The sequence below is a fragment of the Oncorhynchus tshawytscha genome, linkage group LG03 (assembly GCF_018296145.1).
Source record: "Oncorhynchus tshawytscha isolate Ot180627B linkage group LG03, Otsh_v2.0, whole genome shotgun sequence".
Lineage (NCBI taxonomy): Eukaryota > Metazoa > Chordata > Actinopteri > Salmoniformes > Salmonidae > Oncorhynchus > Oncorhynchus tshawytscha.
This window is the reverse complement of record NC_056431.1, coordinates 29,595,543-29,717,663: the sequence shown is the minus strand read 5'-3', so window position 1 is coordinate 29,717,663 and position 122,121 is coordinate 29,595,543. Positions and strand designations below refer to the sequence as shown.

Here is a 122,121-nt window from a genome sequence, read left to right as displayed (position 1 = left end):
ACAAGGCAATGCGAGATGCAGCATCCAGGGGGATGATAATCTACATGGACAACGTTCTCATGAGAAGTTGAGACTTGGTCACATCACCTCAACAAGTTGGACCACGTTCTTACCCAACTCGGGACGGCAGGGGCCATCAGGAAGTTTGGCCATCATGAAATGTCAATGGCGCAGAACCAAGGTAAACTACATTGGGCTTCTGGTGGGTGCTGAGGGCATCCTGCCACAGTCTAACAGAATCCAAGCAGTCTGCAACATCAAAACACCTACAAACATTCATGAGATGCTCAGTTTCTAGGGAGTATGTAATTACTCCATTCAATTAATCGAAAACTATGCCGACTTGTCAAAGCCTTTGACCTGTCTTCTTCAGAAAGACACCCCATTAGTTTGGGATGGCACTCACGATGAACCTGTGGCTTCCTTGAAAAACCTGCTTTGCGAGGCACCCTGCCTGGTGTACCCCAACAAAGATTCAGATTCCCGGATTATGCGACGTTCAGAATGACACTGTAGAGGAAATTAATTAATTAACGACTGTTGTAAAATCGATATTCTGATATTCTTTGAGTTAATTTGGGAAATAGAAACTCAATAAAGCCAAACTTTCCCATGGTGCCCCAGGTTATTGAGTTAATAATTACATGATTAATTTAATCACGTAATTATAAACCGTCAATCATTCGATGAACAGCAGTCGTCACATTAATCAATCCAATGTCACGACAATGGTCTATTTGCATATAGGCGTACTGCAGCTCTGATTGTTTATGCCGCACAGGTCTGTGTGGAGTATGGGCTGAGTAGTGTGTGTCAATACAATAGAATCCTACTCCGATGCGTTCTGCATCCGTTGTCAATGTTTGGAAAATACATACTTTCATCTTTCATCAGAACTGAAAATTAACCTGATTTCAACGTCTAGAAAATATGTCTAAAATACATATTTTCAATGTAATTCTGCTCAAAGGGTAAAGAATTTCCTAGTCGGTTCTTTCCTACAAGTCTCTGGCATCCCCACTAGAATATCACCATCGGTTAGCTAAACCTGTGGGCATTCTGTTAACGCCATAGTCTCTGCTCACCTCCCTGTCAGCAGTTTAAACCTGACTCACTCATGTTTGTTCAGTGTTTGTGAAACTCACATGATGTGAGCACAACATAAAGAGCAAGGAGGTCTATAAATAGCTTTTTTTTTCATGAATGACACTGTGGCTACTATTAGACATCAACAAACATAGCCTATACCCTTGGATGGGCCCTGACCATAAGTCGTAATCGTCTTGCACACAGGCACATAAATACACACACACAGGCACAAGTCTAACTGACACGCACACATATACACACACCTCCCTAATCAGCACTGATCAGTGGGTTTGGTCAGTTAACCCTCACATGCACTTTCCTGTTTTTGCTGTGAGGATGTGGTTACATCCTCACTTTCAGTGCTTCTGCTGCAATCAATACACGTCACGCACACAGGCCTACCTCTCATTCACACTTTAATTCATTGGAATAACTATCACTTTAAATCAATATCACTTTCCTAGTAAGCTATTTTGTCTGGGAAACACGAAAATAATAGGCGACCGTTGATGTAAGCCTTATTCAAATTTGCTTTGGAGAATCTAGCTCACCAGTCAGAAAAGAGGTACTAAATTCAATAAGCACCCAGGTGTTACTCAACATATGGGCTAATTAAGTTGCAGCATCACTTGGGACACCTCAAAGGCAAAAACCGTATGCAAATAGTATGTCCTCTGCAAATAACACGATTGTGACTGACTCATGGCAGAACATGTGCCTGAGCCTCAAGGAGAGGAATCAAGGAGGATGGAGCTCACCTGCCCTCTGTTGGTCAACTGTCGTTCATCTAAAATTTCCTGGAGCAATAAAGAGTATGATTTCAATATTTACTCAATCTTGATCCACTATACCAAAACTGAAAATGTACAAAAACAATTACTGCATAACTCATGCTATTCACTCATCTTGAGACTTTGGCCAAGATTCAATCAGATCAAGCGTTAATGTCGATAACCAAGGTGTAACTATGTTGGAGATGTCAAATTAGTGAGCAGCTGTTCTTGATCATTTTCATGAAGCCACACCCGTCCCACTTGTGTTAGATGTTCGGAACAAGAAAGTGTGGGCTATATAGAAATTACACTCCAAATGAAAACCATTAAACAAAATGAGGACTACCATCAGCCTAATCGAGGTGTAAATTACATCTCACATTCCAGTGTTCGAACTTGCGAACAAGGCTTCATGGGATTTATCTTAATGGCAATGTTTTAGGTATGTGGACTTGACAACTCTCACACAGTTCGACCACCCAAAAACTGCTATGTGGATGTCGGCTAAATAACTTCATGCTACGCCCATACTGTTTACAAATTAAGTATGACTGACAGATAAACAGTTATTATATCTTTATTGAACATTAATGAGTATGATAAAGCTCTCAATGTATGAACTCTAATAATATAGTATAAAAATTAAAAAAGTACAAATAACAACAGTCATTGTAAACATCCATAACAAGATAAAGCAACAGTTTATCATGTCAGTATTTCTTCAGCACAGTATAATGTGTTTTGATAATGTAGTGTGTCATACTGTTTGAAAACCATGCCTCCAAACAAAAATAAATTCAGAACAAATCCCAAACAGCTGGGAGAAACCTAGTTTTTTCCCCTGGAATTAATTACACTGAACAAAAATATAAAATGCAATGTGCAACAATTTAAAAGACTTTACTAAGGTAAAGTTCATTTACAGAAAAGCCATAATCTATGGATTTCACATGACTGGCAATACAGATATGCATATGTTGGTCACAGATATCTTTAAAAATAAAGGTAGTGCGTGGATCAGAAAACCAGTCAGTATCTGGTGTGACCACCATTTGCCTCATCTCTTTCGCAAAGACTTGATCAGGCTGTTGATTATGGTCTGTGGAATGTTGTCCCACTCCTCAATGGCAGTGCGAAGTTGCTGGATATTGGTGGGAACTGGAACACGCTGTCGTACACGTCAATCCAGAGCATCCCAAACATGCTTAATGGGTGAAATGTCTGGTGAGTATGCAGGCCATGGAAGAACTGGGACATTTTCATCTTCCAGGAACTGTGTACATTTCCTTGCGACATGGGGCCGTGCATTATCATGCTGAAACATGAGGTGATGACCGGCGGATGAATGGCACGACAATGGGCCTCAGGATCTCGTCATGATAAAATGCAATTGTGTTTGTCCGTAGCTTATGCCTGCCATAACCCCACTGCTACCATGGGGCACTCTGTTCACATTGCCATCAGCAAACTGCTCACCCACACGTCACCATACACGCTATCTGCCATCTGCCCGGTACAGTTGAAACCCGGGATTCATCTGTGAAGTGCACACTTCTCCAGTGTGCTACTGGCCATCGAAGGTGAGCATTTGCCTACTGAAGTCGGATGTGGCGCCGAACTGCTGTCAGGTCAAGACACTGGTTTCTGACAGTTTGTGCAGAAATTCACAGTAAACCCACAGTTTCAACAACTGTGCGGTTGGCTGGTCTCAAACGATCCCGCAGGTGAAGAAACCAGATGTGGAGGTCCTGGGCTGGCGTGGTTACACGTGGTCTGCGGTTGTGAGGCTGGTTGGAAGTACTGCCAAATTCTCTAAAATGACGTTGGAGGCGGCGTATGGCAGAGAAATGGACATTCAATTCTCTGGCAACAGCTCTGGTGGACATTCCTGCAGTCAGCATGCCAAAACTTGAGACATCTGTGGCAAAACAGCACATTTTAGAGTGGCCTTTTATTGTGCCCAGCACAAGGTGCACCTGTGTAATGATCATGCTGTTTAATCAGTTTCTTGATATGCGACACTTGTCAAGTGGATGGATTACCTTGGCAAATGAAAAATGCTCACTAACAAGGATGTAAACAAATTTGTGAACAACATTTGAGAGAAATTAGCTTTTTGTGCATATGGAACATTTCTGTGATCTTTTATTTCAGCTCATGAAACAAGGGACCAACAGTTTACATGTTGCATTTATATTTTTGTTCAGTATACTTATTTCATACAAAACAGCCAAAATGGCTTAATGCAAGTCCATATTTTCCAGGGACGGCACAAAAAAAAGTGATCAAAAACAATGTAATACAAACTCTGGCCTAAAATGGCCATTTCAGTAAAAAATGGCTACACACAGGGAGGGCATCATTGGTAGAGGTTGTTGTAAGAGAATATGGAATAGAAAAACAGGCAAGTAACATGATGGATGAGGAGGAGCTGTGGGCGAGTCAGTCAGTCTGCATATCCAATGCTGCCGTAGGGCTGGATTGTGCCACACAACAGAAATAAAATGTAAATAAGAGAAGTTCGCCACAGGGCTTCTTAGATGCGGCAGAGAAAGGGAGGGGATATATGACACCAGGTATCATAGCCTAGTGGCGGATGCGACATGTGATGGTTAGTCCAGTAGAATGCCGTGCATTATATCCTGTAGAGGGGTGGGGGGGACAGGACGCTGATGAGCTCAATTTGGGCGTCCATGTTTGAGCTTGTCGATGTGGAATGTGAGTTTTAGGGCAGGCCCGAGCTTCAAGCCCATGTATTTCATCATCATGTCGCTGCGTAGTAACAAGAGGGCTTTGCCATCAATCTCCTGCAAAACATAGGAGTGGGATAACATTTTCATTTGCTATTAAGGTTATAAACTCAACAAAACACTTAAGAATTTGAAAATACTTCCACTAAAAACAATGGCAAAGCATACAGTGCATTGGGAAAGTATTCACACCCCTAGACTTTTTCCACATTTTGTTATGTTAGAGCCATATTCTAAAAGGGATTAAATTATTTTTTTCACTCATCAATGTACACACATTATCCCATAAATGACAAAGTGAAAACAGTTTTTTATACATGTTTGAAAATGTATTAAAAACAAAAACAGAAATACCTTATTTACATAAGTATTCAGACCCTTTGCTATGAGACTCGAAATTGAGCTCAGGTGCATCCTGTTTCCATTGATTTTCCTTGATGTTTCTACAACTTGATTGGAGTCCACCTGTGGTAAATTCTATTGATTGGACATTATTTGGAAAGGCACACAACTGTCTATATAAGGTCAAACAGTTGACAGTACATGTCAGAGCAAAAACCAAGCCATGAGTTTGAAGGAATTGTCCGTAGAGATCCGAGACAGGATTGTGTCAAAGCACAGATCTGGGGACGGCTACCAAAGAAATTCTGCAGGATGAAGGTCCCCAAGAACACAGTGGCCTCCATCATTCTTAAATTTAAAAAGTTTGGAACCACCAAGGCTCAGGAGTGGCTTCGACACAAGTCTCTGAATGTCCTTGAGCGGCCCAGCAAGAGCCCGGACTTGAACCCAATCAAACACCTCTGGAGAGACCTGAAAATAGCTGTGCAGCGACGCTCCCCATCCAACCTGACAGAGCTTGAGAGGATCTGCAGAGAAGAATGGGAGAAACTCCCTAAATACAGGTGTGCCAAGCTTGTAGCGTCATACCCAAGAAGACTCTTGGGTAGACTCTAATCACTGCTAAAGGTGCTTCAACAAAGTACTGAGTAAAGGGTCTGAAAACATATGTAAATGTGATCTTTAAAAAATATATATATATATTTGCAAAATGTTTATAAAAAACCTGTTTTTGCTTTCTCATTATGGGGTATTGTGTGTAGATTGAGGGGGAAAAAAACAATTTAATACATTTTAGAATTAAGCTGTAAAGTCACAAAATGTGGAAAAAGTTAAGGGGTGTGAATACTTTCCGAATGCAGTGTAATGTGGAATGGTCCCTCTATGCTGAGTGTTCTGTCGGGCTGATACGTACATATACAATGGGATAGTACTGTTCTATTAAATTCTGTAGATACGTACGTGTTTTCTGAAGAGATCTGCGTGGGGGGCCAGTAGGGGGTCTATGTCTCTGATGAACTGCATGACGTCCTTCACCGTCCACAGGTTGGGGTCCTGGCCACTGGGCCGAGGGCTCTCTCTGAAACGCTCAGAGCCTGTCGGATGGCGGGTCAGAGTAGAGATACAGAGGAACATTAGTCACCAATCACCAGTGGGGTTTGTTATTAGGGGATGATGAGCAACTCCATCTAAAGTGTTACCGAAAAGCCATACACAATCCATAAATTAGCTTGGCTAAAAATCTAATCAAATCCACTGGACAATATCATTTTTGCCTTTAATGACATGCACTGCATTAAAGATAAACCCCGACCTGAAGAGTTGAGATGTAGCAACTTGGTGGGGGACTGCAGACCCAGAGGCTGCCCTGTCGAGCCCGGGGACAGGGGGCTCTTTTTTAAGTGCCCCGAACCCCCTACACCGTTCACCATGAGGAAGGGCTCACCTGGAACAACATGGACAGGAGAGTCAATGACAAGGCCCAAGTGACACACCTGTAGCTTAACTGTAGTCAAAAAGTTTGCTTAGTGGAACATTACTGGCTACACCTTGGGCTGTTGCGGTGACCGTATTACCGCCACACCGGCAGTCTTGAGTTATGACCGCAGTAAAATTCCATGCGACTGTTGAGTCATGGTAATCTCCTCTTATGCACTCCGGACATGCTTTGGTAATACCTAACTTGCTAATGACCATCAGGTCCCAATGGCCTGGAACTCAGGGCTCTATTGTCCCTCCAACTACTCTGACATCAATGCAAATGTTATCGAAAATCACTTATTATCAAAACAGTATTGCGCTTTCAAAACTCACCTCAATGTGATGATCAATTTGAAGAAAGAAGTTCAACAGCAGGTTGAAAGTGAGTGTAAAACATGGTCGTTGTGGATGTTGTTTCAAAGCCTAACACAACTAAATGGACAGCGCTTTCTAAGGTGATGATTCATTCAAAACACCAATACGCATTTTAGAGCTTATGCATACGCATTAATTTATGAGCCCAAGCCCGAAAAATACCTCAATTAAAATGATGATTGTGCATACATAGCCTACCACATAATACACATGGCAAAAAAACATAAAACAAAACTGATTTAAAATGTCTTTGGTACATAATTGGTCTAGCATATACAAATTTGAGTAATCGCCATTGAGTGTGGACTGTATTATTATGCATACTGGATGGACTGGTTACCTTATGCTACGCTCCAAAATGTCTATCCATGAGTCTGGGAGAGAACATACAGTGGGGCAAAAAAGTATTTAGTCAGCCACCAATTGTGCAAGTTCTCCCACTTAAAAAGATGAGAGAGGCCTGTAATTTTCATCATCGGTACACTTCAACTATGACAGACAAAATGAGAAGAAAAAAATCCAGAAAATCACATTGTAGGATTTTTAATGAATTTATTTGCAAATTATGGTGGAAAGTAAGTATTTGGTCAATAACAAAAGTTAATCTCAATACTTTGTTATATACCCTTTGTTGGCAATGACAGAGGTCAAACGTTTTCTGAAAGTCTTCACAAGGTTTTCACTCTGTTGCTGGTATTTTGGCCCATTCCTCCATGCAGATCTCCTCTAGAGCAGTGATGTTTTGGGGCTGTTGCTGGGCAACACGGACTTTCAACTCCCTCCAAAGATTTTCTATGGGGTTGAGATCTGGAGACTGGCTAGGCCACTCCAGGACCTTGAAATGCTTCTTACGAAGCCACTCCTTCGTTGCCCGGGCGGTGTGTTTGGGATCATTGTCATGCTGAAAGACCCAGCCACGTTTCATCTTCAATGCCCTTGCTGATGGAAGGAGGTTTTCACTCAAAATCTCACGAAAGACCCAGCCACGTTTCATCTTCAATGCCCTTGCTAATGGAAGGAGGTTTTCACTCAAAATCTCACGATATATGGCCCCATTCATTCTGTCCTTTACACGGATCAGTCGTCCTGGTCCCTTTGCAGAAAAACAGCCCCAAAGCATGATGTTTCCACCCCATGCTTCACAGTAGGTATGGTGTTCTTTGGATGCAACTCAGCATTCTTTGTCCTCCAAACACGACGAGTTGAGTTTTTACCAAAAAGTTATATTTTGGTTTCATCTGACCATATGACATTCTCCCAATCTTCTTCTGGATCATCCAAATGCTCTCTAGCAAACTTCAGACGGGCCTGGACATGTACTGGCTTAAGCAGGGGGACACGTCTGGCACTGCAGGATTTGAGTCCCTGGCGGCGTAGTGTGTTATTGATGGTAGGCTTTGTTACTTTGGTCCCATCTCTCTGCAGGTCATTCACTAGGTCTCCCCGTGTGGTTCTGGGATTGTTGCTCACTGTTCTTGTGATCATTTTGACCCCACGGGGTGAGATCTTGCGTGGATTATCAGTGGTCTTGTATGTCTTCCATTTCCTAATAATTGCTCCCACAGTTGATTTCTTCAAACCAAGCTGCTTACCTATTACAGATTCAGTCTTCCCAGCCTGGTGCAGGTCTACAATTTTGTTTCTGGTGTCCTTTGACAGCTCTTTGGTCTTGGCCATAGTGGAGTTTGGAGTGTGACTGTTTGAGATTGTGGACAGGTGTCTTTTATACTGATAACAAGTTCAAACAGGTGCCATTAATACAGGTAACGAGTGGAGGACAGAGGAGCCTCTTAAATAAGAAGTTACAGGTCTGTGAGAGCCAGAAATCTTGCTTGTTTGTAGGTGACCAAATAGTTATTTTCCACCATAATTTGCAAATAAATTAATTAACAATCCTACAATGTGATTTTCTGGATTTTTTCCCCCTCATTTTGTCTGTCATAGTTGAAGTGTACAGGCCTCTCTCATCTTTTTAAGTGGGAGAACTTGCACAATTGGTGGCTGACTAAATACTTTTTTGCCCCACTGTATAACCCTAGGCGATGCTGTTGGATGTGCAGGGCGGCTTACAGATACGCCTACAATTATAGTGAATTTGTATTTGATTTTGAATAGCCAGTTAATAGGGAAATTTTTATATATTCATAATTAATTGGGTGACACATTACCTTTCGCTATACAGACTACCTCACCACCATGCCTTTCCATCTCCTCCTCGCTCTCCTTTATTCCTTTCTCGAGCGTGCAGAGGTGCTGTCAACAGTTTAGTGAAATTTGTTTTGTTGTGAAAACATGTTACCATCGATTGAAAAACGTATTGGTGGGAAAGTGCACGGCCTCCATTCGCTATTCGAGTGCATGCAGATGACATATATTTTTCCCCCTCCCCATTTGATAATGAGCCATTCTAAATCTAAACAAATTGTAAGGTTTATATCATTCACAACTAAAGTTGCCAAATAACTCTAAACCTAGCGTATAGGACCTGTTTCAAATGATCACTTTTACACTCAACATAACCACTTCATATGCGCACTCGCTCTGGAATGGGGAAAAATATCCTTTCTATTTTATTCAGCTAAGTTCAATTATATAAAATCATGGCACGGGACTTTTAAGCATAGCTTAATGAATAAGACTACAGCCTACGGCATGGAGCATAGCCAGATATCATACAGTATGCCAACTCACATTCTGTTCTTCTGAATTACATTTTCTTCATATCATGTTTCTTTAGACCTGACTAAAATAAATGATGAATTTATTGTGACGGTGTATATTAAATAAAATATACACCATCACAATAAATCCATTATAGTGAAGTCTAAAAGAAACATGATTTGAAGAAAATGTATTTCAGAAAAACAGAATATGAGTTGGCATACTGTATGTTATCTGGCTATGCTCCATGCCATAGGCTGTAGGCTTGTTCACTTAGCTGACAAGGTACAAGCTGCTGATGAGCTTGCCTTTGGGACTATATTTAAACAAAAAAAGTCAAATCTTAGACTTTTTAAAACGTAGATGTTCCAAAGGCACGCTCATCAGCAGCTTGTATGTGGCTTGTATGCAATTTGTATTCGTGGAGGCCTGGAAATGCTAAACGTGTTTCTGTTAATTAACGGTCAATTACCGTGAGACCGGCAGACTTTTGCATTACAAAAACCGGCTGACCTCCAGTCCTAGCTACACCCTAAAATAAGAGTTTTTGTTTGTACACAAATGTTTTCCATTTGTTTGTCCCATTAGAGGTGCATGTTTCTATTTTCATCAATCAAGTCATTTTAAATGAAGCGTTAAGGATTTCCTAAGGAGCTGTACCTTCCAAGGAGAGGCAAGGGTTTTTGGCCAGCTTGTGGGGGAGGGGGCTGTAGTAGGAGTCTTGAAGGAACCGCTTGGAGCCTCTTCCTGGACCCGTCGTGAGGCCCTCCCTAAAACTTCTCCTTTCTGGAGAGAGTCGTAACAGAAAAGAAAACTAGTGAGGAGTGAAAAGTAAATACCTACATACTTGACTCAAATCGACACTGTTACAATGGTGAAAAGGCCAAAAAGAAACAGACAACCCTTTTCTGTCCTGAACCAACAGTAAAGTCAAGGTTATGCCCCAGTACAGTGTGTGTGCTGACCTGGGTGTGCGTGGCTATCGTAATGCAGGCCCCCTTGGGGAACGGGCTGGCTGCCAAACAGAGGGTCACAGTAGAGGTTGTGACAGAGTTTCTCCAGGAAGCGCAGGACGTACGTGACGCTGTTGACCGTGGGCAGGGTGAGGGTATGGTGCTGCTGGTCAAAGTGGGCTGCATGGGACAGACACAGAGGGCAAGGGTTCGGCACAGACAGCCAATTCCTCACATTTAGCAGCAATGCCAAGTGAATAGGAGTTATAGAGATTTGGTTTGATCAATTTCAGGAAAAAAAGATCTACCAGTCTGTTTTAACAACTGGTCCTGATGTAGTGCACAGGGAGGCTTGAAATAAATGAAGGAAAAATCATATTTTTTAAGGAAATGCAAAGACTCTTTGATTATCTCGATAACTAAACTTATAATAAAGCTTATAGAGAGCATAGCCCATACAGAAAGCAGGTACCAGTCCTTACCTGATATGACCTCTCCTCCGTGACCTGGCTTGAGGCAGGAGAAGACAGAGCTCTGGTTGTGGGCACAGTCCACACAGGCCTGGACACACTGCTGTAGCACCGAGGAAGCCCGGCCTGGACCAAAGTGGTCGGGCAGCTGCTGCACCCGCCGCCCGTCCAAGTGGGGTCCCACCTTCCCATACTTGTTCAGGTATACACACACTGTGGGGACACGTAGGTAGATGCAGGCAGTCACGCACACAAACACAGAGGCATCTAACATTCAGCGTGGTTACCACTTTGGCTGAAAAAGGCAGATTTGACTTAATGCTCCAAACATATTTAACAATATCACATTTTCATCGATAATTGACTCGCAAGGATGTCCGAGGGCATACAATTATTCCTAATACAGGTTGCACTGGGCTCCACAGAAATCCATATGAGTGTTAATTGTAGTGATGAAGTACTATTTTGTGTGTGTGTACCTGTTGCAGCATGCAAGGCGGCGCTGGGGATGGTGGCGTTGTCCAGGGGCACCGTGCTGGTGTCTGGCTCTGGCATACTGCTGTTGGGGGAAACGGGCACGGGGTTGGGCACCACCCGCGGTTTTCTCTGTTCACACAGACACACACACACATATACACAACGTTTAGTGGGGTGGTATGCGCTCATCCATAAAAATAAAAAAAACACTTGTCCCAGGTGCTGGATTAGTCACATTGTACCTAAAAAAATATATAATTGTGTGTTTGTGTGGTTACCTTGCTGCCGGGCTTGGGCCCTCTCTTTTTGGGGATCTTGATAGACTCCACTTGACCCTCCTGCAGGGCCATCCTCTGGGCCCAGTCGGCTGGCAGCCTCCCTCTGGGCCGGGACATGGGTCGCCCTGGGCCTGCCATGGCACCCTCCAGCCAGCCTGCTCTCTTCGCCCAGCCCAACTAAACACAGAGGAGGAGTGAGAGGACAATGTTAGGGTTAGGTCAATCACTCTAGATGTCAATGGGAGGGCAAACATGACTTTTCTCAGTAGCAGTGGATTTAGAATATAAGTGAATTCTTGACTTTAGTTCAACTTTTGACCAACAAGGTTGTTATTATAAAAGAGTGTTTGGGTACTGCGACACAGGATGAAACATCCAACCCTACCCCACCCACACTTCCCAACCCCGGGTCCTTGGTCTGTACCTTACTCCCCGGTTTGGGGCCTCTCTTCTTGGGGACCTTGATATGCTCCAGTCCATTTCTGGGCAGGGGGGCTTGTGTTCCTACTCCGGCCCCCTTCTGGCCCCAGAGCCCTGTCAGCTTGGCTTTCCTGCGGCCTGGCTTGCGTCCCCGTTGGCCATGCGGCTGTCCTGGCATGGGGTGCATGGCTGTTCCCTCGCTACCGTCTGAAAGGCAACCGAGGGTCTTGGGTAGCACTGCTGTCCCCAGAGAGAGAAAGAGCAATAGGGGGAGTGTAAAATGAGTGATACAAAGCAAACAACTCACTTCAGGCACACACAATAAAGGGTGAGACAAACCAATACAGACCCTGCACAACAGAGAGGCTCCTGAGCTTTGTTAAGTGGTTCTGATACAAACCAATCAAGCCCAGACAGACAAAGACCGTGAAAGTAGACAGTAGAGTTCCTCTGCACTAAGTTACCCGTGTGACTCTTCCTCTCTGCACACTTCCTTCCTCTCTTGAGTTTTGATACACTTGCAAGGCCTCGCCAATGGGGACCGGACAAGACCAAATTCCTCATAAACCGCAGACTCTCGCTCGTTGTAATCTCTGTGCAATTCTAACCAGAGGAAAAAGCAAACTAGTAGCCTACCGAGGCCCATCAAGTAGAACATGCTGACAACTGCCTGGGAAATAAGAGTAGTAGCAATAAAGACGCAAACTGCCGATAAATGTTAACACCATATCTGACAGCTATCTTTAAACGTCACACCCTGTAGTACACACCCTTTCATTCTTAGGGGCCAGGCCAAGTCTAAATCACGCTCTGCCTAAAGTGTACGAAGCAACGACGATGACAATATGTGCAGCATGCAAAGTCACACACGAATGCGGACACTCGCACTAACACATGACTTGGCCTGTGGGGCAATATACCAGACTTGGGTTCAAATAAAAGTGTATTTGACTATCTGGTATTTAAAATACTTTTTTCTGTGTATTTGAGTATTTTCAAATACACAACTTAAAACAAGTACTTTTGAGTATTTGAATGGTTATTTGTAAAAATAAATAAATAAATACTCTACCAAATTGTAATTGATAGTATTTCCAAATACTTATTTCAAACACTATTTTCAAATACCTAGGTTAAACACATGGGAGTGTATATGAGTCAGTGTATTTTCAAATACTTTCCGAGAGTATTTCCAAATAACATTAAAATATTCAACTTGTCTTTTCAAATATAATATATTAGAATACTTAATTCACTTACATCTTAGTCATTTAGCAGATACTCTTTGAAGAGGTAGGGTTTCACATGTTTACGGAAGAAAATACAATGCTGTTCTAGCTTCAGGGGGAAGGTGGTTCCACCATTATGGTGCAAGGACAGAGAAGAGCTTGAACTGGGCTGGTGGGAGCTGCCAAGAGACCAGAGGTACATCTCTGTGCAATTGTGAAAGTAATTGAGACATTTGAAATGGTATTTGAACCCAGGTTTGTAAAATACACAAACCCATAATGGCATGCACCGAAAAAGTCTGCAGGTTATAATTATACTCATGTACACGTCAGTATCAGATAATGTGCCTAGCATAAGTATTCACCCCCACTTGGATTTTCTTCACATTTTGTTGCTTTACAAAGTGGGATTAAAATGGATTGAATTGTGATTTATTTTGTCATAAACTACACAAAATACTCGTTAATGTCAAAGTGAAAAGAAAATTCTATAAATGTTTACAAATTAATAAAAAATAAAAAACATCTTGGTTATATAGGCAATAATTTGTTATGGCAAGCCTAAATAAGTTCAGGAGTAAAAATGAGCTTAAATGACATAATAAGTTGCACGGACTAAGTCTGTGTGCAATAATAGGGGGTAACATGATTTTTGAATGACTACACCATCTACACTACATAACCAAAAGGACGTGGACACCTACTCGTCGAACATCTCATTTGAAAATCATTGGCATTAATATGGAGTTGGTCCCCCCTTTGCTGCTATAACAGCCTCCACTTTTCTTCCAAAGGCTTTCCACGAGATGTTGGAATATTGCTGCGGGGACTTGCTTCCATTAAGCCACAAGAGCATTAGTGAGGTCGAGCACTGATGTTGGGCGATTCGGCGCTCCAATTCAACCCAAAGGTGTTCGATGGGGTTGAGGTCAGAGCTCTTTGCAGGCCAGTCAAGCTCTTCCACACCGATCGACAACCCATTCCTGTATGGACCTCACTTTGTGCATGGGGGCATTGTCATGCTGAAACAGTAAAGGGTATTCCCCAAACTGTTGCCACAAAGTTGGAAGCACAGAATTGTCTAGAATGTCATTGTATGCTGTAGCATTAAGATTTCCCTTCACTGAAACTAAGGGGTCTAGCCCGAACCATGAAAAACAGCCCCAGACAATTATTTCCCCTCCACCAAACTTTACAGTTGGCACTATAAATTGCGGCAGGTAGCATTCTCCTGGCATCCGCCAAACCCAGATTCATCCTTCGGACTGCCAGATGGTGAAGCGTGATTCATTACTCCAGAGAATCCGTTTCCACTGCTCCAGAGTTCAATGGCGGCGAGCTTTACACCTCTCCAGCAGGACACTTGGCATTGTGCATGGTGATCTTAGGCTTGTGTACGGCTGCTCTGCCGTGGAAACCCATTTCATGAAGCTCCCAACGAACAGAGGCACTTTTGGAACTCGGTAGTGAGTGTTGCCACCGAGGACAGACGGTTTTTACGTGCTATGCACTCGGCGGCCCCGTTCTGTGAGCTTGTGTGGCCTACCACTTCACAGCTAAGCCGTTGTTCCTCCTAGACCGGGGCAGCTCTAGCAGGGTAGAAATTTGACAAACTGACTTGTTGGAAAGGTGGCATCCTATGCCGGTGCCACGTTGAAAGTCACTGAGCTCTTCCACTGCCAATGTTTGTGTATGGAGATTGCATGGCGGTGTGCTCGATATTACAAATCTGTCAGCAACGGGTGTGGCAGAAATAGCCGAATCCGCTAATTTGAAGGGGTGTCCACATACCTTTGTATATATAGTGAAAGTACCTCACACACTCAATTTTCTTTAAGGTCCCGCCGTTGAGTAGTGAATTCTAAGCACAGATTCAACCAAAAGACTGGGGACCAATTTTTCACAAAGCAAAGTCTGAATATCCCTTTGAGCATGGTGAAGTTATTAATTAGGCTTCGGATGGTGTATCAATACACCCAGAACATGTACAGACCAGCTGGCTGGAGTGTTTACAGACATATTCAATCTCTCCCTCTCCCAGTCTGTTGACCACACTTGCTTCAAGATGTCCACCACTGTTCCTGTACCCAAGAAAGTGAAGGTAACTGAACTAAATGACTATCGCCCAGTAGCACTTACATCATCAAATGCTTTGAGAGGCTAGTAAAGGATAATATCACCACCACCTCCACCTTACCCTACACACCCCATCAGACCCCCGATGCAAAAATAAGGAAGTTACCCCACCTAAATAAGGCAAAAGTTACATTTGAACATTCTTGAGAAAAGACAGTCAACAAATAAAGCAGGTAGCGGACCATTTTGTGGTGCTGAAACGTAAAGCTGCGACCGCAGCGCAATCAATAGGTGAACAGCGCCTGGTGTAGAAAAAATTATAGTCTAGCTAACTTGTTATGCAAGTGGCTCACAGGAAGAGATAATCTTCATTTTAATTTGACTTTATAAACAAGAGGGTTTAATTGCAGCCTATTTCTTCCGAGCTTTACATAAAATAACTTGGCTGAGGTAGGCTATGGCTTAACAGCATCTTTCAGGAGAAAAAAAAATTGTGTTCTAATAGAAGTGGGAGTTTTTCAATTAGGCCTGCTTACAATGGCAACTTTACAAAAATGTAGCATCCTACATAAAACAATCACGTAAAGAAAAAAAGATGATGTCTGTAAATGTCTGAATGTCTATCAGGAGTCTCGGGATAGCCTGCTCCTGTAATGACAGAACAGAAAATACTGTCAACTTGAGACCTAAATAGCCTCGGATAAGTATTTAGTATTTGCTAAGTTATATAGGCTACTAAGTTACTTATTCAATGGGAAAAGTTGCATTTCTCCTCGGACATGATCTTGTTGATGGCGAGTGAGATGGATGTGATTTTGATGCGCAGGCAGTCCTCAATTGACTTGTGTGAAAGCCGGTTTCTGTCATGAGTCTAGATTGCGTTCATAGGAGGACTCGCAAGTGTAAGTTGATCCAAACATTGTTAGCACATAAAATGCCAGTTCCTTTATTGTGCTCTATTCCTCTGAGCTTGCCACCCAAAACGCACTCTGGGTACTCCTGATTCTTCAACGTGCATAAGCGCAGCCTTCCAGATGAAAAGTCCAAATCATCAAACTTCCTAGTAAAGGCCTCAAGTTTTTCCACCATGTCCACGACTGTTTTCCCTCTTCCTCGTAACTGCAGATTTAACTTGTTTAAAGTGACAGAACGGGTCAGCCCAAAAAAGAATGGAGGGGAAATCCTAATTTTCCAGAATGTGAAGGTGGTCAGCTGCTGCACATACAGTGGGGCAAAAAAAGTATTTAGTCAGCCACCAATTGTGCAAGTTCTCCCACTTAAAAAGATGAGAGAGACCTGTAATTTTCATCATAGGTACACTTCAACTATGACAGACAAAATGAGAAAAAAATCCAGAAAATCACACTAGGATTTTTAATGAATTTATTTGCAAATGATGGTGGAAAATAAGTATTACAAGCTAGATATCTGGCTCTCACAGACCTGTAACTTCTTCTTTAAGAGGCTCGCCTGTCCTCCACTAATTACCTGTATTAATGGCACCTGTTTGAACTTGTTATCAGTAAAAAAGACACCTGTCCACAACCTCAAACAGTCACACTACAAAATCCACTATGGCCAAGACCAAAGAGCTGTCAAAGGACACCAGAAACAAAATTGTAGACCTGCACCAGGCTGGGAAGACTGAATCTGCAATAGGTAAGCAGCTTGGTTTGAAGAAATCAACTGTGGGAGCAATTATTAGGAAATGGAAGACATACAAGACCACTGATAATCTCCCTCGATCTGGGGCTCCACGCAAGATCTCACCCCGTGGGGTCAAAATGATCACAAGAACAGTGAGCAAAAATCCCAGAACCACACGGGGGGGCCTAGTGAATGAACTGCAGAGAGCTGGGATCAAAGTAACAAAGCCTACCATCAGTAACACACTACGCCGCCAGGGACTCAAATCCTGCAGTGCCAGACGTGTCCCCCTGCTTATGCCAGTACATGTCCAGGCCCGTCTGAAGTTTGCTAGAGAGCATTTGGATGATCCAGAAGAAGATTGGGAGAATGTCATATGGTCAGATGAAACCAAAATATTACTTTTTGGTTAAAAAAAACAACTCATCGTGACAAAGAATGCTGAGTTGCATCCAATGAACACCATACCTACTGTGAAGCATGGGGGTGGAAACATCATGCTTTGGGGCTGTTTTTCTGCTGAGGGACCAGGACGGCTGATCCGTGTAAAGGAAAGAATGAATGGGGCCATGTATCGTGAGATTTTGAGTGAAAACCTCCTTCCATCAGCAAGGGCATTGAAGATGAAACGTGGCTGGGTCTTTCAGCATGACAATTATCCCAAACACACCGCCCGGGCAACGAAGGAGTGGCTTCGTAAGAAGCATTTCAAGGTCCTGGAGTGGCCTAGCCAGTCTCCAGATCTCAACCCCATAGAAAATCTTTGGAGGGAGTTGAAAGTCCGTGTTGCCCAGCATCAGCCCCAAAACATCACTGCTCTAGAGGAGATCTGCATGGAGGAATGGGCCAAAATACCAGCAACAGAGTGAAAACCTTGTGAAGACTTACAGAAAACGTTTGACCTCTGTCATTGCCAACAAAGGGTATATAACAAAGTATTGAGATAAACTTTTGTTATTGACCAAATACTTATTTTCCACCATAATTTGCAAATAAATTAATTAAAAATCCTACAATGTGATTTTCTGGATTTCTTTCCCTCATTTTGTCTGTCATAGTTGAAGTGTACCTATGATGAAAATTACAGGCCTCTCTCATCTTTTTAAGTGGGAGAACTTGCACAATTGGTGGCTGACTAAATACTTTTTTGCCCCACTGTATTTAGCTTTTTTTGAGAAAATCGACAACCTGGTCATGCAGCTCACAGAACCACTCTAGCGCTTTTCCTTTACTCAGCCAGCGATTCTGTCACGAGCTTGAGGGAAAAGACTGTGTTGTGTGCATACTTCCAGACAAACAAAACACCTTGCTTTGAGGATAATACAGTACCACCGACACGGCCCGCTAGCAAGGACTGCGGGCCCCTCCTCTCCTTCTCCGTGGCCGACGTGAAGTAAGACATTTAAACGTGTTAACCCTCGCAAGGCTGCCAGTCCAGACGGCATCCCTAACCGCGTCCTCAGAGCATGCACAGACCAGCTGGCTGGTGTGTTTATGGACATATTCAATCTCTCCCTATCCCAGTCTGCTGTCCCCACATGCTTCAAGATGGCCACCATTGTTCCTGTAACCAAGAAGGCAAAGGTAACTGAATTAAATGACTATCGCCCTGTAGCACTCACTTCTGTCATCATGAAGTGTTTTGAGAGACTAGTCAAGGATCATATCACCTCCACCCTATCTGACACCCTAGACTTCAATTTGCATACCGCCTCAATAGATCCAGACAATGTAATCGCCATCACACTGCCCTATCCCATCAGGACAAGAGGAGTACCTATGTAAGAATGCTGTTCATTGACTACAGCTCATACCATAGTACCCTCCAAGCTCATCGTTATGCTTGAGGCCCTGGGACTCAACCCCGCCCTGTGCAATTGGGTCCTGGACTTCCTGACGGGCAGCCCCAGGTGTTGAAGGTAGGAAACAACCTCTTCACTTCGCTGATCCTCAGCACCGGGGCCCCACAAGGGTGCGTGCTCAGCCCCCTCCTTTACTCACTGTTCACCCACAACTGTGTGGCGATGCACGCCTCCAACTCAATCATCAAGTTTGCAGACGACACAACAGTAGTGGGCTTGATTAGCAACAACGACGAGACAGCCTACAGGGAGGAGGTGAGGGCACTCGGAATGTGGTGTCAGGAAAACAACCTCTCACTCAACGTCAACAAAACAAAGGAGATTATTGTGGACTTCAGGAAACAGCAGAGGGAGCATCCCCCTATCCACATCGACGGGCCCGCAGTGGAAAAGGTGGAAAGTCTGAAGTTCTTTGGCGTACACATCACAGACAAACTGAAATGGTCCACCCACACAGACAATGTGATGAAGAAGGCACAACAGCGCCTCTTCAATCTCAGGAGGCTAAGAAAATTTGGCTTGTCACCTAAAACCCTCACAAACTTTTACAGATGCATAATTGAGAGCATTGTCGGGCTGTGTCACCGCCTGGAAGGGCAAGTGCAATTGCACCGCCCACAACTGCAAGGCTCTCCAGAGGGTGGTGTGGTCTGCACAACATATCACCGGGGGAAAACTACCTGCCCTCCAAGACACCTACAGCACCCGATGTCACAGGAAGGCCAAAAAGATCATCAAGGACAATAACCACCTGAGCCACTGCCTGCTCACCCCGCTACCATCCAGAAAGTCTCAAAATCATTGGCCACTAATAACTGGATCACTAGTCCCTTTAATAATGATGTTTACATATCTTGCATTACTCATGTCATATGTATATACTGTATTTTATACCATCTATTGCATCTTGCCTATGCCACTCGTTCATCGCTCATCCATATATTTATATGTTCATATTCCATCCCTTTACTTAGATTTGTGTGAATTAGGTAGTTGTGGAATTGTTAGGTTACTTGTTAGATATTACTGCACTGTCGGAACTAGAAGCACAAGCTTTCGCTACACTCGCATTAACATCTGCTGACTAACACAATTTGATTTGATGTGTCCCTGACAAAGTTGATTATGCACATTACTTTATCCATTACATATTTTAGCTCACCGTTTAGTCTGGCACACAGCACTGATGTTTGGGGGGCGATTCCTTCAACCTGCTGATCAGGATGTGTCTGCCCACCATAAAAGGAGCCCAGTCGGTAACCACAATATTTACTTTTTCGAATGGCAGGCATGCTGCGTAAACAATTCTTACAGCTTTGTGAATATGATGTCCCCGGTGGTGTGTCCTTCGGGCGGGAATCCATGCCAGCAGCTCTTATTTAAATTTGTGATCACGTGCCCACTGGAGCCGCTTCTTCTTGTTTTTAGCTGATAGGAGTGGAGCCGGTGTGGTTGTCTGCTGCAATAGCCCATGTGTGACAAGGACCGACGAGTTGTGCATTCTGAGATGCCATTCCGCACACCACTGTTGTACTGCGCTGTTATTTGCCTGTGGCCCGACTGTTAGCCTGCATGATTTTTGCCATTTTCCTACGACCTCTCATCAATGAGCAGTTATTTTGCCCACAGAACTGCCGCTGACTGGATGTTTTTTGTTTGTTGCACCTTTCTCCGTAAACCCTAGACAAGCATTTCTCAAACTCGGTCCACGGGACCCCATAGGGTTCATGTTTTGGTTTTTGCTTAACACTACACAGCTGATTAAAATGATCCAATTTTGATGATTAGTTGAATATTTGAGTCAGCTGTGTAGTGCTAGGGAAAAACAAAATCGTTTGGGGTCCCGAGCACAGAGTTTGGGAAACCCTGCCGTGTCGTGCGTGAAAAGCCCAGAAGACCAGATGTTTCCGAGATACTGGAACCTGTGCGCCTGGCACCGACAATCATACTACGCTCAAAGTTGCGTAGGTCACTCGTTTTGAACATACTAATGTTCAGTCAAACAGTAACTGAATGCCTCAATGCATGTCTGGTTTACAGTATATGGCCATGTGACTCACTGTCTGTAGGAGCGAAACATTTTCATGAACAGGGTGGTGTACCTAATGAACTGTCCACTGAGTGTACTTATGAAGTTGGTAAAACAGTATGTAAACATTATTAAAAAAAGGGAACAGTGTTTCATAACTATATACATAGGACAGCAGTCTCTAAGGTGAAGGGTAGAGTACCGGGTGGTAGGCAGCTAGTAACAGTGACTAAGTTCAGGGCAGGGTAATGGGTGGAGGCCGGCTAGTGTTGACTATTTAATAGTCTGAGGGCATGAAGATAGAAGCTGTTTTCAGTCTCTCGGTCCCAGCTTTGATGCACCTGTACGGTCTCTGCCTTCTAGATGGTAGCAGGGTGAACCGGCCGTGGCTTAGGTCTTTGATGATCTTCTTGGCCTTCCTGTGACACCAGGTGCTGTAGATGTCAGTGTGTCCCCAGTGATGCCTTGGACTGACCGCACCACCCTCTGGAGAGCCATGCAGTTGTAGACAGTGCAATTGCTGTACCAGGTGGTGGTACAGACCGACAGGATGCTCTCAGTGGTGCATCTGTAGAAGTTTGTAAGGGTTTGAGGGGCCAGGCCAAATCTCTTCAGTCTCCTGAGGTTGAAGATGTGCTGTTGCACCTTCTTCAACACACGGTCTGTTTGGATGGACCATTTCAGGTTGTCAGTGATGTGCACACCAAGGAACTTGAAGGTTTTCACACCGTCGATGTGGATGGAGGTTATTTTCCAGGCACCACTCTGCCAATGTCCTCACCTCCTCACTGTAGGCTGTCTCATCATTGTTCGTAATCAGGCCTACCATTGCTGTGTCGTCTTCAAACTTGATGATTGAGTTGGAGACATGCGTGGCCACTCAGTCATGGGTGAATAGGGAGTATCGGTGGGGACTAAGCACGCACCCTTGTGGGGCACCTGTGTTGAGGATCAGTGTAGCGGAGCTTAGTGATGAACTTGGAGGGCACCATGGTGTTGAAGGTTGAGCTGTAGTTGATGAACAACATTCTTACATATGTATTCCTCTTGTCCACACATGCACTGGTCTGCACATGTTAACACGCTTAAACGGGAAGGTGTTTAGCTTGTCTAGGAGCAAGGCATCGGTGTCCGTGACATGGCTGGCTTTCCCTTTATAATCCATAATATACTCAATTTAATAACAAACAAAAATAATAACTTTGGTCAATCAGATGCACCATTGAGAGCATTCTGTTGGGCTGTATCACCGCCTAGTATGGCAACTGCAATGCAGTGAATACCCCCTAATCAAGATACATTAGTGTTTTATGTTTCATACATTTTGGGGAATTTTTCTTCAACTTTGACAGAGTATTTTGTTGACAAATAATGACAATTAAAACCATTTTAATGTGAATAAATACAAGGAGGGTGAATACTTATGATAGGCACTTTACATAAAGCAGCAAGAGAGACCGTGTTAAAAAACAAAATACGTACTTACAAACACACACACTCATAACACACACAACCACACTAACAATACATAAGGATACACAATGTCAAACATAGCTATTTTACCTCCTAAACACTAAAGAGCTCACAATCGCCACACCTGCCATGGACTCAACATTGTGAAGGAGCTCAGTGCAGCCAGACACCCCTCAACATACTTTATTTTTCTTCTCGTCAGATGGTAGGGGATAAGTTCATTAGAGTTACCAGCCTCAGAAATTGCAGCCCAAATAAATGTATCACAGAGTTCAAGTAACAGACACATCTCAACATCTGTTCAGACGAGACGGCGTGAATCAGGCCTTCAAAAAAAACACTACTGAAGGACACCAATAATAAGAAGAGACTTGCTTGGGCCAAAAAAACACGAGCAAATTTGAGATTTTTGGTTCCAACCGCCGTGGTGAACGGATGATCTCCGCATGTGTAGTTCCCACTGTGAAGCATTGAGGAGGTGGTGTGATGGTGCTGTGACACTGTCTGTGATTTATTTAGAATTCAAGGCACACTTAACCAGCATGGCTACCACAACATTCTGCAGCAATACGCCATACCATCTGTTTTGTGCTTAGTGGGACCGTGATTTGTTTTTCAACAGGACTTTCAGGCTGTGTAAGGGCCATTTTACTAAGAAGGAGAGTGATGGAGTGCTGCATCAGATGACCTGGCCTCTATAATCACCTGACCTCCATAATCACCTGACCTCAACCAAATTGAGATGGTTTGGGATGAGTTGGACCACAGAGTGAAGGAAAAGCAGCCAAGAAGTGCTCAGCATATGTGGGAACTGCTTCAAGACTGTTGGAAAAGCATTCCAGGTGAAGCTGGTTGAGATAATGCCCAGAGTATGCAATGATGTCATCAAGGCAAAGGGTGGCTACTTTGAAGAATCTAAAATATAAAACATATTTTGAGTGGTTTAACACTTTTTTGGTTACTACATGATGCCATATGTGTTATTTCATAGTGTCGATGTCTTCACTATTATTCTACAATGTAGAAAATAGTAAAAAATTAAGAAAAACCCTTGAATGAGTAGGTGCGTCCAAACATTTGACTGGTACTCTATATTGCTCATATCATTTTCGGGATTGAAAAACGTTTTCAGTGTAAACTTATTAATCAACTGAAACTAGATATAAACTGCAGTGCATTCGGAATGTATTCAGACCCCTTGACTTTTTCCACATTGTTATGTTACAGCCTTATTCTAAAATAGACTAAATAAAAATTCGCAGAAATCGACACACAACACCCCATAATGACTAAGCGAAATCAGGCTTTTAGAAATGTTAGCAAATGTACACTACCGTTCAAAAGTTTGGGGTCACTTAGAAATGTCCTTGTTTATGAAAGAAAAGCAAATTTTTTGTCCATTAAAATAACATCAAATTGATCAGAAATACAGTGTAGACATTGTTAATGTTGTAAATGACTATTGTAGCTGGAAACAGCAGATTCTTTATGGAATATCTACATAGGAGTACAGAGGCCCATTATCAGCAACCATCACTCCTGTGTTCAAATGGCACGTTGTGTTAGTTAATCCAAGTCTATCATTTTAAAAGGCTAATTGATCATTAGAAAACCCTTTTGCAATTTTGTTAGCACAGATGAAAACTGTTGTTCTGATTAAAGTAGAAATAAAACCGGCCTTCTTTAGACTAGTTCAGTATGTGGAGCATCAGCATTTGTGGGTTCGATTACATGTTAGAGTCCCTCAGATAGCATAAGCCATGGCAAAATGTTTAGAATGGCAGGAAATTAGCTTTAAAACAGCAGACTTTTGTCACTGTGGCCAACAGGTGGGCCTCAAATTTTAGATTGCCCATTTTCATTTCAACTTACCCTTCAGCAGTGTAAAACCCTGCCTCAATCTGCTGTGCTGCTGTCCTCTCTTTCACCCTCTACTGTTATCTACCTCTTACTCCTCTACTCTCCTTTCCTGGCCTCCTTCACTCTCCTCCCCTCTGCTGACAAGACAATGTAAACAGCACGCCTTTCACAGACAGAACCTTTTCCCTATCGGTTTTCCTCCTACTTTCTCTCAGTCTCTGGTTATCCTGGATGCCCCCTTTGCCTTGGCCCCTTTCAGTGCCAGCATGAGGCCCACATAGTGGGGCATACACACACATAGCTTTGCCTGATCCCCCCCTTCACTGTCCTGTGCCAAGGTCTCATAAAACACACTCTTACAAAAGGTGACCCATTCTCTTTCTCTCTCTTCTGTTCTTCCTCACTTATTCACTCACATTATGTCTTCCTCCAACACAGGAGAAGGAATTTCAAAGATGCATTCTATTGACCTAATAAACCACTCATCTCATTCAGAGGACATTTCAGAGCCTTTAACTTCAGATTTGAATTATTTCAGTTACATGAATCAATAATGTTAAAGTCAATATCACAGGTATTAGACCACATCAATGACCACAATATAAATAGCTGACACAAACAAACAAACACACATACCATACATACACACAGGCACGCACAGACCTTTGGTGCCTGGCGGCTGCAGGTTGTCCCCGGTGAGAGAGCACCAGCCCACGGGGAAGATGTCCCGGGAGTCGTAGCGGCAGTAGTAGTCGAAGGCACCCCGCCAGCCGTCGAAGGTGACCAGCACCTCCACGCCACGCAGCGCTCCCACTGTGGCCGGACAGATGAAGTGGGGGTTCTTGCGGTCCACCGCCTCCAGCTTCATGCCCACCTGGAAGGAGTTCTGCTCTGGGGCTGGGGGCTCCTGCTGGGATACGAGGGAAAGGGAGTTGGCAGGGACGGGAGAGGTCAGTGACAAGGGAGCAGGTAAATGTGGAATTATCCAGATGAAATGTGAAATAGTTCGGAAGCTTCATTTAGTTGGAAAATGTATATGATCATGTATGATGTTGTGATCCCAATGGTGAGTGTGGAAGAGGTAAACAAATTATTGTTGTCTATCAACAATGACAAGCCACCGAGATCTGACAACTTGGATGGATTACTGACGATAATAGAGGTCGATATTGCCACTCCTATTTGCCATATCTTCAATTTAAGTCTACTAGAAAGTGTGTGCCCTCAGGCCTGGAGGGAAGCAAAAGTAATTCTGCTACCTAAGAAAAGTAAAGCCCCCTTACTGGCTCAAATAACTGACCAATCAGCCTGTTACCAACACTTAGAAAAGGTACAGAAAAAAATAGGTTTGACCAGATACAATGCAATTTTACAGTAAACAAATAGATAGCAGACTTTCAGCACGCTTATAGGGAAGGACATTCAACAAGCACAGCTCTTATACAAATAACTGATGATTAGCTGAGAGAAATGATGATATGATAAAAAGATTGTGGGGGCTTTTATTACACTTCAGTGTGGCTTTTGACATTATTGATAATAGTCTGCTGCTGGAAAAACTAATGTGTTATGGTTATACACCCCCTGCTAAATTGTGGATTATGAGTTACCTTTCTAACAGAACACAGAGGGTGTTCTTTAATGGAAGCGTCTCCAACATAATCCAGGTAGAATCAGGAATTCCCCAGGGTAGCTGTCTAGGCCCCTTACTTTTTTCAATCTTTACTAACGTCATGCCACTGCCACTTTGAAAGTGCCACTGCCACTTTGAGTGAAGACAGTATGTATGCGGATGACTCGACACTATACACGTCAGCTATTATAGCAACTGAAATGACTGCAACACTTAAAGAGCTGCAGTTAGTTTCAGAATGGGTGGCAAGGAATAAGTTAGTCCTATATATTTAAAAAACTAAAAGCATTATACTTGGGACAAATCATTCACTAAACACTAAACCTCAACTAAATATTGTAATAAATAATGTGGACATTGAGCAAGTTGAAGAGCCTAAACTGCTTGGAGTAACCCTGGATTGTAAACCATCATGGTCAAAACATATTGATACAACAATAGTTTAGCTGAGGAGAAGTCTCTCCATAATAAAGCACTGCTCTACCTTCTTAACAGCACTATCAACAAGGCAGGTCTTACAGGCCCTAGTTTTGTCGCACCTGGACTACTGTTCAGTTATGTGGCCAGGTACCACAAAGAGGGACTTAGGAAAATTGCAATTGGCAGCACGGCTGGCCCTTGGATGTACACAGAGAGCAAACATTAATAATATCCATGTATATCTCTCCTGGCTCAAAGTAGAGGAGATTGACTTCATCACTACTTATGTATGTGAGGTATTGACATGTTGAAAGCACCGAGCTGTCTGTTTAAACAACTAGCACACAGCTCAGACACTCATGCATACCCCACAAGACATGCCACCAGAGGTCTCTTCACAGTCCCCAACTCCAGAACAGAGTATGGGAGGTGCATAGTACTACATAGAGCCATGACTACATGTAACTCAATTCCACTTCAGGTAACTGATGCAAGCAGTAGAATCAGATTTAAAAAACATATAAAAATACACCTTATGGATCAGCAGGGACTGTGAAGCAACACAAACATAGACACATGCATACAATACACACATGATAACATACACACTATACACACACAAATACACATGGATTTTGTGTGGTAGATATGTGGTAGTGGAGTATGGGCCTAACACACTTAGTGTGTTGTGAATTCTGTTATGAATGTATTGTAATGCTTTTAATATCGTATAACTGCCTTAATTTTGCTGGACCCCAGCATATCATTAACCCCTCCACCAACCCCCCTCTTCGGAGGAAATATATAAATAAATATATATATATTTTACAGCTTTTCTGCTACAGACAGTATACATTTTACATACATATTTTGCATACACAATTTACATACATGGTACTTTTATATAAAGCAGTCACATAACAATAATACATTACCAAACATGAGATCTTTAATCCCAACCCTCGGCCCATCCCACCTATCACCATAGACCACCCTCGTTTGTGTGTCATATATTTTTCAATTGTGCTGTTTTACATAATGTTTTTACCTCTCTATATTGTATAGTCTCCACAGATGGTGAGCTAAAGATGAAAACCTTTCCTACAAGTATTATATTATTTATTGACTAACTATGGCTTTCCAAATCGCCCAACACTGCTAATTGTAAGGATATTTTAAAGTGCATGTTGTGATTTTTTCAACCATTCCCGAACCTGTGACCAGAAAAAAGCTACATAGGGGCAATACCAGAATAAATGATCTATTGATTCGGTCTCTTCGCAGAAAAATCTACAGAGCTGAGATTGTTATATGCCCCATAGATATACACAGTTGAAGTCGGAAGTTTACATACACTTAGGTTGGAGTCATTGAAACTCGTTTTTCAACCACTCCACAAATGTATTCTTAACAAACTATAGTTTTGGCAAGTCGCTTAGGACATCTACTTTGTGCATGACACAAGTAATTTTCCCAAAAACTGTTTACAGACATATTATTTCACTTATAATTCACTGTATCACAATTCCAGTGGGTCAAAAGTTAATGTACACTAAGTTGACTGTGCCTTTAAACAGCTTGGAAAATTCCAGAAAATTATGTCATGGCTTTAGAAACTTCTGATTGGCTAATTGACATCATTTGAGTCAATTGGAGGTGTACCTGTGGATGTATTTCAAGGCCTACCTTCAAACTCAGTGCCTCTTTACTTGACATCATGGGAAAATCAAAAGAAATCAGACAAGACCTCATAAAAACAATTGTAGACCTCCACACAAAAGTATAAACACCATGGGACCACGCAGTGTATATGTACCGCTCAGGAAGGAGACGCCTTCTGTATCCCAGAGATGAACGTACTTTGGTGCGAAAACTGCAAATCAATCCCAGAATAACAGCAAAGGACCTTGTGAAGATGCTGGAGGAAACAGGTACAAAAGTATCTATATCCACAGTAAAACGAGTCCTATATCGACATAACCTGAAAAGCCGCTCAGCAAGGAAGAAAGCCACTGCTCCAAAACCGCCATAAAAAAGCCAGACTACGGCACATGGGGACAAAGATTGTACTTTTTGGAGAAGTTTCCTCTGGTCCGATGAAACAAAAATGTAACTTTTTGGCCATAATGACCATTGTTATGTTTGGAGGAAAAAGGGGGAGGCTTGCAAGCCGAAAAACACCATCCCAACCGTGAAGCACAGGGGTGGCAGCATCATGTTGTCGGGGTGCTTTGCTGCAGGAGGGACTGGTGCACAAAATAGATGGCTTCATGAGAAAGGATAATTATGTAGCGATATTGAAGCAACATCTCAAGACATCAGTCAGGAAGTTAAAGCTTGGTCGCAAATGGGTCTTCCAAATGAACAATGACCCCAAGCATACTTCCAAAGTTGTGGCAAAATGGCTTAAGGACAACCAAGTCAAGGTATTGGAGTGGCCATCACAAAGCACTGACCTTAATCCTATAGAACATTTGTGGGCAGAACTGAAAAAGCGGGTTCAAGCAAGGAGGCTTTCAAATCTGACTCAGTTACACCAGCTCTGGCAGTAGGAATGGGCCAAAATTCACCCAACTTATTGTGGGAAGCATGGGAAAGGCTCCCCGAAACGTTTGACCCAAGTTAAACAATTTAAAGGCAATGCTACCAAATACTAATTGAGTGTATGTAAACTTCTGACCCACTGAGAATGTGATGAAAGAAATAAAAGCTGAAATAAACCATTCACTCTACTATTATTCTGACATTTCACATTCTTAAAATGACCTAAAACAGGGAAGTTTAACTCTGATTAAATATCAGGAATTGTGAAAACCTGAGTTTAAATGCATTTGGCTAAGGTGTATGTAAACTTCCGACTTCAACTGTACCTCTACTGGAATACCATCCAGCCCTGGTGTTTTTCCTGACTTTCCTGATTTTATTGCCTCAGAAAGTTCCTCTTCTGTAACTTGGCCTTCACACAGGTCTTTCTGTAAAATGTGTAAATTTTACATAATTTGTATTATTATTATAGAAATCCTTACAGTTAACGTCATTCAGTGGAAATGGAGGAGACAGAAAAGAAAACATTTGCTTAAAATATTTGCTTCTGCTTTCAATATATCATTTGGTGAATCATGGATGACTTCATTTGTAACGTGTTTCTGTAAATTATTTTTGGTAGCATTTCTCTGTTGAAGATTCAAGAAAAATTGTGTAAAGGTTTCACAATTTTCCATCCAATTCGCTATAAATTTTTGTAATACATTACACTTGATCGTTCTTGAATAAGTACCTCCATTTCCTTTTGTTTTTCCTCTAACCTATTTTGTGCCTCTATAGTACAGTTTCCATTACCTTCTACCTGCGCTGTTACTTCCTATATTTCCCTTTGACCTAAACTGCTTTTGTTTTAATGTTGAGTATTGTATTGAATGGCCTCTAAAAGTACATTTAAAAGTGTCCCATACAATAAGGGAACTGCTGTACCTATGAGGTGCAAAAAATGTATGAATTCCTTTGTCTTCTCTAAGAACAAATTGTGATCCAATAGGGCTTGACAAAATGTCCAATATCCCCGTCCACGCGGAAATTCTGTAAGAGTTATAAGGAGGCCAATTAGATGGTGGTCCGATTGCATTCGGTCTCCTTTGAACACTTTTTTAAAAACTTTGATGCCAGCAGGAAGCCTCCTCCATGTATATCTCACTAGGTCAGGGGTTTTCAATCTCCATATATCCACTAGTTCTAATGCATCCATGATCTTCGTGGTCTCCTTAAGTGCTTGAGGGGGATAGTTTGTCGTGCGATTTCCTTTACGATCCATTGAGGTACTTAAAACCATATTATAATCTCCCACCATAATAATAGATTCATTCGTTGCTTGTGATCTCAATAGATTATTATATACATTTTCAAAGAAGTGTGGATCATCATTATTTGGCCCATATAGATGAATTAGCCAGATCTGTTTTTGGTCCAATAGCATATTTTAAATAATAATAATAATCTTCTATGCAGATCTGTTTGCACAGTTTACACAATTGGATCAAAATGTGTATTAATTAGTATAATCACACCTTTTGAGTTTCTTTGCCCGTGACAAAAATATATTTCTCCCGCCCAGTCCTTTTTCCACCCAACCTCATCTATATTTGCAGGATGAGTTTCCTGTAAACAATAGATATTTTATTATTTCTTTTTTAGCCTTATAAGAACGTATAAAAAAAATAATAATAATTGTAATGGCTTAGCTGATTTTAACTGGCTATACTTATTTCCCCACTTACCATAATGATACAATTATACTTATCACAACCAATGTTTGCAAACGTACCATTTAAAAAGCACCATGATGATTATGTGTCAATATACAGTGGGGGAAAAAAGTATTTAGTCAGCCACCAATTTGGCAAGTTCTCCCACTTAAAAACATGAGAGAGGCCTGTAATTTTCATCATAGGTACACTTCAACTATGACAGACAAAATTAGATTTTTTTTCTTCCAGAAAATCACATTGTAAGATTTTTAATGAATTTATTTGCAAATTATGGTGGAAATATTTGGTCACCTACAAACAAGCAAGATTTCTGGCTCTCACAGGCCTGTCACAGCACAATTGGTGGCTGACTAAGAGGCTCCTCTGTCCTCCACTCGTTACCTGTATTAATGGCACCTGTTTGAACTTGTTATCAGTATAAAAGACACCTGTCCACAACCTCAAACAGTCACACTCCAAACTCCACTATGGCCAAGACCAAAGAGCTGTCAAAGGACACCAGAAACAAAATTGTAGACCTGCACCAGGCTGGGAAGACTGAATCTGCAATAGGTAAGCAGCTTGGTTTGAAGAAATCAACTGTGGGAGCAATTATTAGGAAATGGAAGACATACAAGACCACTGATAATCTCCCTCGATCTGGGGCTCCACGCAAGATCTCACCCCATGGGGTCAAAATGATCACAAGAACGGTGAGCAAAAACATGGCTGGGTCTTTCAGCATGACAATGATCCCAAACACACCACCCGGGCAACGAAGGAGTGGCTTCATAAGAAGCATTTCAAGGTCCTGGAGTGGCCTAGCCAGTCTCCAGATCTCAACCCCATAGAAAATCTTTGGAGGGAGTTGAAAGTCTGTGTTGTCCAGCAACAGCCCCAAAACATCACTGCTCTAGAGGAGATCTACATAGAGGAATGGGCCAAAATACCAGCAACAGTGTGTGAAAACCTTGTGAAGACGTACAGAAAACATTTGACCTCTGTCATTTCCAACAAAGGGTATATAACAAAGTATTGAGATAAACTTTTGTTATTGACCAAATACTTATTTTCCACCATAATTTGCAAATAAATTCATAAAAAAATCCTACAATGTGATTTTCTGGATTTTTTCCCCTCATTTTGTCTGTAATAGTTGAAGTGTACCTATGAGGAAAATTACAGGCCTCTCTCATCTTTTTAAGTGGGAGAACTTGCACAATTGGTGGCTGACTAAATACTTTTTTGCCCCACTGTAGCTGTACCATAATAATTTGCACTGTTAAGCATACTGTAGCTGCATCTTTGTAAACCCCAAATTGTCCTAATATTCCACCCACTAAAACCTTCCCCCAAATCTAGATCTGTTGTCACTAAGACCATCAGACCATCTCCCTGACTCATGACGTGCCCTAAGGCAAACACTTGGCCACCAATTGCCTTTGGCCAGAGGGAAATGAGGGCAGTCCCATGATAACATAAATATCTATGAGGGTGCTTTTTAAGAGAACTAACTAAATAACACACGGGAAAACTGTCCAAAATAAATAGTAACAATAATAGATAATATTAATAGAAATAATAACCGCACAATCTTATAAATGCATGCTCAAATTTAGAAAGTCCTAGCAAAGGCTATAAGCATGTCAGCCCAGCCTGCTTAGTTCACTGGATACAATTGTATGTGAACTCTTTAGAATTGCCTGGATTTCTGCATAAATTGGTCATAAAATTTGATCTGATCTTCATCTAAGTCACAACAATAGACAAACACAGTCTGCGTAAACTAATAACACAAATATAATTGTTCATGTCTTTATTGAACACACCGTGCAAACATTCACAGTGCAGGATGGAAAAGTATTTGAACTCTTGGATTTAATAAAAGGTTGACCATCCTTTGGCAGCAATAACCTCAACCAAACGTTTTCTGTAGTTGCGGATCAGACCTGCACAACAGTCAGGAGGAATTTTGGACCATTCCTCTTTACAAAACTGTTTCAATTCAGCAATATTCTTGGGATATCTGGTGTGAACCGCTCTCCTGAGGTCATGCCACAGCATCTCAAATCGGGTTGAGTTCAGGACTGACTGGGCCACTCCAGAAGGCGTATTTTCTTCTGTTCAAGCCATTCTGTTGCTGATTTACTTCTGTCTTTTGGGTTGTGGTGCTGTAGCATCACCAAACTTCTGTTGAGCTTCAATTGGCGGACAGATTGCCTTACATTCTCCTGCAAAATGTCTTGATAAAACTTGGGAATTAATTTTTCTGTCGATGATAGCAAGCTGTCAAGGCCCTGAGGCAGCCCCAAACCATGATGCTCCCTCCACCATAGTTTAAAGTTGGGATGAGGTTTTGATGTTGGTGTGCTGTGCCCTTTTTTTCTCCACACAGTGTTGTGTGTTCCTTCCAAACAACACAACTTTAGTTTCATCTGTCCCCAAAATATTTTGCCAGTAGCGCTGTGGAACATCCATGTGCTCTTTTGCGAATTTCAGATGTGCAGCAATGTTTTTTTTTGGACAGCAGTGGATTCTTTATTCTTGTTTAGTGTTTTACGCATTCTAGACTTGTCAACAGAGATGATAGAATCTTCCAGAGATTTCTGTAAGTCTTTAGCTGACACTCTAGGATTCCTCTTAACCTCACTGAGCATTCTGCACTGTCATCTTTGCAGGACAGCCACTGGTAGGGTGAGTAGCAACAGTGCTGAAATTTCTCCATTTATTGACAACTTGTCTTACTGTGGACTGACTTTTAGAGATACTTTTGAAACCCTTTCCAGCTTTATGCAAGGCAACAATTCTTAATCTTAGGTCTTCTGAGATTTATTTTGTTTGAGGCATGGTTCACATCAGGCAATGCTTCTTGTGAATAGCAAACTCAAATTTTGTGAGTGTTTTTTTATGGGGCAGGGCAACTCTAACCAAAATCTCTCACATACTTTCCCCAACCTATACAGTGAATGTTTAAATTATGTATTCAATATAGACAAGAAAAATACAATCATTTGTGTTATCAGTTTAAGCACACTGTGTGTCTATTGTTGTGATTTAGATGAAGATCAGATCAAATTGTATGTCAAATTTATGCAGAAATCCAAGTAATTCCAAAGGGTTCACATACTTTTCCTTGCCACTGTATATATATATCGTAAGACCAGTTATTTATGTCCATTACATGCAAGACATATTTCATGTAGTCCTCATTATATCATGTTTTATTCAGACAAAAAAAAAAACGAAGGAAAAAGAAACAGATTCTAACGGCCGCTAAATAAAAAAGTATCTTAGTACTGAGAATCCAGAACGAGTAAACCTGTAAAACCATACACATTTGGATTTTTATTCCAGTGTCGTTGCTCTATCACCTCGGCTGTTCACATCTAGGCCTATATCATTAGGATCCATAAAAGGGAGCATAAATATAAATATTTAATATACCTCTCGCTTACAGCAGTGCCTCCATAAGCCAGTGGTGTTAGTTCTACCGTTAACTTTAATCAGTTTTTCTGCAACCATAATAAATACAAATGGTCATCAATGGAAAATGTAGCTACATAGGTGTATATGCTGGGAAAGGGAGTGTGTATATGTGTACAGGTATGCTTTATAAATAGGTGTATGACGAGAGCGTGTGCTGCTTTGTGACAGGTACCTTGTGAAAGATGCGTGCTGGGGCCATTTCGGCTCCGTTGAGTGTTTTTAGAAGGAACATCGGCCAGGAGGATGCGTTCAGACGGAAGCCTGTGGGAGAAGTACAGACGCTTTCAAAAAAACTCACCCATACACAGTAGACGAGACCCTTCATTAATGTGCATGGGATGGGGCCATAGACATCTTTTGATATTAGCTGACACCTAGTGGACATTTAGAGAATTGCACCAAATCACACTTACACACAGGTGTATGTACTTGTATTTTTTGTATTTTTTTTTAACCTTTATTTAACTAGGCAAGTCAGTTAAGAACAAATTATTATTTACATTGACGGCCTACAACAGCCAAACCCGGACAACGCTGGGCCAATTGTGCGCCGCCCTATGGGACTCCCAATCACGGCCGGTTGTGATACAGCCTGGAAACCAAATACAGCCTAGAATACAGCCAAGAAAACAAATTGACGCAAATGGGCCGATAACAGTGAGGGACTTACATTCATTTGTCCAATAATAAATTCTCGTTTTCAATACAAAAATATTTTCCGTTGCACGTTTTGCTACAGTGTGCACTAATTAATAGACCGCAGTATACATCAGTCTGGTGTAGTGTAAATCTAACTGAGGAAGGTAAGTATCACTGTGTGATAGCAAACAATTTAATGATCCAAGATTTAAAAAAGAACAGGGCACATCATATCCATAATCGGTATGTAGTATCGGAGTGTGTGAAAATGTGTTTCTCTCTCCTCCTCACCCAATGGCGGCTGCAGCATGCCTGCGTTCTTCTCGCAGTTGCCGATAGGCTGGATCTCTGACGAGTCCACCAGGCGCCAGAAGTCGTTCTTGTTATCGGAGCCATCGAGGCGCAGGCGCAGCCGCGATCCAGTCAGGCCCACCACCGTAGCAATGCAGGTGGACGTTGTATTCCGAGGGTCCTGCGCCTCCAGCTTCATGCCCGCCTTGAACTCATTCACTGGAGGTGTTGCGCCCTGTAGAGGTAGGGGAAGGTCAGAGAGGCATGCAATGATGCTGGACAGATTCAACATGCTAAGATAGGAACACAGCATCAAGCAAGACTATGTATCGAAGGTGAGTTGAACTCACTCTGTGGTGACGAGGTAGCCCTGCACGCAACTTGAAATCAGTGTCACCCCTCGACCCAAGAGGGAATTTCTTCTTAGCCTAATGGTTCCCTAAAAAAAATCCCGCCACTTAGCAAATTTCAGGTCTTGTGAGTGGAAATTTGAATGTTGTGAGCATTCTGTGCAACTTGCACACGTTTACTGTGAACACTGGCTGTACCCGCTTTAATTATAGTTTTAGTCAGTGGCCAAGCAGGCTATTAGGGCATAATATAGGCCTATCAAAAAGGCCTACAAACAAAACCAATGGAGCAAATGCATCCCATAACATTTTCACATGAAATAGCTAACGATTTCTATTATATACACTACGGTTCAAAAGTCTGGGGTCACTTAGAAATGTCCTTGTTTTTGAAAGAAAAGCACATTTTTTGTCCATTAAAATAACATCACAATGATCAGAAATACAGTGTAGACAATGTTAATGTTGTAAATTACTATTGTAACTGGAAACAGCAGATTTCTTATGGAATATCTACATAGGCCCATTATCAGTAAGAGGAGCTGCCTAGAAGGCCAGCATCCCGGAGTCGCCTCTTCACTGTTGACGTTCAGACTGTTGTTTTGCGGGTGCTATTTAATGAAGCTGCCAGTTGAGGACTTGTTAGGCGTCTGTTTTTCAAACTAGACACTCTAATGTACTTGTCCTCTTGCTCAGTTGTGCACCAGGGCCTCCCAGTTTGCCAGTATGAGATCTTCCGTTTTTTGGCAATTTCTCTCATGGAATAGCCTTCATTTCTCAGAACAAGAATAGACTGACAAGTTTCAGAAGAAAGCCTTTGTTTCTGGCCATTTTGAGCCTGAAATCGAACCCACAAATGCTAATGCTCCAGATAAACAACTAGTGTAAAGAAGGCCAGTTGTATTGCTTCTTTAATCAGAAAAACTGTTTTCAGCTGTGCTAACATAATTGCAAAAGGGTTTTCTAATGATTAAGAATTAGCCTTTTAAAATTATAAACATGGAATAGCTAACACAACGTGCCATTGGAACACAGAAGTGATGGTTGTTGATAATGGGTCTCATCGACATGGGCGTACAATTCCATAAAAAATAAATTCAGCCGTTCCCAGCTACAATAGTCATTTACAACATTAACAATGTCTACCCTGTATTTCGGATCAATTTGATGTTATTTTAATGGACAAAAAATGAGCTGTTCTTTCAAAAACAGAGACATTTCTAAGTGACGTCAAACTTTTGAATGGAACACACACACACACACACACACACAAATAAAGTTGAAGTCGAAAGTTTACATACACCTTAGCCAAATACATTTAAACTCAGTTTTTCACAATTCCTGATATTGACTGAGTAAAAATTCCCTGTTTTAGGTCAGTTAGGATCACCACTTTATTTTAAGAATGTGAAATTTCAGAATAATAGTAGAGAGAATGATTCATTTCAGCTTTTATTTCTTTCATCTCATTCCCAGTGGGTCAGAAGTTTTCATACACTCAATTAGTATTTGGTAACATTGCCTTTAAATTGTTGAACTTGTGTCAAACGTTTTTGGGTAGCCTTCCACACGCTTCCCACAATAAGTTGGGTACATTTTGGCCCATTCCTCCTGACAGAGCTGGTGTAACTGAGTCAGGTTTGTAGGCCTCCTTGCTTGCACACACTTTTTAAGTTCTGCCCACAAATGTTCTATAGGATTGAGGTCAGGGCTTTGTGATGGCCACTCCAATACCTTGACATGGTTGTCCTTAAGCCACTTTGCCACAACTTTGGAAGTATGCTTGGGGTCATTGTCCATTTGGAAGACCCATTTGAGACCAAGCTTTAACTTCCTGACTGATGTCTTGAGATGTTGTTTCAATATAGCCACATCATTTTCCTTTCTCATTTTGCCATCTATTTTGTGAAGTGTACCAGTCCCTCCAGCAGCAAAGCACCCCCAACAACATGATGCTGCCAGCCCCGTGTTTCACAGTTGGGATGGTGTTTTTCGGCTTGCAAGCCCCCCCCACACACGTTTCCTCCAAACATAACGATGGTCATTATGGCAAAACAGTTCTATTTTGGTTTCATCAGACCAGAGTACATTTCTCCAAAAAGTACGATCTTTTTCCCCATGTGCAGTTGCAAGCCGTAGTCTGGCTCTGATCGGCCTTTCAGGTTCTGTCGATATAGGACTCGTTTTACTGTGGATGTGTATGTAAACATCTGACTTCAACTGCATATGTAGCTCTGGAAACCAACGTCTTAACCAATGTTCCCTCTAAGCTGCTTGGCTGCACAACACAAGGACTGCTGCACTGATGAATTGCCAGGCATTGCAGAGATACACAAATAGCTAATTTATCAGCCATGAGGGGTGTTTGCTTCCTACAAGAGCAGGATATCTGTATATTTCTAGTCCTCTTTGAAAAGTGGGTCAGTATTGTATTTTGAGACAGGCTTGAATATGCAAAGAAGCCAATAGGTAGCCTGCATTTTTGTCTGATTCTCTGTACGGTAATAATAATGAATGTTATTTTGTAAAGTGGTTTCTTCTATCAAACAACACAATGTTCAGTCACTTATTTGAACCATGCTGTTTAGGCTACAAACCATTTATTATTTGGTGACTTGAGCTTTTGGACAGGTATAAAATCTGTCTGACTTGTCTGAAGGACAAGTTGCTAAAAGGTTCATGTGAAGCCCTGCATAATGTTTAATGACTGTAGTGTGTTTATGTATATATACAGTGGGGAGAACAAGTATTTGATACACTGCCGATTTTGCAGGTTTTCCTACTTACAAAGCATGTAGAGGTCTGTAATTATTATCATAGGTACACTTCAACTGTGAGAGACGGAATCTTTTAAAACATCCAGAAAATCACATTGTATGATTTTTAAGTAATTAATTTGCATTTTATTGCATGACATAAGTATTTGATACATCAGAAAAGCATAACTTAATATTTGGTACAGAAACCTTTGTTTCCAATTACAGAGATCATACGTTTCCTGTAGTTCTTGACCAGGTTTGCACACACTGCAGAAGGGATTTTGGCCCACTCCTCCATACAGACCTTCTCCAGATCCTACAGATTTCGGGGCTGTAGCTGGGCAATACAGACTTTAACCTCCCTCAAAAGATTTTCTATTGGGTTCAGGTCTGGAGACTGGCTAGGCCACTCTAGGACCTTGAGATGCTTCTTACGGAGCCACTCCTTAGTTGCCCTGGCTGTGTGTTTCGGGTCGTTGTCATGCTGGAAGACCCAGCCACAACCCATCTTCAATACTCTTACTGAGGGAAGGAGGTTGTTGGCCAAGATCTTGCGATATATGGCCCCATCCATCCTCCCCTCAATACGGTGCAGTCGTACCTGTCCCCTTTGCAGAAAAGCATCCCCAAAGAATGATGTTTCCACCTCCATGCTTCACGGTTGGGATGGTGTCTTGGGGTTGTACTCATCCTTCTTCTTCCTCGAAACACGGCGAGTGGAGTTTAGACCAAAAAGCTCTATTTTTGTCTCATCAGACCACTTGACCTTCTCCGATTCGTCCTCTGGATCATCCAAATGGTCATTGTCAAACTTCAGACGGGCCTGAACATGCGCTGGCTTGAGCAGGGGGACCTTGCGTGCGCTGCAGGATTTTAATCCATGACGGCGTAGTGTGTTACTAATGGTTTTCTTTAAGACTGTGGTCCCAGCTCTCTTCAGGTCATTGACCAGGTCCTGCCGTGTAGTTCTGGGCTGATCCCTCACCTTCCTCATGATCATTGATGCCCCACGAGGTGAGATCTTGCATGGAGCCCCAGACCGAGGGTGATTGACCGTCATCTTGAACTTCTTCCATTTTCTAATAATTGCGACAACAGTTGTTGCCTTCTCACCACAAGCTGCTTGCCTATTGTCCTGTAGCCCATCCCAGCCTTGTGCAGGTCTACAATTGTATCCCTGATGTCCTTACACAGCTATCTGGTCTTGGCCATTGTGGAGAGGTTGGAGTCTGTTTGATTGAGTGTGTGGACAGGTGTCTTTTATACAGGTAACGAGTTCAAACAGGTGCAGTTAATACAGGTAACTGGAGAACAGGAGGGCTTCTCTTGGTACTAGGGGGCAGTATTTTCAGTTTTGGGAAAAGAACGTTCCCGTTTTAAACGGGATATTTTGTCAGGAAAAGATGCTGGAATATGCATATACAGTGCCTTGCGAAAGTATTCGGCCCCCTTGAACTTTGCGACCTTTTGCCACATTTCAGGCAAACATAAAGATATAAAACTGTATTTTTTTGTGAAGAATCAACAACAAGTGGGACACAATCATGAAGTGGAACGACATTTATTGGATATTTCAAACTTTTTTAACAAATCAAAAACTGAAAAACTGGGCGTGCAAAATTATTCAGCCCCCTTAAGTTAATACTTTGTAGCGCCACCTTTTGCTGTGATTACAGCTGTAAGTCGCTTGGGGTATGTCTCTATCAGTTTTGCACATCGAGAGACTGACATTTTTTCCCATTCCTCCTTGCAAAACAGCTCGAGCTCAGTGAGGTTGGATGGAGAGCATTTGTGAACAGCAGTTTTCAGTTATTTCCACAGATTCTCGATTGGATTCAGGTCTGGACTTTGACTTGGCCATTCTAACACCTGGATATGTTTATTTTTGAACCATTCCATTGTAGATTTTGCTTTATGTTTTGGATCATTGTCTTGTTGGAAGACAAATCTCCGTCCCAGTCTCAGGTCTTTTGCAGACTCCATCAGGTTTTCTTCCAGAATGGTCCTGTATTTGGCTCCATCCATCTTCCCATCAATTTTAACCATCTTCCCTGTCCCTGCTGAAGAAAAGCAGGCCCAAACCATGATGCTGCCACCACCATGTTTGACAGTGGGGATAGGGTGTGTTCAGGGTGATGAGCTGTGTTGCTTTTACGCCAAACATAACGTTTTGCATTGTTGCCAAAAAGTTCAATTTTGGTTTCATCTGACCAGAGCACCTTCTTCCACATGTTTGGTGTGTCTCCCAGGTGGCTTGTGGCAAACGACACTTTTTATGGATATCTTTAAGAAATGGCTTTCTTCTTGCCACTCTTCCATAAAGGCCAGATTTGTGCAATATACGACTGATTGTTGTCCTATGGACAGAGTCTCCCACCTCAGCTGTAGATCTCTGCAGTTCATCCAGAGTGATCATGGGCCTCTTGGCTGCATCTCTGATCGGTCTTCTCCTTGTATGAGCTGAAAGTTTAGAGGGACGGCCAGGTCTTGGTAGATTTGCAGTGGTCTGATACTCCTTCCATTTCAATATTATCGCTTGCACAGTGCTCCTTGGGATGTTTAAAGCTTGGGAAATCTTTTTGTATCCAAATCCGGCTTTAAACTTCTTCACAACAGTATCTCGGACCTGCCTGGTGTGTTCCTTGTTCTTCATGATGCTCTCTGCGCTTTTAACGGACCTCTGAGACTATCACAGTGCAGGTGCATTTATACGGAGACTTGATTACACACAGGTGGATTGTATTTATCATCATTAGTCATTTAGGTCAACATTGGATCATTCAGAGATCCTCACTGAACTTCTGGAGAGAGTTTGCTGCACTGAAAGAAAAGGGGCTGAATAATTTTGCACGCCCAATTTTTCAGTTTTTGATTTGTTAAAAAAGTTTGAAATATCCAATAAATGTCGTTCCACTTCATGATTGTGTCCCACTTGTTGTTGATTCTTCACAAAAAAATACTGTTTTATATATTTATGTTTGATACCTGAAATGTGGCAAAAGGTCGCAAAGTTCAAGGGGGCCGAATACTTTCGCAAGGCACTGTAATTGACAGCTTTGGATAGAAAACACTCTAACGTTTCCAAAACTGTAAAGATATTGTCTGTGAGTATAACAGAACTGATGTTGCAGGCGAAAGCCTGAGAAAAATCCAATCCGGAAGTGCCCCAGGTTTTGAAAGCGCTGCGTTCCAATGACTCCCTATTCAGCTGCTTACGCTTTCTACGTATTCCCCAAGGTGTCTACAGCATTCTGATGTAGTTTTACGCATTTCTGTTGAAGAATAGCCATAGGCGGCCACATTGCGTAAGTGGTTACATGGTGGTTCCGAGAGAGATTCTCAAGGTTAAAGAAAAACTAACAGGTCTGTGAGAACCGGAATTCTTACTGGTTGGTAGGTGATCAAATACTTATGTCATGCAATAAAATGCAAATTAATTACTTAAAAATCATACAATGTGATTTTCTGGATTTTTGTTTTAGATTCCGTCTCTCACAGTTGAAGTGTACCTATGGTAAAAATTACAGACCTCTACATGCTTTGTAAGTAGAAAAACCTGTAAAATCGGCAGTGTATCAAATACTTGTTCTCCCCACTGTGTGTGTGTGTGTGTGTGTGTGTGTGTGTGTGTGTGTGTGTGTGTGTGTGTGTGTGTGTGTATATATATATATATATCAGTTGAAGTCGGAAGTTGACATACACTTAGGTTGGAGTCATTAAAACAAATTTTTCAACCACTCCACAAATTTCTTGTTTACAAAGTATGGTTTTGGCAAGTTGGTTAGGACATCTACTTTGTGCATGACAAGTAATTTTTCTAACAATTGTTTAGACAGATTATTTTACTGTATCACAATTCCAGTGGGTCAGAAGTTTAAATACACTAAGTTGGCTGTGCCTTTAATTCTTACGGCTGAAATCCCGCTAACGGGATCAATATAATACAACAGCCAGTGAAAGTGCAGGGCGCTAAATTCAAACAACAGAAATCTCATAATTAAAATTCCTCAAACAAACAAGTATTTCACAACATTTTAAAGATAAACCTGTTGTTAATCCCACCACAGTGTCTGATTTCAAAAAGGCTTTAAGACGAAAGCACAACAAACGATTATGTTAGGTCAGTAAATAGTCACAGAAACACACAGCCATTTTTCCAGCCAAAGAGAGGAGTCACAAAAAGCAGAAATAGAGATAAAATGGATCACTAACCTAACATGCATGTTTTGTTTGATAAAGTTCATTTTTATATCCAAAAGGCCCGTTATGCTTCCAAAACATCCAGTGATTTTGCAGAGAGCCACATCAATTTACAGAAATACTCCAAATAAACATTGCTAAAAGATACAAGTGTTATGCATGGAACTTTAGATAAACTTCTCCTTAATGCAACCGCTGTGTCAGATTTTTTTTTAAACTTTACGGAAAAAGCACACCATGCAATAATCTGAGTACGGCGCTCAGACACAGAAAAACAAGCCATACAGATACTCGCCATGTTGTTGAGTCAACAGAAGTCAGAAATAGCATTATAAATATTCACTTACCTTTGACGATCTTCATCAGAATGCACTCCCAGGAATCCCAGTTACACAATAAATGTTTGTTTTGTTCGATAAAGTCCATCATTTATGTCCAAATAGCTCCTTTTTGTTTGCGCGTGTCGTTCATAAATCCAAATTCACGACGCAAAGGCCAGACGAAAAGTCAAAAAGTTCCGTTACAGTTCGTAGAAACATGTCAAACGTGAGTGTTTTCCATCCAAATCTACTAACAATATGCATATCTTACCTTCTGGGCCTGAGTAGCAGGCAGTTTACTCTGGGCACCTTATTAATCCAGGCTACTCAATACTGCCCCCCAGCCATAAGAAGTTAAACAGCCTGGAAAATTCCAGAAAATGATGTCATGGCTTTAGAGCTTCTGATAGGCTAATTGACATAATTTGAGCCAATTGGAGGTGTACCTGTGGATGTATTTCAAGGCCCACCTTCAAACTCAGTGCCTCTTTGCTTGACATCATGGGAAAATCAAAAGAAATCAGCCAAGACCTCAGAAAAAAAATTGTAGACCTCGAAATGTCTGGTTTATCCTTGGGATCAATTTCCACATGCCTGAAGGTACCACGTTCATCTGTACAAACAATAGTACGAAAGTATAAACTCCATGGGACCACGCAGTCGTCATACCGCTCAGGAAGGAGACTTCTGTACCCGAGAGATGAACATACGTTGGTGCGAAAACTGCAAATCAATCCCAGAACAACAGCAAAGGACCTTGTGAAGATGCTGGAGGAAACAGGTACAAAAGTATCTATAGTCACAGTAAAACAAGTCCTATATCGACATAACCTGAAAGGCCGCTCAGCAAGGAAGAAAGCCACTGCTCCAAAACTGCCATAAAAAAAGCCAGACTACGGTTTGCAACTGCACATGGGGACAAAGATCGTTCTTTTTGGAGAAATGTCCTCTGGTCTGATGAAACAAAAATAGAACTGTTTTGCCATAATGACCATCGTTATGTTTGGAGGAAAAAGGGGGAGGCTTGCAAGCCGAAAAACACCATCCCAACCGTGAAGCACAGGGGTGGCTGCATCATGTTGTTGGCGGTGCTTTGCTGCTGGAGGGACAGGTGCACTTCACAAAATAGATGGCATCATGAGAAGGGATAATTACGTAGCTATATTGAAGCAACATCTCAAGACCTCAGTAAAGAAGTTAAAGCTTGGTGGCAAATGTCTCTTCCAAATGGACAATGACCCCAAGCATACTTCCAAAGTTGTGACAAAATGGCTTAAGGACAACCATGTCAAGGTATTGGAGTGGCCATCACAAAGCCCTGACCTCAATTCCATAGAAAATCTGTGGGCAGAACTGAAAAAGCATGTGCGAGCAAGGAGGCCTACAAACCTGACTCAGTTACACCAGCTCTGGCAGGAGGAATGTGCCAAAATGCACCCAACTTATTGTGGGAAGCTTGTGGAAGGTTACCCGAAACAAGTTAAACAATTTAAAGGCAGTGCTACCAAATATCAAATTGAGTGTATGTAAACTTCTGACCCACTGGGAATGTGATGAAAGAAATAAAAGCTGAAATAAATCACTCTCTACTATTATTCTGGCATTTCACATTCTTAAAATAAAGTGGTGATCCTAACTGACCTAAGACAGAGATTTTTTACTAGGATTAAATGTCAGGAATTGTGAAAAACTGAGTTTAAATGTATTTGGCTAAGGTGTATGTAAACTTTTGACTTCAACTGTAGATGCTGCTCATTGTCACTGGTGAGACTTTGGCTGCCACGGTTAACTTCTATCTCATATTGCTTGTTGGTCATAATTCCTACAAACTCAGTAAATGCCATGGCTTAGAATCATTTGGCTCTGAATCATTTCAGGAGCAGAAGTTTCACATAGGATAGTAGCATGCCCTGACATTTTGATGAGGAAGATATACTGTAGTCTGATTAGGGGGGCTTACCTGTCTGAAGCAGTGCGCAGGTGCAGCACTAGCACCTGTTTCCTTCAGGTATTTGTCCCAACTGAAGTGACCTGTGGGACAGAAAAAGCACAATGGCTGCTTTTTGTTGTCTACCGTTATATGTTTTTGTGTGAATGTGTGTGGTTTTGGGGTTCAGTGCTCATGGTATGTGCTATTGTTAAGGTGTTCCCATGCCTCCAAGCCGAAAACATTCGGTGCATATATTATGACAACATTTTGGGACACGTTTGTTTTGTTTTGAACTTCGGTAAGGTTTCTTTTTTTCAGTTGATCGAGGCAAGCTGAAGTCTGTAGCCAAAGTCAACGCCCCTTCGTTGGTCAACAGTAGGGATTCTTCAGTAAAGTCTTAAAGCACATTTTTCATTGAGAAAAACTGCACCAAACATCTTAGTTAGATGTAAAATTGCACGACTAAGATCTCCTCTGCAAAAACTTCAAAATTAATTACAGATTTCTTGAGTTATCTTAGATTAATTCTGACTATTTTGAGGAAGTGTATAGAGCTACGGCATCTCAAAATGGACAAACAGTACTATTACCAAGTTCTTCTCATTTTTCAAGCAAATTTATTTTAAGGTAGAATGCTTAGCACACCGCCAGCTGAACTGAAGCATGCTGATGCCTTTAGAACAGTGTTATAAGCCAGGGGTTGGAACTGGTTCAGGGAACAGGCATTTTTTTTGTAGTCCCACAAAAAAATGTTTAAGCTAAGCCCTCACTCAGAATCATATTCCAGTGTCTGCTTGCAAGCTGAAAATCTTTACCAGGGTGTGTGTGTTTAGCCTACCTGGCCCTCCCCCACCGAAGCATAGGCTACTGTACTGACATTACAAGCGTGATTCAGAAGATGGGCAGAGATTTTTAACTAGCTAGAGAAGAATAGATTTGCTTTTTCCGATGCTAGTTAAGGATACTATAGGCCTAGTTATCACGTTCCGTGTTAAATTTATTAACTACAAAAAGGTAAGACATGTTTTTAATTATGGTGCCGCTCTGCGTACACAAGCCCCAGTTTGGGGCGGCAGGGTAGCCTAGTGGTTAGAGTGTTGGACTAGTAACTGGAAGGTTGCAAGTTCAAACCCCCGAGCTGACAAGGTACAAATCTGTCGTTCTGCCCCTGAACAGGCAGTTAACCCACTGTTCCTAGGCCGTCATTGTAAATAAGAATTTGTTCTTAACTGACTTGCCTAGTTAAATAAAGGTAAAAAAATAAAAATAATCTAGCTCAAGCCTGTTAGCTATATAGGTCAAAGGACAGTCAAAGTTCCTCTATAGAAGCCGCTCCTTCTAGGTATAATTCTGAGGACCCAGATAATGCATGTCATAAGATGCCCAGAGCTTCAAGCCTCCTCCTCAACCCTCTCTTGCGCTCTCTCGACCCCCAAAAATTTCAGTCGCAATAATTTAATGAGCTAAATGTAAAAAAGAAGGTTGATTTAACAGGTTAAAAAGGAACAGAAAATATAAACCAATACTTCTTTGGGATTCGAACCGGTTCAGAACTTTATTTTGCTAGTCGGAATAGTGGAACGGAACGCACAGAAATTGTGTTTCTGTTCAGAATGAAACAATTGGAAAATCATTTTGGTTCCAACCCCTGGTTATAACTGAATATGAATGTGTTTGATTCAGGATGTTGTTTTCATTCAGCAGTGATTCATCTGAGAAAGTTGGTGTGTGTGGTAATGTACCTCCTTGGTACTGCGATGGGACCCGGGAGGGACGGCCACTTCGGGCATGCTTGATCTGCCTGCCATCTTTCCACTCAATAGCTAGAGGAGAAAGCAGGGCACAACGTTTCAGAGACACCATTCAATTAATCAACTATCTATTCATAACTAGAATAAATTCACTTGATCTTTAGCAACTGTCATTGAGATGTGTGAGTCCAAACTATCACATCAGCATCTGAGACTTCTATACACACATTAAAGTATCCTAAATATAGGACCCTACTTGAGCAGCATCATTAGAAGATGTACATTATGCTTTTCAAATGGACAATTGCATTCCATTTCTTAACATGACATTACCTTTTTGTGGCACTGGCTTCCTCATGTCCAGTAATACTGACTAAGTTCAAGACACAATAGTCCACTCTCTAAAGAAGGGAAACGAGAGGGGGAAACAACATTGAAGTAAACACAAACCATTTGATACTTCCCCCTTCATGTTAGGTCAGAATTTAGGTCCAATTTGGACCTTTCTTCTACATTGTTGTGTTCAAGAAGCCAGTCTGATGTAGCCTATACTAGTGCTAGCCTGGTTAGCCTTTTAAGGGTGATTCCAGCATTATGGACATTACATTTGCACGCAAAATCAAAACTTTAATTTCTAACAGAATGGACAAACAAAATATAATATATGTGTATGTCTGTAGTACCTCTTACGGGAAGTGTATACCCCCAAAATAACTGACTTCTAAATATTGTCATGTTGGAGAAATAAAGCAAAAATTACTGTTATGGATGTTAGAATCTATGGTGTCCAATACATTTTTTATATTTTGACCAACGGGTATTTTACTCCTCTAAGAAAGCCAATGGTCCAAACTGCATGTCTCTATCATAATCCATGAAAAGTTTATTGGAGTTCTTACTCTTGTATGTTGGCCAAGATTAGGGTGACTCAACGGAGGCTAGAGAAGAAATGTGGTCAAAAATCTGGGAAATAGCATTGCGTCAGCTAGGCTGGATGCTGTGCGAGAACTAAGGCAAACTGACAGGTTCACCGTTGAACTTATCTTTCTTCTCAAATCCGGAGGAGATAAAACAAGGTAAGGTAAGATAGATATCGATTTTGAGACATGACATGTATACTGAACATAAATATAAATGCAACTTGTAAAGTGTTGGTCCCGTGTTTCATGAGCGTAAATAAAATACCCCAGAAATGATCCATACGCACAAAAAGCTTATTTCTCTAAAATGTAATGGACAAATTTGTTTATATCCCTGTTAGTGAGCATTTCTCCTTTGCCAAGATAATCCATCCACCTGACAGGTGTGGCATATCAAGAAGCTTGCAGTACGTCCAACCAGCCTCAACCGCAGGCCACGTGTATTCCGCCGTGTGGGTGAGCAGTTTACTGATGTCAAAGTTGTGAAACAGTGTGCCCCATGGTAGCGGTGAGGTTATGGTATGGGCAGGCATAAGCTACGGACAAAAAACACAATTGCATTTTATTGATGGCAATTTGAATAGACAGACTATTTTTGGTTCAGTGTAAAGAAATAAACTGCGTTTTTTTCAGTGGCGCCAAAGATTTTGCAGCAGTGTTGCGTCGCTGCTGAATACATACACTGACAGTATGAAAATATGGATACCGCCCAACCTTAGGCCATGTCCATTACACCCCCCCCCCATGAGCCCTTTCGAAAAGCCATGAAATACGACTTGACTGAAATATCTTTGAGACATGTAGACCGTAAGGATAATTATGGATGTGTTTAATTTGGAAATGACTAACTTTATCTGTGGATGCTCAGGTTGACTTTCCCACGGATTCGCTCTTAACACTCTCCCCTTCTGTCGGCCAGGCAGTGGGTCGGCGTTGGAGGCAGACGACAGGGTACAACAAAGAGGTGGCCCCAGCTGTCAGCAAACCTCAGTCACCCACCCAAACACACTCAGGGCTCACTGTAGACACAGAAAACTCATCCCTGTTGGGGTATTGACAAAACAAGAGGATCCAGACTGGAGAAACAGAATGGGTAACATTATAGCCAATATAGGGTATTAATTTCAAGAGGTGACCATCTATTTTGGATCTTAAAAATGATCTGACCAGGCTGGGGATGTCTGGCTGGCTATCCTTGACTTGAGGGGCTTTGGCCCCTAACCCTGAGCCTAGGTTAATTACCAGTTGGCTAGACACACAGGTGATTAGGTCAGACAAACACGTGGCTGATATTATATTGGTCCTCAAAGTAGACTAGATTTGTTTAGCATCAAGACACAGCAGTCACTGCTACTCACAAATCCATTGTTTATAAAATGCATGCAGCCATGACATTGAAATGAATAGCAGATAAAGGCAAATTGCCTAACTAATGCATATTTACAAAGTAGCCACGCTAATCACACCAACCATTTAAAGATATATCAATATCTTTAAATCAAATCAGCCCGACTGTTTTTTTTTATTTATCCTAACTGGTTTAGATTATTCATACACACCAGCAGCAGTGCATCAGTAACTGTTTCAAGCTAGCAAACTAGGTAGCTACATAATTTCAGCTGGCAATCAAATAGACTTCTAAATTAACCTAGCCTTAAACTCAGTTACTATAAATTTGCATGGCTACCATTAGCTAAGTTTACATTGGGCTGACAAGTGGTCATAAATAACGGTTTCAAAGATGCAATACTAGGCTATAGCGGTTTCAAATACGCAATACTAGACTATAGCAATGGTGGAGACACAAAAACAAAACTCATAATATGCAATAAAAAAAACCTTAAAAGATCATAAGTCTTCAGTTGGTTCTCTCAATAGAAGTGCGCCTTTTTCCTTGCGTCATGCGGATATCGACCAGCTCCCTCCTTTTCCCTTCCCAGAAAAAAATGACAGCGGCATTACCTACTAGGTAGGACAGACCAGCTCGCTTCTACGACCACTATTATAGACCACTATTAATGATAATGACCCACGTCAATGCTGTACTAGCTATAAGGGAAATTAGCTACCATCATTAGTCCGTGTAATGTGACTAAAATACTGATATTTAAGTTAGCCTAGCTAGCATTAGATATCAAGAATCCACACAAAAGCCAACGCACGGGACTCCCCCCAGGGGCAAAAGCCAAGCAATTCATCACGGTAGCTAGAAATTCAGCCAGCAAATATGTGCATTTAAGAGTGAGGATATGAAGCAGTACCTACCTCCAACCTAATAACATGGGCATGCTCGAACAACCGCTAGCTAGCTAGCTCCGTCAACACAGCATGCTAACGGGTAGACTTTATGTTAGCTATCTATCTATAGTTGGCTTGATTATAAATACATCAATAAATGCTAGATAAATTCCCGGCTAAAAAATGAATTAGGTAAAAAGAGGACAGCGTGTAAACAATATATTCGAGTCTGTTTACCTTGCTTTGAAATGTTTGTGTATTATTTTTATGTGGATTGAGCTAGTGGCTGTCCGCCATTTTTTTCTCCTTCTTTAAATTTGTATTGGCGGATAGCAAACGTGAGGTGCAAATACACCGCCACCTACTGTACTGCAGTGTGAGATTTCTTCATCTTCGTCTGTGGGATATATCAGCGGTTGGCATCCAACGTTATGGTGCATTACCTCCACCTACTGTACTGGAGTGTGGGCCAGAGACAGGGAGAAACTAAATCCTACCTACCAGCCCCGTTGCTCTTAAAAAAAGATAACAAAATATTTGAGACTAAATCTAATGACATTCTACTCAATATACTCTTTAAACTAATTTCATAGATCCCCTTCTCCCTCATACTAGATCTCAGCCTCTCTCTTTCCCCTGATACTGCCCACACTGTAGCAATACATAAAATAAAATCAAATTGAATTTGTCATATGCGCCGAATACAACAGGTAGACCTTACAGTGAAATGCTTACATGCTCCACGGTCTCTGTTTCTTGGCAATAATCACACTTTCCCGTTGGATGCTTTCCTGTCACATTTAAGGACTTATTCAACTGGCTGTGTCCCACCCTTAATCTTGTAAAAATAGCCTCCTCTCTTCTGTCCCTTCCTCCCTTGCTTTCTTCTGTACTTGAAATAAATGCCTGCCCTTAGTATCTCTATTCCACTGCTCCTGCCATCTCTGCATCATCACTGTCCATTTCAGGCTTTTTGCCTCTGCCTTGCTCATTGAAACTACAACATCAACATTCCCACTTCTAAGTGCTTCTTTAGCCAGGACATCAACTGCCTCGTTCCTCTCCACCCCCACATGGGCTGGGTCCCAAGTAAATCTTATCTGTATACCCATCTGTCTAATCCTGCCATGGGTTTGTACCATCTCATAAAGCAAATCTTGTCTACTATGTGACCTAAAGGACTGGAGACTCATTAACACTGCACATGAATCAGAGCAAATAACTACTGTCTGGCTTGACATCCTCCACCCACTGCAAGGCCAACAGTATGGCCATCAGCTCCGCCGTATATACAGCCAGATGATCTGTAACAAGTTTTCTGACTTCCACCCCACATTCCTGCACTACAAATGCTGACCCAGTACGTCCTGTCCTTTGATCTTTTGAACCATCTGTGTAAATGGCCACAAAATCCTGATACACAGTATCCAGACATCTCTTAAAACAAATCAGATGGATCAACACCCTCCCTATCTTTCTGTAGTCTCTCCAACACTTCTAGATCCACTACTGGAGGTGGGAGTAGCCATGGTGGATTTACAGGAATAGCTACCGTTGGACTAAACTCCCTTCCATACAGTTCCATGTCCTTTGCCTGGATATTACCCACCCACCCAAAGCTCGTATTCTGTCTTCTCTCATGTTCCCAGCATGCCTGTAAAACCCCTTTTGCAGGATGAGACACCCCATGTCCCTGTAGGTTGACCCAATAATTAATTGCCAGCTGCTGTCTCCTAATTTGCAACGGCATATCCCCCATCTCCACCTGAGGTGCAGGCACTGGGGAGGTCCGAAACGCCCCACTACATATTCTGAGTCCTTGTCCCTGTATGACATCTAGCCTTTCCAATGAGGTTCGGGCTGCCGAACCATACGCTACACTGCCATAGTCTATTACAGATCGGATCAATGCAACATACATGGTCCTCAATGAGGAACGCCCAGCCCCCCACTCCTTCACTGTCAGACAGCGCATCATATTTAGCACTTTTTTACACTTTCCCAATGTGTTCTGCCCAGGTCAGACTAGAGTCAAAGTATACCCCAAGGAACCTGAAGGTCCCCACCCTCTCCAAGTTTCTCCCATATAACCTCAGGCATACCTCATCTCCCACCTTCCTCTTGGTAAAGAACACTGTCTGAGTTTTCTCTACAGAGAACCTGAATCCCCACATTAATGCCCACCGCTCTACCTCAACAATTGCTTCCTGTTCCTTCCTGCCTATGTATGGCACATTTCTTCACCTCTTCCATAAGGTCCCATCATTTGCAAATGACGACCGCCCAATATCCGGCTGTACCTGAGAGTAAACATCATTAATCATGATTGAGAACAACAGAGGACTAATCACGCTCCCCTGTAGTGTATCGTTATCCACCAGGTATCTGCCTGATAGTGACTTTCCCACCCTCACCTGGATAGACCTTCCAAAGAGGAAATCCTTTATGCTGTTGTACGTTCTTCCTCCTACCCCCAAAATATCAAGCTTGATTAACAATCCCCTCCTTCCACATCATATCATACGCCTTGTCCACATCAAAAAAGACAGCTACAACAGTCTCCTTGTTCACCTGAGCCTTTCTGACCTCTGCTTCCAAGTGGCGCAGCGGTCTAAGGCACTGCATCTCAGTGCAAGAGGCGTCACTACAGTCCCCGATTTGAATCCAGGCTGTATCACATTCGGTTGTGATTGGGAGTCCCATAGGGCGGCGCACAATTGGCCCAGCGTCGTCCAGGTTTGACCGGGGTAGGCTGTCATTGTAAATAAGAATTTGTTCTTAATTGACTTGCCTAGTTAAATAAAGGTTAAATAAAATTTAAAAAATCTAAGCAGAGCACTGGGTCCATAGGTCCCCTTTCCTTCCTGAACTCACTCTGATGTGGCAATACTAGCCCCCTGCTCTCCAGGAAGCAATTTAGCCTCTCCGTAATCATATGTTCAATAATCTTACATACATGTGATGTTAAAGCTATTGGCTGATATCTTGTTGGCCTCGTTGGGTCCTTCCTTGGCTTCCGGATTGGTACCACTACTGCCTCCTTCCCACACTGTGTTTGTTGTACAACACCAATACCTTACCCAGTGCCTCATCACATAGATGGGACAACATAACATAGCACACCTCATCTTTCCCAGGTAAAGTTAACCCAGCCTTACCTATTGCCCTTTTCATCTCTGCCATGGTAAATGGTGCATTCAATGCATCATTTACATCCTCCCTCCTTTCCAGCACTCCAGGATGCTGCTCTCTCGTTCTCTCTCTCCCCCTCTGCTGCTCCTCTGACAAATTTGTAGAGCTATGCACTTCGACAAATGCTTTGGCCATCATCTCTGCCTTCTCCTCATCTGTTACTGCCACATCCTTCCCACTCATCAACACTGGATAATCCCACTCCCTTCTGACCCCACTTATCCTCTTAATCATCCCCCACACTTCTCCCACTGGTGTCGCCCTTCCAACGCCTGTTGGCGTCACAGAACCAACGCCAACATGATCTCTTTGCCTGACGGATAGTTCTCCTCACCAGAGTCTGGGCCTGCTTATACTGAATTAGATGTTGGAAGTTATGTGTCCTTTTCAGTACTCTAAATGTCCTGTTTCTACTCCTCACCATTTCCCCACACTCCTCCGTCCACCATGGGACTGCTTTCCTCCTCCTCCTCCCTGAACTCTTAGGTATAGCCTCAGTAGCTGCCCCACTAAAGCTGTTCTCACCCAGTTATTCATACTATCCACATCCCCGTTCTTATCCACTCGAGCCATCACCTGCTCACTCAGCTCCTGAAACTGATCCCAATTTAGTTTGTAATAAATGACAATTACAACAACACTGAATGAACACTTTTATTTTAACTTAATATAATACATACATTAAATCAGTTTAGTCTCAAATAAATAATGAAACATGTTCAATTTGGTTTAAATAATGCAAAAACACAGTGTTGGAGAAGAAAGTAAACGTTCCTTGCTCAGAACATAAGAACATATGAAGCAGGTGGTTCCTTTTAACATGAGTCTTCCATATTCCCAGTTAAGAAGTACTAGGTTGTGGTTATTATAGTAATTATTGGACTATTTCTTTCTATACCATTTGTATTTCATATACCTTTGACTATTGGTTGTTCTTATAGGCACTTTAGTATTGCCAGCCTAATCTCAGGAGTTGATAGGCTTGAAGTTATCAACAGCGCTGTGCTTCAAGCATTGTTAAGAGCTGCTGTTTGAATGAATGCTTATGTGCCTGCTGCTGCCTACCCCTGCTCAGTCAGACTGCTCTATCAAATATCAAATCATAGACTTAATTATAATATAATAAACACAGAAATACGAGCCTTTGGTCGTTAATATGGTCAAAAAACGTTTATTCTTTCAGTGAAATACGGAACCGTTACGTATTTTATCAAACGGGTGGCAACCCTAAGTCTAAATATTACTGTTACATTGCACGACCTTCAATGTTATGTCATAATTATGTAAAATTCTGGCAAATTAATTACTGTCTTTGTTAGAAATAAATGGCCTTTCAACAGTTCGCAACGAGTCAGGCGGCCCAAACTGCTACATATACCCTGACTCTGCTTGCACTGAACGCAAGAGAAGTGACACAATTTCCCTAGTTAATATTGCCTGCTAACATGAATTTATTTTAACTACCTAAGCAGGTTTAAAAATATATACTTGTGTATTGATTTTAAGAAATGCATTGATGTTTATGGTTAGGTACATTATTGCAACGATTGTGCTTTTTTCGCGAATGCGCTTTTGTTAAATCAACACATGTTTGGCAAAGTTGAAGTAGGCTGTGATTCGATGATAAATTAACAGGCACCACATTGATTATATGCAACACCGAAAAAGCTAGTTAACCTAGTAATATCATCAACCATGTGTAGTTAACTAGTGATTATGTGAAGATTGATAGTTTTTTTATAAGACAAGTTTAATGCTAGCTAGCAACTTACCTTGGCTCCTTGCATCCACAAGGTCCTTTTGATGCTGTACTCGCGTAACAGGTGGTCAGCCTGCCACGCAGTCTCCTCGTGGATTGCAATGAAATCGGCCATAATCGGCACCCAAAAAGGACGATTACCATCTGTTATGAAAACTTCAAATCGGCCCTAATTAATCGGCCATGCCGATTAATCGCTCGTTCTCTAGTCTAGATGCTCCCTGGACCTGGACCACCCTCACTGCCTCAGCATATGACACCCCACTCTCCACTCTCACTTGTTGCACCTCCACTGCCTGCTTCATAGCCTCACACCTCACTATATGCCACACTATGAGCACCCCCACAGCTGCAGCACTTTGGTTGTCCACCATTCCCACACTTCCCATACTCATGCTCCCCTCCACATCTGGCAAACTTTTCTTTCTCTTTACATGCCCAAACCGCTGGCAGTTATACCATCTTAAAGGCTTTGGTACATAAGCCCCAACATAATAACTCATATATCCTATGGTTATTTGGCAGTACCCTGTTCTTGACGTGTAACAAAATAGACGGGCTGTCTCCCCTAATTCCACCCCTTGTTGCTTGCAATCTTTGAACACCCACTAGAACGCCTCATCTCAAATTGTCCCTTACCTCGTTAGTGCTGACACTCACAGGCACTCCTGCTATCACCCCTTTAATCCACTGCTTCCCTGCTTGATCATTCCAGCTGCTCGACATCACCGTACACTTCTCTATTTGCTTCACTCAGAGCTTTTTCCCTCTGGGCCATGTCCAGAACACCAACAAGTTCCCATATCTTAACACTTTATCATTGACAACTTCCCCAATCAACTCTTTTATCACAGCCGTCAGCCTTATCGGACTAATCACCCAAACTCCCCCTTCCTCCCTAAACTTCAGAATCCCTTTATGCTCCTCCTCAACTCCATGCTCCCCTCACGTCTGATCTTGCCCTTCCTCTGCACTTTCTACCTCCGAACTGCCGCTAGCGTTGGAAACTGTTGTTCTCCTCAAACTTCCTTTTTTGCCTCCTCTCTGCCTCCATAGACCTCTCAATTCCCCTTCAAACCCCTACTCCCTTTCTCTCCCGCTTTATTTTTGTACCACTATGCTCCATACTTGCTTCACTTTCTTCTCTATCAGTAGTTCTCCTACCATCTCTGACCCAGTCACAACACAGCTGTGCCCAGTCCAAACAGTCAACCAGCGTGACCTCACCTCCCCACCCCAACTATGTCACTCCACCGGAGTGTGAGGCCATTCACGGATTCCCTATGAAACTATTCCTCTTATCTAGCTCTGTGTTTCGACCTACTGTTCTGGAGTGTGTGTTCATCACACTTCGTAGAAATATTGCCTACAAACTAAACCTACAAAAAAAACTCACCACTATTTGACTACTTGTCCCTATCTGATCCTACACCAGGCTGGCAGCCTGGAAGGATAGTACACTATCACTCAACCTCTTCTCCACCCAACCTGACACTACATATGGATTCGCCAAAAGGCAGGGATCTATCCTCTCAGAAAATATTGCCGTCTCTCAGTAACTGCTCATAGTGTGGAACTGAGAAAAATTGCTTTTATTTGCCTTGGTTCACAATAACTTTATGCAGTTACTGCTAATATGACCCCCATTTTCTCCAGAACACAATACAATAGAGGCAAAGGGAAAATTAACATTAATTCACACACTACAAAATATAAAATATATACACTCCCGCTCCTTCAAAAACTAAAATACCCTGCTCAAGCTCTGGGGTCTGAGAGGGTGGGACCACACCAGACAGTACTCCATGTAGTTCTTCAAATGTAAAATCATTCATATTCCAAATCATAATTAACAACCCAACTATTTATCCAACCAAAATTTAGAATGACATTCCTCAGTAATTCAAATTGGTCTTATCACTCAAAGTAAAAACCTCAATTTAACACACATCAATATTAGCAGATTTCACATTCATTCAGGATAATTATCTCATAATTCTACCATGAACTTTTTTAATCATGATTATAATACAGATCAGTATCTCAATGCATTCATAATCTAAATTACTATAATTTTACATGGTGTAGACCTCTACAATCAACCTGATACCACAAAAGTATAAAACAATTTTATTGGCACAGTTGACCAACCCCCCCTCTCAGGCACTGATTCTTATGGCGTTCTTTTCGTTCTTCTTCAGATAGCTTTACAGTTCAAAGTGGATGGCCCATGACAATGTTCCAATTTCAATGTCTCATCTTTACCACTCATGTCTTGTCCATTCGTCAACCAATATACCAGTACCATAAGAAAAGGTTAGAACAGATCTCTCTCCATGATCACTCCATGTGGACTGAGAGAAGCATGAAAGAAAAGCAGTTAACAGCTTAGATCTGATACTGTACACCGATTTCTGGCTTGGTTCCTTTCTCTCGGTAGAAGTGGTTTGGAAGGGCCTTATTCAACGCCTTTGTCACTCTTCTTCAGTCAGTTAGAGGGGGTTTTGAGGTACACATGCTATTCGGTCCAATTATCTCTTCCATACCGTCTGATGTCACTTTTCATGATCACCTCGAAAGAACAGATCAGAACAACAGTTTAGTTCAGTTCATTAACTACATGACAAAGTATTACTTTTACCAATTATTCTTAATACACATATCTAAACATATTTCAAAGAGAATATCAACACATTCTATTGAAACTATTCTTTCAAATTGGCTTATACTCCCCATCTCACTGTCAACTCCATCGTAGAGCCAAGGATCAAGAAGTTAGACCTATACCCCTTGGGAATAGAACAAAACAAACACAACAATACAATACAATACACTCCTTCACATATCACTCAAGGTGTATAAACTTCAATTCAAAACCTCAAAAAACTGAATCGTCCCCCATGTTTTACACATATATCTCCATGAGAGTAATGTAAAAAACAAAACTACTACTGGATTTAAAAAATATATATATTTCAAATAAACTAATCAAACGAAAATCACTAAACTGAAAAAACTCCACAAAGAAAAAGTATTAAACCCATATGGTCATAGGAAAATAGACTTAAAGCAGCATACCCTCAGTTAAAAGCAATGCCCTCTCACATTACACATTGGTCCAAATTACAAATATGGCTAAGAACTATAAACTCAAACATATTTATCAATTACACAAATTATCTTGAAAGCAGTATTACAAACGAACATAAATTCATTATCCAAACGGCTTTCCAATGCGGGTGATCAAGCCACAACGGAAGGTCATCATAGAGGTCATAGGTCATACAAACCCCTTCAAAGAAGTGTGTTTTACTATATTAGACAAATTGCAAACAATAGTCAAATAGTTCCTACATGTTGTATCCCAGGTTCCCAGAACATTCCTTTATCAAAAGAATTAACGTGTTTAATTAAAACTCCAACTCCATGAAACTCCATAAAATTGCATGTGCGTGTGTGCCCCTTTAAGATACCTTTCCACTAAAACAAATGGAAAACTCACCAAACCCAAAGGAAAAAATAAAAAACAAATCAAACATAGTATTTTAAAAACACCAACAAATGGTCATAACAAATCTTTTATGTGTGTGTATTTTTCAAACCTTAAGGTAAAAACAAAAACTTCCAGGCCCCTTTCAATTTGGTCGTTTATGGCCTCAATCTCACTCACTCTCCCCAAGATTATAGTCCCAGGAAACATTTCAAAGAGAGACAATGAAACACCCAGTAATTGATTATACACACATACAATTTATCATAATTTCAAAATAATTCACTGAATCCATGTAAAACGTAAGAAAATCTTAGGTACTCACACAGAACTTTAAGGATCCCCCACACAGGATTGGTCAGATGTTCACACAGAACTGGTCAGACGTTCACACAGAACATCAGAACATACTTGAAAGGTACTCACACAGAGTCAACCTACCCCGCTCACACAGAACGGTCCGACAAATATTACCTAGTGATCCCATAACAAAACTCACACAGAGTAACCCAGGGCATACCTGGCTAGCAAATGTATAATAATTGGAATTCACCACCTCTGAGGGTCACTTAGACAATCACACAGACACACAGAATGAGGTCCTTCTTCCAATAGGGCTTCACCAAGTACCATGTTTCACACAGAAACACACAGTCTCCTGGCCCCTCACCCCCACAGACTGCACCAATCCCCACTGTGATCAATTCAGTGTCAGGACAGCTCTTGGTCACTCGCAACCGGACAGTGGCAGAGTATCTTTGAGTCCACAAACTCTCAGATTACTCTCCTCTGACTCGGGCCCTCCTCACACCTCCGAGGTGCCCTCCTTACAAAGGAATTCACACTCAGAGTATACGCAACCGAGGCATATTTTAAAAAGTTGACTTCAATCTGTGTGGTTCGCTTACCTTTTTCTTTAAAAAAACTCTGTTCGGGATGTGGTATCCACTCGGCTCGCTTCCTCTCAGATCAAAGGTTGGTCCATCTGCTTTGTTCCCGAAGTGTGGTTTCCCTAAGATCTCACGTTTGAGGGATCCCTCGTGCACGATTTATTTACCTAGATCCTCAGGAATGGTCACCAAGTGAAGATTCACATCCCATCCTCTGCGCCAAATGTCGTGGAAATTTCCTGTATTACCAAATCATGAGAGAGCAAACCACACACAAGTCAGAGTTATCATAAAGTCCATCTTTAATTAGATGAGCTTCACCATAGCCCTGTGACTCTCAGATCAATTCAGCGTCCATAAATGAATTCTCCGAGAGTGCTTACAAAACAGTCCTTAGTATCATTTATAGCCAAGACACACCCATCAAAACTCACATGACGAATAACAGATCTTAGGAACATTACACAAAGAACCTTTTACCAGAAAAAAAGTGTATCCCATAATTCATAGCATTAGCTATAAATTATCGTTCAGTTTGGTCTCCTAAACCGAAGCTCTTATCTCATTCTTGGTACAACTTAGTACCAAGACATTACCTCATCCAATGATATATATCAAATGTCAATTTCTAGATACTCCCATTAACTTCTTGGATATAGGGGGCGCTCTTTTAATTTATGGATAAAAAAACGTTCCCGTTTCAAACAAGCTATTTTGTCACGAAAAGATGCTCGACTATGCATATAATTGACAGCTTTGGAAAGAAAACACTCTGACGTTTCCAAAACTGCAAAGATATTGTCTGTGAGTGCCACAGAACTAATGCTACAGGCGAAACCAAGATGAAATTTCATACAGGAAGTGCCCCAGATTTTGAATGCGCTGTGTTCCAATGTCTCCTTATATGGCTGTGTATGGGTCACGAATGAGCTTAGACTTTCTGTCGTTTCCCCAAGGTGTCGACAGCATTGTGACGTATTTGTAGGCAAATCATTGGAAGATTGACCTTAAGAGACTACATCTACCAGGTGGCCGCTTGGTGTCCTCCGTTGCAATTATTGCGTAATCTCCAGCTGCGTGTATTTTTCGTTTGCTTCGAGGAGAAACACAGCTGCCACGAATGATTTATCATCGAATAGATATGTGAAAAACACCTTGAGGATTGATCCTAAACAACGTTTGCCATGTTTCTGTCGATATTATGGAGTTAATTTGGTAAAAAGTTCGGCATTGTAGAGACTGCATTTTCAGATTTTTTTCTTAGCCAAACGTGATGAACAAAACTGAGCGATTTCTCCAACACAAATAATCTTTTTGGAAAAAATGAACATTTGCTATCTAACTGAGAGTCTCCTCATTGAAAACATCCGAAGTTCTTCAAAGGTAAATGATTTTATTTGAATGCTTTTCTTGTTTTTGTGAAAATGTTGCCTGCTGAATGCTAGGCTTAATGCTATGCTAGCTATCAATACTCTTACACAAATGCTTGTGTAGCTATGGTTGAAAAGCATATTTTGAAAATCTGAGATGACAGTGTTGTTAACAAAAAGCTAAGCTTGTGAGTGAATATATTTCTTTCATTTCATTTGCGATTTTCATGAATAGTTAACGTTGCGTTATGGTAATGAGCTTGAGGCTATAATTACGCTCCCGGATACGGGATTGCTCGACGCTAGAGGTTAAAATACAACCCCTCCTGGACGAGCTTTCAGAGAGGAGTGACTGGCACACAAACATTGTGTAGCCAACCTAACTGGTTCCCCATTAATCACACCATCCCTTCACATGGTTTAGGAATAGTTACAGACACATTCACAGATAAGACTAACCCGACCTCTCCCCTCTCTGGGCCCAAGTAACTTTCCCACATAAGCATGCTTATGAAAATTAACCTCTCTGCGCACGGAACCCACTAGCGGGCTGAAATTCCACAACATACGGTGCTCGCTACATAAATAGTCATATTAAACATTCATGAAAATACAAGTGTCTCACATGTATCGAAAGCCTAGAATCTTGCTAATCCAACTGCGTTGTCAGATTTAAAAAAGGATTTACTGCGAAAGAATACAATGCGATTATCTGAGCATAGATCCCCATAAAAATAAATAAAAATTTAACCAGCACAGGGGTAACATAATCACAAACTGCATTAAAATAAATTGTTTACCTTTGACGATCTTTGTCTGTTTGCAATTCCAATGCTCATTGTTACACAATGAATGATCTTTTGTTTGATATAAAATCAGTTTTTATAGCCTAACATGAAACATTTTGTGAACCGCTTGTGTAGTGAATTCCGTCTCATTCCATTTTCGACGACACATTCCAGGTAAATCACCCACACAGAACGTGACTTTTCCAGTCATGTTTGGTTTCACTGCAATCAACTGGTTTGTTTGTAACACAATCAAACCTGATGGGCCATTTCGTGGGACGTATTGACTGAAAGAAACCGATTTGAAGACAACAAGTAATGACATCATGGTGCACCAATGATTTGCCCGCTGTTTCGTTGATTGACTGTCTTTTAAGCCAATGACCAGTGATCGTCTTGAAATCTAGCTGGGTAGATAGCCAATGAGCTGAGCTAAACGGCAATACGCCATGTTTATGTGTTGCAAGACCAACCCATGTAGTAAGCTCCAGCGTAAAGAGAGTCATGCGCTATAGGTTATTAACTAGGTTATTAACTTCAGATAAAATGATTATAGATTTTTGTTATTATATAAGATATGCTTTCCATGCATTTTAAATTACACTGAAACAGTAAATGACTCCGCCAAGGCAAAAGACACAAAGTTCAAGATGTATATTATCACATTTTCAATGTACCACATCAAAAGAAATGAAAATAATAAACCCCAATGATTTTTCACAGCCGATGTCCAAATTACTGGCAAGCTTGTTTAAACCCGTTGGTGCGCGTTGGAGCGCGTTGGAGCTCCAAAAAAATGATGACACACATAAAGTCCTGAAGCACCCCACCATTGTGGTTACTCACTACTCGTAGATATTTCCTCAGCGAAGTATAGCAGTTCTGTGCAGGTGTTCTCACAAGATCCACAGCAAGCACAGCTATCAATGCAGACAGTACTTAGCAGCAACAGATATCCCATGGAAACATGAACTCGTTAATCTTCCACAAGCAATTCTCTACAGGTCTCACACGATGCTATTCTAACCTCGAGCTATCAAATCCCTCCACGATGAGATGGTAGCTTCAGTCTCTACTAAGACTTTCTTAACAAAAATAATCATACTCTCTTATAAAATCAAATCAGTATTTCCCTTCAAAACTCGATAGGTATGGGTTTTGTTCGATTTTTATCTTCTTCTTTCATAGTTTTTCTTCACCAACACTGATAATGTCTCTCCATCTCTCTTTCAATGTCTCTTCCTCTTTTTTCAACGTCTCTTTCTCCCCGGCCTCCTGTTAACCAGGTCAACTATCCCATTGGCCTCAGTTTAACAAGCTACCTTATTGGTCAAAACTTCAACTTAAAAGTAAACCAACCTATTCACTTGTACATTCAATAAATATTTCTTCAAAAGAAATACATTAATGACATTACAATTCAGGAGCAATTTGATCACCTTTTAAACCTAATACCAATTAATTATAACAAATAAACTCTAGACTTGGTTTTAACAAGAGTATTACATAACCAATGCAATAAGTGATACAAAGTCCACCTTTTTAACATGTGACATTTCAGGATCCTGTTGGCAAGGAACATTTACTGGTGTCTCTAATCCAACTAACATGATTTCTTCAACGTTAGTCTGTTCTTCCACTCTTCTCACTGCCTCTGAACAGGAGACACTGGACAGCTCTTACATGCTGTCTAGACTGGGCACACGCAAGCGTCCACATGTTGATTTTGTACATCCACACCAGAAGCAATCCAGACACGCAGGTTGAAATATTGAAACGAACTCTGAACCAACTATATTCAATTGGGGACAGGTCAAAAAACACATGAAACATTTGTGGACATTTAGCTAGCTAGCTTGCAGTTGCTCGCTAATTTCTCCTGGGATATAAACATTGGGTTGTTATTTTACCTGAAATGCAAAAGGTCCTTATTTTCTGGATCTTTGTAGAATTTTGACCTCTTTTGAGTCACACAAAATCATGTGTTATCTACTCCGACATTTAATCCACAGATAAAAGGGGAAACTAATCGTTTCTAGTAATCTCTCCTCCTTCAGTACTAGTCTTCTTCTGTGGACTTTATGTCAGTTGGCAAGCAACTTCAATGTGCATTACCACCACCAACTGGGCTAGAGTGTGGACCTCAGTTCATCTTTCAATCACCCATGTGGGTATACACTCCTAAAAACCAATGAGGAGATTGGCGGGACTTGCAGTTCTATTTTGGTGCCTGGTTACGCAGGCACTCATTGACGCACACGAGCAGTTTAGATGAAATGATTGAATAAAATGTATGTGTACATTTATTTTGCAACGTGAGCGGTGTGGTCCTCTCGCCACCTCTGTCTCTTTCACTCTAACGGGGCACTTCAGGAATTTGGGCACATGTTCGCCACCACAATTGCAGTATTTTGCTTCAACTGGCATACGATACTCCTCCCGTTTACATACACTTGACTCATGTCCAAATATTTAACATTTATCACACTGCATGGGTTTTTGACATATCCCAAATAAATGTGCAAAGGGAGAGACTCTTTTTCAAAAAACAATAGAATGGATGAAGTGGGCTTTCCTCACTCCATCCACCAACCACTGCATCTACTTCTTCAGTTACATCCTTTGCACTCACTTCTAGCGTCACTCCAGAGATAACCCGCTTGATAGGAGCACTGCATCGCAGATCCACACACAATACATTACAATCCAAAATCTTTTTCAGGTGCAAAGCAATACACCTTCTGCTCCTCGGACACACACACACACACAAAAATAAGCCCACTACTTGTTATACTCACTGACGGAACCTCATCCAACGCATCTGCAATTTTCATTGAGATGTCGAATGGATCTCCCAGGTAACTCCATCAGTCCAAAACCTTCACTCCAACTTAAAACGAGTCAGAAATAGGTTTGTATTTACTAGATTCCAAGACCACTTTATTTCTCATACTGTATTTCCATTTTTGTTCAAAACTGTAATCTATTCCTTCTCACTCTCACTCATGGGAATGCGTTAAAGTCAGATAACTAGGAAAGCAGTTAGCAAAAGCATAACTACTATACACTGAGTGTACCACGATTCATCAGACCAGGCAATGTTTTTCCAATTCTCCAGTGTTTTCTTTCCTTAGCCCACTGCAACCGCAGATTCTTGTTTTTTACTGAAAAAAGTGTAACTCTGTAACTCCATTCGTGTCAAGGTACGTCAAGTTGTGCATTCTTTTATAGGTCTTCGGGCACCAATGTTGTACTGGCCTGTCAGTTGACTAACTGTAGCCAGTCTGTTTCTCTGCACAATTCGTGTCAGCCTCCTTTGTCCTCTTTCATCGGTGACCCATTTTTTTTACCACTGGTCGGCCTGCTGTTTGCTGGACGTCCTTTGGGTGGTGGACCATTCTGGATACACACTGGAAACTGTTGAGTGTGAAAAATCCAGCGGCGTTGCAGTTCTTGACACACTCAAACAGGAGCACTTGGCAACTATTACCATACCCCATTCAAAAACACTTAAATGTTTTGTCTTGCCCATTCACCCTCTGAATGGCACACATACACAATCCATGTCTCAATTGTCTCAAGGTTTAAAATCATTCTTTAACCTGTCTCCTCCCCTTCATCTACACGGATTGAATGATAAGGGATCATAGCTTTCACCTGGATTCACTGTTTTGTATGCTCAGTGTACTATCCATTTTATGTATACTGCAAGTTATAAAGAAGGCATTCTAAGATGTGCAACATTCAAGTAAACACACCTTCCACCTTGAGCCAGGTGTTGAAAATCAACAGCCTATTGACTGATGATCAGAGATGAATATGTAAAGGAATCCCTACAAAGGCAAAACGCAGTAACGAATTTGATAAAAAATCTTTGATATGTTGTAATACCCAGGTATATTATCAGATTCATGTGGTATTTAGTTTCCTGACACAAGAACAAGCCAGTTGATCCAAAAATATCATATCATGTAATTGCTGTCTGTCTAGACAGAAAAATACTTTGAAGTCTGATTTTGCTGTAAAGAAAATGATGTAGTTTCTGCATTTTCCCTTTGTAGAGCGGGGCCGGGCCTACTAGAAAATATTTTCTATGGTCAAAGTGTGTAATAGTTATATCATTTGACTGGAGCACTGGGTGTGGGGAGTCAGATATATATGTTTTTTACCATTCATTCCCTTGTGTGAAGTTCGTGTTAAATGTGTGTTTACACTTTTAAGAGCGCATGGGAGTTTGCCTTTGAACTCTGTGTTGACAGAGAAACCTATCAGATAAAGAGATCACATAAATCTCTGATTTGCGCATATGAAAAAAGTGGCAATATTTTCTACCAGGAAGAAGATGAATCAGCAGCGCGCTTCGGCTGCACCTTTTTCAAATCAAATCAAATTTTATTGGTCACATACACGTGCTTAGCATATGTTATTGCGGGTGTAGCAAAATGCTTGTGCTTCTAGCTCCGACAGTGCAGTAATATCTAAGAAGTGATATCTAACAGTTTCACAACATATACCCAAAATACACGGTTTATATATGAGATGAGTAATGCTAGATACTGAACATTATTAAAGTGGCTAGTAATCAATTTCTAAAAGTGGCCAGTGATTCCTAATCTATGACTATAGGCAGCCGCCCCTAATGTGCTAGTGAGGGCTGTTTAACAGTCTGATGGCCTTGAGATAGAAGCTGTTTTTCAGTCTCTCTGTCCCAGCTTTGATGTACTGACCTCACCTTCTGGATGATAGCGGGGTGAACAGGCAGTGGCTCCAAGTGTTTGATGTCCTTGATGATCTTTTTGGCCTTCCTATGGCATCAGGTGCTGCAGGTGTTCAGGAGGGTGGGAAGTTTGCCCCATTAATACGTTGGGCAGACCGCACCACCCTCTTGAGAGCTTTGCGGTTGTGGGCGGTGCAGTTGCCGTAACAGGCGGTGACACAGCCTGACAGGATGCTCTCAATTGTGCATCTGTAAATGTTTCTGAGGGTTTTAGGTGTTAAGCCAAATTTCTTTAGCCTCCTGAGGTTGAAGAGGTGTTATTTTCATGGCACCACACCGCAGCGACCGTGCAAATAGTAGGCCCGGAATGAAGCCAGGCTAGTAGTAATTTAATGATGCTTTGGACATATTTCGGTCTCTGGGTCACACAGAGACACGCTGTTATCGATGGGCTCATTGGGGGGAGGTTTGGGTGGATAAGCCACAGAGTTATTCTAGGTTCATGTAGTCTGACACATCCGAGTTTCTCCCTAAGGAGAAAATGGTTTTACAGGTTATGCGATAACTCTGCTTCTGTGCAGGCTATTTTCAAAATTCCCTTTGCCACGTGTTCAGGGTCACCTGTACCTCTACAGATATCAACATGAAAAGTTTGAATGGTCCCCTTCATATCCTAAAGGGGAAGTATGAACTTTACCATCAAATAGGGCTGAAGTCAAAAAATGTGTAGGATTAAATAATCACAGAAAGGGAAACAACTGGGATCAATCTAGTTTCTAGGCCATGCCGAGTTCAAGGAGATGACCGTAGCTCGCTCGCTCTCACCGCAGCTACCGTGCAAATTCTTGACAAGATACTGTGTTTCCGTCCTGCTGAACTAGCTGCATGCCAGATAGGGCATAAAAAAAGATTTTTGGCTATGTTCATGAATCAATGCTGAAAAATATATTTCAAATTCATAACTGTAGAAACGTTGTCTCCTGTCATGCGAAGCTGGCTGCATGCCGGATTGGGCCCCAAAAAAATATTTTTGGTCATGTTCATTCATGCACAAATGCTGAAAATCTTTTCAAATTCGTGACCTAGAAACGGTGTCTCCCGTCATGCTGAACTAGCTGCATGCCGGATCGGGCCTAAAAAAAAGATTTTCGGCCATGTTGATGAAAAAGTGGTCAAAACAGTGTTTCAAATTCATTACCCAGAAACTATTTCTCCCGTCATGCCGAAGTAGCTGCATGCCGTATAGGGCCTAAAAAAAGATTTAAGGCCATGTTCATGAAAAAGTGCTAAAACATATATTTCAAATTCATTACTGTAGAAACGTTGTCTCCTGTCATGCGGAACTAGCCGCAGGCCGGAGAGGGCCTAAAAAAATATTTTTTTAATTGATGACCCAGAAACGGTGTCGGCCATCATGCTTAACGAGCTGCACGCTGAATAGCGCCAAAAAAAGATTTTCGGATAGGGCCAAAAAAAAAGATTTTCGGCCATGTTCATGAAAAATGCTCAAAACAGTGTTTCAAATTCGTTACCCTAAAAATACTTTCTTCCATTTTACCGAAGTAGCTGCATGCCGTATAGGGCTCCAAAAAATATTTAAGGCCATGTTCATGAAGATGCGCTAAAACATATGTTTATAATTCATTACCATAAAAATGTTGTCTCCTGTCATGAGGAACTAGCTGAATGCCGGATAGGGCAAAATAACATTATTTTTGGCCATTTTCATGAACAAATGCTGAAAAATATGTTTCAAATTCTTGACCCAGAAACGGTATCTCCCGTCATGAAGAACTTGCAGCATGCCTGATAGGGCCTAAAAAAAAGATTTTCGACCATTTTCATGAAAGTGCTAAAACAAATAGTTCAAATTCATTACTGTATAAACGTTGTCTCCTGTCCTGCTGAACTAGCTGCATGCCCGATAGGGCCTAAAAAATATTTTCGGCAATGTCTATGAAAAAGTGTTGAATAATATGTTTCAAATTCCTGACCAGAAATTATTTGTCCTGTCATGAAGAACTAGCTAAAAGATTTTCGATCATGTTCATGAAAAGTGTTGAAAAAGATGTTTCAAATTCGTGACCTAGAAACAGTGTCAGCCGTCATGCTGAACGAGCTGCATGCCGGATAGGGCAATTTTTTTTCTTCTTTTTTGGCCATGTTCATGAAAATGCTCAAAACACTGTTTCAAATTCGTAACCCAGAAACGTTTTCTCCTGTCACGAATAACTAGCTGCATGCCAGATAGGACCTAAAAGATTTTTGCCATGTTCATGAAAAAGTGCTGAATAATGTTTTTCAAATTCTTGATCCAGAAATTATTTCTCTTGTCATGAAGAACTAATGACATGCTGGATAGGGCCTAAAATACATATATACATACCCCACGTCGTTCCCACAGTGACTGTACGTACATTCCCCAACCAGAAGCCATGGATTACAGGCAACATCCGCACTGAGCTAAAAGGTAGAGCTGCCGCTTTCAAGGAGCGTGACTTTCTTATAACCTGGAAGCTTCTAAGAAATCCCACTGTGCCCTCCGAGAAACCATCAAACAGGCATAGTGTCAATACAGGACTAAGATTTAATCGTACTACGACAGCTCCGATGTTTGTCGGATGTGGCAGGGCTTGCAAACTACAAAGGGAAGCACAACCATGAGCTGCCAGTGACACGAGCCTACCAGATGAGCTAAATGACTTCTATGTTCACTTATAGGCAAGAAACACTGAAGCATGAGTGATAGCATCAGCTGTTCCAGATGACTGTGTGATCATGCTCTCCGTAGCCGACGTGAGTAAGACCTTTAACCTTTTTGGGATAGGGGGCAGCATTTTCACTTTTGGATGAATAGCGTGCCCAGAGTGAACTGACTCCTACTCTGTCACAGATGCTAATATATGCATATTATTATTAGTATGGGATAGAAAACACTCAGAAGTTTCTAAAACTGTTTGAATGATGTCTGTGTGTCACAGCATCATTGGACTGAGCTTGTTGTCATTGCAGGCAATCTCAATGCTGTGCGTTACAGGGAAGACATCCTCCTCCCTCATGTGGTACCCGTCCTGCAGTCTCATCCTGACATGACCCTCCAGCATGACAATGTCACCAGCCATACTGCTCATTCTGTGCATGATTTCCTGCAAGACAGGAATGTCAGTGTTCTGCAATGGCCAACGAAGAGCCGGGATCTCAATCCCATTGAGCACGCCTGGGACCTGTTGGATCGGAGGGTGAGGGCTAGGGCCATTCCGCCAAGAAATATCAGAGAACTTGCAGGTGCCTTGGTGGAAGAGTGGGGTAGCATCTCACAGCAAGAACTGGAAAATCTGGTGCAGTCCATGAGGAGGAGATGCACTGCTGGTGGCTGCAATAAGAGACAATTAGCGCTTTACCAGCGTCAATTACCCAATACTAGTTATTTTGGTTTTGAAGAAGTGGTTCAGCGATAATCATCCATTATATATTGGGAGGTAATGTTATTTTGGTTTTGGAGAGGTTACTATGTAATAATCATATCTTCTATTTTATTTCAGGTTGTAATGCGGGCGACCATTACTGAATATTAGTTTTTTTTTTTGTAGAGGTAATTCAACGTAAATTACCCAGACCACCTTGACCTATTGGAGGGTGGTTTATTTTAGTTTTGTAGAGGTACCCAGTGAATGAGTTGATTTGGTTTTGAATAGTGGTAATTCTGTGTGAAATTTACCCAGTGAATGAGTTGAGTTGTTTATGAATCGTGCGTTGTATGTTTCATTGTTTGTTTGTCTGTGGATTATGGCTGGGTTTATTGGGTAATGGCCCAATGGTGGAATTAAAAGTTAGGAGTAGAACAGAAGTTATTTGAATAAAAGTTTGTACATATTTGTTAGTGACACTTTCCTAGAAGAAAAATAAACGCACACCTATTAAGACGAGGTGCTAGCTAGTGGAATAGAAAACTTGAAAATAAAAGAGAGCCGCACACTCTAGGAGCTCAGATGCAAAAATGTAATTACCAACGTTTCGACAGCCAAGCTGTCTTCATCAGGGTATAATCACAAACACTGTGGGATGAATCGTTTGTGTAGTGTCAAAAGATACAGGTGTCTGTAATAATGGCCAAGAGTGGCCTAATATCATTGGTTAATGACACTTTCCTACCATATGACAGTATATGAAATGTACAACCCTTAGTATACCAGTAAAATTATTAAAAGGAAGTTCTGTAGAGATCTTCATAGAAAGTTACTTTGTGATTCTATCACCAGGGGGCACTGGTGTATACCATATTACCATTAATCTACACCCTTAATATATAATTTTAGCAATTGAATTCTAGCATGGGGTTGTCTCTGTGAGGCCTGTGTGTGAAATATATTTGAGTTTAGTAGAACCATTTACTATAGCCTGGATAAAGTGAGATTAGAATTAGGATTACAATATCACCCACTGTTGTTTAACACACACTGAAAGGAGATAGAGAATAATTTATATAGAAATATTGTCACAACTTCCACTGAAGTCGGTCCCTCTCCTTGTTCGGGCGATGTTCAGCGGTCGACGTTACCGACCTTCTAGCCATCACTGATCCATTTTTCATTTTCCATTGGTTTTGTCTTGTCTTCCTTCACACCTGGATCCAATCCCATCAATTACATGTTGTGTATTTAACCCTCTGTTTCCCCTCATGTCCTTGTCGGAGATTGTTTGATTGTATGTGATTGTGCAAGTAATGTGTAGTTGTGCGACGGGTTTTGGTTTTGGTTTTTGGAGTTTGGTTAGCACTTATTAAATGACTCCGTTTATACCAAGTTCGTTCTCCTGCGCCTGACTTCCCTGCCACCAACACGCACCCATTACAGAATCTCCGACCGTAACTATGGAGTCAGCAGGAGAAGGTACCCCGGCCATTGAGGTGGAGGAACGTGTCCAGGAGCATACAGTTATATTTCACCATCTTGATGTTGCCGTGGATCGCGTTGTCCAGACAATGGACCGCTGGGAGAGACAGGGAGTTCTTCCAGCGCCTCCACCAGCACAACCGGGGTCTCTCCTGAGAGTCCCTTTCCCGCCTGAACCCAGTGGGATCCGTCTCTCCTTGCCCCAGGAGTACGACGGGAGGGCTACGAACTGCCAGGGGTTCTTGTTACAATTAGACCTTTATCTGGCCACCGTCCACCCAGCTCCACCGTGAGAGGGTGTCCGCCCTGTAGTGGGCCAACGCCGTGTGGAGAGAGGGAGATGCGGCGTTGGACCAGTTTGAGGAGTTCACCCGCCGTTCACCCGCCGAGTTCACCCGCCGGTCTTCGACCACCCGCCCGAGGGTAGAGTGGCGGGTGAGCGCCTCTACCATCTGAGGCAGGAGACGAGGAGCGCCCAGGAGTTCGCCCTGGAGTTTAGGACCCTGGCTGCCAGCGCGGGATGGAACAACAGGGCCCTGATCGACCATTATCGTTGCAGTCTGCGCGAGGACGTCCGTCGGGAGCTGGCCTACAGATACACCACCCTCACGTTTGACCAGCTAGTGGACCTGTCCATCCGTCTGGACAACCTGCTGGCTACTCGCAGACGTTCAGATTGGGGTCTGGTCGTTCCATCTCCCGCACGCCCTCTCCGATACCCATGGAGCTGGGAGGGGCGGTGCGCAGGGAGACCGGAGGGGGTTCCCGCTCATGCACCATTTGTGGCCGCAGAGGTCACACTGCCAGTCGGTGCCGGGTTGGTTCCTCTGGGAATCGAGGCAGCAGGCAGGGCGCTCTGGCGTCACCCCAGGTGAGCCGGCACCATTCTCACCCAGAGCCCTCTGTTGTACATATGTTTGTACAACAGTCTGTTATACGTTCCATGAATTTTCCCCGCATTCCCAGCACAAGACGCTTGTTGATTCAGGCGTGGCTGGGAATTTTATCGACATGGCTTTAGCCTATAGTTTAGGGATCCCTATTGTTCCCGTGGATGTTCCTTTCCCCGTTCACGCCTTAGATAGTCGACCATTAGGGTCAGGGTTAATTAGGGAGGTCGGTTGATGAATGCGCCATCAGTCTTCCAAGCCTTTGTAGACGAGATTTTCAGGGACCTGCATGGGCAGGGTGTAGTGGTGTATATTGATGATATTTTGATATACTCCGCTACACTCGCTGAGCATGTGTCCCTGGTGCGCAGAGTGCTTGGTTGCCTGTTGGAGCATGACCTGTATGTCAAGGCTGAGAAATGCCTGTTCTTCCAACAGTCTGTCTCCTTCCTAGGGTATCGCATTTCCACTTCAGGGGTGGAGATGGAGAGTGACCGCATTGTAGCCTTGCGTAATTGGCCAACTCCCACCATGGTAAAAGAGGTGCAGCAGTTCTTAGGGTTTGCCAACTACTACCGGAGGTTTATCCGGGGTTTTGGTCAGGTGGCAGCTCCCATTACCTCACTGCTGAAGGGGGTCCCGGGGCGTTTGCAGTGGTCAGCTGAGGCGGACAGGGCTTTTGGTCAACTGAGGGCTCTGTTTACCTCGGCTCCCGTGCTGGCTCATCCGGATCCCTTTTGGGCGTTCACAGTGGAGGTGGACGAGTCCGAGGCTGGGATAGGAACCGTGCTCTCTCAGCGCTCGGGTACGCCACCAAAGCTCCGCCCCTGTGCATTCTTTTCGAAGAAGCTCAGCCCGGCGGCTTAAAACTATGATGTGGGGGACCGGGAGTTGTTGGCTGTCGTCAAGGCTTTAAAGGCGGGGAGACAGTGGGTTGAGGGGTTAAACACCCTTTTCTCATCTGGACTGACCACCGCAATCTGGAGTACATCCAGGCGGCGAGGAGACTGAATCCTCGCCAGGCAGGGTGGACCATGTTTTTTACCCATTTTTTTTCCACCCGATCCTACAGACCAGGTTCCCAGAATGCGAAGGCAGACGCACTGTCCCTTATGTATGACACAGAGGAGCGGCCCATGGATCCCACTCCCATACTCCCGGCCTCTTGCCTGGTGGCACCGGTAATATGGGAGCTGGACGCCGACATCGAGCAGGCGTTATGTACAGAGCCCACTCCCCTCCAATGTCCAGCTGGGCGCCTGTACGTTCCGTCTCCTGTCCGTGACCCTCCTCTGGTCATCCGGGCATCGGTCAGACAGTGTGCTGTCTTAGTGGGAAGTACTGGTGGTCCACTTTAGCTAAGGACGTGAGGCTTTATGTCTCCTTCTGCTCGGTAAGCGCCCAGTGCAAGTCCCCTAGGCACTTGCCCAGAGGGAAGTTACACCACCCTTACCTGTTCCACAACGGCCGTGGTCGCACCTGTCGGTGGATTTCCTAACGGATCTTCCTCCATCACAGGGTAACACCACGATCCTGGTCGTTGTGGATCGTTTTTCTAAGATCTGTTGTCTCCTCCCTTTGACAGGTCTCCCTATGGCCCTACAGACTGCGGAGGCCCTGTTTACACACGTCTTCCGGCACTACGGGGTGCCTGAGGACATAGTTCATAGTGTCTGACATCAAGGCTCTGGAGGGCGTTCATGGAACATCTGGGGGTCTCGGTCAGCCTTACCTCGGGTTTTCACCCCGAGAGTAACGGGTAGGTGGAGAGAGTGAACCAGGATGTGGGTAGGTTTCTGCGGTCCTATTGCCAGGACCGGCCGGGGGAGTGGGTGGCGTTCGTGCCCTGGGCAGAGATGGCCCAGAACTCGCTCAGCCACTCCTCCACTAACCTCTCCCCCTTCCAGTGCGTACTGGGGTATCAGCCGGTTCTGGCACCTTGGCATCAAAGCCAGATCGGGGCTCCTGCGGTGGATAACTGGTTTAGGCTTGCTGAGGAGATATGGGATGCCGCTCATGTGCACCTGTGGTCCAATGGCACGTTGTGTTGACTAATCCAAGTTTATAATTTTGGGGGGCTGGTTGATCGTTGGAGGGCCATTTTGCAGTTGCGTTGGCACAGCTGAAAGCCGTGGTGCTGATTTAGAGGAGAAGTAAAACTGTCCTTCTGTGGCACCAGAAAACCTGCGCAGATCGCCACCTAAGTGAGGCTCTGGGGGACCGGGTCGCACCGGGGGACCGGGCTCTCAACCCGAAACCTGCCCCTCCGCCTGCCCTGCCGGAAGCTGGGCCCGCGGTTTGTGGGGCCATTCAAAGTCCTGAGGAGACTGAACAAGGTATGTTACAGGTTACAGCTTCCCCCCGATTATCGAATTAACCCCTCATTCCATGTGTCTCTCCTCAGGCCGGTGGTGGCTGGTCCACTCCAGGAGTCTGAGGTGCGTGAGGTTCCTCCACCCCCTCTGGACATTGAGGGGGCCCCGGCGTATGCGGTTCGATCCATACTGGATTTGAGGCGTCGGGCGAGGGGCCTTCAGTACCTCGTGGAGTGGGAGGGGTACAGTCCGGAAAAGAGATGGAGGACATGTTAGACCCGTCTCCATCCGGATCGCCCTGCGCCTCGCCCTCCGGGTCATCTCCGAGGCCGGTGTCGGCGCATTGCTGGAGCCGTGCATCAAGGGGGGTACTGTCACGACTTCCAACGAGGTCGGTCCCTCTCCTTGTTCGGGTGGCGTTCGGCGGTCGACGTCACCGGTCTTCTAGCCATAGCTGATCCAGCTTTCATTTTCCATTGGTTTTGTCTTTATTTTCTAAACACCTGGTTTTCATTATCCAATTACAGTGGGGCAAAAAAGTATTTAGTCAGCCACCAATTGTGCAAGTTCTCCGACTTAAAAAGAAGAGAGAGGCCTGTAATTTTCATCATAGGTACACTTCAACTATGACAGACAAAATTAGAAAAAAAAACAGAAAATCACATTGTAGGATTTTTAATGAATTTATTTGCACATTATGGTGGAAAATAAGTATTTGGTCACCTACAAACAAGCAAGATTTCTGGCTCTCACAGACCTGTAACTTCTTCTTTAAGAGGCTCCTCTGTCCTCCACTCGTTACCTGTATTAATTGCACCTGTTTGAACTTGTTATCAGTATAAAAAACACCTGTCCTCAACAGTCACACTCCAATCTCCACTATGGCCAAGACCAAAGAGCTGTCAAAGGACACCAGAAACAAAATTGTAGACCTGCACCAGGCTGGGAAGACTGAATCTGCAATAGGTAAGCAGCTTGGTTTGAAGAAATCAACTGTGGGAGCAATTATTAGGAAATCGAAGACGTACAAGACCACTGATAATCTCCCTCGATCTGGGACTCCATGCAAGATCTCACCCCGTGGGATCAAATTGATCACAACAACAGTGAGCAAAAATCCCAGAACTCCACGGGGGGGCCTAGTGAATGACCTGCAGAGAGCTGGGACCAACGTAACAAAGCCTACCATCAGTAACACACTACGCTGCCAGGGACTCAAATCCTGCAGTGCCAGACGTGTCCCCCTGCTTAAGCCAGTACATGTCCAGGCCCGTCTGAAGTTTGCCAGAGAGCATTTGGATGATCCAGAAGAAGATTGGGAGAATGTCATATGGTCAGATGAAACCAAAATATAACTTTTTGGTAAAAACTCAACTCGTCGTGTTTGGAGGACAAAGAATTGAGTTGCATCCAAAGAAAACCATACCTACTGTGAAGGCTGGGGGTGGAAACATAATGCTTTGGGGCTGTTTTTCTGCAAAGGGACCAGGACGACTGATCCATGTAAAGGAAAGAATGAATGGGGCCATGTATCGTGAGATTTTGAGTGAAAACCTCCTCCCATCAGCAAGGGCATTGAAGATGAAACATGGCTGGGTCTTTCAGCATGACAATGATCCCAAACACACCGCCCGGGCAACGAAGGAGTGGCTTCGTAAGAAGCCTTTCAAGGTCCTGGAGTGGCCTAGCCAGTCTCCAGATCTCAACCCCATGGAAAATCTTTGGAGGGAGTTGAAAGTCCATGTTGCCCAGCAACAGCCCCAAAACATCACTGCTCTAGAGGAGATCTGCATGGAGGAATGGGCCAAAATACCAGCAACAGTGTGTGAAAAACTTGCAAAGACTTACAGAAAACTTTTGACCTCTGTCATTGCCAACAAAGGGTATATAACAAAGTATTGAGATAAACTTTTGTTATTGACCAAAGACTTATTTTCCACCATAATTTGCAAATAAATTCATAAAAAATCCTACAATGTGATTTTCTGGATTTTTTCCCCTCATTTTGTCTGTCATAGTTGAAGTGTACCTATGATGAAAATTACAGGCCTCTCTCATCTTTTTAAGTGGGAGAACTTGCACAATTGGTGGCTAACTAAATACTTTTTTGCCCCACTGTACATGTTCATGTATTTAACCCTCTGTTTCCCCCATGTTTGTTGTGCGTGATTATTTCTATGTTCAGTTCGGTTCATGATGGCTGGTTTTGGTCAAGTGTATTTTGTTTACCTTGTGCCTTTATTTTTTGAGTAAAGTACGTTGCTCACTCATTTTGCTCTCCTGTGCCTGACTTCATGCACCAGCTACACTCACCTTCTGACAATTTTGGTATTTTTGTTTCATTCATTCCATGGCTTTCTATGCATCTTTCACTCTCTCTCTCTCACATGCAATCAGAAATGTTGATATGGTGTATTGATATTCTTATTGTTTTATGCTTCCCCCTCTTTGGAATTTGAGAATCAAATCTACAATTTCCAAAATACGGTCTGTTTCACATAGAGTGCTGGAAGTTTCAGAAAGAACAAGACAACTAAAGACTGAACAAGTGGACTTGCCAATGTTGACCTGAATGAGGGATAGTAAAGGGGCAGTAAAACATTTACATGTTTTATTAATAGACTATGACAATAGAGTGAGGGGACTGTTCAATGAAATGCAAATATGCTGCTTTTCTAATCTTTCCATCAATGAAAAAAGTAAATTACTGTCGCCCCTGTGACAAGCATGCATTTTTCCCATGCCTGCTCCCTCATCTTAGGCACGTTAGCAGTCACATTTCCTGAAAAAAATCCCCCAAAACGTGGTTCAAAGTGTCTGGCCATCCTCTCACGCTATTCTCACGCTCTGATATTCAAATGAAACGTGGCGCTAGACAAAGAGGGCCCACGACTATGGGTAGAGAAATTGGATGAACTGTATGTCATGAAAAGAGGGGCCCTGACATTTCACTGTGCGTGAGAGGAACAATGTGAGTATATTGGTTCTAATGTCACTGTGAGGAGGGACGGGGAATGCGTGAGGTTAGGGTCTTGCCTCGTACTGTCTCGTCCTGCCCTGCCAGGACTAACATTGAGAGGACATGTTTGGGGCATGTTAGGATATGTTTGGGACATGTGAGGACATGTTTTGGACATGTAAGTACCTGTTTGGTCTGATCGTAACTCCAACTTTATCTGCTACAAGGATGATGTCTGATGGTCAACTCAAACCCTGCAGCCTAAGACAGGTGCCTTTGACCTAGGAACTTTTTATTTTATTTTTTATCTCACTGCACTGAACACTCAATGATGTGCTTTGGTTAAATTGACTGTGTGCATGGAATTCAAGTAGATGTGATTGCTTGGATCCCTCTTGAAAGCCTCCCTTCTTGTAAAATGAGGTAGAAATAGCCTTCAGCCAAGCGCAAGATCCACTTCCTAGATCAGAAAAGCCCTTTTTAGTCCCTTTCTCATCAGCGCAAATTCAGCTCAACTCAAATTGAAGATGAAAATATCGACAATCAGCTTTCATGCCCCTCCTGTGACGTGATCTGGCCAGGCTGCTGTGTGCCAGCGTCATAAGACTTCACCCCATGAGAGCTGCAGGCTGGTCACAAGAAAGAGCTGTCGATTTCAGACATTTGAAAAGGTCCCGAGGACCACTGTGCCACGGCATTTCACAATTCTCTAGTAGGGAGAGTACTTAAACAGTGCAATGGTTTATATCTTTTTTTTTATTGCCTTCCCAAAACCATAGCCTTAAGCCACTTGAAAATAATACCTGAACTTAACCCATTGAGTTGTTTCTGTTTTCACCCTGTAACCACACAGATTTAACCCTGTAACCACACTGAATTAATGGGTCAAAAATTGTTCATCCTATTACGGAAAATGAGATCATCCCACAGAGCAAAGACCTGTGAAACCATAACCCTGTTTCCCCTGCACCCACTCACCCCCTCCTCTGGACTGGTTGACAGGCAAAGAGACGGGGGCCTACGTGCAGACTGGCACCATCTTTTCTCAGCCCCTGTCCTCTCTCTATTAGAATCGGCATCACTCCCTCTCTCTCCCTCTCCCCTCCCCGTGTGTGTCAACATCACCCCATATTAACCCCTTCACACCATTGTCCCCATGTAACAGTGGCAAACACAGGCACAATGGCATGCTAGTTCAAACACACACAAGCTAAAAAGGCACTCACACACACCAACAATACACAACTACACACAAACACACACTCATTGTGGTGCATTGTGGGAGAGCCCAAACCACATTAATGGTAATTGTATGCAGGATGTGTCACTGGCAGCATAATAGTCCTCAGGGCCCTTATAGTTCCCATTCAAATATGTTTGACAACATTCCTGGTTTCCCCGATTTAGCTTTTATTGTTTTACTTTTGTGGGTATTGTTTTACTCTTATACAAACAAACCACATTACCAAAGAAATGTTGTATAACTGTTGCTTGCTGACTGTGGATAGTATTTATTTTTCCGTACTTTTTCCAAGTACCCTACATTATTACTCTGAGAGTAATAATTCCACTCTATGATCTAATGGCAGGGTTGTACAATGGGAGTGCTCAGTGTCGCCAAAATAATACAATCAAGTACATTTCGTGGAACTTGTGAAGCGTAAGAGGGTGCTGACACATTTAAAGGCTTTGAACGCAAATTTTGAATTTCTACAAGAGACTAATTTGAGGACTGGTGAGCACTTTAGTATTTGCAGCGACTGGGTAGGTCAAACTTTAAACTTTCATAGTAAATCAAGAGGTGCTGCCATTTTGGTTCTACTGCATTTGTAGCTTCTGAAGTTATTGCTGATCCTAAGGGATGATACATCATAGTAACTGGTAAATTGTTCTCTACCCCTCTTGTTTTGGCTAGAGTTTATGCTAGCAATTGGGATGACACAAGTTAAAGGTTTTCCTTTTTATCTGCTATACCCAATGTAGATTCCCATTAGTTGATTTTACGGGAGATTTAAACTGTACAATATCCCCAGTTGGCGTCTTAACTCCATTTTACTCTCAGATAAGGAGTTTGTCAATTTAATTTATTCTGAAATTCCTAGAAATTAATTCAACACCAGATACTCTTTCATATGGGAGTCCCTCAAAGCATACCTACGTGGAGAAATTATTTCTTATATAGCCCATAAAATAAAGCTTGCTCTCAGCGGCTTTGAGACCTGAGCAAAGCAATAGCTACATTGTATAAGAAGTATGCTACAGATCCTTCCTCTGATCTATATAAAGAACACCAGCTACTCCAATCTGAATTTGATGAGCTTTCTACCAGACAAGCTGAACAATTACTTTTACGAGCTTGATACAGAATGTATGAGCAAGGCAACAAGGCCAGTAAACTCCTTGCACATCAGATCCATACATCTGAGGCCTCACGTGTAATCCCACAAATAAGGACTGTGTATGGTGCGACCACAGTTATACATAAAGAGATCAATGATCAATTCAAACGATTTTACTCTGCCCTGTACACCTCCGAATCTCCTCAAGACCCTTTGTTGATTGATTCGTTCTTCGATGGTCTGACTATGCCTTCAATTGATACTGACTCCCATGACGGTTTAGAAGACAAATTTGCACCTGAGGAGATTGCAACTGCAGAGTCCGCAATGAAAAGTGGTAAATCACCGGGTCTGGACTTTTTTTCTCTCCAAACAAACAGAATGCTGACGTCATTATGTGAAGCATCAGGCAGTTTTTGTTATTTTGTTTTTGTTGGTGATGTCACGTCCGGGTGCTGTCGCCGATGGAACCAGGGTGCCTCAGATAGCTCGTCGGGCTTCTACGCCTTAGCTGGCTCGAGAGGTTTTCTTGCCTCGGTTGGCTCGGCGGGCGCCCATCCCACATCATGCCTCAGCCGGTTCATCGGGCTCCCACGCCTCAGCCGGCTCGCCAAGCTCCCATGCCTCAGCGGTATCATCAGGCTTTCAAGCCTCAGACAGATCGTCAGGCTTCCACGCCTCAGCCGGCTCGCCAGGCTCCCACGCCTCTGCTGGCTTGTCGGGCTTCTACGCCTCAGCCGGCTTGTACAGTGCCCATGCCTCGGGCCGGACCGTCAGGCTCGCCCAGGTGGAGGGTGGAGGGGGAGGGGGGTACTGTCACGCCTGCTCCCGGTCTCCCTCTCTGGCACTCGAGGGCACCAGGCTGCCCTTCATTACGCACGCCTGTCACCATCGTTACACGCATCAGCGCTCACTGGACTCACCTGGACTCCTTCACTTTGTTGATTGCCCCATCTATATCTGTCTGTTCCTCCTTTGGTTCTCCGTGTCAGCATTAATGTCGTTATGTTTTCATGTCCAGACGCTGTCCTGTCCTGTTCCATGTCCATTGTTAATTACATTTTTACTCCTTGTTCTTGTTTCTCGCCTACCAGCGTCGATCCTTAGACAATTAAACATTCATGTATTTTATTTGGGATGGCAAGTTACCACGGATTGGTAGAAAACATTTACAAAGGCACTTAGCTCTACCAAAATTTCAGACTTACTATTGGACTGCAAGTTTCAGAGCCCTTTTGTACTGGCTACAGACTGATCCTACTTACCCAAGACCACTCTGGGTCCAGATCGAGTCTGAATAAAAACAGAACCAGCCACACTGTTTCATATGTTTTGGGACATTCATAAACTTTCTGGTTTCTGGTAATTAATATTTAAATGTTTCTCTAATAAACTCAGCAAAAAAAGAAATGTCCCTTTTTCAGGACCCTGTCTTTCAAAGATAATTCGTAAAAATCTAAATAGCTTCACAGACCTTCATTGTAAAGGTTTTCAACACTGTTTCCCATGCTTGTTCAATGAACCATAAACAATTAATGAACATGCACCAGTGGAACGGTCGTTAAGACACTAACAGCTTACAGACGGAAGGCAATTAAGGTCACAGTTATGAAAACTTAGGACACTAAAGAGGCCTTTCTACTGACTCTGAAAAACACCAAAAACAAGAAGCCCAGGGTCCCTGCTCATCTGCGTGAACGTGCCTTATGCAAGCTGCAAGGAGGCATGAGGACTCCAGATGTGGCCAGGGCAATAAATTGCAGTGTCCGTACTGTGAGACACCTAAGACAGAGCTACAGGGAGACAGGATGGACAGCTGATTGCCCTCACAGTGGCAGACCATGTGTAACAACACCTGCACAGTATTGGTACATCCGAACATCACACCTGCGGGACAGGTACAGCATGGCAACAACAACTGCCCGAGTTACACCAGGAACGCACAATCCCTCCATCAGTGCTCAGACTGTCCGCAATAGGCTGAGAGAGGCTGGGCTCAGGGCTTGTAGGCCTGTTGTAAGGCAGGTACTCACCAGACATCACCGGCAATATTGCCTATGGACATAAACACAGTCGCTGGACCAGACAGGACTGGCAAAATGTGCTCTTCACTGACGAATCGCAGTTTTGTCTCACCAGGGGTGATGGTCGGATTCGCATTTATCATTGAAGGGATGAGCGTTACACTGAGGCCTGTACTCTGGAGCGGGATCGATTTGGAGGTGGAGGGTCCGTCATGGTCTGGGGCGGTGTGTCACAGCATCATCGACATGAGCTTGTTGTCATTGCAGGCAATCTCAACGCTGTGCATGACAGGGAGACATCCTCCTCCCTCATGCGGTACCTTCCTGCAAGCTCATCCTGACATGACCCTCCAGCATGACAATGCCACGAGCCATACTGCTCATTCTGTGTGTGATTTCCTGCAAGACAGGAATGTCAGTGTTCTGTTGGATCGGAGGGTGAGGGCTAGGGCCATCCCCCCCAGAAATATCCGGGATCTTGCAGGTGCCTTGGTGGAAGAGTGGGGTAACATCTCACAGCAAGAACTGGCAAATCTGGTGCAGTCCACAAGGAGGAGTTGCACTGCAGTACTTTTGGTTACTTTTGGTTTGACCCCCCTTTTGTTCAGGGACACATTATTCCATTTTTGTTAATCACATGTCTGTGGAACTTGTTCAGTTTATGTCTCAGTTGTTGAATCTTATTATTTTCATACAAATATTCACACATGTTAAGTTTGCTGAAAATAAACACAGTTGACAGTGAAAGGATGTTTTTTTGTTGTTGCTAATTTTATATATGACACTGTTCTAGATCGTCTCCTTTTACTGCCCTTTTTGGAGTTCTGCCCATTGGTACCCCGCTGTGAAGAATTCAGTCGGACACTGTTGCTTATACAACACTTTTAGCTAGACGGCTAATACTCCAGTACTGGAAAATGGCTGTTCCTCCATCTTATAAATATTGGGTGGGAGATGTGTTGTGCTCTCTGAAATTAGTCAAAAATTCATTCAACACACATGGGAACTACAAACTGTTTTATGAGGCTTGGGCTCCATTCCAGTCTTGACTTTAAACAGTCCATCCTCTGATGGCATTCATATTAAAACAAAAACAATACTGTATTTTACACCCCTGTGATTTACTGGTTGGAAGAGCATTTCTTTTTCTATTTTACCTTTATTTAACTAGGCAAGTCAGTTAAGAACAAACTCTTATTTTCAATGACAGCCTAGGAACAGTGGGTTAACTGCCTTTTTCAATCTTGCAACCTTTCAGTTACAAGTCCAACACTCTAACAACTAGGCTACCTGCCACCCTGAATCTTTGTGGGGGTGTTTTTCAGGGGGACATTGAGGTTGGTGATGTGCCTATTGATTCTTATTGAGTGTGACTTGTGGATGCCTTATTCCTCTTGCCCTGTCAGAGCCTAAAATGTGAACTTGTTTTGCCCAGATTTGTTAATAAATATATTAAATAAATAAATACATTTTTTTTAAAACGTTACTTTTGGTCCAATGGACGGTCAGTCTGTGGCCATGACTGTCTGTGAGTGTCAGTGGTTGCATTTCTCCATCCCTATCCCTTGTCTGTTTACAGGAACAATGGTGAGGTGACCTCCTGTATTAACTACAGCTTGCCCTTTAACCTTTGTACCCTTCTGCCCAGTGTGTTTAACTTGTCTAAAGTACAGTATCTTTCTAGTTATTATTTTTTTCTTTTTTTTCTAGTTAAATATATTATTTATATTGTTTATTGTGTTGTCTTATTATGTGTGTAAAACAGTGTGTGTAAAACAGAATAAACAGTTTTCAAAAGAAATGTTGTCTAACAGATATCTTAGGCTTAGGTCAACTGTAGAGTTTTAAATAATATATTTTCCTTTTGCTCATGCAAATTAAGGTGTAATGAAGTTACTCTTAGAACCATACTTACTGTAATATGCAAAAATATGGGACATACAGACAACCAATAGTTTTGATTGAGGTAAATACATTTACAAATCCCAGGGGGTTCGATAAGGAAGTATTACATCACTGTTTTCATTCTGTCAGTGTTGTCAGCCTTGTTGGCCTCTTGTGTTTCTCCTCACATCCTGCGTGTTACCATGGCACCCAAAGAGTACTCTCTTGGCCGTTCTTCAACCTCCTCTGATCACCAGGACAGGAACACACACAATGTGCTTATACAAAACTACACAATGCTTTTCTGATCATGAATATTTATCAAGCACCATATTAAATACTGAGTGTCAAACACCAATAGCAGATTACAGTAACCAATACTTGAAGCAGAGTGAAGAGAAGGGATGTCCAGAAAGTGCTGCCTGTCTGAACATAAAGACAGACTGGTCCTTATAAACCATGGTCGTTATAAATCACAGGACTGATTCAGAGAGCAACTGAAGTGAGCGTCCTAATCATGAAGACTGCAGCTGGGAACCCCCCGAGGAGGGGTAAGTGTGAAGAAGGGGAATGACCTATGGATGAAAATAGTCTCATGAGCTTAAGGCTTTGGCTTTGGTACCAACTGTCTGGGAAGAAATGTGCTTCCCTTGACAGGTTTATCACATGCAGATAATGTGAAGAATCTAGACTTGGGTTTGTTGCTTGGTCTTGTAGGACCGATTTTTTTTCATTAACATATAGATTTATGGGATTGAGGATTTGTTTTTCTGCATATCATCACAATACTTTTTATCGTCCCTGTGCGGTTACTATTAAATCAAGATTATATTGGACGATGTTGACAGTCAAACTTAATTATGACCATGGATTTGCTCATGGGTGTTGGCCGCTCTAATACGTCTTAGTGTTAGTTTGTTGGAGGAGTGTGCCCAGATGAGGAAATGTGGTGTACCATTACCCAATACATCTAAGAGAGGCCCCACATTTGAGCCTTCAAGCTCTCTGAAATCTGAGAAGTTTTCACATATGCCATCAATAAATAATGAAAAAATGGTTTGTTGTGTTTGTTTTAACAAACGTCAGAAAAGGGAAAATCACAGTTTAATGTGAAGGCAGAATGATACGATAAGGATCATCATTTTTTTTGTCAGATGGAGGTCATTTGTATGACTTTGTTTGGTACTCTTTGATGATGTCACAATGTGTGAGTCTGGTTGCAGAGCCAGGTCTGGTGCTAGTACCTGGTGGCTGATATATTTATATTTTAGTCATTTATCAGACACTCTTATCCAGATCAACTAGGGTTAAGTACTTTGCTCAAAGGTACATCGACAGATTTTTCGCCTAGTTGGCTCGGGCATTCGGAACAGTGACCTTTCGGCTACTGACCCAATGCTCTTAGCCACTCGACTACCTGTCGCGTTGATCGTTGTTCCCCAGCACAAGTTAAATAGTGTCTCTAATCACAGGCACAGTTTTAGGAGGCAGGTGGGATCCTTTTCTCTTACTGAACCTTGGAGAAATGTGTCCTCTAGTGAACAAGGTCTGCTCGGAATTATGACCATATGTTACAGTTTGAAAACGTTTTTTTAAAGATTGTAGCTTAACCACCCACACACACATACACACACACACAGATACAGATACCCGCATGTACTCAGACATGCACACAAATGTATGGACACGCACACACACACGCAGCTGGTAGGTCAGCATCTCGCCAGGCCGTGCTTGCAAGGTCTGTTTGATTAAGAAAAGAGAGCAGCAGGATGGAGTTAACTGAATTTCCTCTGGGAGTTTATAGCAGCCGTTAGTTCTCCCACGTGTAAATTAACTTGAGTGAAAGCAGCTGCTTCACGTTAGCTTTCTTTCACAAGACATTCACAGAGATATACGCTAATAACCCTCTGTTGCACTGCATCCGTCCCCTGTCATTGATCTCTCCTTCTGTCGAAATATCCATTAAATCTTGCCCCACTTCTCTTGCTTGTGACACTGCTCTAGTAGTCCTCTGAGTCCTTAATCACAGTCATCACACATTGAGTGGTTGAAGATCAGAAAACCTCAGTCTCTTCCACACCTTGTTAACTTCAGATACTGTATTACATTTAAAATACTTTGGGTCCTTTAAAGCACTATATAAGTTCCATGTATTAATATGTATTATTATTACATTGCCACATTGATACAGTAGTTTGGGTTTTGAGAAGGCTCTTTCTCTCATGTTGGAAGTCTCTGCAGAGGCCCTTCATAGTTTGCCAGCCATGAGCCGTCCATGTGGGGCTCGTGCCAAGATTACAGGGGGATGTTGGAGGGGCGGGGGGGCACTGCCAAGGGGCAACGGGGGACACCCCTCACCTGGAGGGTGAGAGGGGGAAGGTCTTTGTGTGACATCGTCACTTCACGACTCGCTGCTTCAGGGGACTGGCATTGGGACATGGGTGATTGCAACCCTACTGACCCAAAATGAAAGCAGGGGCCTTGGTCTCTCTGGGGTGCCCCAGCAGACCACCCCCACACACACTCTGTGACCTTCCTAATGTCAAAGCTGTGGGATATGAACTGCTACTATTGATTGGGCAGGAAGTGTTTTGTAAGTGGAGGGTACCAGGACACTCACTACTTGCCTCTTTTTAATAGTGCAGGAAAGAGACCATTCGTGTTTCTACTGTGACTGGGACAATGTTTGCCTATACTGACTGTATACTCAATGTTTGGGTAGAAAGGAATGGTGTAACAATATGGAGGGTGAGGGATTGAGCAGGGATCTGTTGTGACACCAGAGATTGTGTGTGTGTGTGTGTGTGTGTGTGTGCGCGCGTGCGTGCTTGCGTGTGGCAATCCTACAGATAATTTGGTGTTCTATAGGAGTGATGGAAAGGTTGTGCACTTGCAGTGGGCCACACACTTGGTAGGGGGCACTCTTGCTGCAGCAACAGCCATCTTTTGGGCGGAGAAATAGGTCACTGGCCCTGTCCAACCATGATCTCACTGGCCAGGGCACAACATCCTGGTGTCCTACCAACTACTTTAACCCTACTGTCTATGGATACTGCATAACTACCCTTTCGTTTAGAAAAAAAATCAGGTTTAGCGCGGGAGTCCCAAGCCGTTCCATTTCTAAGGAGTTGAGTGTATGCTTAGGGCAATATTCTTCAACCTTGGTAAAAATGAATACTTCAATGAATACTAGCCCTCATCCTAACCCTAAGCCTATTGCCTATGAAAGAGTTAACGAACACTAAACAACTGTCACAAAATCCTGTCTCATAAATTCCATGGAAGTGAATCCTGTCACTGTTTGGGAGTTGAAAGGGTAAACTTCATTCTGGTTCCTAACCATCAGCTGCCCCGTCATGAGTGTTTGGGGATGTCTTTACCTTCGACTGAAGGTAATCGCTCACACAGCAGAGTCTCCCCAGATCTTTACTCAACCTTTCTTTCTCTTTATTCAACCATTGTCTATTTTTCTCTCGGTCTATCTGGCGGCAATGAAAGTGGAGATGAGTGCTTGATATTGTTTTACATTGACAGATATGGTGGACTCATGACTGAGGCGTGGGAGCCCGGGCCAATATCGTTTTTTAATTATTATTATTATTTTTTTAAATGTAAACTTTATTTAACGGGGCAAGTTAAGAACAAATTCTTATTTACAATGACGGCCTACCCCGGCCAAACCCGGACGACTTGTGCGCCGCCCTATGGGACTCCCAATCTCGGCCAGAAGTGATACAGCCTGGATTCAAACCAGGGACTGTTGTGGCACCTCTTCCACTGAGATGCAGTGCCTTAGACCATTGCGCCACTCGTGTTGGTTGAAGTTCAAATGCAACACAACCTTAGAAAGGGGGCAGGTTGCTTTCCTAAAATCAAAATACAATAGTGGATATTTGATTTTACCCCCCATCTCTAGCCTGCAACCCAGGGCTGTGATTGGTACATTTGGTAGTTGCATTGCTCAGGACCCGCTGTTCCAGGATCACACGTGACTCTCATGCTAGACCAACACGTGCTGCATAGGTTCACACCAGAAATCAAATTTACTCCCTACACCTAATGCAAAAGTCAGATCAATATGAAACATGTTATGATTACATTATATTCTCTCTCTGTTCACGAAGCAATTTATCTGGATATTTCCCCTGTTTCTATGTATTTGCTTTCTGTAGAATTTCGTCAAGGTTCCATTGACTTTGGAAAAGACCCAACTTACTTTTATCTGTTTCTGTTCACACATTTACATTATACCGTTTATTCTCTCTTTCAACCTGCACCTTCGCTGTCTGTCTCGCAAATGCACGCACGCACGTATGAACTCACACACATACTCTCTTAAAGGTCAGTCTACCACAGCTTGTGTGTGTGTGACATTAACAGCACGTGGCCAATCTTTGAAGGGGATGACAGATGGTGTATATTTCATCCTGTTGTATTTATGTGTTTATTGACAGGGTGTCTTTACCATCTTGCCGATGACGCAGCAGCACCAGGATCAGATGTTGAGCAGCACATTGCCTCTGTTGTCCGGCTCACTGCTCTGTAAGACATCATATGATCTCTGTAAAAGGAAATCAGAACCAACCTTGGATGGCTTTCAACAGCCCTACTTTTAAAAGGGTCTGTCATCCGGAACCATCTGGCTTGTCTGATTCTGGGCCCGGGCTTCAAATACTTGGAATCTACTCAGTAAAGCTGATGTGGAGCTCTCTCTCTCTCGGTCTCTCTCGGTCTCGGTCTCTCTCGGTCTCTCTCTCTCTCGGTCTCTCTCTCTCTCGGTCTCTCTCTCTCTCTCTCTCTCTGTCTCTCTCTCTCGGTCTCTCTCTCTCGGTCTCTCTCTCTCGGTCTCTCTCTCTCTCTCTCTCTCTCTCTCTCCTCTCTCTCTCTCTCTCTCTCTCTCTCTCTCTCTCTCTCTCTCTCTCTGCTCCACATGGAGGATATGTCCAGCTGCTCGGGCTTGATCTGCAGCAGGCCATTGCGGGAAGGAAGGTGGACCCCGACGCTGCCTGTTGTTGAGGGAAGCCCACCTAGAGGTAGCGGAGGAGAGGAGAAGAGGGGAAATGAGAAGAGAGGAGAAAAAGGAAGGAGAGAAGATGAGAGAAGAGGAGAACAACGAAGAAGAGAGGAGAGGAGAGACAAAAAGAGATGAGACTTGACGAGAGAGTGGCCCCGGCCCTGAAGAGAGCTCTACCAGGCCTCATCATGAGCCTGCCATGTGTGCCTCCCTGCCTCAAACATCAAAGGACCCATCACACACCCTCCACACCCCATGTTTGCATTACATCATCCCTTTAAAATCTGCGGGTTCCCAGCTGCAAAAGATGACCAGGGTGAGACAAGTGTTGGAGATCCACCCAAGAATGCTTCCCTGTGGCCTCAACAGAGTGGATGAGCATATTTGGTCAGGCATGGGATGGCACTGAGTCATCCAGACTACCCATCCTTAGAAGACAAACAACAACAACACACATAAAGACGCAGATATAGACACATATATAGACACAGATGCATATAAATGAACTCAGGCACACACACACACACACACACACACACACACACACACACACACACACACACACACACACACACACACACACACACACACACACACACACACACACACACACACACACACACACACACACACACAGCAACACGGAGACATGTCTTCAATGGGAGTGTTCTGTTGTGGCCCTCACGGCTGACCTTGGGGGCGTACAGTGAGGAGATCTCACAGAGGGGCGCGGCTGCAGGAAACACATACAGAAACAAAAGGGCTGCTAGTTCAGTGCCCGTGATGAAACCATCCAGGTCTTAATAAAGACCTCACAACTAGGCATGCAGAGAGGCACCTCAGGAGAACCTGCATGCTGGTCAGAGTCATACCTTTTTATGAACCAAAGTGAACAAAGCTATAAAGGTTTAATTAATGTTGTTCTGATCACAGCCTCGCTCAGCTCTGCAGTTCATTCTGCAGTTAGCGCCTGTCTTTTCCAGTGGAATAGAGGGTTGTCGTCTCCCCTCTCAAAGCCGCCCTACACAGACTAGGGCTGCAGCCTCACCCTGTTTCACTGCATTTGGACTGTTTTCTCTAGAAACGTCCAAATATTTAGTCTGAGAACATCTGTATAACAGGCAGCTTGCCATCAGGGCCGGCCGGATAGAAAGACAAATGAGGACAATGACACCACAAAACCAGAGAGAGGCACTCAACTCCAGGTGTGTTAAACATATATCCAATATTTTTTGTAAATGTTTTCTTTGAGGGGGAAAACAAACTCAATATACTTTAAAATGACTAAAAACCAAATCAAAACTGTGTAGTTTCATGACTGTATCTTGACAGTTTCTTGACTGTGTCCAGCTTGGTAATAATCACTGAAATGAAAGCTAGACAGTTAGGGAGCCAAAATGATGGATAGAGGATTCTTTTTTTGCACATTTTGACGGCGAGGAAATATAACCAATTTTCAGTGCGGCCCTCCGGCAAAATGAGTTTGACACCCCTGCTCTACTCTCTCAGGGGAGGCATGGGGAAATACGCAGGTTGACGTTCATTGTCATGAATCTTACCCTGGAGGCTGCTTACCCTTTCGCCAGCTGCAAAATTAAAATGGGCTATATTAAATTTTTTTAAATGAAAACAAGAATGCAGAGCTGGCTCCAGAACAAGATTCATGACGCAAAACTCTAACCTGTGGGAAATGTGAGACAATGAATTATGTAACAACAACAGAAGAGCTGCACTCTGTCCAATGTTGCTGGGAAATTACTGCTCAATCTGTTTTGCTTAGTCATTTATGTATCCACAAAACCATTGCTAAGATACCTTCACTGAAAACATTCTATGAACATTCTCTAAATGGTACGAAATTCCATCTCTGTATACTTTGGTTCCATATCGAGGTTAACTTCAGAGAACGTTACATGAGATGCATGAGACCTCCAGCATCTCTCCATGTGCTTGTGCCACTAAAAGAAACACTAATCGAATTACACCCTTCACATTCCATATATTCAGCTCAATATAAACTGTATGTTTTTACATGGGTAACAGAATGCAAAATGCATGTGTGTTTAGGCATGAGCCTGGAGGAAAAATCTAAATAAAATTGTGATATTACCAAAACAAGTTTGTCTCTTGTGATGTGACGCCATGCTGTTTTGGAGGCTTATCGGTTTCCTCCTCTACTCTTCTTTTGGCTAATCACATTATATTACATCCACATAGTTTCTTCTCAGACATGACAGCATGTCCATGATTCATTCCACCAAGGCTAATGTCATCCAGGAGCTGTAGGACGTCTGGTATGTTGACATTTATCAAGTACAGGAGGCCATGTCATGTATTGTATGGCCTTCGTCACTGTGTGTCTCATTCTGATGGTCGCAAAGTACTTGGTTATCTGCATGAACCCTGGATAACAAGTTGAATCAGCAATACACAATTGGCTTAATTATTTATTTGCTAAATTCCGAAATAATCACACAGAATGACATATATACATTTATACACAGGATACATCACACATCGATTACTAATCATGTCATGAAAAGCCCCTAGTGGGTTAACCTGATATGACGGCTGGTTACACAAAGAAAGGGGGTTGGGTTTGAATGAAAGAGCGGGTAGACTGAGGGACAAAGGGATTGGGTCTCTATCGGACCGTGAGAAGCTATGCCACCGTAAATACAGAATCGTATGCATTCTAATAACCACCCATTCGGAAAAGGAAAATGCAAGATATATATTTACTCTGAGCAGCGCTTCGATAGATGGGTCGAAGATGGAAGACTGGTTTTCCCAGCAGAGATTTCCATTGTCCTTTGAAGAATCTTTCTGGTCGTAGTGTTGTAGAGTGGATATGTTACAGTACCCTGTCATTCTTAGGAGATTGTCTGTCCTTTCCTAGGCCACATACGTTTACAGCTGCAACTGATAACTCAACGTCTAGGAGGTATCACTTCTAATTTAGTGAATAATCGTTCAAAGTCCATACCAAGTTGCCATAATCAGCTCGCGCTGTATTCTGGCTGGTCTGGTCGAAATTCACCATTCCAACATGGTGATCGTCACCTCCACGTTGAAATTCACCCCTTTTAACCTTTCTGGGACCGGGGGCAGTATTGAGTAGTTTGGATGAATGAGGTGCCCAATGTAAACTGCCTGTTACTCAGGCCCAGAAGCTAGGATATATATATATATATATATATATATATATATATATATATATATATATATATATATATATATATTTGGACAGAAAACACTCCAAGGTTTCCAAAACTGTTAAAATAATGTCTATGATTATAACAGAACTGATATGGCAGGCGAAAACCTGAGGAAAATCCATCTAGGAAGTGCCATTATTTTGAAATGGGTGTTTTTCCATTGAAAGCCTATCCACCATATAAAGGGATATGACCAAGATTGTGTTCCCTATGGCTTCCACTAGATGTGAACAGTCTTTCGACATTGTTTCAGGCTTTATTTTGAAAAAGGAGGGAGAATGACCACTTTGAATGAGTGGACAGTGGAAAGTCCCAGAGCTATTTGGTGCACGCGACCTAGATTGCGCCTTTCATTGTTTTTCCTTTATATTGACAATGCTATTGTCCGGTTGAAATATTATTGATTAGACAACAACCAATCTGAGGATTGATTATAAACATCGTTTGACATGTTTCTTTGAACTTTACAGGTACTATTTGGATTTTCCTATGAGCCAATGGATTACTGAACAAAACGCGCCAACAAAATTAAGGTTTTTGGACTTAAAGAGGGACTTTATCGGACAAAACAAAAATTTATTGTGCAACATGGAGTCTTGTGAGTGCAACCATATGAAGATCATCAAAGGTAAGTGATTAATTTTATTGCTATTTCTGACTTTCGTGACTAACCTACTTGGCTGGAAAATGTTTGTATGGTTTTCTGTGCTGGGCACTGTCCTCAGATAATTGCATGGTTTGCTTTTCGCCGTAAAGGCTTTTTGAAATCTGACAGCGGCTGGATTAACAAGAAGTTAAGCTTTATTTTGATGTATTACACTTGTGATTTTATGAAAGTTAAATATTTATAATACTGTAATACTGTAAAGAACACTGTATTTCACGCTCTGCAATTTCACCAGATGTTGTCGAGGTGCCCCGCTAGCGGCACGTCATTTCCCTAACAGGTTCTTGTTATGGCTGCAATCCCAATACCGGGATCGATATAACAACTACCAGTGAAAATAGAGGGCACCAAATTCAAACCACAGAAATCTCATAATTACAATTCCTAAAACATACATGTGTCTTATATCATTTTAAAGGTAAACTTGTTGTTAATCCCACCAAAGTGTCCGATTTCAAAAAGGCTTTTCAGCGAAAGCACTACAAACGATTATGTTAGGTCTACCACAATAAGCACAGCCATTTTCCAGCGAAATATAGCATTCACAAAAACCAGAAATAAAGATAAAATTAATCACTAACCTTGAATTATCTTCATCAGATGACACTCATAGGACTTCATGTTACACAATACATGCATGTTTTGTTTGATAAAGTTCATATTTATATTAAAAAAATCTGAGTTTACATTGGCTATTTAGATTCACTAGTTCCAAAAACTTTGCATAGCCACATCGTTTCAACAGAAATACTCATCATAAATGTAGATAATAATACAAGTTATACACATGGAATTATAGATATACCTCTCCTTAATGCAACCGCTGTGTCAGATTTCAACATTACGGAAAAAGCATCACATGCAATAATCTGAGACGGCGCTCAGAACAGAAGCCAAATTAGCCGCCATGTTGGAGTCAACAGAAACCAGAAAATACATGATAAATGTTTCCTTACCCTTGATGAACTTCATCAGAAATCAGTCCTAGGATTCCCAGGTCCACAATAAATGCTTGATTTGTTCGAAAATGTCCGTTATTTATGTCCAATTAGCTACTTTGTTTAGCGCGTTTGGTAAACAATTCCAAAGTCACAAAGCGAGTCCACTATAATGTGACGAAATGTCAAACAGTTCCGTAACAGTCAGTAGAAACATGTCAAACGATTTACTGAATCAATCTTTAGAATGTTGTTTACATATATCTTGAATAACGTTCCAACCGGAGAATTAGAATGACTTCAAATGAGCGGTGGAACGCAGGTGCTTCCGCTGTGAACGCACATAGTGAATGCATGGTCAACTCGTGGCAGTGGTGACTATTTCCTGTGTCATTCGACCCCCCTTCACATTAGAGTCATCAGACAAAGTTCTATTGACTGTTGACATCTAGTGGAAGGCGTAGGAAGTGAAAACACATCCATACAGTATCTTGCTGTAATTTCAATGAGAGCTTGGTTGAAGATCTGCCACCCCAGAAAAAAACAGGAAGTGGAATTTCACAGGTTTTTGCCTGCTTATATGAGTTCTGTTATACTCACAGACATAATTCAAACTGTTTTAGAAAGGTCAGAGTGTTTTCTATCCAATAGTAATAATAATATGCATATACAGTGGGGCAAAAAAGTATTTAGTCAGCCACCAATTGTGCAAGTTCTCCCACTTAAAAAGATGAGAGAGGCCTGTAATTTTCATCAAATGTACACTTCAACTATGACAGACAAAATGAGAAAAAAAATCCAGAAAATCACATTGTAGGATTTTATGAATTTATTTGCAAAAGATTTTATGAATTTATTTGCAATGTATGGTGGAAAATAAGCATTTGGTCACCTCCAAACAAGCAAGATTTCTGGCTCTTACAGACCTGTAACTTCTTCTTTAATTAACGTATTCCTCTCAATTGTACTTCATTTTCTTGACTCGTTATGATGTTATAATTACTTACATTTGCTTCCACCGTAATGTTTTGTCAACCATCTCTGCTGAAGAAAGTCACCAGGGACAGGTGGCTCGCTTGAAATTCGTCATTGGAACCACTCGCTATGATTGGTCATATAAAAACACTGGGACCCAAATGCATAATGAGTGCTCTAACTCCCCCTTGGTCTGGAGCAATGAAGCCGTTACGCTGGGTACCTCTAAGTCCCGCGGTGTAAGCTCACAACTTTTAAAGGAGGAACCACTGTAGTCTGAGTGAAACCTCGAAGTGTAGTGTCACATCGTTCCCCTTTTGACCAACGTTTAGTTGGCATCAAAGCCCTTTTGGACTGTTTCCAGGTATGGCCGTTTAGAGTCGCGTTTAATGGACATATTCCCTACAAAATGGAGTGGTCGTTCACAACGACGTGATGTGCCATTTCTGTTCATGGTGAAAGCAGAGCGACTTTTCAGATTTTGAGTGGGCTTGCCTTTAATTAACAAAGCTTTTGACCTTTTTCTTCACAACCTTTGTTTCAGAGTCTATAGACCTGGTGTCCGGCAAATTCCCCGTCTAGGACTTGTGAATATTATATTTGACCCTTTTCTCAAATTTTTCTCGCTTTAGTTCTTCACGTAGTGGAACTTCTAGAGAACATTGGTCTACGTTTTTATCATCCTTTAACTCTTTATTACCCTTGTACTCTGACACTTTGTGTGGGTTGGGTGCAGGAATGTAGTGAACATGTCGATTGTAGCGGTAGTTGTTTCGAAGACGACTTACTTTACAGTTATTTTAGACCGCAGTGGTCATTGGATTTGTGGTTTTGTAGTAGAAACCGTTGTTGTGTGTCATCTATCAACGCTCCAATACCTGAGAATGCACCCTCTAACTGGAGTGAGTGCTCCTGGTCAAACTGCAAAACCGAGTGGCCAGGGATCTTAGCGTTGTGAGGTTTTGATGCCTCAAAAGCTGTGCTTGCAAACTCTCTGAGTTGTTATGTAGGCAAGACAACATGGGCTGTAGGGCCCAAGTAGATACATGTTCGACAGAAACATTTGTTTGAATGGTAACATCTATTCCATTCCTGTTTCAGTGAGTAGGCCAAAGTAAGCTGAACGAACCCCATGATAGTAAGCTTGTGGGTGTGTGACAATGAGCTATTTTCTTTGTCAGTGAGCTATTGTGTTTGTGAGTCATAGAACCACTGAATTCTAATTTCAAAGCTGTGGCAGGTTTAGTGTAGTCGTTTAGCATGTCTTGCTGTTGTAGACGAATTAACCTTGGCACGTGTCTATTCGACACAGGTAAAGCCTGTCAGAACCCGTAGTGTCTGGGTAGCCATCCAATGTGTCCTCTATGTCAGCTAGGAACGTCTCAGTATCATTTGGCTGACCTGAAATGGGGTCAAAGGTGGAGAAGTTTGTCAAGGTGTTCCGCGCCAAGCGGGCGGAGAGGATTGGCTTCATCCTGTGGGGAAATTGGGGCCGAAAGGCCAAGAAGAGTTTGCGAAGAGGTGCAACATTACTCATTGCCGAATGGCCAAGAGGAGAAGACTGAGGGACACGAGGGAGGCAAAGTCTGAAACATTCTATCGTCTTCACTCCTTTGAGTACCGTGCTCCACCAGATTATAGCTAAGGGTGGTATTCTGCTGCATTGCAGAGGCCACTTGAGTGCTTAGGGTACTGATTTGGACACGTGAGTGTCGCACTTGCTCCTTTTGGTCTTAAACCTATCTGTCATTGTTTGCAGATAGAGGTTTTGAGTACAGAGCGAGAGATTCAGTGATTAGATTTCCTCCGCTTGCTTAGCCTGCTGAGTGTAGGGGGCAGTACTTTGATGTTTGGATGAAAAACGTACCCAAATTAAACTGCCTATTTCCCAGAAACTAGAATATGCATATAATTGTCAGATTAGGATAGAAAACACTCTAAAGTTTCCAAAACTGTCAAAATATTGTCTGTGAGTACAACAAAACTGATATTGCAGGCGAAACTCTGACTTTCGTGACCAATCTACTTTGCTGCTAGCTGTTTGTAATGTTTTGTCTGTTGAGAGATGTCCTTACATAAACGCTTGGTTTGCTTTAGCTGTAAAGCTTTTTTTGAAATCTGACGTGCCAGGTGGATGAACAACAAGCTCAGCTGTGTTTTGTTATATTGCACTTGGGATTTCATGAAAATGTAATATTTTTAATAATTTAATTTGAATTTGGCGCTCTGCAATTCAGCGGATGTTGACGAAAATGATCCTGCTAACGGGATGGGTGCACCAAGAAGTTAAAAATCAATATTTCCATCTTCATCACCTGAGTTCTCTCATCATTCATTTGGTCAGCGACTTCAATGAGTTCTGCTGATTTGTCATCCAACTTAGTCATTGTGTTCATTCAAATCAAATCAAATCAAATCAAATTTATTTATATAGCCCTTCGTACATCAGCTGATATCTCAAAGTGCTGTACAGAAACCCAGCCTAAAACCCCAAACAGCAAGCAATGCAGGTGTAGAAGCACGGTGGCTAGGAAAAACTCCCTAGAAAGGCCAAAACCTAGGAAGAAACCTAGAGAGGAACCAGGCTATGTGGGGTGGCCAGTCCTCTTCTGGCTGTGCCGGGTGGAGATTATAACAGAACATGGCCAAGATGTTCAAATGTTCATAAATGACCAGCATGGTCGTATAATAATAAGGCAGAACAGCTGAAACTGGAGCAGCAGCATTGCCAGGTGGACTGGGGACAGCAAGGAGTCATCATGTCAGGTAGTCCTGGGGCATGGTCCTAGGGCTCAGGTCCTCCGAGAGAGAGAGAGAGAGAGAGAGAGAGAGAGAGAAAGAGAGAATTAGAGAACGCACACTTAGATTCACACAGGACACCGAATAGGACAGGAGAGGTACTCCAGATATAACAAACTGACCCTAGCCCCCCGAGACATTAACTACTGCAGCAGAAATACTGGAGGCTGAGACAGGAGGGGTCAGGAGACACTGTGGCCCCATCCGAGGACACCCCCAGACAGGGCCAAACAGGAAGGATATAACCCCTCCTGTCTCAGCCTCCAGTATTTATGCTGCAGTAGTTAATGTGTCGGGGGGGCTAGGGTCAGTTTGTTATATCTGGAGTTCATTAACTGATCGTCTTTGGTCTGCCGCATTTGGAGTAGAACATTGTTACTTTGAGTAACGGTCAACAAATCTGCCTGCATGTTATCAAATTGCACGCTCCTGTTCGTAGATAACTCGACAGATTTATCTAGTTTGGAGTGGACTACATCGTGTTTAGTTTTGGCAAAATTGAGTTGTTCCTGGAGAGAACAATTTTGTTGAGTTTGTGCTCGTTCATCGTCATGAGTATTTGCCATTACTTTTAATTGTTCAGATTTCAAACGCAGTTCCTCGGCTAGCAGGATGTTTTCATTTCCTTCTTTTGTCAATAGATTCTCGGTTCTCTTGACCTGTCCCTTCATGTCAGCCATGTCTTGCATGTGCTTCAGCTGTGCACTGCGGTATTGAACCGATGCCCATCTTTGATGGCGATACATAAGGGCTAAAGTGGATAGAACTGTTACAAAGCCTGCGTTCGATGGTTGATTTTGAAGAGCGTTGTTCACAATTTCTGCTGTTTTTCCTCTCATGGCATAGTCAGGGTTGGTATCGCTGCTGAGGTCAGAGATCAATCCTTTTATGGGTGGTGGTTCGCTAATTAGCTTGCACATTATTTGAAAAATTGATCGAAGAAATGTTCCATTTTTAGTTCAACGTTTGGGTTTGGAATACGTTGGAAGCTGCAAAGATGATTTTAATCTATTTATAGACGTTAATGAACTAGCAGTACTGTATCAGTAATGTGGGAGTTGGACATGAATGGATTTTCCAAAAACATATTGATTAATCAATGATAACGATTAATCATACCTGGATAGGCTATCTGGGAATTAAACTGTAATTAACCTGAGAGGTTTGGTTCATCTGGGTTAATATGGAAAAGTTCAAAATAACTCATTTAATTGGAAGGACCTGAAAAGGTATGTTCGACAATTTAACTTATTAAAGTGAATGAGACGATGATATCCAATCAATTGAGATTGTCTGGATTATTTTAAGTGTGAACAGTAGTTTAAATGTTAGGGTACATTCATCACCAGGTTCACATGTCTCTAAGGCCGAAGTCACATGGGATTTCCGCTGGAGTAGGTACTTCATACATAACTGGGTAGTCCTGAATGATCTTTTCAAAAGCAAATTTTACTGATTTAGTGAATGTTAATGATAAATCAAACCTGTATAGACTATTTCGGAATTTGAAACTTGAATTAACCTGAGAGCGTTGCATCATCTAGGTTAATATGGAAAACTTTAAAAATATCAAATTTAATTGGAAGAACCTGAAAAGGTATATTCAACAATTTAACTTATTAAATTGGATGAGACAATTATCGAGTCAATTGAGATTGGCAAGATTATCATAAGTGTACCCATAGTTACACCAAATAAGAACACATTTTGTTTTCAAATAGAATAAAAAAATAAAATGTTTTTTATTTTTATTACTTTCGGATCTTTACCACTAGAGGTCAGTCTTCATTTTGGGCCTTGTGCTATTACCTTTCTGGATGTCAATATCTTACCCCAAAAACGTCAGAGATGGCTGCTCTTCACATATGTGGCTCTTCGGATGCCCCCCAACCATAATCTGGAAATATTTTAAATTCAGACTACACATGGATACTTAGCACTACCTATATGGAACTTCTAAGTCTTCCAAAAAGGGCAAAAAAAAAACCAGATAAAAGCATGGTTTTCTAATATTTACCCGGTTCATGAGGGTTGCCTAATCACACAAATTAAGTTTAATATAGATGACCTTTTTAACCCTTTCGAAATAGCCCCTATGACCCCAATTTAAGGTCCTTCTGGTTGTCACAGGAAGCTGAAAGTAAACACATTGGGGCAGGCTTTTACATAATCCTGAGTTAAGAACTGACTGATTTACAGAAGGCGGAATGCATTGTTTTTCACTAACTGTAGGTTGTGAAATCAAAACCATCTTTAGGGTCAATTTAACCACTTCTGTTTGCTCCGGGAATCTTAAAATCAACACAGGTAATCCTCAGAGTGGCCTGATGGATTGTCATTGAAGACAGTTTGATATGGCAATCATAACCCACAAAAGGCATCAGGTTGAAGTTAGGGGAGCAGGAAATGTATTCCTGTGTTGAGAGATGTCAATGTATATTGTTAGAGGAAAACACCATGTTTTCACTGTTAAGGGTTAATTCCACACGGTCAATGTTAGGCTTGAACAGATAGAGAGGACCTTTGGAACATTTCTGTGGTTGAATTGTGCTTCTAGCCTGAACGGTTCTGCCACTGTCACCCAAAAGCACCTGAAATTTAGGTCAGGCTTAATTTTGGGCCTTGTTCCTATGACCTTTCTGGATGTCTACATCTTACCCCCAAAAAAGTCAGAGACAGCTGCTCTTCACAAATGTGGTTCTTTATATTCCCCAACCATAATCTGGAAATGTATTAAATTCAGACTACACATGGATACTTAGCACTTAGTAGATGGAACTTGTAAGTCTTCCAAAAAGGGGGGAAAAAAACAGATAAAAACATGGTTTTCTAATATGTACTGGCTCATGACTGTTGCCTAATCACACATATGAAGTTTTAGAAATATATGACCTTTTTAACCATTCGAAACAGCCTCTATGACCCCAATTTAAGTTCCTTCTGGTTGTCACGGGTGAAGTAAACACATATCCTCTTTGGGGCAGGCTTTTACATAATCCTGAGTTTCAAGTTTTTATGTTAAGAACTGACTGATTTACAGAGGGTTGAATGGATTGATTTTCACTAACTGTAGGTTGTGAAATCAAAACCACTTTTATTGTCAATTTAACCACTTCCGTTTTCTCCAGGAAGCTTAAAATCAACACAGGTAATCCTCATAGTGGCCTGATGGATTGTCATTGTAGACAGTTTTATATGGCAATCATAACCCACAAAAGGAACCAGCTTGAAATTAGGGGAGCAGGTAATGTATTCCTATGGTGAGAGATGTCAATGTATACTGTTAGAAGAAAACACCATGTTTTCACTGTTAAAAAAATAAATAAAACACGTAGTTGCATTCTAGCTGCGGGTCCAGTTCGTACATTATGTGTAGGCCTAACTGACGCGACCCCGAATTCTGAGGTTCGGCTCGATAGGTCATTCGGAGCCCTAGCAGCGACCTTAATTAGTGCTGAAAATTCACTTTTTACGGGTGTTGCTACGGTGTCCCTGAAAGAACTATCGGACAGAAACTTTAGGGTCCGTCTCTATGGGCCGAGGCAGTTTCAATGCACCTAGTCTTGTGATTCTGGGACTTTTCGCAACGTTAGAAATTAATTGAAGTTATTGCAAATGGATGAGGCTGTTTCTGTAACGGATGTCGTCGTCGGATTAGGAGGAATCGGACCAAAGCACAGCGTGGTAAGTGTTCCTGACTTTTATTAATTAAACAGAACACTGAAACAAAAATGACAACGTGAATTAACAAAACTGAAACAGCCCTGTCAGGTGCAAAACACTAAACAGAAAACATCTACCCACAAAACATAGGTGGGAAAAAGCTACCTAAGTATGGTTCCCAATCAGAGACAACGATAATCAGCGGTCCCTGATTGAGAACCATACCCGGCCAAAACAAAGAAATACAAAACATAGAAAAAAGAACATAGAATGCTCACCCAAATCACACCCTGAAGAAACCAAAATAGAGACAAAAAAGCTCTCTAAGGTCAGGGCGTGACAGTTTCTCAGCCTGAGAACCTTCTAGTTCCACATAATTCCTCGTGCACTACCGACTTAAGCTCTAGGACAGGTTTATAAAGTTTCTTTGATAGTTTGAACACAGGTAACTATTGCAGGCTCTGTGTGTCTGTAAGCCCCACACTGTGTCACTCCACATTGACTGTGTTTGAGTACAGAAAATCACGGAAATGACGTAGAGCTCAGAAAACCACCTTAATACGCCGCAACTGGATCTATAACTTTTTGGAAAAAACCCACACATATGATTAACCATCATCAAACGGACGTTGTACGATTTCTCATATTATTATAGATACATGGCTGGTTCTATTTTTCCTTACACTGTAGCTTTATATACTTTGACGTGAAGTGGTCAAATCAGTACTGTATTACCGATTTCAACCTTTAATCCCAGAAAATGTGCATTAACTCATAGAGCGTCGAAGCCTCGATGCCATCTTGTTTCTGGGCTAAAAGTACATTTGATAGAGTTTCTTCTTCAAAGCCTTTTCCGTTTACGAGAAACGGCCATGTCGATTTGGTGATGTTTTGCCATTTGCAATATACAGCCAGTCGCCATCTGGTGGAATAACACCTGCAGAAGTCTAGTAAGAGACCATACATTTGCTATATGGAGATCTTCATCAATATGCCACTCAAAGCTGAACTCGAACGAAAGTACAAAGAGACTTCCGTCGCCCAAGCCGGAGAAAAGACAAAGACATACACCATTGGTCTACTCTTGTGGAAACGTGAGAGATAATTATTGCTAGTCAATCTACTCAAATTTAAGTCAGCTGACCCTGTGTCCTCGCTCAATATATTAATAATGACCGATTCTATCCGGTTCTGAAACACGGGAGGCAGAAATAGCACTAGATTTGGCCAAATGCTCCATTTCTCAAATTCCTATAATTAGCTGGATCTTTCTGGTCGTAGTGTTGTAGAGCGGATATGTTACAGTACCCTGTCATTCTTAGGAGATTGTTTTTCCTTTCCTAGGCCATGTAATTTTACAGCTGCAGCTGATAACTTGATGTCTAGGAGGTATCACTTCTTCTTTGGTGAATAATTGTTCAAATTCATACCAAGTTGCCATAATCAGCTCGCACTGTATTCTAGCTGGTCTAGTCGAAATGCACCATTCCAGCGTGGTGATTGTTACCTCCACGTTGAAATTCACTCTTTTTTAATGTTAGGACAGTAGTCCTCACGTCATCGGGAAATGAGGTTGACTTCCATCAACAGGGGGAGAGAAGAGTGTGTTTCATAGTTCTCAACCAATGTCTGTTCACTTGCGTGTGGCCACTTAGTGAGCATAAGTTTACTTATGAAAACAATTCTCCCATTTAGAAGCTTAAATCACATTTCATCTTCTCACAAATAGTTTAATATTTAAACATTTAAATTGCACAACAATTCCATGTGAATCTGACTTTCCAAGATACAATTTATGTCGTCCTATCAGAAATAATGTCCCAGAAAACAACCGATCTGACATATTCTTTAAGTACCAACGGACACTTTCAACTGGTTGAGAAAGGGAAATATTGTTCCATTCCCCAACCTTTTGATGTTACCGTACTTTCTCTGTGGTAACACAAGGCTTTCCAAGAGTCCATTCGGTAGAGTGGAGAGAAAAGGGGGGAAAGGTATTCATGGGGGGGGTCATAAACCTCACCCAACAGGGCAATGTCATGACAATGTTCTACTGTCAAGGCCTTTACAGCTCAACTGTTGATGGAAGGAGAGATTTGACAGCAAGTAGTAGTGTTGCAGTGTGGCACCATTGCCCATCTCTAGCAAAATATGGAATGATGTGTGTGTGTGCATGTGTGCGCCAGTGAGTGAGTGTGTGCATGCATCTGTGTGTGCACATGAGTGAGTTCAAGTATTTGATACACTGCCGATTTTGCAGGTTTTCCTACTTACAAAGCATGTAGAGGTCTGCCATTTTAATCATAGTTACACCTCAACTGTGAGAGATGGAATCTAAAACAAAAATCCAGAAAAATCACATTGTATGATTTTTAAGTAATTAATTGGCATTTTATTGCATGACATAAGTATTTGATACATCAGAAAAGCAGAACTTAATATTTGGTACAGAAAACTTTGTTTCCTGTAGTTCTTGACCAGGTTTGCACACACTGCAGCAGGGATTTTGGCCCAATCCTCCATACAGACCTACTCCAGATCCTTCAGGTTTTGGGGCTATTGCTGGGCAATACGGACTTTCAGCTCCCTCAAAAGATTTTCTATTGGGTTCAGGTCTGGAGACTGGCTAGGCCACTCCAGGTCCTTGAGATGCTTCTTACGGAGCCACTCCTTAGTTGCCCTGGCTGTGTGTTTCGGGTCGTTGTCATGCTGGAACACCCAGCCACGACCCATCTTCAATGCTCTTACTGAGGGAAGGAGGTTGTTGGCCAAGATCTCGCGATACATGGCCCCATCCATCCTCCTCCCCTCAATACGGTGCAGTCGTCCTGTCCCCTTTGCAGAAAAGCATCCCCAAAGAATGATGTTTCCACCTCCATTCTTCACAGTTGGCGGTGAATGGTTTTCTTTGAGACTGTGGTCCCAGCTCTCTTCAGGTCATTGACCAGGTCCTGCCGTGTAGCTCTGGGCTGATCCCTCACCTTCCTCATGATCATTGATGCCCCACGAGGTGAGATCTTGCATGGAGTCCCAGACCGAGGGTGATTGACCGTCATCTTGAACTTCCATTTTCTAATAATTGCGCCAACAGTTGTTGCCTTATCACCAAGCTGCTTGCCTATTGTCTTGTAGCCCATCCCAGCCTTGTGCAGGTCTACAATTTTATCCCTGATGTCCTTACACAGCTCTCTGGTCGTCGCCGTTGTGGAGAGGTTGGAGTCTGTTTGATTGAGTGTGTGGACAGGTGTCTTTTATACAGGTAACGAGTTCAAACAGGTGCAGTTAATAAAGGTAATGAGTGGAGAACAGGAGGCCTTCTTAAAGAAAAACTAACAGGTCTGTGAGAGCCGGAATTCTTACTGGTTGGTAGGTGATCAAATACTTATGTCATGGAATAAAATGCAAATTAATTACTTAAAAATCATACAATGTGATTTTCTGGATTTTTGTTTTAGATTCCGTCACTCTCACAGTTGACGTGTACCTATGATGAAAATGACAGACCTCTACATGCTTTGTAAGTAGGAAAACCTGCAAAATCGGCAGTGTATCAAATACTTGTTCTCCCCACTGTATGTGTGTGTACATGTGAGTGTGAGCTCGTGTAGGTGAGTGCAAGTGTGTGTGTGTGTATTCACATCTCTGGGTATGCATGCATTGTGTGTTTATTGACTGTGAGCTCCAGCTGCACCTAGCCCCTTGCCCACCCAGCTGAGCTGCCTGTATGTCCCTGTCTGTTCTTCCCAACCAAACATCTCTGTAGCAAAAGAGTTGGTCAGTCTGTAATATCTGCCTTCTGGCATGCACCCATGGCAACCGGCCAACTGTGCCAATGACTCAAAGCTGCTGCTGTCTCCGCTGGAAATTCAGTTAGTGTCACGACTTCCACCGAAGTTGTTCCCTCTCCTTGTTCAGGTGGCATTCGGCGGTCGATGTCACAGACTTTCTAGCTGCCACCGATCCATGTTTCATTTTTACTTTTGTTTTGTCTGTTTACACACCTGGTTCCCATCTCATAATGATGTTCCTTATTTAACCCTCTGGTTTCCCTTTCTGTTTGTGCGTGATTGTCTTTCGTGTGTTGGAGTTCTATCCTGTTTTGTCCTTGTTTGATAACGGGATTTTTGTTACGTTCTTGGAATGAGTAAATACAGTGTTTTTTTTACTCTTACCTGTGTCCTGCGCCTGACTCCTTCGCTATAGACTCTGACAGTTAGGCTGTTTTCTGGGTGTCTCGTCTCATTCTGAGTAAATCATTTAGTTTGGGATGTGCTTTAAAGCCCTTTGGTAAATGTTGTGGAAAGATTGTATGTGAGAACATATGTTTTTCTGTTGATGGGGAGACAGTTAAGTTTGTAGATGAGAGAGAGAGATCTGAGAGATATTTGTTGTCAGTAAATTTACACCTAAAACTCCACCTGGAATTGACCTTGGGATCATCGCAATTATGATATGTCATTTATCAGAAAAATGGTGCCAACAGAGAGGGCTTCCTTGCTTCTAGTTCTTAGGAAACGTTGCAGTATTTTGTTTTTTTGATGTATTATTTCATACGTTATTAGACCAGAAATGTTTTTGTGTTTTTGTGTTATTACATACAGATATTGGTGTCACGATCGTCGTATGAGTGAGACCAAGGCGCAGCGTGAATAGAGTTCCACATATTTTTAATGAACTGAAACTCACCAAAACAAAACAAAACAACAAACAACCAACCAACCAACCAACCAACCGAAACGTAATGCTACTAGTGTGCACACAGGCATCTAACTGTAGACAAGATCCCACACCAGAAAGTGGGAAAAAGGGCTGCCTAAATATGATCCCCAATCAGAGACAACGATAAACAGCTGTCTCTGATTGGGAACCAAATCAGGCCAACATAGACATACAAAACCCTAGACATACAAAAAACCCTAGACATACAAAACCTAGAGTACCCACCCTAGTCACACCCTGACCTAACCAAAATATATAGAAAACAGAGATATTTAAGGTCAGGGTGTGACAATTGGATATCAGACCGACGGTAACTCACCACTACTACTGGCATTACGACCAGCAATAAGACTTTCCCAAAGCGGATCCTTTGGTCGCACCCCCCCAGGGTAATTGAACTGAATCCAGAGGCCGACCCAAAACAACGCCGGCGGAGGAGAGGTACTAGGAGTGGTCTTCAAGTCCGACTTAGAAGGCACGCACCACCCACCGCTTCCGAGTAATATTACTCGCTGATGTTCAATTGCTGGATAATAAACTTGACAAGGCCAGGGCGAGGATTTCTTTCCAGAGATACATCAGGGATTGTAACATACTGTTTCATCGAAACATGGCTCTCTAGGGAAATACTGTCTGTGTCGGCCCACCCAGTTGGGTTCTCAGTTCATCGCACAGACAGGAATAAATATATCGCCGGGAAGAATAAGAGCGGGGGTATATGTTTAATGATGAATGACTCATGGTGTAATTGTGATAACATACAGGAATTCAAGTCCCCCCCCCCGGCAAATTTGACCACGACTCCATTTCACTCCTCCCTTCCTATAGGCAGAAACTCAAATAGTAAGCACCCGTTCTAAGGATTATTCAACGCTGGTCTGACCAATCAGAATCTACACTTCAAGATTGTTTTTACCACGTGGACTGGGATATGTTCCAGGTAGCTTCCGAGAATAATATTGTATAGGAGATGTTGTACGCACTGTGGCTATTAAAACCTACCCCAACCAGAAACCATGGATAGATGGCAGCATTCGCTCAAAACTGAAAGCGTGAACCACCGCATTTAACGATGGTAAGGTGACTGAGAATATGGCAGAATACAAACAGTGTAGTTATTCCATCTGCAAGACAATCAAACAGGCAAATTCAACGGCTCAGAAAACCAGCCACGTCGAGGACACCGACGTCGTGCTTCCGGACAAGCTAAACTCCTTCTTTGCTTGCCTTGAGGATAACACAGTGCCACCATCGCGACCCGCTACCAAGGACTGTGGGCTCTCTTTCTTCGGAGGCTGACATAAGGAAGACATTTAAGCTTTTTACATGTGTTCCAAATATCTCTAACGGTCACCCCCAGCATGAGCTGTTTTATGCATATGATGTCATAATGCAAAATGTGATTGCTAAACAATAGGAGAGTTAACACTGCTAATTATCTATAGGCTATGTTTCAATTATCAATTTCAAAATTATTTTCTAACAAGTAGTATTTCCAAACAACAGTTTGAATTGAGGTATTTTCTGCCTCATTAATTCAGATAGAAGTAGCCCATTTCACTGTTGCGGACAATTTATGTTTGACGCTTTACTGAGCCAGACCAAACCTCCATATTCGAGGAGAGCCCTTCCCCACTTTTTTTGCACATCAAGTGTGTATACATTTGCACAGTTTTCCACGGACTGGGAAATGTTCTGGCTGGCGCTCGCATTATTGCATTGTTGTTTTCCTTACAAATAATAACTTTGGACATGTGTACGTTACTATCAAAGTAAGTGCCTTGTTTTCTCTATATCGTGTTGTCGTTTCTACTGTAGCATACGCATGTATGCATGTATCTATGTACAGTTGAAGTCTGAAATTTACATACACCTTAGCCAAATATGTTTAAACTCAGTTTTTCACAATTACAAACATTTAATCCTAGTCAACATTCCCTGTCTTAGGTCAGTTAGGATCACCACTTTATTTTAAGAATGTGAAATGTCAGAATAAGAGTAGCTAAAATGATTTAGTTCAGCTTTTATTTCTTTCATCACATTCCCAGTGGGTCAGAAGTTAACAATAACACAATTAGTATTTGGTAGCATTGCCTTTAAATTGTTTAACTTGGGTCAAAATGTTTTGGGTAGCCTTCCTCAACATTCCCACAATAAATTGGGTGAATTTTGGCCCATTCCTCCTGACAGAGCTGATGTAACTGAGTCAGGTTTGTAGGCCTCCTTGTGTAACAGTATAGACTTTAGTCCATCCCCTCTCCCAGACCCGGGTGCGATCCAGGGACGCTCTGCACACGTCAACAGTCACCCTCGAAGCATCCGTACCCATCACTCCACAAAAGCCACGGCCCTTGCAGAGCAAGGGGAACCACTACTTCAAGGTCTCAAAGCGAGTGACGTCACCGATTGAAACGCTATTATCGCGCACCACCGCTAACTAGCTAGCTATTTCACATCGGTTACACTTGCTCCCACACACTTTTTCAGTTCTGCCCACAAATTTTCTATAGGATTGAGGTCAGGGCTTTGTGATGTTCACTCCAATACCTTAACTTGTTGTCCTTAAGCCATTTTGCCACAACTTTGGAAGTATGCTTGGGGGTCATTGTCCATTTGGAAGACCCATTTGCGACCAAGCTTTAACTTCCTGTCTGATGGCCTTGAGATGTTGCTTCAACATATCCACCTAATTTCCCACCCTCATGATGCCATCTATTTTGTGAAGTACACCAGTCCCTCCTGCAGCAGGACTAATGTAGCCTACATTTTTTCCCATTTGAATGACTGTGTATGCTGTCGCTGCTTCAGTGAATGTCTGAACATTGCATCCCCAAAAAAACTGGACACATTCAGGACATAACTTTGTAAGGACTGCATTTTTTTCACATTTTCTTTCACAATGTGGCTAGCTCAAATGCTGACTGTTGCATCAATCGAAACTGGACATTCTACATAAGCTTTCTAATCAAACCGGTTTGATCGTACACGGCAGGGACCACTGTAAAAGGATCACACCCATTTGTTGGTATGTGTGAAAAGGTTAAGCGTGTTAACCCTCGCAAGACTGCCGGCCCAGACTGCATCCCTAGCCGCATCAGAGCATGCGCAGACCAACTGCCTGGTGTGTTTACAGACATATTCAATCTCTCCCTATCCAAGTTAGCTGTCCCCACATGCTTCAAGATGGCCACCATTGTTTTTGTACCCAAGAAAGCAAAAGTAACTGAATGCATTGACTATCGCCCCGTAGCACTCACTTCTGTCATCATGAAGTGCTTTGAGAATCTAGTCAAGGATCATATCACCTTTACCTGTCACTCTAGACCCAACTTGCTTACCGCCCCAATAGATCTACAGACGATGCAATCGCCATCACACTGCACACTGCCCTATCCCATCTGGACAAGAGAAATACCTATGTAAGATTGCTGTTCATTGACTATAGCTCAGCATTCAAAATCATAGTACCCTCCAAGCTCATCATTAAGCTCGAGGCCCTGGGTCTGAACACCGCCCTGTGCAACTTGGTCCTGGACTTCTTTAAAGGGATGCCCCCAGGTGGTGAAGGCTCAGCTACCTCCTATACTCCCTGTTCACCCATGACTGCGTGGCCAAGCACACCTCCAACTCAATCATCAAGTTTGCAGATGACAAAACAGTAGTAGGCTTGATTACCAACAATGATGAGACAGCCTACAGGGAGGAGGTGAGGGCTCTGGGAGTGTGGTGCCAGGAAAATAACCTCTCACTCAATGTCAACAAAACAAAGGAGATGATCGTGGACTTCAGGAAACAGCAGAGGGAGCACCCCACATCACCATCGATGGTACTGCAGTGGAGAAGGTGGAAAGCTTTAAGTTCCTTGGTGTACACATCACTGACAAGCTGAAATGGTCCACCCACACAGACAGTGTTGTGAAGAAGGCGCAACCTCAGGAGGCTGAAGAAATTTGTCTTGGCACCTAAAACCCTCACAAACTTTTACAGATGCACAATTGAGAGCATCCTGTTGGGCTGTATCATCACCTGGTACGGCAACTGCATCACCCGTACCCACAGGGCTCTCCAGAGGGTGATGCGGTCTGTCCAATGCATCACCGGGGCAAACTACCTGCCCTCCAGGACACCTACAGCACCCGATGTCCCAAAAGGCCAAAAAGGCCAAAAAGATAATCAAGGACAACAGCCACTGCCAGTTCACATCGCTATCGTCCAGAAGGCGAGGTCAGTACAGCTGCATCAAAGCCGGGACCGAGAGACACAGCTTCTCTCATATGTATATACTCCATTCTATACTATTATACAGTATCTTCGTCTATGCCGCTCTGACATTGCTCATCCATATATTTATATACTGTATTCTTAATTCCATTCCTTTACTTAGATTTGTGTGTATTAGGTATATGTTGTGAAAATATTAGATATTATTTGTTAGATATTACTGTACTGTCGAAGCTAGAAACACAACAACTTCTGCTGAACACGTGTATGTGACCAATACACTCTGATTTGATGTCATAGATACAGAGCAGTGTTTCATTATTTCAGCTTGATTCTGTATGATGCATATTTTCAAAAGCACAAGTTTAATGAATGGCCCAGCTCTCTTTCACTCTGTGTTTTACAATGGAAAGAAAACACATCAGTCTCTTTTCATTGGTGTTCAGTTCTGTCAAACAACGTTTGGTTTGGCAGCTGCACTGACAGAAAACCCCCCTTGAGTGAAATATTGATTTCCTGGTGCTTCAATTTATATTGTTTTTGCTATCTTAAACTGTACTAAACGAAAAATGACAGAATTAACAATTTTGAACCACATGTTGGACAACAATCCCAGCAGAGCTTAGAAATTAACGTTTTGTAAAAATAAAAAAATGCTTATTTGTCCTGCATGCTTAGCTTGTCTGACTGTATTTTGTACTTACTGTTAGTACAGGGAAATAGGATGATAGACACATATCACAGGTGTTAGGCTTGATGGATGTAATATCCACAACACTGGAGATGGTTTAAAGCAACCGAGTGATCTAAATTAACCTCTTATGTGAATGAGAATATTATATAGATTGTAGCGAACGGTGACAGTGCAACACTCTATGTGGGTCTCCCAGCCCATAGGCAAACTCGCTAACCAATGCTCCAATTACCCACTTGGGGGAGATTGTAACTATTTTACTTAAGGGTCACTACAATAGAATTATGGAATTATTATATCGTTTATGATGATATATCTAATATCCATAGTCTTACATTTAGGGCGCCTCATACTGTAACGATTGTCACTCAAATGTCTCATACCATGTGTTCATTATGTACTCTATGAAAGACACAATGCCTTCTTCTAATCCGTAAATTATATTCCAGCAGAGGCCTGTAAGGAAAATAGAGCTAATTGAAATGATGCCTTGTTTAGCAGACCACATTGCTCTCTGCGGGTTCCTGGAACGTCAACGTCCACCCTCATTTGTTGACTTCTGTGATCAAAAAAGCCTTGGTTTCATGCATGTCTTGGTTTCATGCAACATCAGAAGCCTCCTCCCTAAGTTTGTTTTTGTCACGCCCTGGCCATAGAGAGGCTTTTTATTCTCTATTTTGGTTAGGCCAGGGTGTGACTAGGGTGGGAATTCTATGTCCTTTTTTCTATGTATGGTTCTCAATCAGAGACAATGATAGACAGCTGTCCCTGATTGAGAACCATACCAGGCCAAGACATAGAAATACAAAGAAATATTTTGTATTTCTATGTCTTGGCCTGGTATGGTTCTCAATCAGGGACACCTGTCTATCATTGTCTCTGAATGACAACCATACTAAGGTACCCTTTTCCCCCACCTGTTTTGTGGGAAGTTCATTTTGACTTTGTTCAGGGCACATAGCCCAAAGCTTCACGGTTTGGTTTTGTTCTTTGTTTTGTCGTCGTCATTTTTAAATAAAGAAAGTGTATGCTAACCATGCTGCACCTTGGTCCAGTCCTTCAGCCAGCCGTGACAGTTTTACTCACTGCTTTAGCACACTCCGCCAACCCTGATGTCCTTGCCGTGTCTGAATCCTGGATTAGGAAGGCCACCAACAATTCTGAGATTTCCATACCCAACTACAACATTTTCCATCAAGATAGAACTGCCAAAGGGGGTGGAATCTACTGCAGAGAGAGCCTGCAAAGTTCTGTCATACCTTCCAGGTCTATGCCCAAACAGTTTGAACTTCTAATTTTAAAAATTAACCTCTCCAGAAATCAGTCTCTCACTGTTGCCGCCTGCTATTGACCCCCCTCCGCTCCCAGCTGTGCCCTGGACACCATTTGTGAACTGATCGCCCCCCATCTAGCTTCAGATTTCGTTCTGTTAGGTGACCTAAACTGGGATATGCTTAACACCCCGGCAGTCCTACAATCTAAGCTAGATGCCCTCAATCTCACAAAAATCATCAAAGAACACACCAGGTACAACCCTAAATCCGTAAACATGGGCAACCTCATAGACATTATCCTGACCAACTTGCCCTCCAAATACACCTCCACTGTTTTCAATCAGCATCTCAGCGATCGCTGCCTCATTGCCTGTATCCGCATTGGGTCTGCAGTCAAACGACCACACCTCATCACTGTCAAACGCTCCCGAAAACACTTCTGTGAGCAGGCCTTCCTAATCGACCTGGCCCGGGTATCCTGGAAGGATATTGACCTCATCCCGTCAGTCGAGGATGCCTGGTCATTCTTTAAAAGTAATGTCCTCTTAGATAAGCATGCCCCATTCAAAAAATGCAAAACTAAGTACAGATATAGCCCTTGGTTCACTCCAGACCTGACTGGCCTTGACCAGCACAAAAACATCCTGTGGCGGACTGCAATAGCATCGAATAGTCCCCGCGATATGCAACTGTTCAGGGGAGTCAGGAACCAATACAAGCAGTCAGTCAGGAAAGCAAAGGCTAGCTTTTTCAAGTAGAAATTCGCATCCTGTAGCTATAACTCCAAAACTTTTTGGGACACTGTAAAGTCCATGGAGAACAAGAGCACCTCCTCTCAGCTGCCCACTGCACTGAGGCTATGTAACACGGTACCACTGATAAATCCATGATAATCGAAAATTTCAAAAAGCATTTCTCAACGGCTGGCCATGCCTTCCTCCTGGCTACTCCAACCCGGCCAACAGCTCTGCCCACCCCGCAGCTACTCGCCCAAACCTCCCCAGCTTCTCCTTCACCCAAATCCAGACAGCCGATGTTCTGAAAGAGCTGCAAAACCTGGACCTGTACAAATCAGCTGGGCTAGACAATCTGGACCCTCTCTTTCTAAAACTATCTGCCGCCATTGTTGCAACCTCTATTAGCATCCTGTTCAACCTCTCTTTGGTATCGTCCGAGATCCCTAAAGATTGGAAGGCTGCCGTGGTCATCCCCCTCTTCAAAGGGGGTGACACCCTAGACCCAAACTGTTACAGACCTATATCCATCCTGCCCTGCCTATCTAAAGTCTTCGAAAGCCAAGTTAATAAACAGATAACTGACCATTTCGAATCCCACCGTACGTTCTCCGCTGTGCAATTCGGCTTCCGAGATGGTCACGGGTGCACCTCAGCCACGCTCAAGGTACTAAACGATATCATAACCGCCATCGATAAAAGACAGTACTGTGCAGCCGTCTTCATCAACCTGGCCAAGGCTTTCGACTCTGTCAATCACTTTATTCTTATCGGCAGACTCAATAGCCTTGGTTTTTCTAATGACTGCCTCGCCTGGTTCACCAACTACTTTGCAGACAGAGTTCAGTGTGCCAAATCGGAGGGCATGTTGTCCGGACCTCTGGCAGTCTCTATGGGGATACCACAGGGTTCCATTCTCGGGCCGACTCTTTTCTCTGTATATATCAATGATGTCGCTCTTGCTGCGGGCGATTCCCTGATCCACCTCTACGCAGACGACACCATTCAGTATACTTCTGGCCCTTCCTTGGACACTGTGCTAACTAACCTCCAAACGAGCTTCAATGCCATACAACACTCCTTCCGTGGCCTCCAACTGCTCTTAAACGCTAGTAAAACCAAATGCATGTTTGTCAACCATACGCTGCCTGCATCCGCCCGCCCGACTAGCATCACCACCCTGGACGGTTCCGACCTAGAATATGTGGACAACTATAAATACCTAGGTGTCTGGCTAGACTGTAAACTCTCCTTCCAGACTCTTATTAAACATCTCCAATCCAAAATCAAATCTAGAATTGGCTTTCTATTTCGCAACAAAGCCTCCTTCACTCACGCCGCCAAACTTACCCTTGTAAAACTGACTATCCTACTGATCCTCGACTTCGGCGATGTCATTTACAAAATAGCTTCCAATACTCTACTCAGCAAACTGGATGCAGTCTATCACAGTGCCATCCGTTTTGTTACCAAATCACCTTATACCACCCACCACTGCGACCTGTATGCTCTAAGTCGGCTGGCCCTCGCTACATATTTGTCGCCAGACCCACTAGCTCCAGGTCATCTGTAAGTCTATGCTAGGTAAAGCTCCGCCTTATCTCAGTCCACTGGTCACGATAACAACACCCACCCGAAGCACACGTTCCAGCAGTTATATCTCACTGGTCATCCCCAAAGCCAACACCTCATTTGGCCGCCTTTCGTTCCAGTTCTCTGCTGCCAGTGACTGGAACGAATTGCAAAAATCGCTGAAGTTGGAGACTTTTATTTCCCTCACCAACTTTAAACATCAACTATCTGAGCAGCTAACCGATCGCTGCAGCTGTACATAGTCCATCTGTAAATAGCCCACCCAATCTACCTACCTCATCCCCATACTGTTTTTATTTTATTTACTTTTCTGCTCTTTTGCACACCAGTATCTCTACGTGCACATCATCATCTGCTCATTTATCATCTGCTAAATTGTAATTATTCGCTCCTATGGCCTATTTATTGCCTACCTCCCCATGCCTTTTGCACACACTGTATATAGACTTTCTTTTTTCTACTGTGTCATTGAGTTGTTTATTGTGTTATTGGCTTATTTATTGTTTACTCAATGTGTAACTCTGTGTTGTTGTCTGTGTCACACTGCTTTACTTTATCTTGGCCAGGTCGCAGTTACAAATGAGAACTTGTTCTCAACTAGCCTACCTGGTTAAATAAAGGTGAAATAAAAAAATAAAAAACATTGGTAGACCTCAACAATCAGCAGGGTCTTCCTCTTCCAGATGTGTGTGTCATACATGATCATGGGTCACTTGGTTCTTCCTGTGTTTGTTTGGTGACATCTGCTACAGTCTGCAATCACCTCATCCCCTTGCCCTCTGTTTCTGTCTTTCTTGTTCCTGTTCCTTCACTGACCCTCTCACTCCATCCCTCCATCTTTAGGCTCTAAGCAGCTGTGCATAGTTTATTTTATTTTATAGCAAAAACATATCTGTTACCCCTGGTTACTTCTTCCTGTCGCATTGGCTTCCTCTCACTTTCGCTGTGTCATGTCCTCTTTAAGTTGTGGGTGAACGGACCCCAATGGAGCTATAGGACTTTTTCTCGATCAATGTTGTTCCTGTGAGGCTCTCTGGAGCCTCTGGGCTCATGGGTACCTCTGATATCTCCCTGGGGTGTAGTTAACTCTTAGGAACCAAACATGCATACACACATGGAGCATGTCACCCTACAACCACCTTCCAAGGAAAGCCCACCTACCCTGCTTTCCTCTTCCAGGGGCTTAGGAGTTACCGAGATATCTCTCACCCATCTCCCTCTCCCCACTCTTGCACTCCACTCCACTCCCGTTCCCCGCTCCCTCTCTCTACCCTCCCCTCACCCTCCCTCTCCGCACTCCTCTCTTTCCCCCTCCACTCATCTCCCCCTCTTCTCTGACATCTGGGAGAGGTTAAGAGCATCAGACAGGGTTTGACAGGTTCTCAACATATAAATTGTGTGATTCTTTCAACACCGACATATTCATTCCCTCTCTGTATGAAACCAGAGCCGGGTAACAGGACACCTGGCCTGCTTGGCTATTTTTCATTTTTCGTTTACCTCACACCGTTCGATGGAATCCTGTGTATCAAGGGCTGTTTTAATTGATAGTAAAAGCTTTAGTCAACACCAGCAAATGGCAAATGACTATGTGAAGTGGGCGTGACAGTTTCAGGGGATGTACGCTCTTAGAAAAAAAGGTGCTATCTAGAACCTAAAAGGGTTATTTGGCTGTCCCCATAAGGGGAACTCTTTGAGGAACCTCTTTGGTTCCAGGTAGGACATTTTTAGGTTCCATGTAGAACCCTTGTTCTAATGTTCAGTGATCAGGACTGTTTGGTTTGATTGACAACTTGATCATCCACCAGAAATCACATTATGGCATTTTCAGTTGTTCAGATATCAGATTTTTGCCATTAAAACTTTTAGCCATAATAAAATATATTCCGATCATTAGCACGCAGTCCAAGTCACAACTATTGATTTATGCTCTCCAGTTGTCTTTGGGTTACTCTGGGCCAGTTGGATTACACACACAAAGAAAGAGTTTCCAAATACTCTATCCTCTCCAACCTCACAAGAACCTGGACACTAGGTTGTGGAGAACCTCTGTCATAGAGTGAAGAGAGGTGAATGACTGGCTAACTTAGTATAATGATGTGTAGTTGTTGCTTATTGTACATCCACTCAGACTGGTGACTTCACTTACATTGCTTGGTCATTGTATATTCATTGTGTACTCGCTCAGTTTATGTCTATGTTTAGTCTCTGTTCTGTCATAGAGATGTAGTGCACTAGTTACGTAGTGTGAATCAGGGCAATTAGACAAGACAACGAACAATCCGGCACACAGACTGCAGACTCACAGCATTATGTAATCTCTAAGACTTCCCTCTTCCCTCCCTTAGACCCTCTCTTCCTCCCTTTCTCTTCCCCACCCTCTCTCTCACTATTATACTCTATCTCCATCCAGGGCTTTGTCAGTGGATGGAAAAGTATGAGAGAGAGAGAGAGAAAGAGAGACAAAGAGAGAGAAAAAGAGAGAGAAAAAGAAAAAGAGAGAGATGTTTATGCATATGTTCTTATCGCTCGTTTTTCCGGTCATGGTAGAGTGGATTGATCAGAACCAGAGCAGCCGGATCTCGCTTGGAATTCCAGCATAACCAAACCCCCCTCACCTCTCCTTCCCTCTCCTTACCTACCACCACACTCAGGAGAGGCGAAGGAGAAGGAGATTTGAGATGAGACAACACACACTTAAGGGGTATTAAGGTGTCCCACTTAGGGGTTGGTTATTGCTGTGGCTCTGGCCCTCAGTGGGAGATAAAGAAAACATCAGATAAGGGAGTAGATTAGTGATCGGCCAGACAGCCACACATAGGCCTGCACTCCGTACCAGTTACCATGGATGCCCCCAGAGTAAACCAACAGAGTGAACACACAGCATGGGTTATGGGGGAGATAAATAGAGCCATGAGAGAGGTGATCCCATGGTTAAATATACACCCAGGATGGGGATTCTCACTATGGGAAAGCCCTGGATCCCTGGGGGCATTCGCCTCTTGCACAGCCAAACACAGATACACCCGCCTTGGGGCAGATACACAGACCCACGCAGCAGACACACAGACACAGCCAGCCCAGTGGACAAGACTGAATTATCACCTTTAAAAAATATTCTCCAATTGTTGGAATAAATATACTGTGCTGTATGTTTCAGGTCCAATTGTGGTTGAAATGAACATAGTTATTTTCGTTATTATGTGAAGATAGACAAGGGGTGAGTATTGTGTATGCCATGACAGACGGAGGGCACTGTCACACTCCTGACAATGACAGAAACAAAGGGAAAAGAGAGTGAGTGAATGCATGTTTCGTTGAGGTTTAGGTTTTAGTGAATGACTTGTCCCAAATACAATGCATTTCTTTTTGAAATATTTAAGACTATCTTATTACTTCCCACCCATTTTTAAACTGACTGCAGCTCTTTGTTCAGTGTTGCAGTGATTTCACTTGGTGTGGTAATTAAGTGTATAATGTTGAGTCATCAGCATACATAGACACATAGGCTTTACTCAGTGCCAGTGGCAGGTCATTAGTAAAGATTGAAAAAAGTAAGGAGGATAGACAGCTACCCTGGGGAATGCCGGACTCTACCTGGATTATGTTAGAGATGCTTCCATTAAAAAATACATATAATACATATAACTGTCGATCCAGATAACTGTCGATCCACGATACAGCAGGGATGCAAATCTATAACCCGTGAGTTTTTCCAGCAGCAGATTATGATTGATAATATCAAAAGCTGCACTGAAGTCGAACAAAACAGCTTGAACAATGTTTTTATTATCGATTTCTTTGTCATTTATCAGCCTTTCGTGTTGTACATGTTGTTTGTGCACGTGTACGTGTGAGTACGTGCATGCATTTGCGTGTATGTGGGTGCAAGTGTGTGTATGTGTGTGCTCGTGCATGCATTTGTGTGTGGGTGTGTGTATGTGTGTGTCACTGACTTGACGAAGACACCTGGACCTAAACATTCTCTGCCCATGTGGTCATGTTTGACCATTAGTATATATGGTTTCACTGTCTCAGAAGATCAGTCCTCCATTGTCTCAGAGCGATAAGCTCCTTAACAGTGTGACTCTTGCTCAGTCTAGGCCCCATGGTGCTGTGGGGAGGGCAGCGGCAGATCGTGGTGGCCCCATGCCCAGTCCGGCTGCCTATTTGCTGGCAGTGCCCTGTCCACACATCCCCAGTCAGCCCTGGAACAGAGTCAGGGACCAACCTGACGTGACTGCTGACCTATCAGACAGACTCAGAATAGAACCGAGTAAATCACATTCACTGTAGGAGCTCACAAACCTGTACATCTGTTGGGTTGCATGACACCAACACAATACAGTTGACATTAAAACGTGTGCAATGGGGCTGCACAGAGGACATGGTGGAATTGTTTAAACATCCTGTCAAGCTCAGAGCTGACCAGTGATCGAGAGAGAGAACTCGGCCATTTTCACCTTTCTGTCTCACATACTCTCACTAACCTAGCAGCATACCAGCCTGCATCCCACTGCTGGCTTGTTTCTGAAGCTAAGCAGTAGTTGGTCCAGGTCAGTCCTTGGATGGGAGACCAGATGCTGCTGGAAGTGGTGTTGGAGTGCCAGTAGGAGGCACCCTTTCCTCTGGTCTAAAAAATATTTCCCGGGCAGTGATTTTGGATGGGATGTTAAATGGGTGTCCCGACTCTCTTGTGGTCACTGAAGATCCCATGGCACTTATTGTAAAATTAGGGGTGTTAACCCTATTGTCCTGGCTAAATTCCTAATCTGTCCCTCAAACATACCATCATGGTCACCTAATAAACCCCAATTTACAATTGGCTCATTCATTCTCCTCTCCCCTGTAACGGTTCCCCAGGTCGTTGCTGTAAAGGAGATTCTGTTCTCAGTCAACTTACCTGGTTAAATAAAAATCCCACAAACCTCTAGGGCTGGACAGTACTGCTTGCCCAACGACATCATCAATACAGTTGACGTTAAAGCATTGTGCAATGGGGCTTCACAGAGAACACGGGGGAATTGTTTAAACATCCTGTCAAGCTCAGAGCTGACCAGTGATCGAGAGAGAGAACTGGAAGGACAGTTCGGCCATTTTCACCTTTCTGTCTCACATGCTCCCATCAGCCTGATCCTCCCATTGACTCAAATCTATTTTGAGGCAGTATCACACTGTGATAAATTGAAAACCTACTTTTCAATTAGAGTATCGGGAATAAACTGAGCTTTAAATCAATCACAACCTCTGTTATGTTCAGCACACAGAGGCCGTGCACTTGTGACATGTGGAGTCTTACAGGCTTAATAGACATCCTGGAATAAATTATATAGCTTGACAGTATTATTAAAGTTACAGTGCCTTGAGAAAGATTCAGACCTGTTCACTTTTTCAACATTTTGTTGTGTTACACCCTGAAATTAAAATGGATTCAATTTAGATTTTGTGTTACTGGCCTATACACAATACACCATAATGTCAAACTGGAATTATGTTTTTAGAAATTCTTGAAACTGAATAAAACAATTAAAAGCTGAAATGCTTTGAGAAAATAAGTATTCAACCCATTTGTTAGGGCAAGCCTAAATAAATTCAGGAGTAGAAATTAGCTTAACAAGTCACATAATAAGTTGAATGGACTAACTTTGTGTGCAAGAATAGTGTTTAACATGATTTTTGAATGACTACCTCATCTCTGTACCCCACACATACAATTATCTATAAGGTCCCTCAGTCAAGCAGTGAATTTCAAACACAGAGACAACCACGAAGACCAGGGAGGTTTTCCAATGCTTCGCAAAGAAGGGAACCTATTGGTAGATGGGTAAAAAATTCAAAGCAGATATTAGTTTGAGCATGGTGAAGTTATACAATACATTGTGGATGGTGTATCAATACATCCCGTCATTACAAAGATACAGGAGTACCTCCTAATTCAGTTGCCGGAGGAAACTGCTCAGGGATTTCACCATGAGGCCAATTGTGACTTTAAATCAGTTACAGAGTTTAATGGCTGTGATAGGAGAAAACTGAGCATGGATAAACTACATTGTAGTTACTCCACAATACTTATCTAAATGACAGTGAAAAGAAGGAAGCCTGTAAAGAGAAAAATATTCCAAAACATGCATCCTGTTTGCATGGCACTAAAGTAAAACTGCAAAAAACTGATATGTTTGGGGCAATTCCAACACAACACATCGCTGAGTACTACTCTTCATATGTTCAAGCATAGTGGTGGCTGCATCATGTTATGGGTATGCTTGTCATTGGCAAGGACTAAGGAGTTTTTTAGGATTAAAATAAATGGAATAGAGGTAAGCACAGGCAAAATCTTAGAGGAAAACCTGTTTCAGTCTGATTTCCAACAGAGAGTGGGAGACAGTCACTGACCATCTCGAATCCCACCGTACCTTCTCCGCTGTGCAATCTGGTTTCCGAGCCGGTCACGGGTGCACCTCAGCCACGCTCAAGGTACTAAACGATATCATAACCGCCATCGATAAAAGACAGTACTGTGCAGCCGTCTTCATCGACCTTGCCAAGGCTTTCGACTCTGTCAATCACCATATTCTTATCGGCAGACTCAGCATCCTCGGTTTTTCTGATGACTGCCTTGCCTGGTTCACCAACTACTTTGCAGACAGAGTTCAGTGTGTCAAATCGGAGGGCATGCTGTCCGGTCCTCTGGCAGTCTATATGGGGGTGCCACAGGGTTCAATTCTCGGGCCGACTCTTTTCTCTGTATATATCAATGATGTTGGTCTTGCTGCGGGCGATTCCCTGATCCACCTCTACGCAGACGACACCATTCTATATACTTCCGGCCCGTCCTTGGACACTGTGCTATCTAACCTCCAAATGAGCTTCAATGCCATACAACACTCCTTCCGTGGCCTCCAACTGTTCTTAAACGCTAGTAAAACCAAATGCATGCTTTTCAACCGTTCGCTGCCTGCACCCGCACGCCTGACTAGCATCACCACCCTGGATGGTTCCGACCTTGAATATGTGGACATCTATAAGTACCTAGGTGTCTGGCTAGACTGTAAACTCTCCTTCCAGACTCATATCAAACATCTCCAATCGAAAATTAAATCTAGAGTCGGCTTTCTATTCCGCAACAAAGCCTCCTTCACTCACACCGCCAAACTTACCCTAGTAAAACTGACTATCCTACCGATCCTCGACTTCGGCGATGTCATCTACAAAATTGCTTCCAACACTCTACTCAGCAAACTGGATGCAGTTTATCACAGTGCCATCAGTTTTGTCACTAAAGCAACTTATACCACCCACCACTGCGACCTGTATGCTCTAGTCGGCTGGCCCTCGCTACATATTCGTCGCCAGACCCACGGCTCCAGGTCATCTACAAGTCCATGCTAGGTAAAGTTCCGCCTTATCTCAGTTCACTGGTCACGATGGCAACACCCACCCGTAGTACGCGCTCCAGCAGGTGTATCTCACTGATCATCCCTAAAGCCAACACCTCATTTGGCCGCCTTTCGTTCCAGTTCTCTGCTGCCTGTGACTGGAACGAATTGCAAAAATCGCTGAAGTTGGAGACTTTTATCTCCCTCACCAACTTCAAACATCTGCTATCTGAGCAGCTAACCGATCGCTGCAGCTGTACATAGTCTATCGGTAAATAGCCCACCCATTTTTACCTACCTCATCCCCATACTGTTTTTATTTATTTACTTTTCTGCTCTTTTGCACACCAATATCTCTACCTGTACATGACCATCTGATCATTTATCACTCCAGTGATAATCTGCAAAATTGTAATTATTCGCCTACCTCCTCATGCCTTTTGCACACAATGTATATAGACTCCCTTTTTTTCTACTGTGTTATTGACTTGTTAATTGTTTACTCCATGTGTAACTCTGTGTTGTCTGTTCACACTGCTATGCTTTATCTTGGCCAGGTGGCAGTTGCAAATGAGAACTTGTTTCTCAACTAGCCTACCTGGTTAAATAAAGGTGAAATAAAAAAATAAATAAAAAAAAGATTAACTTCAAGGAATCTGTCTCCCACAGATTCAAGGCCAACAAACTAAAGCAAAAGGCCAAATATACACAGGAGTTGCTAACCAAGATGACATTGAGTTCCTGAGTGGCCTAGTTACAGTTTTGACTTAAATCTGCTTGAAAATCCAATGCAAGAATTGAAAATGGCTTTCTAGCAATGATCAACAACCATCTTGAAAGAGTATTTGAATATTGAATATTTGTTTTATAATAACATGCAAATATTGCAAATATTGTACAATCTAGGTATTCAAAGTGCTTAGAGACCTACCCAGTGATTTGAACTTCTTAAGGGTAGGGGGCAGTATTCGGAAGTTTAGATGACTGAGGTGCCCAAAGTAAACTGCCTGTTACTCAGGCCCAGAAGCTAGGATATGCATATGCATAGTAGTATTGGATTGAAAACACTAAAGTTTAGAAAACTGTTAAAATAATGTCTGTGAGTATAACAGAATGGATATGTGGCTATAAGTGGCTCCCATTTTGGCTGTAGTGTTTGTAGCGAGTTCCAGTGAGGGCGCACACTTCTTTATTTATCTCCATTTATTTACATATTAGGGTACCTGAGGATTGTTTAGAAACATTGTTTGACTTGTTTGGACAAAGTTTATTGGTAACGTTTGGGATTAATTTTGGATACATT

General features: G+C 42.6%; 1 protein-coding gene and 1 long non-coding RNA gene across 16 annotated transcripts; both read right to left on the bottom strand.

Annotated features, from left to right (window-relative positions):
- Window positions 1-3,975: 3,975 nt before the first annotated feature.
- On the bottom strand, window positions 3,976-49,787 carry LOC112234101 (polycomb protein SCMH1). 14 transcript variants are annotated; one of them, XM_042314007.1, is made up of 18 exons: window positions 49,659-49,776; window positions 49,023-49,115; window positions 48,033-48,225; window positions 46,597-46,664; window positions 46,255-46,335; window positions 44,543-44,613; window positions 34,954-35,188; window positions 34,196-34,284; window positions 24,880-25,153; window positions 12,072-12,307; window positions 11,648-11,824; window positions 11,372-11,498; window positions 10,905-11,105; window positions 10,435-10,602; window positions 10,130-10,255; window positions 6,267-6,398; window positions 5,915-6,048; window positions 3,976-4,669 (listed from the first exon to the last, which is right to left on the bottom strand). In XM_042314007.1, exons 4-18 carry the CDS (start codon window positions 46,619-46,621, stop codon window positions 4,541-4,543), a joined length of 2,205 nt encoding a protein of 734 aa, XP_042169941.1. In that variant the 5' UTR covers window positions 46,622-46,664; window positions 48,033-48,225; window positions 49,023-49,115; window positions 49,659-49,776; the 3' UTR covers window positions 3,976-4,540. The 14 variants fall into 14 exon arrangements, with proteins under 14 accessions (XP_042169941.1, XP_042169947.1, XP_042169955.1 ...); XM_042314013.1 differs by having other exon boundaries at window positions 48,033-48,202; XM_042314021.1 differs by having other exon boundaries at window positions 49,023-49,108.
- Window positions 49,788-55,946: 6,159 nt separating this feature from the next.
- LOC112234094 lies at window positions 55,947-64,211 on the bottom strand. Of its 2 annotated transcripts, XR_002950849.2 has the most exons (3): window positions 63,709-64,199; window positions 58,771-58,991; window positions 55,947-57,161 (listed from the first exon to the last, which is right to left on the bottom strand). It is a non-coding gene; the product is annotated as an uncharacterized LOC112234094 (long non-coding RNA). The 2 variants fall into 2 exon arrangements; XR_006081843.1 differs by having other exon boundaries at window positions 55,947-58,991; window positions 63,709-64,211.
- Window positions 64,212-122,121: the final 57,910 nt, after the last annotated feature.

Bases quoted from the DNA above. Each gene is read 5' to 3' on its own strand.
- LOC112234101 (XM_042313992.1), bottom strand. From the start codon at position 46,621: ATGAGGAAGCCAGTGCCACAAAAAG. The intron at 34,285-34,953 runs GTGAGGAGGAGA...CTTCTCCCACAG, and splicing joins CATGCTGCAGCCGCCATTGG to GCTTCCGTCTGAACGCATCC. The intron at 10,603-10,904 runs GTAAGGACTGGT...TGTCCCATGCAG, and splicing joins CGGAGGAGAGGTCATATCAG to CCCACTTTGACCAGCAGCAC.